Source organism: Leptinotarsa decemlineata, unplaced genomic scaffold (genome assembly GCF_025532065.1).
Source record: "Leptinotarsa decemlineata unplaced genomic scaffold, Ldec_3_MD MMD2_tig00002159_RagTag_RagTag, whole genome shotgun sequence".
In the NCBI taxonomy this organism is placed as follows: domain Eukaryota; kingdom Metazoa; phylum Arthropoda; class Insecta; order Coleoptera; family Chrysomelidae; genus Leptinotarsa; species Leptinotarsa decemlineata.
Window position 1 is genome coordinate 10,729 of NW_027412574.1, and position 143,021 is coordinate 153,749.

At 34.3% G+C, this 143,021-nt stretch overlaps 3 protein-coding genes across 3 annotated transcripts; 1 reads left to right on the plus strand and 2 right to left on the minus strand.

Annotated features, from left to right (window-relative positions):
* Nucleotides 1-14,393: 14,393 nt before the first annotated feature.
* Nucleotides 14,394-63,859, minus strand: LOC111514742 (uncharacterized). Its single transcript, XM_023170991.2, has 5 exons — nucleotides 63,722-63,859; nucleotides 41,670-42,174; nucleotides 34,786-35,014; nucleotides 32,268-32,515; nucleotides 14,394-14,958 (listed from the first exon to the last, which is right to left on the minus strand). Exons 1-5 carry the CDS (start codon nucleotides 63,734-63,736, stop codon nucleotides 14,480-14,482), a joined length of 1,476 nt encoding a protein of 491 aa, XP_023026759.2. The 5' UTR covers nucleotides 63,737-63,859; the 3' UTR covers nucleotides 14,394-14,479.
* A 52,238-nt stretch (nucleotides 63,860-116,097) lies between these two features.
* LOC141482957 (uncharacterized) lies at nucleotides 116,098-116,658 on the plus strand. The gene is made up of 2 exons (XM_074176998.1): nucleotides 116,098-116,309; nucleotides 116,368-116,658. Exons 1-2 carry the CDS (start codon nucleotides 116,121-116,123, stop codon nucleotides 116,593-116,595), a joined length of 417 nt encoding a protein of 138 aa, XP_074033099.1. The 5' UTR covers nucleotides 116,098-116,120; the 3' UTR covers nucleotides 116,596-116,658.
* Nucleotides 116,659-138,575: 21,917 nt separating this feature from the next.
* LOC141482956 (uncharacterized) lies at nucleotides 138,576-141,785 on the minus strand. The gene is made up of 2 exons (XM_074176996.1): nucleotides 141,646-141,785; nucleotides 138,576-140,206 (listed from the first exon to the last, which is right to left on the minus strand). The coding sequence occupies exons 1-2, from the start codon at nucleotides 141,658-141,660 to the stop codon at nucleotides 138,668-138,670; spliced, it is 1,554 nt and encodes a 517-aa protein (XP_074033097.1). The 5' UTR covers nucleotides 141,661-141,785; the 3' UTR covers nucleotides 138,576-138,667.
* Nucleotides 141,786-143,021: the final 1,236 nt, after the last annotated feature.

A 143,021-nucleotide genomic window follows, 5' to 3' on the forward strand; every position in this document is an offset into this window, starting at 1 on the left:
TTCATTAAATTGTATTGTCATCAAAACTGAATATGTGTACCAAATATCAGATCAAATTATCAACAAGAAATGAGTCAAACTCCAATTACTAAATTTGACCCAAATAAATAAATGTATAAATAAATAAACGAACAAACAAACAGGACAAGCTGAATGAAACTGTTTGATTGATGAATTGAAAAGTACCTTCTCCTTTTCGACATTACAAAAAAACTGAAGGTGAAATACATATACTTGGAACTTCAATAATGTCTCGAACTGAAAACTGCATGTTCGGTTGCAAAACTCACAAAAGCGAATCCAAACGAAAAATACTTCAATTGAATGCAAAATTATAGATAAAACACATTTAATTTGCAGCCTGTTCTGGATTGCTCCACTCATTTTTGCTCTCGATGACGAAGACGAGATCAGAAAGCTTTGATCATCATTTGTGTCAAGATAACTTTAAATGCACATTTGACATAAAATGAGATTAACATTTAGGTTACGAGTCATTTTGATTTTTCATAAACTACACCTCACGATCTGATCTTCACAAACTTTATTTTCAAAAAATATATATTAGTAGTCAATTAACTACGAAAAAGCTACTGTGTTAGCGAAACATATCGTGATATATTTTTTGAACATAAAGTTTGTGAAGATCAGATCGTAAAGTGTAGTTTATGAAATTACTATGGATCTTAATCAAGTAATGACCGAATCAATCAGAAAAGTTTAATTTTGTGTTTGTCTACAATACAGCGCTAGCTACACGTGATGCGGGCTTCCTATCGTACTTCGTAACGCATTAGGATTTTCCATTTAACTTTTATTTCACATAACACCTTGTAGAAGAGAGGTGAAAAATGTCATAAATGGATTTGAGATCAAACAGTTATCTTGCATAAATCTCTGTCGGATATAATTCAATATCCAACGTGGTATTCGCCGGGGAAGAAAGTTGTTTTCCGGTAGGAATTTACCAGAACCCACTGTGTAGTTCTGTTGAAAAGATGAAATTTTCGTACTTCCATTTGGAAATATTTATTTTATTGTTGATTATCAGAATGTTTCAAACATTTTCACAGATTTGTTACATTACCTACATTACATTACAGTGTCAAAGTAAAATTTCAAGGAAGGTTTGAGTAAACTATGGTTCAAATAAATCCAACGAAGGTTCTAATGGGGAAATCAAGACCAGTTATTGCTTGAAATGAATTTCATTTGTCAATAAATACACTGATTTAGAAATAATAAATTACGTATAATTAAATAATATTTTTAAAGAAATTATTGCAAATGTATTTTTTCTTCTGTGTCTATGTCTTCTGTGTCCAATAGAAATTTAAACTGATAAGAAGGAGAGGTGATTTTCGTATAATTCAATTTCCAATTCTATCGTGAAAATTGCGTGACATTCCAGAAAAAAGTTTCTAGTTGAATAAAATATTTGAACTTTTTCACCTTGCTTGCAAGATATCCTAGTGCAAGTCTTTCAAAAAATCATTATTAAGAGATGAATCAAAAAATAAAACAATAGAAGTCATCATAATCAATATCAACTGTAATAAAAACTCTTTTGTATAATATGGTTATACCCTACCGACATATATTGACAAAAATGGTTTTGGAAACCAATAAAAAATATTTGTTCATTTTATTATTTTTCATCAAATGGTCTTCGAAAATAAAATATGTGAAATGATATATTCATCATTTTACTGAATATATTTTATGAACGAGAACAGAATTATATGTTTCCTCAAACTGAGTACAAATGAATATCATTGAATTAATGTAAGTTTTGAATTATCAGAGGTACAAAAGCTCTCAACTTCCTATACTGTAAACAGGAAAAACATTTACTCAACTTGAATTTCAGCAACAAGGAAAACATACTTGATACTACAACCAAAGTATTAATTTGTTATCCTGGACATGCCAACCTTGTTGGCGAAACGCACGTCAAGTGCAAGTATTTTTAAACTGGTGAATGGATAACTGAATTCAAACAAAAAGTGTTTATTTTCATACGAATCTTTCCAATCATACCTATGAATCAAAGATATAATTTGATCTGAGATAATATGTACTTTATCTGAGGAGTACTGTCGAAACCCTTGACTAATTTGAAAATTTACCTCTTCCCATCGACCGTCAACAATAAACTTTAAATCTCCTATTTCAAATATTATATCCACTTTTGTCATACCTACGACCAAATATCTTGGCAACACCGTAGGGGCTTGGTTATATCTTCAAAATATATACTTATATACAATGGGGCTTTGTATAAGCGAATAAATATCAATGGATTCGTAATATACGTAGAATATATTCAGCGAATATATTTCTTATATACACCCCCCGACCTTCCTCTCAACCCGGGCTTCGACTGCCCTCGGCATATACCGGGCTTGGTATCATGCGTCAGATGCGTATATATATATATATATATATATATATATATATATATATATATATATATATATATATATATATCTTCTAGAGAATATTCCCTGGAAGTGCTCCTGGCGAACCTTTGATATATTTCTAGAATATTCCTTGGGAATATTCTTGGAATATCTTAATATTATTTTTAGAATATCTAAGGTATATTCTATTGAGAATATTCCAGGAATAGAACCCGAGGAATATTCATAAAATATTCAGGATATTCTTAGTTTATTGTAGGAATATACAATAGAGAAAAACCATAGAATATTCTTCAAATATATTTTATGAATATTCTAGGAAAATTTGGAATATTCCAAGAATGTGACGAGTAACCGCTATTAGGCATGTATATATTGCATTTTGATACATGATTCACACAAGTAATAAAACACATAATATTCATAAACAAATATATTTTAAAAACAATATACACTGAAATATTTGACGTTTCAACCAATATTAAAAATAAAAAAATCTAATTCAAAATATTTATTCACTGAATAAAATATTCCTGAATACTGTCAGATTACAAATATTAGAAATGTATTTAAATTAGGATGTTCCTACTCTCAAACAAATGTATACTAAAATAACAACTCTGTGAATTCATCAGCACTAATTAAAAAATAATAAATAGGTATATCATTTCAATGAAAAAGAAAAAGTGTATCACATCAATAAATAGGTTAGGTTAGGTTTCTCACTTGAAAAAATAAACTCACAAATGAAGTATTTAAAATGAGTGGTATGATGGGTTCTTCAATGAATTTCACTTACTTAAAGTTATCCAAACTTTGCTCACCAGAATAGTTTTCCTTAAATTTGTCCAACAATGCATCAGCCAGTGTTCCAATAGTAATACCTGGAACAAAATGTACATTAACGTTCATTATCACTATTTGAAAGTGGAATAAAAATCAAATAGATATTTTTCGCATAGGTTACCTACTCATGAACATTTACAACATTTTATGACTTGGAGAGCAACTTGCATTGTCTTATTGAAAAGTACTCATTACGTTTACTGTTCCTTGGGGCACCTGCCTGTACCAGGTACCACACTCTGTTTCCTTTTGGGCAAATTGATACTATCTTGAAAACGAGTGATAAAAATTATGAAAACAAATGATACAAAAGAATGTGTCATTCACTAACTTTTCTCTATTGAAGATACACAACTGAAATCACTCTAGTTCAAACATGTACTTAGTCAAACCAACAAATCCCACACACCAACTCTCCTCGAACCTAAAATGAGGTATAGTAGGTTAATCACCATGACTTTATTATCGATACTATTGCATTTTACTTACTTTTCTTGGAGACTCAATATATGCAACTCTCCTGTTTGAAGATCCAAAATCAAACTATTCGCTGTACTGCAAATTGGGCAACCCCAAATTATAAATGGTACACTGAACGTGACAGAATTATACTTTGATAATAACACCAACACACCATGCATTACACACACGAACCTGCCACGTCAACCGCCATGTTGAATCAAATGTCGAATTAAACGCAAATGTACCATGCATTTAGGGACAGCCGCTTTCACAGAGCTTATTCGACTGTCGCGCGCTATACTTCAATTGACCAATGAGAAACGTTTACTCCAATTCTTCACTTCCCCATTTCTCTGTTTCCAGGATTTTTCGCTTTGTAATTAAATAATTTCAAATACAAAAAGACAAATAGGATGAGAATTAACCAATTTATTGATGCAATTGGTTCATTTATTGGCCCATTCAAATTTTGTTGTCGTTTCCAACAGTTGCTGTTGGAGCAATTCATCCAGAATCTTCGCGTTGAGTTCAAAAACTGGTTAACACTATCAGGGTTATATATATTAGGTTATGCATTCGATTAAGATCTTCAAATATTTCTGTTTTTGATAATATTGAATTATTTGAATACGTTATTATAAGATAATTCAAAATTCCATTGTATAGAATATTCCAAAATATACCGTGGGGATATATTCTAAGAATATACCATTTGGTATATTCGATCAACAATATTCTTAGAATATTCAAGGGAGAATAATCCATTTATAGACATTCTATGCACATTCTTTCGGGAATAATCCTGCCATATTCATTCAAGCATATTCTATGAATATTCTAAAGGCATGTATATATTCCAAGAATATTCTATGAATATTTGGAATATATACGTTCGTTTTATGATATACAGGGAATATTCCATGGATATCTAGTGCTGTGTGGGGAGATGGAGGATCCTTGAAGACACCTTCATCCTCCTTTCTCAAGATCGAGAGATGAGTAGGCTTAGATGCTGAGGTGAGGACACCTGCCATCTCTGAGTTGTCTACTGGTTTTTTGAATCTCTTTGTCGAGACGATTTTTGTCTTTGCTTTCGAAGAGCCAAGTCCAGCCTTATTTCCTGTTTCATCGACGAGACGTTAGCCGTCTTCGTCTTCTGAGAATCAACGGTTTTCCCAGCCTTGGAATAGGTGTGAGCTGCTGGTTTACGGCTATGTTTGGCTGGAGGTTTGATTGAACTCCTTTACTCTGACCATAAAATTCCCACGAGTAGCTAGGGACAGAAGAGGAATCAGGACAGAGCCCCGCATTACCGTGACAAGGCGATGCTACGACGAGAGGGCACCCGCTATCTCAAAGGTTCCGTTAGAGGCAGCTGATAGGCTCAGTGTCATTCATTCTCTCGGCACGAATACACACACTTCAGGATTGAGTCATCAGTTAGGGAATAATATAAGTGATTCTGTCATTCCCGTATACGTGGAAGCAGGCATCCGATGGCCGGTTTGCACAACCCCCACATCCTAAGCCAATGCACTCGCAAAAAACAGCAGGCTCAGTGGTTCAGGCAGTGAAATATGAACAAAGACAGCCAACCAGCCCTAACTATTGCTTTACATGTTACATGACTAACAGTATTTCATTAATTAGCATATTGTTTGCACTTTCTTCATTATTTAACTCTATTCCTATTTTATTTTTTCCCTTTATTTTCATTTATTTCAAAATTTTTAAATTCAACAATTACTATGAATAGCCATAAATTCCTATCATTATATAACGGTATCTCAGTACCCACTTCACTATCGTTGTTCCCTTTTTTGATTTCAAAAATATTTTTGAAGTTATTCGGATCTTTGTTCGTTTTAGAAACATTCTACGTCAGAGGTTCCACCAGAAACGAATTCATAAATTTCGTTATTTGTATATGAAACCCACTAATTTGTATATGAAACAAAACCGTTTCCAGGTAAAAGGTTGCTTTTATGAATAACAGAAGGGATCGGTTATGGGTAACCCTTTCTCCCCGTACCTGGCAAACCTGTTCACGAGCAGATTCGAAATGGAAACCAAAGAAAAGTATTTCACTAGGATATGGCAAAGGTATAATGGATGATGTTTTCGCGATAGTCGATAACAAAAAATCGGATATTGAGGACTTTGTTTCCGTTTAAAATAATAGATTTCCATCAATAAAACTCACTTATGAGTTAGAAAATAAAGGACAACTTCTATTTCTTGACGTTTTGGTAACGAGAAGCCAATATGGATGAATGTATTTAGAAAGAAAACAAGCACGTACAGGTATATTCCTGACAATTCACATTACTCTGGATAGCACTAAACGTGCTGGGCTGAATTTTCTAGTGCATCGTTTTTTGACTTTTCCCCTCACACATGAGAGGTTCACAAAAGAAAAACGGACAATTCATAAAAAAGCAACCAGTAACGGTTTCTCGAGGGGTAATATATATATACATATATATGACAAATGACATTTGTCAAACCAAACAAATCCGTTAATGTTTAACTTTTTTTCGTCGATTTATATGTTCAATTCATTGTTTTTTACCCATTTTTACTGCCCTGTATTTTTTCATTTATCCCAGTTTTACCTTTTAAATCTAACGATGTTAAGGTTGATTCTTTCACCATTCGCAAATAGTATACACTTTCCTTCCACTTCAATTAAATAGTAATTTTCATGGTTGAGAAAAAAAAAATAAAAATTATCGTTTAATCAAAATATAATAAAAATATTTTATCTCATTTCAAGGGCGGGAAGAAATCCATTTAATTAAGGCTTCAGCTATGCAGTATAGGTATCTAGTGAACCAATTTTCGAAAAAAAAATCATACTTGCTAGTTTTATATGTTTCAAACACCCTCTCAAGAATGAAGTTTAATCACTTCCCAGCGTTTTCAGGTGCCTTTTTCTTACGATTTCAACTCAAATTTCAATATCCATAACCTAAAATATAAATACAAATTGCGGGTAAACTGATACCTAACCTTGTCTCAACAGGTCACAATTATTATCCAATAGTCATATTAAGATTTTATTTCTTGGCTAGAAGATGCATTTGAATAAATTAGTGCTATCGAAAATTTTGTTCATTTTCTAAAGTCTTAATGTACTTTCTGTCAGTTGAGAACATCTATCGATTCCTGATAACTGAAAGATTTGTATGATACTTGATGTATATATTTCATTAAAATTTCCCAAGCAGACACACCTGAACTGCAAAAGAAAATTATCCTCTTTCATTTCATACCAAACTAAAAATTTGCAGATTTAAAGGAAAATCTTCTTTCTTAGGATTTATTGTGGGATAAAATTAGCATTTCCATACTGAAGACAAAGTTTTCAAATGATTAGACATCTCAAAGGCCACAGTCCATTCGAAATTTGTTCAAATATTTTGTAAGTCTATAAATACCCACCTTCCTGTTCATAAAAATGCTTTGACATGTATTTATTTCCAGATTGTGTTTGCTTTCATTTTTGACAATTTTTGAACCTTCCTGTTCATAAAAATGCTTTGACATGTATTTATTTTCAGATTGTGTTTGCTTTCATTTTTGACCATAAAGCTTCGATTACATTATACATCTAGTTGGAGAACCATAGTACAGTTATGATTGAATGCCACTTGCTTTTTGCCTCGATGCACGCTCTATGCTGAATATTGCTTCTTTATATGATCTTTGAGGCTTCCTGATATGATAATCCTGTAGAGCCCATGTTTTCTCAAGATAGTTTCTAACCATACACATTTCTGGGAAATTCTTTTATACTGTGTGAGAGATAACTGTAATAACCATTAATACTCATCAAGATAATCCTTGACCTTACTTTTAGTTGAATTGAAGGTCTGCAACGATTATCACTGTATTGAGAATTACACCCGCACCTAAAATTAATTATTTTCAATCTAAGATGTTAGAATGTTATACTTACCTTTGAACAACAGCTGTGAATCGATAGTGTGCATACTTGAGAGACTACAATTCAACAGAACAAGCGTATTATAATAGTGATCTTATTGAGTATATACCTAAATTCAATATGTTTCAATTTATTTACGAGTATCATTAAACAAAATTTTCAAAAGTTGAGCGGTTCCAGAACTTCGTATCTTCTTATATTCATTAGAATTCATCGTCCTTCAACCACAAAACACCTAAGTTAGGGTGTTCTGTGCTTCAACCTTGCTTATTTGGCCTTGGCCATCGAAACGCTATTACCCATAACTGTTGATGAAATCTTTCTACATACCTATATTCACAAGATTACTTGGATTACAATGGGATTTGGATCATCCTCATTTTCACGATAACCGCTGTAACAGTAATGTAAACACATAGAAAAATAATTCAACGCTATAAGTTGTCATTGAAAGTGTTAGTAATACGCTAATTCTGTTATGAATAAAATGACGGTAGAACTCAAAAATAGTAGTAATAAATATTCTATCTGTTTGAATTTTCTAAATTTACAGCAGTTAATTTTTGAAAGCTTTCTTCTTGACCAAATATTTCTTGGCTTGAAATAATGATTTTGGAAAGTAAAAATAAATATCAATTTGTTCACATACGTATAATCACACTGAGCTCTTGGACGATCATTCGCGACAGGTCTAATCCATCCTTTCAAATTTAAGTTAGACCACTAATGTTGAGAAAAAGTTTGTTTTCGAAACTTTTTGTATTTTTTTGAACATGAACCGTTCCCGTCAATTTCAACTGCGGTAGCTCTTTCTCTCGAGACACAACCAGATTTGTTCCATATCATTCATAATACTCGAGACAGTTTAGACCTTCAGTTCCAACGATTCATACGTGTTCCCAATTTCCCCAAAATCACTTGTGAGCGATGAGGCGTATGTCCTCTTTTATGAACAGGAGGGAACGAAGCAGCACCTTTGATATGATTTTTTTTTCTTCCTTTTTTTTATAATTTTTTTATAATCTTAGTTCTTTGAATTGATTTGTAATCCATGTCTGTTCCAAATTTCATTATTTATTGTAATATATAAATAGGTTCCAAAATAGTGGAGGTTATATGGTTTATGATATTTATGAAAATATCAAAAATATTCTTCCTTCTCTTTCATCATGTAATGGCTTCAGCTACTAAGACTATAACGTATTGACTGCATTCAGTTATACAATTGTCATTTGTCAGCTTCCACTGCCTCTTCTTCTCCCATATTTTTTTCAATATTGATTATTTGTAGAAAATCAGCTACTTTATGTTCAAATCCGCAACGCCGCTACCGTCGAGTAAATTCCGCTACGGTAGCGGTTTTCCGCCACGGTTGGCAACTCTGAACTATAAGCTGTGCTTACGTTAGACTAAGATGTCTAGACATCTTACGTTAGACACAGTCTACAATGTGTTTCTCAACTGTCGCATAACATTTGCCATCTATATACAATCAAACAAGACACTAACCACAGAATAGTAACACTAACGACAACTTGGTGACATTTTACAGACTCCAAGCAAGAAAACTGTAAGAGGAACTAGTATGACCATAATCCGTTCGACCGCAGCGCCGAATAAAAATTATCAAAAAACTAATTCAATTCTTTCCTGAAAGAATTTTATTAATATTCATTTGAAAGAAGATGAATTATTTTGTTTGTTGAATTTCAGTGATACATGAATTGAATTGATTAATGATCATTTTTATTCGGCGCTGACGTCGGGCGTATTTTTATGGAACTACTCAACTGCATATATACATGGCGTTGGTCATAGTATGGTAATAATCCGTTGGACCGCAGCGACGAATGAACATTATCAACTATCAATTTAATTCATGTATCACCTAAATGCAACAGTCAAAACAATTCATTTTTACAAAATACCAATAGAAAGTAAAACAGCGAGCCACGCCGTGAATGTTGGAAATATTCAACACTTTCAATAAAATTGAAATATAACAATCTTTAGTAGTCATAGAAAAATATTTAGTATGGAAAGTTAATTTGCTATATTTTCAGACAAACGAAAGTCTATTTTTATTACCAACAATGTAAAACATGGTAAAACTTTGACAGTCATTCAAATATATTCATTGAAATTTCATTCCCAAACTTACTTTTAGAAAGTGAATTTAAAGTTTCATTTTAATTCAACAGTCATATAAATAACTAACATTTTATTCGAAGGTCAAAATTACATGTGGAATTGAAACGTTTGTTGAATTGACTCGAATAATACATTCCATTGATTGTTGAATAAAAATGTTTGTTCATTGCTGACTTGAACTATATGTATATAGATTATTTTTCAGCATAATATATAGTAAATTGGCGTTCCATTTTCCAATACTCTGAAACAATATTGTTCTTCGGAATCAATAAAAGCTTCAAGTTATTTCATTTGTCCATTTTATTCAAATAACAATTTTATTTATCTAACATTTTGAATCAAGTGTCATTTAAAATAGAATAAATTTTGCAAACAATCATTTTTAATGTGTCGAACAAATGCATGAATCAATTAAATTCAAAAAACTAAATTGTTAGTTGAAAAAATTGAGGAATGAATTTTTGTGACAATAAAAAGTAAAACGGCGTTCCATAGTTATTATTGAAAAACAGGAATTAAGTATGACAGTGAACAGTTACATAACGGAAAACGATTCCAGTACGATGAATCACGACCCAACCACAAAATTTGAAAGACAAATCAATAGCCTGATATAATCCAACAAACAGATCTTTAACAACAAAACATTGAACAGATACACAGTCGACATCCCAAAAGCACCAAAACTCAGCGCACAGATAAAGTAAATGAAGAAAAGAAATCTATAAGACCGGTTATCAATTTTACCAAAGCACCTTCATACAAAATTTCAAAAATCATAGCCGATGAACTGAAAAACAAAATCAACATGAACAACAAGCACAGCGTCAAAAATTCAATGGAACTCACAGACAGAATCTTATCGACAAAGGTCAGCCCGAACACTAAACTATTCTCATTCGACATACCAGTCAACGAAAGTATAAACATCATATCTGATAAACTAAAACAGCAAAACACAGACAAAACATACATTAACCAAATGGAACACAATCTAAATACAAAACTCACACAAAATTATTTCGAATATGAAGGAAAAAATTTATAAACAAACAGATGGACTAGCGATGGGATCCCCACTATCTAGCATTATATCCGAAATATACCTGCAAAGCATAGTAATGAAAATCTTAACAATAATAAAAACACATGATGGAAAAGGAGAATGGTTCAGATACGTTAACGATGGACTGTACATATCACAAATCAATGGAATAAGAATAGATCAAATAACAAAAGAAATTAACGAAATAAATCAAAAACTATTCTTCAGCATTGATGAAGAGCACAACTCAAAACTCAACTACCTGGACATAACCATCGGATATAACCACAACAAAACACAATTTCAAATGGCAATATAAAGGAAACCTACAAAAACAAGCTCCACCATACCCGCAAGTTCAAACCACCTAACATCACACAAAATGGCTGCCTATAGCATTCATATATGAAATGTTAAGGATACCACTCAGCAATGAAGCCCGAAACAAAGAACGAAAAATCATATAGGTACCAAATAGCGAACGAGAACGGATACACCCAAAAGATGATAGGTGAATTAGAAAACATAATCAAACAAAAAATACAGAACAAGGATCAAGCCACCCCAACAGAGAAAACAATACAGCGATGGACATCATTTACCTACGTAGAACACCAAACCAAAAAGCTAACAAACTTCTTCAAGACACTGAACATCAATATCACATACAAGCCAAACACGAAAATAACACAAAAAATAAATAACTATGGAAAAGAAGAAGACAAACACCAAAACGGGATATATAGTTTACAATGCTCGGACTGCAACAAATTCTATATAGGCCAAACCAAAAAAAAACTGATCCAAAGGTACGATGAGCACAAAAAGGCATACATCAATCCAATAGTTTATAAATCAAACCTCGCAACACACGCCATACAAAACAAACATAATTTCCCCCCACCAGAGAACATAAACAAGTCAATAAGGGAAACCGCATGGACATTTGGGAAAACTTTAACATCCATAAATTTAACAGTCATAAATCACTCATCGAGGAACAAGTACAAATCAAAATCAAATTTACAACAAGACTTAACATTCAATATTTTAAACAAATCAATTCACACTCCTAGAAACAGTAAACCTAGAGAAGATCCAACACAAAGAATAGTACCCGATGTAATCAAAATACAGGCAAATTTACCTAAAGTACCTGGAGTACCTGAATTGAGGCATTTGGACCGTATAAAAGGACATACAACAGGATGACACGTTCAGTTTGAGTAGAACCTAGATGATAACAGTACGACCAGCTGTCGAAAGCGCTCGCAGACAGTTAAATAGATGTTATAAAGCTTCAAATCCTTTTTGTGACTTACATTTAATATTTATATATATATATATATATATATATATATATATATATATATATATATATATATATATATATATATATATATATCATATTTTGTTCTATCAATGATGTAACGCCTAAGTTGAGGAGAATTTTCCAAATTTTGAATGTGAAAGATGAAACTTCTATGAATTTTCAATTAGAATCACTCTACCCAATTCCATGAATAAATTGTGGAAGTGGATATATCATTCAAATATCACGATCACTTAGAAGTAGGATCAGTTCTCACAAGAGTGATAGTACATTACATTCTGGGAGATGTGTTTTCAGTAATCGTGTATTCAAAGGAAGTTTCTGAAAATGTCATTTATATTACTATTAGGAAACTGCCTCATATCAAACACCTCTGTGAAATTTTTATATTTTTGCTCGACAGTGATGAAAATATTCATAAATTTCTATTGATCTAATTTAAATTTGCATACAGTTGACATTGAGATTTTTTATTGTCATTCATACATTAACAGCATACGTATCATCACTCTTGCATCAGAACTGTTCCAATTGTTCCATAGTTCCAACATAGACAAAAAAACAAACAACATATACTCAAACTGAAGTCCATGACTCATGTAATTGTCTCGTTTCTTCTCCCTTTCTCTTTTGGTACCAAGCACATGGTCTTCTACTGGTAAATTATAAATTAAAACAAAATCGAAATTTCAATTAATTCTCTGGCATCAGTGAGAATTCCAGTTTTCACATCTTTTTGACACCGTCATCCTCAGCCACAATAAATTTTAACTTTTAGCACATATAAAAAAAATCACAATCACTCACTATATTACGGAGGGTATTGATTGTCAGTCTTAGACTGATGTCATCTACACTGATTTTTCTAAAGTGTTCGACAGATTTGACTATAGTATCCTGTTCAACAAGCTTTCGAATTTTGGGTTATCCAATGACTCAATTACTTTCGTCAAATTGTATTTTTACAACCGTAAGCAGTATGTCTAACTCAATGGCCTCAAATCTGTTGAATATGTAGCCACTTCTGATGTGACACAAGGGTGAAACCTAGGACTCCTACTGTTCGATATGTTTGTCAATGATATCGGAGCTCAGATTGATGTCAATTTCCCTTTATACGCAGATTACTTGAAATTCTATCACAATATAACATGGTCTAATGATTGCGAACGTCTTGCCCTGAATTTAAATCGTGTTGCTACATGGTGTCGGAAGAATAATCCATCTCTCAACATATCTAAATGTGATGTAATATCTTACTCACTGAAAACGAATCTGACATTACACAACTACGTCATAAACAATCAAGTTATGGAACGTCCTGACACACTCACTGATCTAGGTGAGTAGTGTCAATAAACATATTGACACTATTCTGATTATCGCATGTATGGATTCTTAGTAGGAAATACAAAAGACTTCGAAAAAAGCTTCAACATTGAAATTACTTAATTTCACGTTTGTTAGATCTAGGCTGGAATATGCATCTGTTGTGTGGAGTCTCTACTATCAGGTACATATAAATCAACTAGAAGCTCTACAGAGGCGCTTTCTTAAATATATGTCTTTTAAACTTGAAGCCACGTATCCTACTGTAGGGATACCCTATCATAAATTACTTGAAACACTCAATTTTTGTAGTCTCGAGGTAAGGCGTGAATATCATTCATTTCTTTTTTTAGTCAAGGTTATAAGCAATATCATTACCTGCCCTCAATTCTTTGTTGAATTTTTGGGTTTCTAGACGGTCATCTAGGAATAGTTTCGTCTTTCATCTCAACACTCCGTCTTTAATGTTTTTAATAAAAATTCACAAATTATATTATGGAAGTACATATTTGTAAATGCCACTCTTTCTCCCTATCTGTAATTGGGTTCATCCTGTAGAATAGTGTATGAAATAAATAAAAGAAAATTACTGTTATCATATAACTTTTCCTTGAAGATGATAATAAATTTTATGGAAATATTGAAATATTCATAAGAGTAGGTACACTTCCGTTCTGATGATCAACCAAAGATACTTTTCAGGATTTGAGCTAATGAATTTTACAGTGCATGATATTCGCCAAAAGTTCAGAAAGCATGTTACATTATTTTTTCAGCAACTTTTAATGGAATACCCTTTCTGAATCAATCATTCTGATGGAACGAATATATTAAATATTTCAACGGTGCATATAATTTGTTGAATTAATATATATTATTCTTCTGATATATTGAAATCTTAGTCTATTCAACAGCTAGCGATTTTCATCATTATTCTCCTAATCAATTGATTTTCCAGTAGTTGAACTTGAAATTGAATTGTTTTCTATGAGTGGAATCTCATCTTTGTCTTCTTTCTCAGAAAATTGATCTAGATGAGGTGACTCTTCAGATCGACTCTCTCCAAGGGGTTTACTTGTTGTGGAGTAAATTGGCTTCTCTGTAGATTTCAAATCTCCGCTTCTTGCTTCCACTGATACAGACTCATTTTCGTGATCCACCACTCCAGGTGAAGTGGAGGTCTCATGATGCTCAAAATTGATTTGCGGTGGATTGGTGCTGATTTCGAAAATGGATGAGTCGAATGTACCACCGATCGGATTACCATAAATACCGTTTATACCGAAGATATTGTTTGTACCATATATACCGTTCACACCGTAGATATCGTTTATTCCGTACAGACCACTGAAGTCTTCAATCCCATATAGACTGCTCAGATCACCAAAACTTCCTCCGAAAGAAGATAACGTTTGAGCTATAAAAAAATATTTCATAAATATTGTCAAATGGACATATAATCACAGTAGTCACTTTATTCGAAGAATTAATGTAAACTTTACAAATAACAAATGACTACAGAAAATACATACAGGTCTATATATAAAATTTCAAAGTAGGGAGTTTTGGTGAGAAATCCATTCATAATTCACTGATTTCATGCCAATAATTCCTGCAGTAGAGAAACGACGAAGCAATAGTTCACAATACAATTTTTCATGTGGGATATCATTTATTTTTGTAAGTAGCTTGTAGTAGTTTTGAGCCTTCAACTTTTCCTATACAACCTTCATTTCTCAACATAAAGAGTTGAGAAATGACTTCAGAAATATGTATTTACGTTTTCATTTTGATAAATTGTATTAGAACTTCTGAGGGTTGTCTTTTATAAGAGAGCGATGGCAGGTTAACGGAAACAAACATATTACAAATCTGAATACTAGTTTTCATGTACCTCAATATGTGTGTTGAAAAATACCACCAAACGGTCAGGGAAAAGGTAGGTAGGGTTCTGCCTTCGTTAGTGGGGGCAACCTAGTGAATTTATTCAATAATGTTTCGCAATTGATACGGTTTGAAGTGAATATAGAAAATATAGTATTTTTCAAAATTTCCAATAGGATAATATACTAAAATGTACTCAGTACTTCAAATTTTGTTGTCACTCTACTTCAATCCGCCGTGAGTTAGGTAGTTGATTTATTATTTACTATTATATATTTTGTAAAGGGCTTCTGCGGCTGGCGTTAATGTTTTGGTTGATTTGTTTGGTTATAATCTCCAAACGTTTCCGCTGCAACTGCGGCAGTCATCTTCAGTGGCATGGTAGAAAAACTCTTCTTGACGTGTCACATGGAACTGAAACTCTCATTTCTGCCGTGTCATTTATAGTGTTGATTTTCCGCGCACTTTCTGTAATTGCGGGTTCGCGCGTACTTCCATCACGATTTGGGTGACGAATTTGTTTTGGAGCTTTCCAATGCTGTGCAATGCTGTGTGCCAGATTTTTTGTAGGCATGTTCTCTCTTTCTTTCTGTTGTAGTTCTCTTGGTGTTGTAGTTCTCTTGTATTTCTATGGTTTCTAAATACATTCTCGTTGAATAAATGATACGACGTTGCTAGCGTCTTGGTATTTTGGAACAGGATCTTTGGGTCCCCGTTGGGCGGTGTATGTTCAAAGACTGCAGACTTTGAGTCGGTCTGTCCCAATCGGAATCTCCGCTTGACTAGGCGGATACCATTTCTTCTTTTCGTCCGACCGATATAGACTTTATCACAATATATATGTGAATCTGCAAGAAATCTGAGAAAATCCAAACTTCCGAAATGCAACATTTTAAGAGGTGAAAAAGCTGTCATAAGAAGTCTCAATGTTGATGAAAGTATCATAATTCTGTCAACTGACGAAGGAAACGCAACTGTGGTCTTGAACATTTCGGACTACAAAAGCAAAGGCAATAACTTTGCCAGTAAAAAAACATACAGATGATTACAAAAAGACCCAACAAAGAAAATCTTGAGAAAGACCAGTCAACTGATAAAATAATCTTCATTACCATAGTCAGTCAGTTCGACGTGAGTGCTTTATTCACTGACTGAAATCGACCACCGTGTTGGTCGGTGGTTCAAGCTCCAGACTGAAAGATCGATTTTCACTTGCTATCGTCCAACCCGTGTGAGGAATCACACGTTAAAATGTGAGACATCGTTAATCCTTAGCTCGTACAAGTTTCGACTTATGAGGGTTGTCGTTCGTAAAGGTGCGACAGCTGGTTAACGGAAAAACAGATTTTGAACAGATTTAAACAGACCATTAGAGACAAATAAGAATCTTTGCACATCAGTAGCATTACCGCAGAGACTCTGTGGGTCACCGAAAATTCACAAAGAAAATTTCCTGCTGAGACCGATATCAAGTGCCATAGGATCACCAACCTATAACTTCAACAAACATTTATCGGATAGGCTGCAGAAACATGTTGGGAAGACTGGGACATACGTCTGAGACTCCACTGACTTCATCAAATATTTGGAAGGCATCACCTTGGATCCAAAGGAAATTTTAGTTAGCTTCAATATTGTATTTTCATCAAGAATTAGAGAACAACTTCACGCAACAAGCTAGTGCCGACGTGAAAATTTTCATAGGCGATATCGACATCAATATCCTGGATACCAGTGACATTTGTATTATGGCACATCAAGGATTTCTTTCTTATATTGATAAACCAACCAGAGTGACAGAAACATCTTCGACTTTGATTGATCATATTTTCATGAAAATGTCTAATGAAAGTGTCAAAGAAAAATTTTGTTTCAACTCTTCAGTATTCATCTTGTACTTTACTGATCATTATATGTTGATATCTATCGAACTTTCCACTCAAATAACTGAATACAGAAAGAAACGAGAAACACTTATATCAATCACTTAAAATTCGAAAAACTTATTTCAAAAGAAAAAAGGGAAGCAGTGTTGACAATACAGGATCCAAAGTTAACCTTCAACAAATTCATAAATGAAATATCTAAATGCAATATGTAGCAAAATTAATAAAAACGAAAATAATGAAAATCAGAAAAAAATTAAACCATGGATGACACAGGGTCTACTTTATTCCATCAGACATAGAGATCTACTGAACAAAAAGTTCAATGAATCTAAAACTCTGAATTTCAAAATAGAGTATAAAATCTACAGAAATTATATTAACTCACTTCAATGATTACTATATAAATAAAATAAAAGAGGCAAATAAAAATTTAAAAAAATCTGGAAGCAAATCAATGAGATAACAAATAAAAAAACTCAGTCTAGTAACAGGACCCAATATGTTGGTTGATTATTTCAATAAATTTTTCACTGATATTGACCTGAACATGGCAAGTAAAATCGATAAATCAACTACTCCCATCCCCTTACAGCAAATAAATATTCAAGAGTCTCTATTTACCTATTCAATGAACTGATAAATCTGATATCTATTTCAAAAAACAATAATTCTGCTGGCCCTGATATAGTCTAATCAACAAGTTCAAAAACAAGAAAAATAGAGATAAAGGTCCTAAAAATATGAGCGATAGCTCATTCGATTCAAAATCACCTCTAGAAGAATGTTTTTGGAGGACTTTGGTACAGGTAAAAAATTGCAACTGTTATTAACAAAATAAGAATTAAAAAAAATGGTATTTAGTTTTTCGTTATTAACTCAAAAAATATTAATATATTAGCAATTTTTAAAAAAGCTCATTAAAGAGGAGGACATTTCCGATAAAAAAGTCCCGAAACTCTTCCTCCATTATTTATAATTTTAATTTGACGTTGAGAATAGGGTTCCGCGCGGCTGTTACGGCATGCGCGCGCTGCCGCTATAGAGAGTTTATCAAAAGAGATAATTTTTATAACAACGTATAATGTCATTTTATGAATTTGAAAAAATTCTAGTATCTTCTTAACACTTGAATGAATCGAGTCCCGTAGAAAAAAAAGTTTTATCACCATTTTTCAAAAAGTTATTCAATTGTTAACTAACAAGTTTTTTTTCCCAATCTCCGTTGGCATAAATAATGGGATAAAAGGTATACATAATTGGCCTATAAATTTCAAACTTCGTGTAGCTCTTTTGATATATATAATTCATACGATCCTGCGATCATAAAAATTTATTAATTTGTTAATTATGATTTTTTATAACTATTGCAAAATGAAATATCTAAAAATTGTTGATAATTTTTTTTTCAATTGATATTTAGCTATGTATGTTTTCACATTAAATAATGGCAGTTATTAACATAGGATATAAATTTTTTACGTGATTTGTTCATTAAATTGTTTTAAACGAATAGAAAAATTCAATTTGAATTGAAGGGGTTACATTTTTGGGAGAGATTATTATTTTTTTGTACGGCGAAAGATCGATGTATACCAGTGAGGATGACAGTGTTCCAAGTAAGTGCAATTTGTTGCCATCCATCTAAAGTAGAACTCATGTGAATGATATCTGATTTTATTCCACAACGAATGTTTGAAATATAAACTGAGTAGAAAAAAAATACCTTCTGTATAATTCAGTGTTTATATAGAAGTGTTTGTTACTAAATAATTTTTTTTCTCTCGTGTAATTCAATGTTTATATGAAAATAACTATTTCAGGAGGACTTTCGTTCAGTTTGTGTATGAAAGTTACTTCTTTGCATGATCAACACATCCATGTATAGAGTTACTTATTTTCAAATTGATTACTTCCTTCCTTCATTTGGAAGATTCCCTCATCTTTTTTTGTATAAAGGTGGAGTAGTAGAAAGCCAAAAACTTTCTTTCCCAGAAATTAAATATTTTTGGAAAATTTTTTTTTGCTATTTTGTTGTCTAGAGATAATTATGATTTAATTTTTTTTTAAATTTTAATTTTCTATTGTTTAAAATTGATTTTTTTATATTTCGATTGTTTAAATAATTGGTTGAGAAATAATTTTGATTTCAAAAATCATAGTTAACACTTTTGAATAGTTTGGCAAGAAAATTTTTCAATTTATAATTTAATTGTTTATTAGTTTAACAATTATTTATAAACAAATATTTACCAATGTTATATTTTTTTCTGAAGCAGAAAAAAATTATAAAAACAGTGATATATAAAAAAGTGCCATAAACAATTATTTAATTGATTAAATTAAAAAATTATAATAAATGAAAAAAAAATTATGGCACTCTTTTATATATAGCGGTTTTTATAATTTTTTTCTGCTTCAGAAAAAAAAATATAACGTTGATCAATATTTGTTTATAACAAATTGTTGAACTAATGAACAATTAAATAATGAATGAAAAAATTATTTTTTGCCAAACTATTTAAAAGTGTAGATTATGATTTTAAAAAGCAAAATTGATTCTTAACTAATTATTTAAACAATCGAAATATAAAAAATCAATTTTAAATAATCAAAAATTGAAATTATGAAAACATTTTTTTGAAAAGAATCATAATCATTTCTAGACAACAAAATAGCAGGAAGATTTTTTGAAAAATGTTGAATTTCTCTATTTGTTCAAAACAATTTAATGAACAAATTACGTAAAAAATTCATATCCTATGTTAATAACTGCCATTGTTCAATGTGAAAACAGACATAGCTGAATATAAATTGTAAAAAAAATCATCAACAATTTTTAGATATTTCATTTTGCAATGGTTATAAAAAATCATAATTAACAAATTAATGGATTTTATTAACTTTATCGCAGGATCGTATGAAGTATATATATCAAAAGGGTTCCACGAAGTTTAGAATTTATAGGCCAATCATTTATTCCTTGGGATATTTATGCCAACGGAGATTGGGAAAAAATTTGTTAGTCAACAATTGAATAACTTTTTGAAAAATGGTGATAAAACCTCTTTTCTACGGGACTCGATTCATTCAAGTTGAGAAGATACTAGATTTTTTCAAATTTTTAAAATGACATTTCATGTTATAAAAAATTATTTCTTCTGATAAACTCTCTTTAGCGTCAGCGCGCACATGCCGTAACAGCCGCGCGGAACCCTATTTTCAACGTCAAATTAAAATTATAAATAATGGAGACAGAGTTTCGGGAATCGTGGCTTTTTCATTGGAAATTTTCTCTTCTTCAACGAACTTTTTTCAAAATTGCTCAAATATTAATATTTTTTGAGTTATTAACGAAAACTAAATACCGTTTTTTTAACTTATTTTGTTAATAAAAATTGCCATTTTTTACCTGCACCAAAATCCTTCAAAAACATTTTTCTTGAGGTGATTCCGAATCGAATGAGCTTTCACTCATATTTTTAGAAACTTTATCTATATTTTTCATGTTTTTGAACTTGTTGATTAGAATAATAGAGTACCTCTTCATTTAATAAAAAATACTTTCTTGATCCCCTATGTCATATATTTAATCAATGTTTTGAAAATGATATGATTCCAAATATTTCAAAGAAGCCATCACAACGCCTATTTTCAAATCCGGAAACAAAAAAACTTGTAACAAACTATAGACCTATATCGGAAATTGATAACTTTGCGAAACATTTTGAAAAATGCATAAAAATAGACTTGTAAATTTTCTGGAAAAATATAAGATTTTATCACCTTGCCAATATGGATTCAGAGAAAATATGACCACAGAAAACGCCGTTTTTCCTTAGCGAATAAAATACTGAATAAAGCTGACGAAGAGAAAAAATGTCTAGCGGTGTTCTCAGATTTGGCCAAAGCTTTCGACACTGTCAATCATGATATTTTAATACAGAGGTTAGGGAATGTGGGAGTGAGAGGTAAGTCTATAGAACTATTAGCTGATTATTTACAAGGCTGAATCCAAAAGGTCCAAATTAACGACACTTATTGCCAGACACATCCAGTCGCCATGGGTGTTCCTCAGGGCACTGTCATTAGTCCAGTTCTATTCTTAATATATATTACAACTTTAAAGACATTGATGGTGATATTGTTTCATTTGCCGATGATACGGCATTGATTTTCCACGGTAACACATGGGACTCTACTTATGCATAAGAACAAAACGGATTGAACATTATAATCTCTTGGATGAATTTTAATCTCCTGAGTGTAAACATCGACAAAACAGAATTACTAACCTTCTCATCAACAGTAAGAGACCAATCACTAGAGGGAAACATTTTCATACATACTCCCAATTGCCAAACTCCTATAATTTGTTCTTGTTCACGTATTAAAAAAATGGATACAATAAAATATCTGCGTGTGACAAAGCTGTACGCTGAAACAAACCTGTACATTTTCTCGTGAAAATACTTAGAAAACTTATTTTTAAATTCTACCAACTCAGAAATATACTAAATAAACATTCATTACTGATGACATGCGATGCATTAGCTGAATCAGTTATAAGGTACTGTATTATGGTTTGAGGTGGGTTGAATAAAAACACTTACATAATCTTCAAGTGATTCAAAACACATTGCTTAAAATAGTATTGAAGAAAGATAGAAGATATCCATCTGATAGCTTATATAAGGAGGCTAGTTTATTCAATATCAGAAAATTATACACCTATCACTGTGTACTATGGACGTTGAATTCGCCTCTTACACATCTGACACACATACACGACACCCAAGCCATACCCCAGAGAACAATTAGTGTTCCTTTTTGTAAAAATGTATATACACGAAGGTTTGTTACTTACATTGTTCCGAAACTTGTCAAACACACTTACATAATCTTCAAGTGATACAAAACACATTGCTTAAAATAGTATTGAAGAAAGATAGATGACATCCAACTGATAGCTTATATAAGGAGGCTAGTTTATTCAATATCACAAAATTATACACCTATCACTGTGTATTATGGACGTTGAACTCGCCTCTCACACATCTGACACACATACACGACACCCGAGCCAGATCCGAGAGAACAATTAGTGTGTATATACACAAAGGTTTGTTACTTACTTCGTACCAAACCCATTGAACTAAGAAATATAAAAAATAATAATGATCGCAAGAAAACAATTAGATGCTTCATTGATCACAACTTTGATCTCTTAGAAGAGATATTTGATTCAACTAACTGAATCATGCCTGAAACTTTTTTTATCTCATATAGATGGTCCGGTCTAATCCTTCTGCGGGTTGATCATTGCTTTCTGTTCTATTTTTTTTTTTATTATAACATGTATCTGAATTGGATAAATTGATTGAATGATTGATTGGTCCTAAATCATTCTAAATAGCTTTCATTCAAAAATCCAGTTGACCATGGAGAAAACCTCCAAATCCCATTCGATAATGTTTCAGTAATCAAAGATGGTAATCAACTAGACCATCAACACCCTAGTGAACAGAGCTTTGAGAATATGTGAAGAAAGGTATTTTGATGACAAAATAAAACACCGACAAGCTGTGACACAATTGAATGGTTACGACAGAAAAGACATATTCCACGCTACGCGTCCAAGGGAGAAGAAGATCAACTCTCAGGCAATGTCTATGTGCCATACATAGAAGGTGTCACCAACTAAATCGGGATATTTCTAAAGAAGGAGGCAATTAACACCTTTTTCAAACCAACGAAGAAAATTACGGAGTATCTGAGATCACCCAAATCGCGTGGAAAGTACGTGCGAACCCGCCATTATAGAAAGTGCGCAAAAAATCAGTTACTATAAATGAAACTGCAGAAATGAGGGTTTCAGTATCAGTTGACAAGTCAAAAAAAGTACTTCGAATACACCACTGAAAGTGTCTGCCGCAGGTGCAATGCAAAACGTTTGGAGATTATAACCAAAGAAGGCCACGGCAAAATCTGGAAACCAACCAAAACAAACTAGTTATTGTTCGAAATATTTGACTCGCATATAGTTTTATCAAATAACTCCTCATCAAGTTCTCAGCAATTATGTTATTCAATTGTTTTTCCATACCATTCGACTCTAGTCACAAATCGTGATTCAATATTACCATTTCTTGATATTTTAAAAATCTTCATTGACTCATGTGATGGAATTGGCCGATACTTTACATCATTTCTATTGTTAGAATCCACAATTATACTCAATTGATAACTGGCCTATTCTTGATACTCATAGGTCATTTGAGTGCTTTCTACACTCCCCGCTCTCTTCTGAGATTTACAGTTCAGTGCTCTAATGCAAGGAAGGAATAGCATCATTTGTGAGAGCTTATTTTCCTTGTGGGGCTCTTGTTGTCTCCTAGTCAAGGTCTATTTCACCCTTTTCGAAGAAAATCTTTCCTGATTTGGCAACTTCTGAGTTGTTGAGATTCCCCTTCCTGTTACATAGCCTAAGTGCATGATCAATCAGGGTCTTGACAATTGCTCTCTTAGTTGAATGCTGGTTCAATCTGTAATGTAATCATCAACATATCTCAGCTCGGGGAATCTGGTGGTTTTCTTTGAACAACGTTGCAAAACATAATGCTTCTCATCTGATATTTGTGTTCCACAAACGTGAGAGCTGTAGGTTTTTTGCGACTTTTTCCCACATTTCCATTTAGAATTCAACGTAGTGTTTCAGTTGCGATTGGTGAGTATTCGAATTTTTAGATAACTTTTCTTGAAACATCAATCGAATGTTCCCGGTCCTATAAGAATCATTGGTAGATTTGTTATATTAATCATTGACAATAAGCCCCAGACCCAATGTAGACGGGAATACAATTCAACGCGCGATTTAAGCGTTGAGATGAAAGTTGTTGAAAAATATCATCTCTTATGAGCCAACGCAGACGAGCGTAACTAACACTCGCATTTACTCATTTGCTTCGGGTCCAAGGCAACATCAACTTTGTCTTGACGCATAATTTGTAGCGCGTTGAATTGTACTCTCAATTGTCTCGGGTTATCTTTTCTTGTTAAGTTTTGGCTTCTTCATAATTTCCCAGATATTTCCAAACTCACAAAAATGAAATCTTCAAATCTAATCATCGTTTGATTTGTTCACAATGAATCATATTTTTTTGAATTCCTGATTTTTTGAATGATAGATTATCTATAAGAATAGGAAATACTGAATTCGTCGATACTTTACTTTACATCGTTTCTACTGTTAGAATCCACAATCAGACTCAAGTGATAACTGGCCTATTCTTGATACCCATAGGTCACTTGAGCGCTTTCTAGCTTCTCTCTCTTCTCTCAGATTTGAAGTTAACTGCCCTCTAGATCGTTTTCTCTCTTGTTGAAGTTGTTCAGTTCAGAAGAACTTTTCTCGCACATTTTCTGTTGCAACCACCGATTGGTTCGAAGTTGATCATTGATTTGTAATCATACACACAATTTATACCATATGATTTTTCGAATCTACAGTTCGATATCCATTGATTGTTACGAAGATATAAAAACCATACGATTTCCGATTGTTACGATTTCCCATCTAGTTTCTATGACATCTGTTTCTATCTTTTGACGCTGTTTCTATTGAGTCCTGTAGAATTGCAATGAGCACATATTGATTCCAAATGAATTATTAAGGGAAATATTCATTGAATGACAATTATGTCAACAATAATTTGTTCTGGTCTGCCAAACATCATTTCTAGATATCAAAACTCTTGGTTTCCTCGACTGATCATCATTTGGTTGAAGTCAACTCTGGCTTTCTCGCTGAGACACCGTGGTAACTTTATCATTCATTTTTTAGAGATGATTTTCAGGACTAGTACACGAATGTGGGCCAATTTTCTGGTTTTCCATCAAATGTTAGGAATGTCTTGAAATCAACAGATCATCACTTCTCCTAAAGCAACATATGAGTTGTCAATATTTGATTGAACTCGATCTTCACATCTGTAGCTTGCGATAGAAAAACATGACATTTTTCTCCTCATTGGATGTTATGACATTCACCAAATTGGTCACAAAGCAATTTCTGCTGATTTTGATTGATTTTGAAGCTACTGAATTCCATCCAGAAAAGAGCTATCCGCCTGATTGCAGACGCGAACATCACTTGCAACCTTGCAACACTTGTCTGAAACATTGAAGAAAGGTTGGAATTTGTCTCTCTTCTATAGATGCTTTCACGGGAAGAAGTGAAAGTATCTATAGAAGTGACTTGGCACATTTGATTCCACCAAGTGCGGTACATATCAGAAATACGCGACGGACTATGGCTGTTCATCGTTTTGAGGTTCAACTCAGTTCAGCTCAAACTTCACTGTTCAGGAAGTCTTCCATTTGGAGAACTACGTTTATGTGGAATAAACTTTCTGAAAACGTTTTTCCTGATGGATTCAATCTCTAGCGATTCAAATCCAATGTTAATCTCTACTCCCGCACAGGCAACGATCTTAGAGCGCCTTGAAGATTTTCCTGTAGTCCTTGAAAAAACACTGTTCTCTTATCCAATTTTGTATGATTGCGTGTGTTCGCTCTACGATCGCTGACTATGACCATGTTTCTTAATTTTCTATAATTTTGACTTCTCCTTTCTTCTCAATGTGTTTCAACTACTTCAGGTATTCACTATTCTCCTTTTTATTTTCGAATATCTCATTTTTCATTTCTAATTTTTGTTTTTGAAATATCGCCGCTGTCAATAGAATTTTCGATTTGATGGTGATGCAGTACGAACAATTTCAGCGGTCTGATGGGACATGTTATCTTCGTCAACTACTAGAACACCATTGTTTCTCAAAATTACGTTTAAATTACCAAATTCTTCTAGCTATTCAAAACCTGGATCAAATCAATGAGTACCAGCATTGTTACTTCAATACCTTCCTGGATTCTTATTGGAAAACTGTTGATCTACTATTCGAAATCTATTCGACAGTTCAACATAAAAATTCGTATCAGAAGCATATATTGTTCTCCATATGAAAAATATCCAAGATACCTACAAAATGTAAAAACTTATAATAAAAATTGAGTGTCACTAATCATGACCATTTTATCAATGAAAATTGGGTTGAAATCTACCAATCTACTAAGAGAGGAATTTTTGAGAACCTACTTAATAGTGGGGTTATGTCGACAAGGTACTGAGCCTTATTAGCATTCAATAGAATGGTTACTGCAAAAAGCTGGTGAAACAGATCTTGGATGAGAGACAAGAGCCGCAGAAAGAAGATAAGTCATCACAACCGATGCTTTTCCTCCTATTAAAGGACTTTTGAAGTGTATGAGAATCTAAGTAAAACAGAAGAACCTACTTCAGATCTGAAAAAACAGTCAAGTATTCTATTTACCATTTTTCCATTGAGAGCGGCAAGTTCTGTGTTGGTGAAACCAAGGGGTCGTTGAAATTTTGTATTAGTAATCACAAAAAATCAACAGCCAGCTAGGAGAAGTCAGCAAATCGGACAATACTAAGCAAGTTTGGAATTTTTGTTTAAAGGTGATTGACAATGTTTCGTGATGAATTTCACTAGTTCGGACTTCCATTGTCTACTATATAAAATGATTTGAAATCCCTGAAACGAGTAAAAAAGAATAATTAAAAAAGAATAGTTGAAAATAACAATTATATTAAGCAACAATAAACCTGAAATGAAATTTCACTAGTTCGGACTTCCATTGTCTACTATATAAAATGATTTGAAATCCCTGAAACAAGTAAAAAGGGAATAATTAAAAAAGAATAGCTGAAGATAATAATTATATTAAGCAAACAATAAACCTGAAATGAAATGATAGTGAAATAACCTACAAGTAAAAAATATAATAATTGAATAAATAAAAATTAAAGGAATGAAAAAAGAAAATAATAAAATAAAATAGTGTAGAGATTCCAAGTCACGCTAGTTCACGACGTTTCGATTGTTGGTATCTACAATCGTCTTCGGGTGATGACTGGACTGATTCCTCCGAGAGATGACTTATTTATAGGTCGTTGAAATACTTTCACTTTCTCTGCTTTCCATTTTCCGCTTCACTGATTCCGTGAGAGATGACCGTTTTGGCGCTTGTATGGTCTACCCAAAATCCACAAGAAGGACGTCCCGCTTAGACCGATCATCAGCTCCAGAGATTCGGCTACTCAAAACTTGTCTAGATTTTTACGTCCCTTAATACAACCATTACAAGGAAAAACATCGTCTTTTGTGAAGAATTCAAGGCATTTTGTCGAACAACTAGGGTCAATTGAGGTTACACAGGAAGATCAACTAATTAGTTTCGACGTGGAAAGCCTTTACACCAACGTTCCCGTCGAAGAAGCACTCCAAATCATACAGAGAAAGCTATCCGAAGACGGGAACCTGAAAGAGAGAACGAATCTACCTATAGAAGTAATTATGGAATTACTAGGATGCTGTGTACGAAACTGTTATTTCCAACTAAAGGAAGAATTCTTTACACAAGATGAGGGACTGCCAATGGGATCGCCACTTTCACCAGTCATAGCCAACATATATATGGAGTGGTTTGAAACTCTGGCCATTGAAGAAGCCCACAAGAAACCTCGAGTCTGGTTGAGATATGTTGACGACACCTTCATAATATGGAACCATGGGAATACTGAACTAGATGCCTTCCTGAAACACATCAACAGCGTGAGACCTACCATCACTTTCACAATGGAGAAGGAAATCCACAACGAATTACCGTTCTTAGACGTTTTGGTGAAGAGGACCGACACTAAGTGGGAAACATCTGTATACCGAAAACCCACTCATACGGGACAGTATCTGAACCACGAATCCAACCACCATCAATCGACAAAAAGAGGAATCATCAAAACTCTATTAGACCGTGCTTTTGGGCTTTGTAATACAAAGGAAGGTCTCGAGAAGGAACTAGATATCATCAAAAATGATCTTCAGCGAAATGGATACTCCAAAGCGATGGTAGAGAAGACTTTGGCTAAAAGACAGCAGAAGCCTCGCAAGGAAGAGAAGCCGTCACAACCAGTGCTTGCACTTCCGTACATCAGAGGATTATCGGAGAGGATAAGAAGAATTGGTTCCAAGTACAACATCAGAACCTGTTTCAGATCCGGTAACACTATCCGTAGCAGCCTCACGAAAACAAGGCCCCCAAACGCGGACTGCGATTCCAAGAATTGCATTTACCGGATAACCTGTGAGTGCGGAAAATCCTATATTGGTGAAACTAAGAGGCCATTGAATGTTCGCATTGCCGAGCACAAGAAGCACACACAGCGAGGAGAAACCAGCAAATCAGGAATAGCAGACCATGTTTGGACCCATCAACACAACATCGAGTGGTCCCAAGCTGAGATCTTGCACAGAGAGGAACATTGGTTCAGGAGAAAATTTAAGGAAGCCGCATACATGTTGTCCAACAACGTATTCAGCCAGGCCAGCGTAGAAATACGAAACATATGGAAACCCATCATTAAACGAAAAATGGCCAACTCCCGCCAAAACGGTCATCTCTCACGGAATCAGTGAAGCGGAAAATGGAAAGCAGAGAAAGTGAAAGTATTTCAACGACCTATAAATAAGTCATCTCTCGGAGGAATCAGTCCAGTCATCACCCGAAGACGATTGTAGATACCAACAATCGAAACGTCGTGAACTAGCGTGACTTGGAATCTCTACACTATTTTATTTTATTATTTTCTTTTTTCATTCCTTTAATTTTTATTTATTCAATTATTATATTTTTTACTTGTAGGTTATTTCACTATCATTTCATTTCAGGTTTATTGTTTGCTTAATATAATTATTATCTTCAGCTATTCTTTTTTAATTATTCCCTTTTTACTTGTTTCAGGGATTTCAAATCATTTTATATAGTAGACAATGGAAGTCCGAACTAGTGAAATTCATCACGAAACATTGTCAATCACCTTCAAACAAACGCTGAAATGAAATGATAGTGAAGTAACCTACAAGTAAAAATATAATAATTGAATAAATGAAAATTAAAGGAATGCAAAAAGAAAATAATAAAAAATAAAAAAGTGTAGAGATTCCAAGTCACGTTAGTTCACGACGTTTCGATTGTTGGTATCTACAATCGTCTTCGGGTGATGACTGGACTGATTCCTCCGAGAGATGACTATTTTATAGGTCGTTGAAATACTTTCACTTTCTCTACTTTCTATTTTCCGCTTCACTGATTCCGTGAGAGATGACCGATTTGGCGGGAGTTGGTCATTTTCCGTTTGATGATGGGTTTCCATATGTTTCGTATATCTACGCTGGCCTGGCTGAATACGTTGTTGGACAACATGTATGCGGCTTCCTTAAATTTTCTCCTGAACCAATGTTCCTGTCTGTGCAAGATCTCAGCTTGGGACCACTCGATGTTGTGTTGATGGGTCCAAACATGGTCTGCTATTCCTGATTTGCTGGTTTCTCCTCGCTGTGTGTGCTTCTTGTGCTCGGCAATGCGAACATTCAATGGCCTCTTAGTTTCACCAATATAGGATTTTCCGCACTCACAGGGTATCCGGTAAATGCAATTCTTGGAATCGCAGTCCGCGTTTGGGGGCCTGGTTTTTGTGAGGCTGCTACGGATAGTGTTACCGGATCTGAAACAGGTTCTAATGTTGTACTTGGAACCAATTCTTCTTATCCTCTCCGATAATCCTCTGATGTAGGGAAGTGCAAGCACTGGTTGTGACGGCTTCTCTTCCTTGCGAGGCTCCTGCTGTCTTTTAGCCAAAGTCTTTTCTACCATCGCTTTGGAGTATCCATTCCCCTGAAGATCGTTTTTGATGATGTCTAGTTCCTTCTCGAGACCTTCCTTTGTATTACAGAGCCCAAAAGCACGGTCTAATAGAGTCTTGATGATTCCTCTTTTTGTCGATTGATGGTGGTTGGATTCGTGGTTCAGATACTGTCCCGTATGAGTGGGTTTTCGGTATACAGATGTTTCCCACTTAGTGTCGGTCCTCCTCACCAAAACGTCTAAGAATGGCAATTCATTGTGGATTTCCTTCTCCATTGTGAAAGTGATGGAAGGTCTCACGCTGTTGATGTGTTTCAGAAAGGCGTCTAGTTCAGTATTCCCATGGTTCCATATTATGAAGGTGTCGTCAACATATCTCAACCAGACTCGAGGTTTCTTGTGGGCATCTTCAATGGCCAGAGTTTCAAACCATTCCATATATATGTTGGCTATGACTGGTGAAAGTGGCGATCCCATTGGTAGTCCCTCATCTTGTGTAAAGAATTCGTCCTTCAGTTGGAAATTACAACATTAGAACCTGTTTCAGATCCGGTAACACTATCCGTAGCAGCCTCACGAAAACCAGGCCCCCAAACGCGGACTGCGATTCCAAGAATTGCATTTACCGGATACCCTGTGAGTGCGGAAAATCCTATATTGGTGAAACTAAGAGGCCATTGAATGTTCGCATTGCCGAGCACAAGAAGCACACACAGCGAGGAGAAACCAGCAAATCAGGAATAGCAGACCATGTTTGGACCCATCAACACAACATCGAGTGGTCCCAAGCTGAGATCTTGCACAGACAGGAACATTGGTTCAGGAGAAAATTTAAGGAAGCCGCATACATGTTGTCCAACAACGTATTCAGCCAGGCCAGCGTAGATATACGAAACATATGGAAACCCATCATCAAACGGAAAATGACCAACTCCCGCCAAATCGGTCATCTCTCACGGAATCAGTGAAGCGGAAAATAGAAAGTAGAGAAAGTGAAAGTATTTCAACGACCTATGAAATAGTCATCTCTCGGAGGAATCAGTCCAGTCATCACCCGAAGACGATTGTAGATACCAACAATCGAAACGTCGTGAACTAACGTGACTTGGAATCTCTACACTTTTTTATTTTTTATTATTTTCTTTTTGCATTCCTTTAATTTTTATTTATTCAATTATTATATTTTTACTTGTAGGTTACTTCACTATCATTTCATTTCAGGTTTATTGTTGCTTAATATAATTGTTATTTTCAACTATTCTTTTTTAATTATTCTTTTTTACTTGTTTCAGGGATTTCAAATCATTTTATATAGTAGACAATGGAAGTCCGAACTAGTGAAATTCAAGTTTGGAATTATCAGTATAACATCAAGTGGTTTGAAACTGAAATCATCCACATGGAGGAACACTGATTTGAAAGAAAATTTTAAAAATCTGTGCACATATATGCACAACGACACACCTCTAATCGAGCGAAAACACGATCTAAAGAGCACTGAACTCAAAAATATAAAGAAAAATTGGAGAGGAGAAAGGCATTTGAATCACCTATAAATAATCTCAGAATGACAGAATTGAGCCAGTTCTCACATGAAGACGATTTCAAACACTAACAATTGAAAAGTTGTGAAAGTAGCTTGGTTTGAACTTTTTTAATTTTTTTTGCATTTGCATCATATATTTTGATGTAAAGTGAAACTGGAACCTCTGGCGTAGAATAAGTCCAAAACAAGCATTTTTTCCAATTACCAGGAATGCAATACTCTTCTCGACACGCGCATTGCTAATCAAGTTGTGTCGTCTTCGGGTAATGAAGAAATCATTGAGGAAACTCAAGAGTGTTTTCAACTCCTGAAGACGGTTGGTGAAACGTGCGTCGAGTATATTTCTATTGATTGAGGAAAGTGCTTGTTTTGGATCTTTCATTATCTCATTTTTATTTTCATTGTTCCCATATTACTGAGATTCCACTTATTGTTCAATCCATTTGTCAAGTCATATAATTTAAGAATTATTTTCTTTTCAAATTAGCATTCTTATATTTTTGAATGTATACTCACTTATTTTTGATCTTTTCTTATTTTTGAAGATTTTTGTGTAGTGTAGAATAAAACCTCATTCAAACAAATATTTATGAAATACCTTATAATTACGAGAACTGTATGTACCTGGAAACGTGTTTCCAATATTCTCAAACGATCCTATTCCACTCCACTGTTCTCCAAATTGCGGTACTTTAACGACTACTGGATAGGGCACCTTCACTTGAACGCCAGTGGGTATTTCAACTGGGTAGGGTTTTGGTATTGGTACCTTGATTTCAACAGGTTCTTTAACGAAAACGGGTTTCTCGACTTCAATTTTTACTTTTTTGGTTTTGTAGACTGGATAAGGCTTGGGGATCTCTATAGGTACCCTGAAAGTTGAATATTGTTAAAGAGTATGTTTATGGAAAAATTCTGAATATTTATATTTCTCAAAAGAAAAAAAGTGTATCTCTGTATGATCCCCTACCCTTTCTCCAAGTGATCCCCAATGACAGACATGTTGAGCGGAGTATGATCTATTTAGCGGAGATCTTAATGTCGATATGTTAAAACCCGATCGCTGTGTCCATCACAAACTTTGCTATAAACTCATGAAAAAACTGCAATTTCAGAGTGAATTGCAATATTTTTTTGGTTTTCAGTATATCTTATCATCCAATCAATTTTTGAATAGTGAAATCTCGTAACTGCTAAAATTACTTCGTATATCTGACTAAATAACAATAAAACATTAGTGACCAACATACTCGTACAAACACACTGCAGTCCCTACACTTTTCGTCATCTCGTCTTTATGACTCCTAACATTAGTTGACTGGACGAGAACAATTAACAGCTAATTGCACGTTCTGTTTTTTGAACATTCGATCCAATTCATTATTTATGATTAACTACCATTCTAAGATATCTTGATGTCTATATAGAGGAAATACTGTTATTGGTAGATATTGCTATCTACAACCTTTGTCTACAAAAAAGTGTCGGGAGTAGACTTTCTTGTTCGTTACGTTTCTTCGACGTCACGGATATAGCTGAACGCAATAGGTATCCTTCAAATTCACTCGATAAGTTAGATAAAAAATGTGAATTCAAAAAAGTAATCCAGTACCTTTTGGAAAAGAAGTTTTGGCCTTCTACTTCTCCATCTTGTTACAAAAAATATGGGAATATTCCGAAGAAAGAAAGGAAGCAATTAATTTCAAAAATTTACTCTATACAAAGATGTGTAGATCATGCAATGAAGTAACTTTCATATACAAACTGGAAGAAAAAGCCCATTTGGAACAGCTATTCTCATATAAACATTGAATTGAACAAAAAAAATTATTTCAAAACGAATAGTTCTATATGAACGCTGAATTATATGAAAAACACTGTTTTCTATTGCGTTTGTATTCCAAACATTCGAACTGGAATCGAATCAGATTTTATTCATCTATCATAATTCTCGAGTAAAATTCATAATCATGAAAGATATTTTCCGGTTACAGTGATCACGACGTTGTCATCTGAGAAAAGATCAAAACAAATTATACAGTACAATTACAAATTGTAAGAGATGACATTTCATAAAAAATGGATATCAGCAATGACCGATTCTTTTATATTAATTGTTGAAGATCAAGTTGTTTAAAAGGAAATATCAGCAATTATCAATTTTCTCATTTCATCAGTTCGGACTTCCATTGTCTGATATGATATAAATTGATTTGCAATCACTGTAAGATTCTGTAAAAAATATAAAAAGATTAGCTGAAAAAACAATTCTATTAAGCAAAAAACTGAAATCACAATGAAATAACATACAAGCAAGAACCAAAAAAATTGAACTGTCAACACGAGCTGAAAAAAATTAAAAAATCATTAACAAGAAATAAAAATTAAAAGATTCCAAACCAAGTTACTTCGTGACGATTTGATTGTTAGTATCCACAATCGTCTTCGGGTGATAACCCGATAATAACTTGGTTTGGTATGTTTTGATTTTATATTTATAATTTTCATTTCTTGTTGATAATTTTTTAATTTTTTCAGCCCGTGTTGATAGTTCAATTTTTTTGTTTTTTTTTTTTGGTTCTTGCTTGTATGTTATTTCATTATAATTTCAGTTTTTTGCTTGATAAAATTGTTTTTTCAGCTAATCTTTTTAATTTTTTACAGATTCTGTCAGGGATTTTAAATCAATTTATATCGTATTAGACAAAGGAAGTCCGAACTGATTAAATGAAAATATCGGTAATTGCTGATATTTATTTTCAACCAACTGGATCTTCAACAATTAATATACAACAATCGGGCTTTGCTGACATCTATTTTTTTATGAAATGTCATCTCTTACAATGTGTAATGGTACTGTATAATCTGTTTTGATATTTTTTCAGAATCATCACACTTCTGAAGGTGATGCATAGTTATTCTTTAGCAGGCACAAATTTTGACTTTTGCAGATTTGTCGATTTTAAGAGGCCAACAACTGGTCAACAGAACCAAATTAAATTTATTTTATGAATTTCAAAACATATCAGGTATGTATAATAATTAAAGATATACTGAATGAACGAAAGAGGCACAGCAACCTAACCTAACTCACTATCTCACTCGCATCCGATTGATTTCTTTCGAATTATGAGCCACTCACTTGACGGTAACCGGAACAGGAACCTTACGATCTACTTTGACTTCGTAGGGCTTTGGTATCGATACCGGTACTTTCACTTGCACAGGTACTGCATATGGCTTTGGTACAGTTACTTTGAGGGGAGTTGGTACTGGTATAGTTTTGGTAACAGTTACTGGAACTGGTTGTGGTACTGGTACTGCTACATGTTGGTTGATGGTACGGATACGTGGGATCGAAGCGATGAAACCTGTAACCCCATGTTGATGAAATCTATCAATCTTTAATAGAAACGTTATTTCGAGCCGAAAATTATAGGTATCAAACTATTTTTTTATCAGTAAGTTCTGAAATAGGTGATCTCTCATCATGAAAATAGAAAAGTGATAGCAGATCATTAATTTTTACTAAAATTCGGATGTTTCGCTATTTTTGTAGAAGGCATGTTCATTTTCTTTTTGTGATTTTTTTTATCTAGAATTATAATTTTTTCGGAAATATAAAAATAAACTTTTTGGCTTTCTACTTATTTATCATTGAACAAAAAATGTGGTAGACTTCCAAACATGGAAGAAAAGAATAACTACAATAAAAACTCGTTATAAAGAAACTGAAAGACTTTCGAAAGAACTAATACTTTCACATAAACATTGAATTACACGAAGATAATTTTTTACATACCAAATTCCACCGAATGATATCTGTTTCACTACAAACATTCGGTATGGAATTGCAACATATATCATTGATGAGAATGCTAAACAATAATATATGGAAGAATATTCAAATCGACATTGGTCTATCTGAAAACTATTTCTACACCGTTTGATCGAATTGAAACTTCATTTGCAAATATTTTTTATGTTCTGAGTGGTACAGTGCATTTAAGAGCGGTCAAGATGGGGTGGAAATTTGCCTCGGTATGGTCGGTTATTAACATCCACAACAGAGCTTAACATAGCTGAATTGAGAGAAATAGTAATTGGGAATCGTTGTTCAAGTCTGATCCGGATGGCCGGTGAAACTTCTACGGCTAACGAATCAGTTCGTACCATTTCAAATTATTTTTTTGGCATGAAACGTGTTGCCACTCGACTAATGCCAAAATACTTGAGTTTTTTGCGGAATTTAATGGCGTAAAGACCGCTGAAGAAGATATGTAAGAACGAGTCAATTCATGGAAACCAGTCAACAATATTCGGAATAGTGCCTTCCAACTGAACCGAAACCAAAAAAAAAGCTTGTCAAAGTTGATCAAAGAAAAAGTTTATGTTGGTGGGTGAATAAAGAATATTATCTGAGCGTTATGCGGCATTGGAGAGACCGAATTTATCGAAAATAAAACTCTTGGATTCTGCGCAAAGTTGAAGTACCATCTCACATCTCTAAAGTACCATCTGTCATTGTGAACGAATTTTTAGTTTACTTAGCGAACTTAGAATGGAACACAGCAAGCATATATATATATATATATATATATATATATATATATATACAATGAAATGGATTAACAGGGATTATATATATATATATATATATCTATCAAGTCGAGAAAGGTTGCCACAGTCAAGCTGCTGGAAAATAATTCCATGAAAATCGAAAAATAAATAAATAAGTACCATTCTGATCATTCCCATATCGATTTCAATTTGAGAGCCACCGGTAGACAGCTGTTTCAGCCTATTGGGCATCGTCAGTACCGAGCAGACTGTCCTCGATCGAAGACAAAATGTAAAAAACCAAGAAAAGTACTTGATAGAAATAGCAGCGTAAACGCAAGTGAAACATAAGTGAAACGAACCACCTATTAGTGTGACACCCAAGTCAACTTGCCAAGTATTTATGTCAGTGTTGGTGGTTTGACCAATCAACCGACAACTGCGGTAGCAGAAATTTGGAAAGCTAACCTGAAATGCCATCGGAAAACGAATTATTTCCCAGCAGCTTGCCTGCATTAACCTTTGTCGATTTCATATCATTTCGTAGAGAGAAATTAAAAATTTGCTGTAAAAATTTTAACATGACTGGTGCAAAGTTTCAATCACTTGGCTATCTTCTTAAACAAACCTTTGATTTCGAAAAAGCAGAGGCAACTAAAAAAAATTCGAATAATTTCGATAAAACTATTATTATTATTATAGATTTTAAACAACAATAATATTATAGAAAATACAAATGGGTACAAAAAATGACTTATTGATCTAAATGAGATTGTAAAACACTTATAGCCTGCATTTCAGTATGTCATCCTCCACGTTCAATACAAATTATGGTCCTTCTACTGACATCTGTAACTGCATTTTCAATAAATCGGGGATTTATATTTGCACAGCACTCGCGAATGGTATTTTCCAGATTTTGTATGTTGGTAAATAGTCTACTTCGGTACACTTTTTGTTTCAGGTAACCCCACAAGAAGAAGTCTAAAGGCGTCAAGTCGGGTAATCTACGTGGTCAATAATGTTCCCAGTTACGTCCAATAACTTTGCCTCTGAGCATTTGTTGGAGGGACTGTTTACAGCAACCGTGTGATGTATTGGTACGCCATCAAGCTGATACCATAGGTTGTATTTAATATTTGAAGGCATATTATCTAAAACTTCACTAACCTCATTATTTAAAAGGTTGAGATAACCGACGGATGATAAATTTTCCCTAAAGAAAAATGGCCCAATTCTTTGGTCGTTAAGTATCCCACACCATACTTTAGTTTTAAAGGAATACTGATCACCACATTCAACTGTGAAATTGGGATTTTCTTGGGCCCACCATCGGCAATTTTGAGAACTTACCGTTCCATTTGAAAAGAACGTTGCCTCATCTGTCCATAAAATTTTATACGGAAACTTTACATTTTCTTCTCTCTCTCCTTGAAACCAGAATGAAAACCCCTAACGGATATCAAAATCTCGTTCATTCAATGTATTAATAAATTTTGGCTTGTAAGGCCAAAATTTATTCTTCAATAAATATTTTCCAACACTTTCTCTCTTGTAATCGGTATTTTTTATTATATCGTTTGCCCGTGTTCAATAACTTTTAAATGAATGTTAAGTTGGGTCTCCTCATCATATTTACTTGGAGTGTGCTTTTTCTTAAATTGATTTGCTACGGATCCTGTTTCTTGATACAGTAGTATGTTGAACTTTTTTTCCTGGATGCCGTTCATTCGAAATGTTAGCTACTTGCCGGTATGGTGTATTCTCACCACATATCAAAACTATTTCTATTCTTTCCTGAAGAGACAACATTATTGCAACAATAACTGTTAAAAATTTGACAAGTAAATCAACAACTTGATACTACCATAGCATGCATTTTGTTTGTCAAGACCTACTTAAAAATTTTATTCAACGTCATTAAGCATCCTTACCGCCCAAGTTAATGTTTATAAATAATCTGTAAATACTGAATATTGAAATTTTAATGTAATTTCAACTTACTGATATTGATACTGACTTATTAATACTTATTGCAGTTTTCGAGTTGTGTTTGCTTTTTCAAAATTGAAGGTACTGACGTTTGTTTAAGAAAATAGCCAAGTGATTGAAACTTTGCACCAGTCATGTTGAAATTTTCATAGCACATTTTAATTTCTTTCTAAAAATGTCCGTATAAGTTAAAATGTATCACAAAAGTTAAACTCCATGATGACTTTGTTATGTATACATGAATTGATGACAACTAACCGAACTTGTTTTTTAAAATAAAGGGGATATCTGTCAAAAATAAGCAAAACGTTAACTTTATCCTAGTTGCATAAAATTTGGCATATGGATATAAAATTGCCGTAGACACAACTTTTTCAAGTAACTTTTTGTTAAATTCAATCTAGAATACACTTTTTCAATAAAAAAAAATGAATTTGGCAAACACTGAACGTCAGTGGGTCGCAGTTGGCCGCATCATTTTAAGTTAAATTCGAAGCACAAACAAGTGCTTAACTAAGACCTAATATTTCAATTTTAATCTTAGTTGCCATGGAAATGATATTACAGTTTGACACTTGTGAAAGATTCAATATCCACCTTACAGTTCTTCGAATTATTTTGTGTCATGGCTGCAAGATTGAGCGTAAGAGAGAAAAATTTAAATTGTACGCCTTTCGGAAGATGACGTTAGAAGTGCTAGAGAGGTTTGTAGAGTATTAAAGAGAGACATCCAGATCGTTCTCGTATTAGCTGCGGTACGGTAAATAAAATGAATAAAATATTCAATGAAACTGGTGCAGTATCAAAAATGATGTAAAAAAGTAATCCTGTACAAAGACGAAACAGGAATGACATGAATGATTAAATCATTTCAGATTATTTCGGAAATAATCCTAATGACAGTATAAGGAATGCCTCTTCAGACTTGAATATTCCACGAGAAACTATTCGGAGATGTCTCAAGGCGAAGCCAAAATTTTCACACACAGTTCAAGAAGGCGACGAAGCATGTCGCCTGGAATATTGTTTATGGGCCCAAGGGGAATATTTAAACAAAAGAAATTTCCTAAAAAGTATTTTATATACCGACGAAACCACTTTCACAACAAATGGAGTAGTGTCATCACACAATTGTCGCTATTGGGCAGCGGATAATCCTAACTGGGTAATAAACTGTAAAAGCCAGTATTCCCAAAAAATCAACGTCTGGTGTGGGATATTGAACGAACGAATTATTGGTCCTTTCTTTTTTGAGGGAAACATTAATGCGCAGAGGTTTCTAGAATTTTTAAACACAGAGTTTTGGGATGCTATTCACGAGCTGCCAGTCAATGAACGATCAAATTTAATTTTCCAGTTAGATGGGTGTTCAGTTCATTATGCCAGAGCTGTGAGGGAATGGCTTAACTAACATTTTCCAAACCGATGGATAGGCCGTGGAGTGGCCACCCAGATCTCCAGACCTCACTGTTTTGGAATTTTTTCTCTGGGGACTTCTCACACAAAAGGTTTACAAAAACCGCTCAAGAGATAGAAATGAACTTTGTGCAAGAATTCGACAGGTATGTGCAGATATTAGCCCTCAAGAACTAAGGAACGTAATCAGAAACATTCGTAAGCGCTACGACACATGTATCGAAATACGTGGTGGATTAGTAGAGGCTACTAGAATATCAGTTAGAATTGATTGTTGCACTGAATCGAAACATTTCAATAATTAGTTATTAGTTACGTTTATTAAAATGTTTTGCTTCATTGTTAGTTGAATTGTTTTAATGTAATTCCGTTATTTTCATTAAAAATATTTACGCTAGTTGTAATTGAATAGAACTGGCCGATACTTGATAAAAATCCATATTTAAAAAACTAATAAATAGAGTTTATTCTATGATTTTCACTATAAGGGTTTTACAAAAACCGCGACACGTGTTTCGCTATACAATAGCTTCTTCAAGCATAACTAAAGTTACTTCTAAATTACACCTTATATACTATAACCTAGTAACTATTCGTTTACCTAAGTAATAAATCCACCTGAAAAAATATACCTGAAAAAGTCAGGTATCAATACATTTTTCGAAAGTTTACCTGTAAATATACCTTATTACTATTATTACCTGCGTGTGAACAAATTCAATAAAGGTGAATAATTCAATTCAGTTTGATCGTTCATAAGATGGTGAGAGTTTTTGAATTCGTTTATTTCCATACTCTCCAACAGGTTAAGTTTCAAACCTCTCTTCTGGAAATGGAGGGGTTTGTATTCATGATCGAACTTTTTTTTTACGCTATTTGTTTTTTTTTCATCTGGCGGCACTTTATTGTTAAAATCATGAATAAAATGATATATTGTGACTGTGTGAGTTTTCGAATTTTTAAGTTGTCATTACTTTGTTAATAATGAATATTTTTTCATGAAATTTTGGTCACACCTATTTAGAGGCACTCCGAAACCAGTAGCAGAGTGATATTTTCAATGAAAAAATCGCTAATAAAAAATCCCGATTTGCATCTAAGAAAAAATATCGTAGTATGCCCTGAAACTTTAATAAACATTAAAAATTTTGTCCCAAGGTAGACCTTTTAGTACTTGACATTTAAAAAAAATTATTAAAATCGGTTTACAACTTCAAATTTTAGGGGGATGTTTCCATTGAAAATGGATCACACTGTATATATATATATATATATATATATATATATATATATATATATATATATATATATATATATATATATATATATATATATATATATATATATAATTTATTGAGTTGTGGGTTTTTTGCCAATGAATAACATTAAAAATCATATTTACACTAAAAATGAGTGAAAAAACAATAAATTGAACATATACATCGACGAAAGAGAACAATAATGAATTTATTTGGTTTGACAAATGTCATTTCTTCACATAAATGTCATTTTTCAATGGGCATGATTATTTGATAATCTTCGACTCATTATTATCGTTGTGTTTTTTGGTGTAGTTCCAATAAGTTATTGCATATACTGCTGAGATTATCAATATCAGTTCTCTTATTCATACAATCAGAAGACTTATTGATTTCAACCATTTCAAGGAAAAGGCGTTTGAAAATATTTTTTTCTGCATGTATAACTTTGATATATTAGAGTAATTTGGTTTGTGTCCTGTTTCTATATAATGTTGCGTTAATGCACATGATTTCTTTTTAAGCTTTATATCACTTTTATGTGAAGTTATTCTATCTTTGTTTTTTCGACTGTTGTATTTTGTACTGAAAAATTCCCCCACCTATTAGTCTTTGAGATTTTATGCTGACCATCTCACCACTTAAAACTACCAGTTCACATTAAATGTTGAATATACGTCGTCCTTAGAACATCAATTCATGGATATCAGATTTTGATTTGTATGACATTCAAGATTACATTTTCTAAATTTCTCCATACCGTTCAAAACACATCAGATTCTCTAAATTCATTACATACCTGAACCGTAATTCCACCCATTGCCCAATTGTCCATAGCCGTAGTTTCCATAATGACGTGCAAATGGAACACCATAAGAATGGTAAGGCAAATTATAAGAATTTGTTGGAATTCCAAAACTATAAGAAGGGACAGCTGGAGAGGGCAATAATGAACTGCCACTTATACCTAAACTATTGAAGCCAAAACTGCCTCCACTGGAGCTGAGGGATCCAATATTAGAGGGAAAAGAAGCAACGTTCGATGGAAAAGACCCAATGCTGGAAGGAAAAGAGCCTATGTTGGATCGTAAGGATCCTAAATTGAGATCAGCTGAATCAAAACCGGTCTCGAAGTCATGTGAGATGGAACCACTGGCCGACTCGAAAGGAAATGCTGGTTGAGGAAATTCTGAACCTGTGATAAAATGATTTCCAGAATCGAATATTAATAAATTTCTTTTTTCTTTTTTCAATTGTGTTTTCTCGGCTCCTGAGGTGAAAGCCAAAAATGTAATTGTGAACACCTGGAAAAAAAGAGAATTATTACACAATCAGAAAGTGAATGGTGTGGAAGAAGGAAACGTCAATTTTTTTTTTGACGATGAAAAGGGAAATGAAACTTTCTATGTTTTTCACTACTTTTATTTGTAACTAACGTTACTGCAGTTTCGTCCTATAACAAAATTTTAAAACTTATACAATAAACTAAAAATGATTCATTACATTCGCCATTATATACCACCCCTGTAGGTACTAATAGAAATAGAGGTACTTGACTTGATGGAGTACCTGAATTTACAGTTCATTATTTCAAATAACCAGATAGAGAATGATGACAAATTCCTTGAAATGAATTCAACCTGGCATTTCAAATTCGAAATCAAAATTTACCACGATGCATTTTCATTGATAGAGAAATCACAGTCATTTGAAAAGAAATTTCCTCATGATAATTTGTTATTTCATTTTTAGTTATTTTCATTTTGATGACATTTTTTAAATTATATTATTTATTATATTGAAAGTTCCCTCCAAGATTTTATATTAGATTTATGGAAATAATGTATTAAATTACAAAAGTATTATCATTGAAAAGTGAATTAAATGATTGGAACGAGAAAATAACTTTTTAAAAAGAATTTATTTCACAAACTAGAGACGACTGTCTCTTACGAGAGCTACAAACAGAATGATAATTAATATAATGTTAACTGGATGCTAACTGCATGTCGATTTAAGGGATTCCTGGAATATCTCTTACTCAGCTGAATCTTCGTGTAAATGGCCGTGTCGTGGGAACTATGACCACGTAACTCCTCCCTCCTAAGGCCGAAAAAATAATGGAATTATTTTGACGGCTTGGAACCATATCTTCGTCATTGGTATTTTCTTCTTTTTGGGGTGTTTTGAAGCAACTACATCCCAGTATACGGGTTTTAATCCAATTTTTCTTAAAAGCTGCCAATATCAGGACAATTATTGTGATAGTAACTCCTGCAAGAACGCCAAGAATGGTAGTGTTATTTTCGGAGTTGTTATATTTGTGGATTGGTTTCAATCGGTCCACTACATTGTTGATTTCGTAGAGTTCTTCAAAATTTAGTCTCGAGAAATTTTGTGTTTCATATATTGTTGACTTCTTGATATTTTTCATTTCAATTTTAGGTAAGATCAGTGGCTTGCCTGTTCCTACTTTCAGTTGTTGGTGAAAATTTTGTTTCTCACTTCAATTTGGCAATTTTTCGGGATCTTGACTAGGGTGGGCGCTTTTATTTCCAAATATTGATCGGTTTTACACTTGGAAAAAAAATATTCTTTCGCTCTGTATCGGGATTACCAGGATTTCTTCTTGAGTGATTTGTTCGATAATCGACTCTGCCACATTGATTGGAAGAGGCTGACAATTATCGGCGACTTTGCCTTCGATCAGGTGGGATGTGCATTGGTCTTCGGAAAAGTAATCTTCTGGACAATAATACGTTTTCTCTGATACTGGGCATGGACTGTCTTCGAACTGGATATTGTGGTTTGCTCGTGCCAAATATGGGTATTTTGGGATAAAAATACTGTGGTTTTGGATGATAGGATAAAGGTGGAAAAATGTAAGAACTTCGTTTCCGACAATAGGAACGTGTATTGCGAAAATTATTCTGTCATTCGAAAAAGGTACTTGTGCACCGAAAAATTGATAATATGTCAACATACTTTCAAATTTCGGGATTTTTGAATCAGAGTAGATGTTGCTTAAATAATTTATTATTTCTTTCAGTTCAGAACTAGGTATTATTGAATTATGTAAGGTATTTAACTTTGCAAATGTGATAGCATCTTCTAGATTATCGATAAAAGTAATCATATTTTGGCAGTCAAGGGTTATTTGTGAAACAATTCCTTGAAAACTAATGTAATTCGTCAGGTCGCCAATGGTTTTTTGAACTGCAACTTGAAATGTTTTTAGACTGTTTTCTAATTTTTCTTGATTTGAATTCAAAATTTGGATAGTTTTATTATAGTGATTGATTAATTTTTTGGACAGAGAGATTTGCATGTTTACCTCATTAATCATATTTTCTTGGTTACGTTCTATTATAGCGATACTTTCGTCGTATCGTTTACCATCATCAGCATCAAGAGTACCGAATAACCAATTTTCGATTTTTCCAATAACATTTATCATACCTCTTTTAATACGGATATGGGGTTGGAGGTTTTCTAATTTCTTTTTTGTCATTTCAATAAGATACTCGGTTCTGACTAGCAGGCTGTATGCTAATCCATGATAGGAAATTGGGTTATTAATTGTTCCCTTATCAAAATTATTTTTGATTATTTGGAAGTAGTCGTCTAGTTTGTTGAATTGTTTTATTATAGAGCTAAGTTCTATGTAATATAAAAATGTATATTTGCTGTATATAATTCTTGCATTTCCCAGCTGTATGGGAAGGATGGGGTTGGTTATAGGGGTTATTTGAATATCGTCACTTTGGACTCGGAGCACGTGAAGTAGAAGGTATAGTGGTATCAACACGTGTATCTTCATGTTCTTTTACTCCCTGTAACAAATGTTTTTTTGAAATTTTTGGTTTTCTGGCTATTGTTTTGTGGTAGGTGCCTTTATTTGTTTTGAGTTTTATATCGGTCTCTTCAATAATTTCAGTTTTCTTAAATTTCGGTCGATCTTTATTTCGCGCCTTTGTTCTGATATACGCAACTTGTTGATTTGCGAACTCTGGGGGTTCATTTCGTTGGGTATTTCTATTTTCAATGACTTTTTCTTTAGTAATTTGGTTGGATACAGTTTTTTGACATTTTCTTTGTGTTTTTGAACGTAATCGGAAACAATTTTACGATCATTCAAATCAAATGGGTCTGTGTTATTAATATGACCTTTAATTACTCCGAAAGGTGTAAATTTGGTAACACTATGTATTGAATTATTATAGCCAAGGACAGCTTTTTTCATCATCTGTTCAGTTGTGAACAATTTTCCTTCTTACTTTAGGCATCGATAATGTTCAATCAGTGTTGAATGAAATCTTTCAACTGGTGAATTAGAATTACTGTTTTTTGAAGTTGTGTAATGCAACTCAATGTTATAAATTTTACAAAAGTTTTCTAGATCTTTATTTTTGAATTCGGTGCCTGAATCAGCGGTTATTTTGAGTGGTAAACCGTGATGGGTTATAAAATTGAGTAGGTTTTCGACTACTAAAACTCCGGTTAAAGATTTTAATGGATATGCCTAACCGTATCGTGAGAATGTGTCGATAATTGTTGAAAAAGTTTCGTTTGAAATTTTGAATGTGTCTATGTGAACATGCTCAAATGGCTTAGAAGTTGTAGGTGTTAGGTTGAATTTAATTATAGGAGGATTCCGATCGTATTTGTTTTTCTGACATGTTTCCCAATTATTAATATAATTTTGTATGTCTTTTGCCATTTTTGGCCAATAAAATCGTGAACTGAGGGATGTCCTCATTTCATTTATACCTCTGTGGCATGTTTTCTTAACGTGATAGCATTTAAGTTTCTCTTTCTGTTCTTTCGATGTTTCTACATCCTCTAAGAATGTTGGACAATGAACAATTTTGAATGAAGAATTCTTGAGTAAATTTTGGATTGTTGTATTGAACATTTGTGAGACTGCTGGGTTTTTAAAATGGAAGGCAAATATTTGTTTTGGATCGATATATTCTTTAATGAGTTCAACAATATTGTCGCTCAGATTTTTAGAGGGTATGGTAATTTAAGATCGCAAATTCTCGAATACCTTTTCTATTCTACATTTAAGTTTTTCTAAGTCACCAATAGCTACAATTATTTGATTTTTATATGTATTAACTGGTCTTTCTGGAATGGGAATTTGAAAGACAGGATCTTCGAGAGAAGTGTGAACGGTTTGTGAATCCGATGTTTTTTCGATTTCATTTAATTTTGGGGAAACAATTTGAATATCAGATAATATGTTAATTTGTTTTTTCGGTTCTTGCGTTTCCAGGACTTCATTGAGAACGTCGTTGTCTAAGACTGGAATATTATCGTTATTCAAATAGATGTCGATAAGTTCGTTTATGTCTCCAGGAATATTTTGAACTAAAAGTGTTTCGATAGCATTGAAGTCATTTGTATGAGGATTTCTGGAAAGAGCATCCGCTGCTTGGTTGCATTTTCCTTTCTTATATTTTACAACATAGTCGAATTCCTCTAATTTCAAACGCCATCGCACAAGTCTTGAATTAGGTTCCTCTAGTGAGAAAAGCCACTGAAGGGTTTGTGGTCTGAATAAATTGTGAACTTTCTGCCGAAAAGGTATGGTCTGAAATATTTGCAGCTCCATACAATCGAAAGAAGTTCTTTTTCGATAGTTGAGTAATTAATTTCAGGTGGGTCAAGTGTTCGAGAAGCGTAACAAATTGGGTGTCCATTTTGTGACAAAATGGCGCCAAGGGCGTAATTCGAAGCATCAGTTGTGACTTCGAAGGGTTTTTCAAAATCGGGGTATGCGAGAACCGGTTCAGAAGTCAATACCGATTTACAAGTATTGAAACATTCGATACATTCTTTAGTGTGTTCAACTTTTGCGTTCTTTTTAAGAAAACTTGTGTGAAGTTTTGTTAGTTTTACGAAGTTGTTTATAAATTTTCGATAGTATCCCAATAGTCCTAGGAATGACTTTATTTCTCGTTGTGTTTTTGGGATTGGAAAATTTTGAACAGCTCTGATTTTCTTTGGGTTTGGTTTTATGCCTTCGGGCGTAATAACATGAACCAAAAATTCTACCTCTTTTCTGAGAAACTCCGATTTATCCAGTTGGATCTTAAATTGTGCCTCTCGTAATTTAGAGAAGACCAATTTCAAGTTTTGGATGTGTTCTTGGAGTCCAGTGCTGAAAATAAATATGTCGTCCATGTAAATCATGCATACCTTATTCTGTAGGTCTTTCAGAACCTCGTTTAATACGCGCTGAAGACTTGATGGACCGTTCTTAAGGCCATACGGAAGTCTCAAATACTCGTAGTGTCCGTGTTCTACATTAAAAGCCGTTTTTTGGATTGAATTTTCGGCCATCTCGATTTGATGAAAACTGCTTGCCAAATCGAGGGTGCTAAAGTACTGAGCTCGTCCCAGTTTATCTAAAATGTCGTTTATGTTTGGGAGTGGGTAACGATCACTCTAATGGTTTTATCATTATGTTTTCGATAATCGACTACCACTCGCCATTTTGGCTTCCCGGAAGCATCCATCTTTTTTGGAACTATCCAGACCGGGGAAGACCAGGGACTACAGCTTGGTCGTATTATATTTTTTTCAAGCATGTGTTTTATTTGACGCTGAACTTCGCTCTTATGAACGTATGGATACCTGTATGGTCTGGTATGTATGGGTATTTCGTCTGTGGTCTTGATTTCGTGTTTGACCTTGGAGGTGAATGGTAATTTATCTCCAGGTTTCAAAAATATGTCTGAAAATTCTTTACAGAGTTTCAGTATAGCATTTGTTTCTTCCTTGTTCATGTGGTCTGTACGTATAAAATCAGCGATATTAATTTCGGTTGCCAATTTAGGTGAGTCCGTCCCTGTATTTTCGAAAGTTTCGTAAGAATACATTTCGAAAGTAGAGGATTGAAAGCTGTCTACAGGAAGTGGTTGTATCAATTTCACTGATATTGTTCTATCGGTGGGGTTTTGTACTTCCATAAGGGCGTAACCATTTTTTGAAGTTGTCAATATTTGCGGAATGAAAAGATCATTGAGTGTTCCCTCAAGGGTAAGAATTTCACCTTCAGTAACTGTGACAGGCAGATATTCAAGTACTCTTTCTTGTGGGTTGACAGAGAAAGAAAAACTCGTATCTGTAGACTGTCTGAACTTGAAAGGAATTTCAACATGATTTCCCATCAGTCTCTTATTCACAAGGTCTATATTCAGATGCATATTCATCAAGTCTGATAATCCTAAAACTCCGTCAAAGTAATCGTGGAAATCAAATAAAATAAAAGTAATTTCATAGTTTGTGTTGAACTCTGGAAAAGCAGGTATCGAGGCTTGGTACCTTACTTTCTGACTTCCTAAAGCCGTTTTGATAATAGTATTTGAATGATAAATTTTGTTTGGGAATAATTTTTCAATAATAGATGGTTTAATAATCGATCTTGAACTTCCAGTATCGATTAGTAGTTTAATAATTTCATTTTTGTGACCAACTTCGACATAAGGTAATGCATTGTTACAAAATGCATTAATTTCGGCTAAGTATGATTTTCGAATTGGGTTGTTAAATGAAAATTTCCAGTTTCATCACAATCTATGTCGCTTAAGTATTCATTTTGAAAATTTGGTTCGTTTTCTGAATAAACAGCATTTTCTGAAGTGTATGCTTCTTCACTGAGGTTGGGATTATCATAAAATTGTTGATCAGTGTCATTATATTGGGGAAATTCATCGTATTCGTTAGAAAATAATTCCTCAGATATAAAATTGGGTTTTTGACTTGCGGTAAACATTTTTTGCGGGTTTCGGTAATTATTAGGGTTCCTAAAAGTGTTGTTTTGTTGAGAAAAAGGTCTTTGAGACATTTTTGTTGGGTTTCTTGATGTAGTGGACATGGGTTCAGGTTTCGGTAATTGATTAGGTGCAATATTTTTTGGTTTAAAAACATTCTGAGGAGGTCCGAAAACTTCTCGGTTTGTAGGGTATCTTTGCGGTGGTATTTGTCTGGGTTGGATATTAATAGGTTGGCTTGGCCAATTAGGTCTAGTTGAGAATTGTGGATCGAAAAAATATTGATCATTTTTTGAAAAATAATTTGGGTTAGAGAAATTTTCGTTTTGAAAATTTTGTCTTTGAGGTTGTATGAATCTAGGGCCACTTTGGTTGACGTTTGGCATGATGGATTGTCTACCGAAAGTATTGAACTTTGTTTTATAATCGTTTAACGAACCATACATTTTTTCAAAATTTTCGAACTCGTTTACGTATGCCATGGCATCTTCCAGTGAGGCTGGCTTTTTAAGATGCATATTATTTCTTAAAATACCAGGACAACCAGCAATGAAAGTATTGAGGGCTACTTTATCGTAGTGAGTTGTTTGGTAAAGTTTTTCTTCTGGAGTTAAATCTGGGTTGTTACTGACTCTTTGAACTACATTACTTTTGATTAATTGAATTCTACTACCGAAAGTCATTAGGTCTTCTCCTTTATGGGATCGACTTCTAGTTAATTCTAGAACTAAACAGTCCAAATCTCTCCTATCCGGAAAACATTGTTTCAGAGCAGATTTTAAGGCATCCCAAGTATCAAGTTCGGTTCTGTTACCAACCATATACTCGGCTTTACCTGTCATTTTTTCTTGAATACATTCAAGAACGTGTTCATTAAGTGAAGCATCATTAAACACATTGTACGCGTTAACTATAGCATCGCATCTACTGATAAATTTGTTCAATGTATTGCTATCACCATCAAAAGTTTTTAAATTGTTTATTCTAGATTTGGAAAGGTTCCAATTTATTTGAGTTGGTTGGGGCGGAACTGGTGGAACCATTGTGGGTTGAAAAGTATTATCAAAATTTTCAGTATTATTTGCTGAACTTTCTTGAAATGATGAACTATTCAATCGTGATAAAATATCTTTAATTTCACTCATAAATAAATAATTGTTTTTCTCAATAAATAGTTTCTCAAAATTACTCGTCTCGAATAGACAACAGTTTGTTCGCAATGAACGATACTATATATCTTCGCCGAAGTCCTTATACAGAGGGTTCGTGAAGGCAAGGAGGAAATATTTGGCACTTACTTGTAAGTTCCAGTTCCTTCTCCGTTGATTCCTTGCAGCTTCCCTGGGGCTCTGTCGTCTCCTTGTCCGCTCGTTCTGGGTGGTCCTCGAAGGATTCTTGTTGAATTTGTGCTGAAGGGGTTGAAACTCCACGACGCAAAAAGTTCGTTTTCACGCTGCACAAATCCTACCGACTGCGCCAATTAAATGATTGGAACGAGAAAATAATTTTTTAAAAATAATTTATTTTACAAACTAGAGACGACTGTCTCTTACGAGAGCTACAAACAGAATGATAATTAATATAATGTTAACTGGATGCTAACTGCATGTCGAGATAAGGGATTCCTGGAATATCTCTTACTCAGCTGAATCTCCGTGTGAATGGCTGTGTCGTGGGAACTATGACCACGTAACTAGTGTGAATATTATAACAAAATAAGCAAGAAATGAAGCTGATGTACTCATCATAGAAACAGCTATCGAAAAATCCAAACATGAGAGGACTCCCGTCATCAATACAGAATAAATAGATTTGCTAGTTATTTTAATTTAACATCACTCACATATTTCAAACATAATTTTTCTGAAAAGGTAGAAAAGGCAATTTCAAATCACAAGTCTATTCATCAAAAAGTTTTGACAAAAATCCCCCTTCTAAGAAATTATTTGAATGAATATCACTTCTGCGCTGTGTAGAAAGGGGAAAAAACTTTCATCATCAAGTCTCCAGAGAAACTTAAAAAAAAATGTTTAATTCAACCTACTAGCTCAAAATTTTCTGCAAGAAGACTGCCCTTTACAGCAATTATAGGGAAATGGATTACGCATCTTACTAGCGATATAAAAGGCTTCTAAATATGAGGACAGTATCGATCATCTCCAAAATATTCAGTTCGTGAAATCAAGTAAAGTTTTCCAATCTTCCACCAACAAGTGCAGCAGCTTTTCAGCCTATGAATCATTTTTATTATCTGTTTAAAAAATGGTTGCGGCATGATAGAACCCCTGAAATTGGACAGGGTGCTGCAAAATCAAATCCTGTGGCCAATAACAAACAATATTAGAACCAGCTTCTGAGGAATTACTCAATGCACTATTTTGTAATTGTAAAAACAGATGTGATTCATCCTGTGGGTGCAGAAAATCGGGGTTGTAATGCACTCTAGTTTGTGGCCAGTGTAATGGATAAGTTCGCTCACAAACCGACTCTGAGGAAGAGACTGTATTCAACCCGGTAATTCTGGAAGACGTGATACAGGACAGCATAGATGATGACAACGAAGAAAACATTTTCACATGCCTGGAAGATGATACGCTGAAGAAAAAGAAGAGAATTTATACTTTTGTTTTTCTAAAGAAGAAAGATGTATATATATTTTCACTTCATTTCAATTCAAATTTCAAGAATTATATAGCTGATCGAAATTACCGCGTTAGGAATCACACGTTAAGAGGTAAGATCTCGTTAGTCCTTAGCTCGCACAAGTTTCTCAACTTCTGAGAGTTGGGGGCGGCAGCTGAATAACGGAAAAACAGATTTTTTTTTAAACATATTTACTCTTTTCATTTCTCCTTAATACAGATATAAGATAGATATACAATAAGTATTCCATCCAATGAGTTTATAATTACGAATGAAGGTGAGCATTATCAAATAAAAATATTATATATATGCAATTGGTCCACTATCAGTGGACCAATACCTAATAACATAGCTTGTTGAAGTAATATTTCATTATCAGATTTACCTGACTGTCAGATGAGGTAATATTGTAAAATCAATTGAAGACTAGTAAAAAGGAAACATGTAAAATCAGTTTGAAACCATGAAACGCAGGTACCTAGCAAAGATATCTAGTTTAGTTCAATCTTCCCCTTGAAGATGATCACTTGGTGATTTAAACACGTGTCGAGGTGTTTAAAATAACGGTTTGGTGTTGGTATTGAACTCCAATAATATTCATTACTATAAGGAATCCTGTCCGCCTATAAGGCGGACAGGATTCCTTATAGTATTCCTTATAGTATAGGATTCCTTATAGGATTCCTGTCCAATGAGGATGGTTCAAACGCATGGCACAACCAACACATGGTGGTTCCCTGAATTGGAACACCTCAGGAGGACAGCGAGAACGACCTTTAACAAGGCAAAACGTACAAGACTCGAAGAGGACTGGGTTATATATCAAGCCAACCTCAGAGAGTTCAAAAAAGTCTGCAGGCGAAAACAAAGAGAAGCCTGGAGAGCCTATTGTGAGGCAGTCGAAGATTTTCCACAAGCTTCTAGGCTACAGAAGGCACTCTCAAATGACCACCATAAGACTATCGGCATCCTGACGAAGGAAAATGGCGACAAAGCCGCCAACCTCCAGGAGAGTGCTGAGATTCTTATGGAAACTCACTTCCCAGGTTCTGTCTTTCCTGGAACGGCGAACTGGACGGATGTACCAATAACACCCTCACAATATGACTGGCAATGTGCTAGTACAGTAATTGATGAGGACAAAATAAGATGGGCTATATCGAGCTTTTCCCCCTTCAAGTCACCAGGGCCTGACGGTATAAGACCAGCCCTACTTCAGTGGGGACTGGACACTCTTATGCCACACCTGGTTGGAATATTCAGAGCCTCTCTAGCTCCCAGTAAGTGGAGAGAAGTAAGAGTAGTATTTATACCCAAACCAGGTAGGATGGACTACACCCTACCAAAAGCATTCCGACCAATTAGTCTCACATCGTTTTTCTTGAAAACCATGGAGAGGCTATGTGAGCGGTACATAAGAGATGAAGTACTTGTTAACAACCCACTTCATCCAAATCAGCATGCATATAGCCCGGGAAGGTCTACTGATTCGGCCCTTCACCATGTGGTTGGCAGAATCGAGAGATCATTGGACAACAAAGAATCCACCCTAGGTATATTCATAGATATTGAGGGAGCGTTTGATAAAACAACCTTCCCAACAATTACCCAGCAACTACACTCCAGGAATGTACCCCTGGTAGTAGGAGAATGGATACTCCAGATGCTCTCTAGCAGAGCAATAAGTATTAATGTAGAAGACATCACAGTTAAAGGACTGGTCATGAGGGGATGTCCACAGGGAGGGGTCTTATCACCCCTTCTCTGGAACATAGTTCTGGATACCCTAATTAATCACCTTAACAAAAATGGATTCTACACAATTGCATACGCAGATGACATAGTTATCTTGCAGACCGGCAAATTTGTAAACACACTGTGCGATAGAACGCAGGATGGGCTCAAATTGATAGAAACATGGTGTAAGGAACACTCACTGTCGATCAATCCCAAGAAGACTGAGATGGTCCTTTTCACCAGGAAAAGAAGTTTAACAGGCTTAAAACCTCCCGAAATCTTCAAAAGCCAACTAAACTTCTCTGAAGAGGTGAAATACCTTGGTATTATCCTCGACAAGAAGCTAACATGGAACTCTCATCTACAGATTAGAGCAAAAAGAGCATACGTGGCTTATGAGCAATGTCGGAGGACAGTGGGACGCGCATGGGGTCTTTCACCCCGTGTAGTCGCCTGGATCTACACTGCAATAATAAGACCTATGTTAACGTATGGAGCCATTGCATGGGGACCGAAAGTTCTACAAGCAACGGCCATCCAAAAATTATATCAAATACAGCGACTGGCTTGTTTAAACATCACAGGAGCCATGAGAACAACACCAACCGCGGCAATGGAAGTAATCACGGGTCTGACCCCTCTGGATCTGTTCGTTGAGGAGGTTGCGTTAATGGCCATGGTACGATTGCACACGGCTGGTGTAAACCTAGAAGTAGGAATAGGTCGATTGAGGATGGGCCTATGGCGGGAAGCGCTTACTGCGCAACCTCTGCTGCAGGCAACAAGTGATGCAATTGAACCCAGGTTTGTGTTTAATAAACCCTACAAAATACAAATTAAGCAGAACACAGAGTCAGATGCTACAAATGCAATACGGATTTATACAGATGGCTCAAAAACCAAAGAAGGTTCAGGATGTGGAGTGTACTCCAGATCACTAAGCCTAAGGATCAAATGGGGAATGGGAAGAAATACCAGCGTGGTCCAAACAGAACTGGCTGGTATCTCAATCGCCACAAAAGAAATAACCAAGAAAAGAATTTCGGGCAAAAACATAACAATCTGCACTGATAGCAGACAAGCACTATTAGCCTTGAACAGACACCGTGTTACTTCAGGGCTAGCACTAGAGTGCCACCAAGATTTAGCCAAAGCCTCGGTAGATAATAACATTATCCTGAGGTGGATTAAAGGACACGAAAGGAGTAAAGGTAATCGCATTGCCGACTCTTTAGCCAAGGAAGCGGCTGGACTAAGAATTTTAGGACCAAGCGGCACCCACGGCCTGATGACTTCGACAATTGCGGAACTAGTCAATTGTTACACCCATGCTCAATCTTTAAAGAGATGGGATGAAATCAAAGGATGTAATCTTGCCAGGATCACCTTGGGCGACCCTGGGAAGCTGGCGCCGAAGAAATATCTGGCGATGACCAGGAAAAATCTACGCCTTACAGTAGGATTTCTGACTGGCCACTGTCAGCTAAGGAAACACCTACATAATATGGGGCTAGTGGACACACCTCTATGCAGGATGTGTGAACAGGAATATGAGACTGTCAGGCATGTCCTATGCGAGTGCCCGGAGTTATCGTCAATAAGAGAGTGTGTGTTCGGCGAGTCTTGGCCTACACCTGCCGATATAAAGGAGATGTCTCCCAGCGACCTGTCCACCTTCCTGGAAAGGACAGGACGGACGACGACCTAGGAGGACAACTCCTTGGGAGGATGTACAATGGGTCACATGTGGCCTAAGTGCGTGGGCTTACACTCACCCTCCCTACTCTAGATACAGATATTCATTACTACACCAAAATTAGTGAAAGATAGTGAAAAGAAGCATTGGAGTATGACATAATATAAGACCATGAAATACTATCATTCAGAAGAGTGTCGTCCTTTTTTTTAAATATTGTAGAAATGGCGCTTCAGTAGCTTCTTGGAACATGAGATCAAAAAACTTTGGCCCAAGATATGTTTAGCAACGCTGCCCTAGAGTTTTTTTTTTCTAACGGAAATTTGAGTTTATTGGCTCTCGTAGAATATTTGCGGGAAACGTGTTGAAGCCGACTCATGCGTTCATATTTTTGTTTAGTATTATTTTCAAAAAATATTTTTGAAATACTTGCAATTTGCACCCCATTCTGAAATGCTATAAAAATCGATCAATGCTCAGTACAACATTTTCAACCTAAGTAAATCTTGTAATTTCGTCAAATATTTGATTCAACCTAATAAGCTTCCGAGAGTGTTTGTAACATTGTCAGCCAATCGACCAATTCTATCTAATATATTGTGTATCCATTTATTAGTACCTATATATCAACGATAATAATACCACAAGATCCCAACAATGGGCTTGTTTCGTGATTTACAGTTTATAGTGCACTTGATAGAAATTTCTAATCGAAAAACACTGCACTTTGTTTCAGCTCTCTAAGTACCGTAGTTTTCCCGTAATTGATTATTAAAAATCGAATGTGGTAGGCCGGTGATGTCACAGGCTAATTCCCGCTCCTTATTCGATTGACCAATAGAAACAATAGAATTATTTATGGTAGTGTATATGAACCCGTTAACGTTTCAATTAATGAAAAATTCTTCACATGGAATAAAATGTACAGGAAAAATCATGTTTGGAAATAAGTTCTATATCTAAAATCAGTACACAAAGTTGAAAGATCACAATATATTCACCACAACCATGATTTTAAGCATCATTTGATAATATACAGTTATGAAAATCAAAAATTATAGCAAACTGGATTAAAAATAATTTCAAATATTCAATTTATTCTACAATCCTCAATCTCTACCACTGCAATTTATTATATGAAAAAACGATTCCTACATACATATCTCTTACTAATATTGCTACTGAAGAGTAAAAGGATTGTAGTTCTTTCTTTTTTATACTTTGACCCATTTTTTTTTTCATAATTTTATCCTTTGGGAACCTAAACTGATTATATGAAATAACTCACATATAAACCAATGCGCTTTCTGTTTTCTTCTGCCTTTCCACACCATATTAATATTCAAATATATCTCTAAAACACTTTCAAAACACACACAAACTAAACTCGATGAAAAAACGAATTGTTCCTACGCGAGCTGTTAGCTAAGAGAAAGTTGAAACTCAATGTTGCAAAAACAAGCAGAATGGATCCGATATGACATACATTTTCAATGCCGAATAAATCAATAAATTGTGATATGGGTACTCTATTTACCTGAGAAAATGAACGATCAATTGAAATTTTCTGTAATTATTCATTAATTTTTTTCAAGAATAAAGCCAGCAAACAAATAAGTATAATAAGATCGCTCGAATCCACGAATTAAGCATAAAAATGGAGAATAATATTTGCCCTGATAACTGATATAGTTATATCTGAATATGATTTTGAATGGAACTTAACGAGCTGTATTTTCAAATGGTTTTCGAATGCTCATGAACGCTAATAAAATGAATCAATTATGCATTCATGCCTCCCACCAAAAATAAGAAATTCAATGGTACTGGTATATTAGCCATATTGTCATCCAGTCAGCCGACGCCCTCTGTAGTGTATGCGACAACGTGCTCTTTCTAATGTCAATGGTTTCCACACATAACTTCGTATTTTTGTTAAAATAATTTCAAAATGAATGTTGAGCCTAGTTTTATTAAAGCTGACTTCGACAACTTACCAAGAGTCAATTTTGAATTGATCGATGAATTTTACCTGAAAAATTTGCAATACTTCACTCTAATTTCCTCATCTTCAATTATTCTTACTACAAACAAATTTTTGGCACCCCTATGGGATCCACAATTTCTCCTATTCTAGTTAATCATGTTTTGGATGAACTCATTCAGTTACTTTTCAAAAACCATTTGTAAAAAGGTATGCAGATGACTTGATTCTAGCTCTACCAGCAGACAAAATAAATCATGTGCTGAATATTTTTAATAGTTTCAACGAACATTTGTAATTCACAGTCGAAAAAGAATGTGGACAAGGCATCCCTTTCTTAGACATGAGAATATGCAGAGATAACTAAGGCGTTCTACGTACTAAATGGTACCGTAAACCATTGTGTAGTGACAGGTACATCAACTATTATCCATACCACCCACATAAAATGAAAATTAACATGATCACATCAAGTTATCACATCCAATCTATATACAAGAAAGTTTAAATCTACTCAAACATATTCTTTATGAACATTCCTATTCCCTTAATAAATTAACAATATTCTTTTTACTCCCAAGGCATTGATAATTCGAGTGGTAGAAATTCATAGACACCCATAAATCAGAGTGATACAACAAATAACTTGCAAAATAATACAATTCCAATTTATAGATTTATTCACTACATTGAAGAACTCATTGAAGAACTACATTGAATAAACTCATTAACATTTTTAAATTATCGAACATAAAAATTTCAAAAAAGAACATACTAACTGTGTCTAAACTTTTTTCAAAAACAAAAACCCCATTGAAACATTTAGAGAAATCGAGCGTAGTATACAAAATAAATTGCGAACACTGTGAACAAACATACAGTGGACAAACTGGTCGTAGTCTAATGAGAAGAATTACGTCTCATAAGAGTGACATCAGATATAACAAACTTTCTTGTGCGTTGACCGAACATGCCATAAAACAAAATCATCCAGTAAATTTTGATGATACTATCATCATTGAGGTCGAGAAGAACGCATTCAAACGTTCATATCTGGAAATGATCCATATACAGAGTGAAAATAATGCAACAACTAAATGTAGATTGAATCTACATTTATACTGTTTGTTCTGCATAAGATGATCAACAAGTATTGATTTTTATGAAGGAACTAGCTTCTCTCAAACTCACGATAGTAAGTAGTCTCATCCAATCTATGGAATTGTAACTGTGTTGTTAATGTGTTTACAATTTTTTTGTAAGTCCTGAAGAAGGAAATAAACATTTCCGAAAGCTTGACGGAATACCAAAGAGTTTTTTTACTCCCTGGCATCCTCTAAATTGACTGCAACCTCACAAACTCCAACTCAACTCTAGTGAATCGTCCATCACGTACATAGCTAAAATTGGGCTTATTTTTGCACCCATTGGAGTACCAAAGATTTGTTTGTAAAATTGACTATTAAATGTGAATCCATAAGTTTTTTATTCGACAATAAATTTTTCATAAGTTTTTTATTCAACAATACATTTCTCACATTTAATAATCAATTTTACTAACCAACCTTTGGTACTCCAATGGGTGCAAAAATGAGCCCAATTTCAGCTATGTACGTGATGGACGATTTACTAGACATTGTTTTGAGACTTTTACCTTTCATGTTACATTTTATAAAACAAATATGTCGATAACTTAATTATTGCTTTACCACAATCTCGAACCACAGAAATACTGGAAATTTTCAACAGTTATGATCCTTATATCAAATTTACCATTGAATGTGAGGATGGTGAACAAAGTGTTCCTTTCTTGGATACCAAATTTCATCGAACAACTGATAATACCATCCCAATTGATTGGTACAGAAAACCAGTTAATTCGGGTAGATTTATGAATTATCATTCATACCACAAACAATCCATGAAAGTTAATTTGATAAAACAGATGAAAACGTATACTCTGTATTTCCGATTGTTCTTTCCATCAAAAAAATTTACATATTCTTCTCAAGTTGTTTAAAAATAATTCATATCCAGAACCTTTATTAAATGAAATACTGTTTAGTACTCCGTCTTCATTCAATGATATAATAATAATTAATGATAATAATAATATTTTGAATAGCAATACTTCTGACATAGTCCCTGTTTCCCCACGTTTTGTATCACTTCCATATATAAAAGAGGTAACACCTAAACTTTTAAGAATTTTTAACAAATTTAATAATAATAATAACTTCAAAATTGCCTTTAAAACCGCTCTATCAATTACTTCTATCTTCACCAAAATAAAAGACAAAACACCTCTTACTCATCAATCGAATGTTATATATTCTATCCCTTGTCAAAATTGTGACAGCATATACATTGTTGAAACTTCCAGAAATTTGAGAGACCGTATTACCTCACATAAAAGCGATAGTAGATTAGCCCCACATAGATGTGCCTTAGGCGAACATGTTGATCAAACAGGGCATAATATGAACTATAATAATGTAAAAATTTTATCAAAAGAATCTAACTTTACAAAGAGACTTTTTCTTGAAATGTCCTTCATATCACAATCCAGTCATTGCTTAAATAAAAAAAACTGATCTAAATCATCTAAGTGAAATTTACTCTTTATTACTACAAATTGAAAAAAAATTCATAATTTCAAAAATTCATCTTTATCAGAATATAGTACATAAAATAATCATAATCAAATTGGCATTCTATTATAGGATGAAAGTTTGGCAATACTGAATCCAAAAATGTAATTGTTTTCTGAACTGTCATGTCATTTATTTCTTCTTCTCCATACAAATTCAGAATTTTAGATTAAAAAAAAAGGAATTTATTCATTAGATACACAATAATTTTACCGAAATTGACGTTTATATGTTTAATTGTTTGATGTGTATCTATATTCATCTTGAATCACTATTCAAAATAATTTCAATGTTTTCCCATTTCTCAAATCTAAGTTCAACATCAAAATCAAATAATAACAAAAATCATTTTAAACATCACTGAGTCCAACCTCAATGACAATGTAAGTAGATAATTTTCAACTGTACAATATCAATTAGTCTTATGTTCTATTATTGTAGTTTTCCCTGAGGATGACAGTATACATTGTCGAAATGATTGGAATATATTGTTAAAAGAGTACACTTTCTCAATTGTACAAATATATATATATGTATTGAAAAAGTCACAACAACTCAAAGTGTATGTGAAGTTAAGCGGCAGGATGATTAGGATGTGGACCAACATATACAGCGTGGCTCACGGTCGATGGTAGGTTAGACGTCTCTTGGAAACGCAAAGCATGATTTTTCTGAAAATTTCACCTCTCACATTTCCTTACCTGTTCTATCGATCTAAAATATTTTCAGCATTGCGGCGTTGCCACTTCCATCAAAAAGTCCCAGCAACTTTATTTTTTTTGGAATCGCTCTGGTATTTCAATAATTTTTTGTTAATAATGTCCTATACCTATCTCTATCTGTTTTCGAGATAAAAAATAAATTGTGCTAAATATGGTCCAAAACATAGTCTTAATTGAAATTAAGTACATTAATACTTTCAATTCATGAAAAGTTGATATTTTGATGATAGTTTAGACAAACTCGAAATATTCAAATAACACAAAGAAATCGCCTCCATATCATAGAGGGCGTGCTAAAATTACTATTATTTCCATTGTGCATAGAAGTAGTCAAATCATTGTCAGAACGTGTAGAAAATTCAACCAAATGTATCCTGATTTAACACCAATGAACGAGAGGAAGTTTGTAAGGTTACAAAATAATTTCCTTCACTATGGCTCAAAGTTTCCAGGGAACAACTGTACCAAAAATCAGTCATTTATGTTTTTTTGTACGCGACTTGTGGTTGCTTTTTCATTTTCCTGAGGATCCAGATCTTCAATACTCCTCACTATTCGCCGTCGCAATTCTTCTTTGGTAGGCACTGAAGTACTGTATACTCTTTCTTTCAAAACACCCCATGAAAAAAGTCAAGTGGCGTGAGATCGGGTGATCTCGGTGCCCAATCCCACGGCCCTAAACGCCTAAACCAACGATCGTCGAAGAGTTCGTCAAGTTTCCTGGAAACTTCCTAGGTGGAATGAGCTGGCGCTCCGTCCAGTTGAAACCAACGAATTCCTATATTCCTCTAAAGGTAAATTTTCAAGAAAATCGGTTACAGTCGTCCTTAATATTTGGAGATATCTCTCTGAATTCAGTGTGTCTTCATAAATGAAAGAGCTAATTTTATTGTTCTTCAGAATACAGAAAACTTTCAGGTCAAATTTTTCTTAAAAACCCATCTCTTTTGTAACATGAGGATTATGATCAGCTCAAAAATGTTTATTTCTTCTACTGAAAATACCATATCTCGTAGATTTTTTTCGTCGCTCCAAATTATTTTTGACAAAAATTCCCGACCTCCCTTTGTATGAATCAAAAGAGATTCACAAAAATGCATTCTACGTTCGAAGTCTTCCGCTTTTAGAGCTTGAACTTTGGTAATATTATACGTATGCATTCCGTGATTTTTCAAAATTCGTTGTACTGAAGCATGTGATACACCTAAATCTTTTTCTGAACTGTGAATGGAAGCTTCTGGATATTCATAAAAATATGCCAAAACGTTAACAGTATTGTCCTCATTTGAAGTAACAGGTTTTGGTAATGTTGAAGGCGCTTTTAACATGGAGCCATAGTTAAGGAAATTATTTTGTAATCTTACAAACTTCCTCTCGTTCATTGGTATTAATTCAGGATACATTTGGTTGAATTTTCTACAAGTTCTGGCAATGATTTGATCACACTGTCCGTATATAATAAATAATTTCATAAGAACTTCGTTTGAATAATCAATATTTGCATTTATCAATTACTTATAAAAGTCACCAAACTGTCATAAGCTAGATATTTCCACGGCTACCTAGAAATCAAATTCTTTAAAAATTATTTTTTGTACAACTGTTATTGAAAATCTCTTTGATAGAAACACTCCAATCAGAACACCTACCAAAAAATCATTTAGAAAAGTTCACACAGGTAGTTCGTGCTATTGGTAATATTAAATCCCTGTGAAGTTACTGACGATGACGAAGTAGTATTCAGTTCAACTGTAGAAAGTCCTTCATGACTAACCAATAATCCTCCTTAAAATAACGTGAGTTGGCGTATGTAGTTGTTACATATGCCTTGTAATCCAAAGATCGTGTGTTCAAATCCCATGGACCCTATAATTTTTTTTATTATCACGTTATACATAACGTTATACAAAAAAAATTGTATGATATGTGTGTATTTGTTAAAAGTGATTTTATTTTGCTCGTGAGTTTGCTCCACTTGCTGACGCTCGTTTTGCAATAATCCCCAATCACAAAATAAAATGCCACTTTCAACACTTGTAGGTAAAACGTGAATAAAAATTTTTTCCACAAAAACGGCTTTATTAAGAAAACTTGACGATTTAGGTATAGGGACATGTATATCATCTTGAAGCATTTTCCACCATCTTTCAATTTATCGAGTAATATACCTGGGGTTTTAATTTGAAAAAATGAACTTTTGACTACTTTTATGCACAATGGAAATAATAGTGATTTTAGCACGCCCTCTATGATATGGATTCGATTTTTTGGTGTTATTTGAATATTTCGAGTTTGTCCAAACTATCATCAAAATATCAACTTTTCATGAATTGAGAGTACTTAATTTCAATTAAGGCTATGTTTTGGACCATATTTAGCACAGTTTATTTTTTATCTCGAGAACAAATAGTGATAGGTATAGGACATTATCAACAAAAAAGTATTAAAATACCAGAGCGATTCCAGAAATGTATTAATATACGGGGTGTTCTATTTAAAAAAATAAAGTTGCCAAGACTTTTTGATGGAAGTGGCAACGCCGCAATGCTGAAAATATTTTAGATCGATAGAACAGGTAAGGAAATGTCAGACAAATCATGCTTTGCGTTTCCAAGTAACGTCTAACCTACCATCGACCGTGAGTCACGCTGTATAGGTGTAGTAGGTGTAGAAACTAAAAATAACATCAGGAAGTTGAAGACAAACAACAAATAATATACATCATAAATGATCATTTTTTAGAAAAGGAAACCACTTGTTGATCTTCGAAGAGGTCCATATTAAACAACAGGTGGTTTCCTTTTTTAAAAAATTATATATTTATCATATATATGATGTGAATTATTAGTTGTTTGTCTTCAGCGTCCTGATGTTATTTTTGGTCTATAAACCTATATATGTTGTGTCAACATCTTAATAATCCTTCTCACAAACACCGTAAGTAGTTTGGACTGATCTCTCTTTATAGATCTGATCTGTTTCATTCTCCATATTGTAGCATCCCTGATGATGATAATAAAGATTGGGAAAGGTTGGAATCTCTGCTATAAGAATATACTGTTTTGGCATGCTGGACACCCAAATATTGTTTCACCCATTTACTAACTAGTCAGCAAAAAAGACTACCTTTTTACCAGCTAGAAGTCAGAAAAACCTTGTAGGCGTGTCACTATCTGAAGAGTACACACAATGAGACGTCAAGTAATGATATCTATTTGAAAATGTATCCAGATTTGAAGCTGAAGCATCGTACTACCAAAAATACAAGACGTGGTTTAACCCGGACTTTTTACTGCGGGAACATTATGTCTATAAATGTACGAATTTCTCGAATACAAATAAAAGATGAGTTATTATTTAGCTATAATTCATCAACTAGGTACATAAATACAATGAAAAGTTACTTCCTAACGGTGTAAATATGTGTGTTCATGGTTAAACGTCTCAAACATTTTGAGAAATGTTAGTCCACATGAAATCAGTTTCCTATGAATATTCAAATATCAAAGAAAAGTGATTCACTTCGAATCTTCAACTTTAATTCGTTTTGTATCACGTTTCATGGTGAAGAAGATCGGATATGCAGATAACGTATCGATTGGAAGAAATAAGTCCAAGAATGAATCGTTCAACTTACCAGCAGAGTTTTCATTGTCAACTTTCTTCACACAAGTGGACAATTATGATATCAAAAAGTTGCTTTTATATAATAAATCGAAGGTTGAGTCCGAGATTCAAATGAGTTTTTTGTAATCGTTCGATTCTTCCATCGGTGATGATCCACACGATTCTGAATATTATTTTATAAAGCATATTTTGGCAGGGATATATTTTTGTGAAGACTTTTAATTCATGTATAATACTGGTCCAGTAGGTGGTCAGGCGAACTCGCAGTTATGTAATAGACTGAGGAAATTCCAAATATTCCACTTGACTTTGTTACATCTGTTTGTTCGTGCCATCCGGCATAATTTATATTTTTCCTTTTTGAATGATTTAAATTTTAAATTGGACTCAAGGAGACCACTGAAGAGCAGAATATTTTATGAAGATTCTAGGTTGTGACAGGCGATTAATTTGAATATATTGGAGTTGGTGAATTATAGAAATATCGCTTTTTCCCAATATGTACGTACGTATGAAAGAACACCGTGGGTTTTTCTCGAATGAAATATTTGCTAAATGCGTCATATGAATTCTAACTGAATTTCAGGTACAATTAAAATAATTTGTGAGTCATGTGAGATAAGATTCATTACTTTAAAACATATGGGAATTCACCAACGTAAAACTCACTATGTGTTCATGATTAATTTTATATAATCAATTGAATAGAATTTGCTGTCCTCTGTAATTCATCACATTTTTCTGATTTTGTCTTTGTAATGAACTGCCGCTGAGATAAACCTTCTTCGCTGCTATCAATAGTTTTAGTTTTTTTTTCGATTCCACAGATTATATCTTTGTGATACAAATGATCATTGTCATTGAAGTTCTTCTACTAAGGATAGGCTTGGGTCTCCACACAACACACTGACTTGGATAAAATCCTACATGGGTGGTCGGCATTTCACAGTCAAATATAACAATATCGTGTCCAAGGAACATGATCTGACATCAGGAGTTCCTCAGGGATCAGTACTGGGACCTTTACTTTTTGTAGTATTTGTTAATGATTTCTCAGACAATTGACACGATGACACGATGCAATCACTGGGTCTACACTGAAAGATGTATTACCAAGAGTCAAAGAGGTTATTGCTGGATATACATCATGATGTGAACGCAATCATTTGATTGCGATGAAATCTGTTATTATGAAATTTTATAACAGAAAAAGAAACACCCCAGATGGAGTTAATTTTACTGATGGAATAGCGATGTCACATGATGTTGAATTTCTAGGTACCAAGTTATATGAATCTTTAAATTGGGGTCTACATATTGATGGGATTTGCAAGAAACTTAATGCAGCATTTCTCGCGATTAAGCAAATGAAATTACTTGTAGGTAAAAAAATCTCTTTCGTATATATTTTGCAATGGCATATCCGCATATATTCTTGAATATAATGTCATGGGGATGTGATAGAGATTCAAATAGAATATTTGTTGCCCAAAGATTTTTTATATGGATTATAATGATAGCTGAATGAATAAACAAACTGATATTGATAATCTTAGCAAAATTTACACGTACCTACTGAAATATGATAAAGAAAATAAAAGATCTAGTAATTCGAGTCATTCAGAATTTTCTCACTTGACATTGTCAGCCAAAAAAAAATGTTATCAACTGTCATTATTTAATGTTTTTCTATGTGTTTTTGAACCTTTTTATATTTTATTCTCATGTTAGTAAGTTCTCCATATTCATATGTTTTTTACAAAATATATAATCTTATTATTGTAGTTGTCCTGACGAAGGTGTGGAATATACCGAAACCTTGACATATAATAAAGATTTTTCTTTGTAACAGCCCAGCTGTTATTTATATATATATATATATATATATATATATATATATATATATATATATATATATATATATATATGTTAACTCGAAGATTCTCACGGATAAAGTATGATGAGCTGTTTTCTCGGGTTTCGCTCCGTGTTCTGTGCGGAGCGAAACCCGAGAAAACAGCTCATCATATATATATATATATATATATATATATATATATATATATAATATGAATAGATAAGTACTTTCTGATTATTTCCAATTATTTCCATATTGATTTCAATTTAAGAGCCACCGGTAGACAGCTGTTTCAGCCTATTGGGCATCGTCAGTACCGAGCAGGCGGTCCTCGATTGAAGACAAAATGTGAAAAACCAGAAAAGTACTTGATAAAAATAGCTGCGTAAACGCAAAATAAACATAAGCGGTACCACCTATTGGTGTGACACCCCAGTCAACTTGATAAGTTTTTTATGTCAATGTTGGTGGTTTGACCAATCAACCGACAACTGCGGTAGCAGAAATTTGAGAAGCTAACCTGAAATGCCATCGGAAAACGAATCCACATGTTTCTAGAAATGATATTGAATATCTTAAATTAAAATCAATATGGGAGTGATCAAAAAGTACTTATGTATTTATTTTTTTGTATATATGAAATCCAGAAAGGTTAACGCGGTCAAGCTGAAACAGCTGTCTATCGGTGGCTCTTAAATAGAAATCAATATGGGAATGATCAAAAAGTACTCATCTATTTATATTTCATATATATATATATATATATATATATATATATATATATATATATATATATATATATATATATATATATATATATATACAGGGTCCTGCAACAGTGGCGCGGTGTTCCATATCTCTATATAGGAAGCAGATAGGAATCTAATTTTCTATAATATCACCTTATTGCTCGAGCTCGACAAAATAAAAATATTGGCGGTCACACAGGGTGTTCGATTTTTTCTGGGCGGATCCCAACTGTGTCTTTTTAAATGGCAACCTATATTTTTTATCGCTTTTTCGGTTTCTTCATAGAAAATAAAATAAACTTTATGAATATCTGCACTTCAAAAATATTGACGGTTTTCGAGATATCTAGCATGACAGGTTTTTTTTTCCAATATTCGTCACTCAGAATATTTGAAATTATAAAGTGGTGCCAAGTCCAGTTGAAATTTTTTTTTGGTCGAATATTCTACATTGGTAACTCTCTCAAACGATATATCTGAAATCGACCTGTGATATACAGGGTATGAAAAACCGCTTGCCAAATATTGTAAATGAAAATTTGCAAAATCTTCCTTAGATTAAATGAAACACCCTGTATATAATTGATCCATAAGAAGCGCCAACGAAACCTCTACAAATTTCATTAAGTATTCCCTATGGCTAAGTTCAATAGTTTTTCTTAATGAGCATTTCTTTCGAAAAATGGTCATTTTTCAAAGCGAAATCCATTTGACGACTGATAAAAATATACGAAAGATATCTTGTTTCAATTTTGTACATTAGAAGGTGTCCAAAATTAAATGATTGGAACGAGAAAATAACTTTTTAAAAAGAATTTATTTTACAAACTAGAGACGACTGTCTCTTACGAGAGCTACAAACAGAATGATAATTAATATAATGTTAACTGGATGCTAACTGCATGTCGAGATAAGGGATTCCTGGAATATCTCTTACTCAGCTGAATCTCCGTGTGAATGCCCGTGTCGTGGGAACTATGACCACGTAACTCCTCCCTCCTTAGGCCGAAAAAATAATGGAATTATTTTGGCGGCTTGGAACCATATCTTCGTCATTGGTATTTTCTTCTTTTTGGGGTGTTTTGAAGCAACAACATTCCAGTATACGGGTTTTAATCCAATTTTTCTTAAAAGCTGCCAATATCAGGACAATTATTGTGATAGTAACTCCTGCAAAAACGCCAAAAATGGTAGTGTTATTTTCGGAGTTGTTAAATTTGTGGATTGGTTTCAATCGGTCCACTATATTGTTGATTTCGTAGAGTTCTTCAAAATTGATTCTCGAGAAATTTTGTGTTTCATATATTGTTGACTTTTCGATATTTTTCATTTCAATTTTAGGTAAGATCAGTGGCTTGCCTGTTCCTATTTTCACGTTGTTGGTGAAAATCTTGTTTCTCACTTCAATTTGGCAATTTTTCGGGATCTTGACTAGGGTGGGCGCTTTTATTTCCAAATATTGATCGGTTTTACACTTGGAAAATATTCTTTCGCTCTGTATGGGAATTACCAGGATTTCTTCTTGAGTGATTTGTTCGATAATCGACTCTGCCACATTGATTGGAAGAGGCTGACAATTATCGGCAACTTTGCCTTCGATCAGGTGGGATGTGCATTGGTCTTCGGAAAAGTAATCTTCTGGACAATAATACGTTTTCTCTAATACTGGGCATGGACTGTCTTCGAACTGGATATTGTGGTTTGCTCGTGCCAAATATGGGTATTTTGGGATAAAAATACTGTGATTTTGGATGATAGGATAAAGGTGGAAAAATGTAAGAACTTCGTTTCCGACGATAGGAACGTGTATTGCGAAAATTATTCTGTCATTCGAAAAAGTTACTTGTGCACCGAAAAATTGATAATATGTCAACATACTTTCAAATTTCGGGATTTTTGAATCAGAATAGATGTTGCTTAAATAATTTATTATTTCTTTCAGTTCAGAACTAGGTATTATTGAATTGTGTAAGGTATTTAACTTTGCAAATGTGATAGCATCTTCTAGATTATCGATAAAAGTAATCATATTTTGGCAGTCAAGGGTTATTTGTGAAACAATTCCTTGAAAACTAATGTAATTCGTCAGGTCGCCAATGGTTTTTTGAACTGCAACTTGAAATGTTTTTAGACTGTTTTCTAATTTTTCTTGATTTGAATTCAAAATTTGGATAGTTTTATTATAGTGATTGATTAATTTTTTGGACAGAGAGATTTGCATGTTTACCTCATTAATCATATTTTCTTGGTTACGTTCTAATATAGCGATACTTTCGTCGTATCGTTTACCATCATCAGCATCAAGAGTACCGAATAACCAATTTTCGATTTTTCCAATAGCATTTATCATACCTCTTTTAATACGGATATGGGGTTGGAGGTTTTCTAATTTCTTTTTTGTCATTTCAATAAGATACTCGGTTCTGACTAGCAGGCTGTATGCTAATCCATGATAGGAAATTGGGTTATTAATTGTTCCCTTATCAAAATTATTTTTGATTATTTGGAAGTAGTCGTCTAGTTTGTTTAATTGTTTTATTATAGAGCTAAGTTCTATGTAATATAAAAATGTATGTTTGCTGTATATGATTCTTGCATTTCCCAGCTGTATGGGAAGGATGGGGTTGGTTATAGGGTTATTTGAATATCGTCACTTTGGACTCGGAGCACGTGAAGTAGAAGGTATAGCGGTATCAACACGTGTATCTTCATGTTCTTTTACTCCCTGTAACGAAAGTTTTTTTGAAATTTTTGGTTTTCTGGCTATTGTTTTATGGTAGGTGCCTTTATTTGTTTTAAGTTTTATATCGGTCTCTTCAATAATTTCAGTTTTCTTAAATTTCGGTCGATCTTTATTTCGCGCCTTTGTTCTAATATACGCAACTTGTTGATTTGCAAACTCTGGGGGTTCATTTCGTTGGGTATTTCTGTTTTCAATGACTTTTTCTTTAGTAATTTGGTTGGAATTTTGAATAGATTGATACAGTTTTTTGACATTTTCTTTGTGTTTTTGAACGTAATCGGAAACAATTATACGATCATTTAAATCAAATGGATCTGTGTTATTAATATGACCTTTAATAACTTCGAAAGGTGTAAATTTGGTAACACTATGTATTGAATTATTATAGCCAAGGACAGCTCTTTTCATAAGCTGTTCAGGTGTGAACGATTTTCCTTCTTCCTTTAAGCATCGATAATGCTCAATCAGTGTTGAATGAAATCTTTCAACTGGTGAATTAGAATTACTGTTTTTTGAAGTTGTGTAATGCAACTCAATGTTATAAATTTCACAAAAATTTTCTAGATCTTTATTTTTGAATTCGGTGCCTGAATCAGCGGTTATTTTGAGTGGTAAACCGTGATGGGTAATAAAATTGAGTAGATTTTCGACTACTAAAACTCCGGTTAGGGATTTTAATGGATATGCCTGACCACATCGTGAAAATGTGTCGATAATTGTTGAAAAAGTTTCGTTTGAAATTTTGAATGTATCTATGTGAACATGCTCAAATGGCTTAGAAGTTGTAGGTGTTAGGTTGAATTTAATTACAGAAGGATTCCGATCGTATTTGTTTCTCTGACATGTTTCACAATTATTAATATAATTTTGTATGTCTTCTGCCATTTTTGGCCAATAAAATCGTGAACTGAGGGATGTCCTCATTTCATTTATACCTCTGTGGCATGTTTTCTTAACGTGATAGCATTTAAGTTTCTCTTTCTGTTCTTTCGATGTTTCTACATCCTCTAAGAATGTTGGACAATGAACAATTTTGAATGAAGAATTCTTGAGTAAATTTTGGATTGTTGTATTGAACATTTGTGAGACTGCTGGGTTTTTAAAATGGAAGGCAAATGTTTGTTTTGGATCGATATATTCTTTAATGAGTTTAACAATATTCTCGCTCAGATTTTTAGAGGGTATGGTAATATAAGATCGCAAATTCTCGAATACCTTTTCTATTCTACATTTAAGTTTTTCTATGTCACCAATAGCTACAATTATTTGATTTTTATATGTATTAACTGGTCTTTCTGAAATGGGAATTTGAAAGACAGGGTCTTCGAGAGAAGTGTGAACGGTTTGTGAATCCGATGTTTTTTCGATTTCATTTAATTTTGGGGGAACAATTTGAATATCAGATAATATGTTAATTTGTTTTTTCGGTTCTTGCGGTTCCAGGACTTCATTGAGAACGTCATTGTCTAAGACTGGAATATTGTCGTTATTCAAATAGATGTCGATAAGTTCGTTTATGTCTCCAGGATTATTTTGAACTGAAAGTGTTTCGATAGCATTGAAGTCATTTGTATGAGGATTTCTGGAAAGAGCATCCGCTGCTTGGTTGCATTTTCCTTTCTTATATTTTACAACATAGTCGAATTCCTCTAATTTCAAACGCCATCGCACAAGTCTTGAATTAGGTTCCTTTAGTGAGAAAAGCCACTGAAGGGGTTTGTGGTCTGAATAAATTGTAAACTTTCTGCCGAAAAGGTATGGTCTGAAATATTTGCAGCTCCATACAATCGAAAGAAGTTCTTTTTCGATAGTTGAGTAATTAATTTCAGGTGGGTCAAGTGTTCGAGAAGCGTAACAAATTGGGTGTCCATTTTGTGACAAAATGGCGCCAAGGGCGTAATTTGAAGCATCAGTTGTGACTTCAAAGGGTTTTTCAAAATCGGGGTATGCGAGAAACGGTTCTGAAGTCAATACCGATTTACAAGTATTGAAACATTCGATAAATTCTTTAGTGTGTTCAACTTTTGCGTTCTTTTTAAGACAACTTGTGAGAGGTTTTGTTAGTTTTGCGAAGTTGTTAGTAAATTTTCGATAGTATCCCAATAATCCTAGGAATGCCTTTTTTTCTCGTTGTGTTTTTGGGATTGGAAAATTTTGAACAGCACTGATTTTCTTTGGGTTTGGTTTTATGCCTTCGGGCGTAATAACATGACCCAAAAATTCTACCTCTTTTCTGAGAAACTCCGATTTATCCAGTTGGATCTTAAATTGTGCCTCTCGTAATTTAGAGAAGACCAATTTTAAGTTTTGGATATGTTCTTGGAGTCCAGTGCTAAAAATAATTATGTCGTCCATGTAAATCATGCATACCTTATTCTGTAGGTCTTTCAGAACCTCGTCTAATACGCGCTGAAGACTTGATGGACCGTTCTTAAGGCCATACGGAAGTCTCAGGTACTCGTAGTGTCCGTGCTCTACATTAAAAGCCGTTTTTTGGATTGAATTTTCGGCAATCTCGATTTGATGAAAACTGCTTGCCAAATCGAGGGTGCTAAAGTACTGAGCTCGTCCCAGTTTATCTAAAATGTCGTTTATGTTTGGGAGTGGGTAACGATCACTAATGGTTTTATCATTAAGTTTTCGATAATCGACTACCACTCGCCATTTTGGCTTCCCGGAAGCATCCATCTTTTTTGGAACTATCCAGACCGGGGAAGACCAGGGACTACAGCTTGGTCGTATTATATTTTTTTCAAGCATGTCTTTTATTTGACGCTGAACTTCGCTCTTATGAACGTATGGATACCTGTATGGTCTGGTATGTATGGGTATTTCGTCTGTGGTCTTGATTTCGTGTTTGACCTTGGAGGTGAATGTTAATTTATCTCCAGGTTTCAAAAATATGTCTGAAAATTCTTTACAGAGTTTCAGTATAGCATTTGTTTCTTCCTTGTTCATGTGGTCTGTACGTATCAAATCAGCGATATTAATTTCGGTTGCCAGTTTAGGTGAGTCCGACCCTGTATTTTCGAAAGTTTCATAAGAATACATTTCGAAAGTAGAGGATTGAAAGCTCTCTACAGGAAGTGGTTGTATCAATTTCACTGATATTGTTCTATCGGTGGGGTTTTGTACTTCCATAAGGGCGTAACCATTTTTTGAAGTTGTCAATATTTGCGGGATGAAAAGATCATTAAGTGTTCCCTCAAGGGTAAGAATTTCACCTTCAAAAACTGTGACAGGCAGATATTTAGGTACTCTTTCTTGTGGGTTGACAGAGAAAGAAAAACTCGTATCTGTAGACTGTCTGAACTTGAAAGGAATTTCAACATGATTTCCTATCAGTCTCTTATTTACAAGGTCTATATTCAGGTGCATATTTATCAAGTCTGTTAATCCTAAAACTCCGTCAAAGTAATCGTGGAAATCAAATAAAATAAAAGTAATTTCATAGTTTGTGTTGAACTCTGGAAAAGCAGGTATCGAGGCTTGGTACCTTACTTTCTGACTTCCTAAAGCCGTTTTGATAATAGTATTTGAGTGATAAATTTTGTTTGGAAATAATTTTTCAATAATAGATGGTTTAATAATCGATCTTGAACTTCCAGTATCGATTAGTAGTTTAATAATTTTATTTTTGTGACTAACTTCGACATAAGGTAATGCATTGTTACAAAATGCATTGATTTCGGCTAAGTATGATCTTCGAGTTGGGTTGTTAAATGAAAATTTCCAGTTTCATCACAATCTACGTTGCTTAAGTATTCATTCTGAAAATTTGATTCGTTTTCTAAATAAACAGCATTTTCTGAAGTGTATGCTTCTTCACTGAGGTTGGGATTATCATAAAATTGTTGATCAGTGTCATTATATTGGGGAAATTCATCGTATTCGTTAGAAAATAATTCCTCAGATATAAAATTGGGTTTTTGACTTGCGGTAAACATTTTTTGAGGGTTTCGGTAATTATTAGGGTTCCTAAAAGTGTTGTTTTGTTGAGAAAAAGGTCTTTGAGACATTTTTGTTGGGTTTCTTGATGTAGTGGACATGGGTTCCGGTTTCGGTAATTGATTAGGTGGAATATTTTTTGGTTTAAAAACATTCTGAGGAGGTCCGAAAACTTCTCGGTTTGTAGGGTATCTTTGCGGTGGTAATTGTCTAGGTTGGATATTAATTGGTTGGCTAGGCCAATTAGGTCTAGTTGAGAATTGTGGATTGAAAAAATGTTCATTTTTTGAAAAATAATTTGGGTTAGAGAAATTTTCGTTTTGAAAATTTTGTCTTTGAGGTTGTATAAATCTAGGGCCATTTTGGTTGACGTTTGGCATGATGGATTGTCTACCGAAAGTATTGAACTTTGGTTTATAATCGTTTAACGAACCATACATTTTTTAAAAATTTTCGAACTCGTTTACGTATGCTATGGCATCTTCCAGTGAGGCTGGCTTTTTGAGATGCATATTATTTCTCAAAATACCAGGACAACCAGCAATGAAAGTACTGAGGGCTACTTTATCATAGTGAGTTGTTTGGTAAAGTTTTTCTTCTGGAGTTAAGTCTGGGTTGTTACTGACTCTTTGAACTACATTACTTTTGGTTAATTGAATTCTACTACCGAAAGTGATTAGGTCTTCTCCTCTATGGGGTCGACTTCTAGTTAATTCTTGAACTAAACAGTCCAAATCTCTCCTATCCGAAAAACATTGTTTCAGAGCAGATTTTAAGGCGTCCCAAGTATTAAGTTCGGTTCTGTTACCAACCATATACTCGGCTTTACCTGTCAATTTTTCTTGAATACATTCAAGAACGTGTTCATTAAGTGAAGCATCATTAAACACATTGTACGCGTTAACTATAGCATCGCATCTACTGATAAATTTGTTCAATGTATTGCTATCACCATCAAAAGTTTTTAAATTGTTTATTCTAGATTTGAAAAGGTTCCAATTTATTTGAGTTGGTTGGGGCGGAACTGGTGGAACCATTGTGGGTTGAAAAGTATTATCAAAATTTTCAGTATTATTTGCTGAACTTTCTTGAAATGATAAACTATTCAATCGTGATAAAATATCTTCAATTTCACTCATAAATAAATAATTGTTTTTCTCAATAAATACTTTCTTAAAATTACTCGTCTCGAATAGACAACAATTTGTTCGCAATGAACGATACTATATATCTTCGCCAAAGTCCTTATACAGAGGGTTCATGAAGGCAAGAAGGAAATATTTGGCACTTACTTGTAAGTTCCAGTTCCTTCTCCGTTGATTCCTTGCAGCTTCCCTGGGGCTCTGTCGTCTCCTTGTCCGCTCGTTCTGGGTGGTCCTCGAAGGATTCTTGTTGAATTTGTGCTGAAGGGGTTGAAACTCCACGACGCAAAAAGTTCGTTTTCACGCTGCACAAATCCTACCGACTGCGCCAATTAAATGATTGGAACGAGAAAATAACTTTTTAAAAAGAATTTATTTTACAAACTAGAGACGACTGTCTCTTACGAGAGCTACAAACAGAATGATAATTAATATAATGTTAACTGGATGCTAACTGCATGTCGAGATAAGGGATTCCTGGAATATCTCTTACTCAGCTGAATCTCCGTGTGAATGCCCGTGTCGTGGGAACTATGACCACGTAACTCCAAACAAATATTTTTTAACGAAATAAATGTATGTACCTATCACTTTAGTATATAGGCAGCAGGGCTTCCAAATCAAAACCCCATGTATTTTCTTATGGAGGTTCATTCTGGCAATTTTGGATCCTGCGACCAATCAGAGCGCTCCAAATTGTCACGTGACCCAGACGCATCGTCGCGAGTACACCAATCAGAGCGCTCCAAATTGTCACGTGACCCAGATGCATCGTCGCGAGTACACCACACTGGCGCCACCTATGAGTCACTAGCTGAACTATCTATTGGTTGAAGAAGGACACTGTAAATACTAATCCTAGCGCCACCTATGAGTCACTAGCTGAACTATCTATTGGTTGAAGAAGGACACTGTAAACACTAATCCTAGCGCCACCTATGAGTCACTAGCTGAACTATTCATTGGAAGATGACCAAGGCGGGTTCTGGCGCAAAATCCCATGTATTTTCTTATGGAGCTGAACTTTTTGCAATTTTTGGTTCGAACAGGAGTGGGGGGAACGTGTGACGTCATCGACGCAGGATGGAATGAGTATCGTAGCGATTCAAGCGTGGAACTCCGCCCCTCAGCCCCCTTGGTACTCCGCCTCACCTATCAGCCCCCTTAGTACTTTGCCCTCGGCCTCCTTGGGACTCCGCATCACCGCTCAGACCCGTTTATCATGTGATTTTAATTGAAAAAAGTTTATTGTTATGAGATTCGAACCAGGATCGTCCGCGTGGTAGACATTTACAGCATAAGTTTTGTCGGGACTGAAATTGTCTCATTCATTATACTTGACAGCATTTTTATTTTTGATTTCCCTAGAATGTAATCGTCATTATCATATTGAAGATAGGAAAATATACTTAGATTTGGGAAATAATTAATATTTCATGTAAAGATGTGTATGTGTGAGTAAGAGCGAGAGACGCGTGTGACGTAATCGATGGAGATGGTATCGAGATTTACCGGTACACAGAGTCATCTAGTTTTGTCGGGACCGAAATTGACTCATTCATTATACTTGACAGCATTTTTATTTTCGATTTCCGTAGAATGTAATCGTCATTATCATATTGAAGATAGGAAAATATACTTAGATTTGGGAAATAATCAATATTTCATGTAAAGATGTGTATGTGTGTGTAAGAGCGAGAGGCGCGTGTGACGTAATCGATGCAAAGAGAGATGGAGATTGAGGTTTTACCGGTTGCTAGTGCAAGCAGGTGTTGCCAGTTGTACAATAAATCAATGTTTATGGAGTAATGTAGCGTTGCCGGTTTGAAAATTAAGTTATAGAACACACAGAGTCATCTATGAGTCACTAGCTGAACTATCTATTGGTTGAAGAAGGACACTGTAGACACTAGACTCATAAGACTACATCTGTCAAATGTCAATACATGCCAGCATGGCAGGTTCGGCGTTGCCAGTTGTACAATAAATCAATGTTTATGGAGTAATGTAGCGTTGCCGGTTTGAAAATTAAGTTATAGAACACACAGATTCATCTATGACTCACTAGCTGAACTATCTATTGGTTGAAGAAGGACACTGTAAACACTAGACTCATAAGACTGCATCTGTCAAATGTCAATACATGCCAGCATGGCAGGTTCGGCGTTGCCAGTTGTACAATAAATCATTGTTTATGGGGCAATGTAGCGTTGCCGGTTTTGGAATTAATCGTGAACTACTCGACGAAAATTGGAAGCGCGAAAATGATATATTTTATAATAATGAATCAGATTTAAGAAAAAATATGACAATCTGCGATCCGTCATTGTATACGGGGTGTCTCAAAATACATCATTGAAAACAAACATAACGTCGAAGTGTACAGGGTACGTCAAAATATATTTAAGAAAAAACATGTCGGTTCAACAGAAGTCTAGCATTCCAACATGTCGGAAGTCTCGTATCTTTGTTAACCAAGTTAGCATCATCAGGAGAAAGAGGAGATCCAAAAGTGTCGAGAGGTTAAGCTTTGTGGACTCAACGTGAGGGCAATGGGTTAGCGAAGTATTCGACAATGACATTTCAAAATACGTGGTTTTCCGTGCGTTTTCGATCGTTTTTCGTGCGTTCACGATCGTTTTTCGTGCGTTTACGATCGTTTTTCGTGCGTTTTTGATCGTTTTTCGTGCGTTTTCGACCGTTTTCCGTGCGTTCATTCGTTACCGTTTCATCGTTATTGTCGTAACGGTTTTTCGTGTTTCAATATGACAGTCATTTATCATTTAACGCGTTTCGCTAACCAAGTTAGCATCATTAGGAAATGATTATTTTGCGAATTTTCAGACTCTTGAACGGAACCTTGTTTAACACCCAACCTAACTTCTGTTACAGAGTAGTGTCGGTCAGCCAATCAGAATGGAGAAATCAAATATCGCTCGATTGATTGTGCTAGATGAAATTGAACTGGAGAATGAGGGTCGAATAATAATAATAATAGTGATAAAACATTAAAAGCTTGAAAGTGACGTAGTCAGCGTGATAGGTGGTGGCGTGTGTGATAATGAATGGGTTATTACAAAGAATAATAGCGCAACTGTCAGAAGGGCACTGAGTTGTATATTTACTAATAATGATCAGATCGTCGCATACGGCATGTCAAATGAAAGGATAAGAAATGGAGGAAGAATTGCAAATTCAACAAACTTGTAATTAAAAAATGTTGAGTTATGAACAACTATAAGTTTATTCCAATTGCAGAAGCTTGATTCAAAACGCAGAATTTATTGACAAATAAAATGAAAAAAATTATTGGATACTGAAACATATGATATATTTGGATTCCTTAGGGTGAGAAGGATTCGAATCCATCAAAAAACGACCACTTCCGGTTTTCACTTCCGGTCCTCCGATTTCGATGATTTCAACATCAATGGATTCGTTTAGATGTCATGAAACATAATTAATCATTTGTCGAAGCCAAAAGGACCTTATAACCTATTTTCATTATACTAGCAGCAACAGACCGATGTGGGTACTCATTTCAAATGATGTCATTTGTAGATTATGAAAAGTATAATATCGAGCATCTAATGTGGAATAGCATAGAAAGAATGGCACATTTGAAGAAAATCATTGAACATATTTGAAATTAAAAGTTGTTGGGTTATGAACAACTACGAGTGTAATGTAATTGCAAAAGTTTGATTCAAAACACATAATTTGTTGACAAAAAAAATGAAATAATCATCGTATACTGAAACATATGGTATTTTTGGATTCCTTAGGGTGAGAAGGTTTCGAATCCGTCAAAAACAGGTCACTTCCGGTTTTTACTTCCGGTCGTCCGATTCCGATAATTTTGACATCAATGGATTCGTTTAGATGTCAAGAAACATAGTTAATCATTTTACGAAGCCAAAAGGACCTCATAACCTATTTCTGCTAAACTAGTCGCAACAGGTCGGTGTGGGTACTCATTTCAAATGATTTAATGTGTAGACTATGAAAAATATAATATCGAGCGCCTAACGTGAAACAGCATAGGAAGAATTGCAAAGAGAATCATTGAAAAAACTTCGGATCATTACGTACAATCATGTCAAATGAAAGAAGAAAAATTGCAGAATTCATCGACAACGAAAAAACAAATATGGTGCAACATGTCAGAAGGGTACTAACCCACATCTTTATTAATGATAACTGAATCTCAACGTGCAGCACATCAAATGAAAGGGAAACGAATGCAGAATTCATCCTCAGAGAAAAAGCAAATCTGACGCAACATGTCAGAAGGGCACAAAGCCACATTTTCGTTAATAATTGTCGAATCGTCACGTACACCACGTCAAATGAAAGGAAAAGAAATGCAAAATTCATCGACAGAGAAAAAACAAAGATGGCGCAGTATGTCAGAGTGACACTAAGCAACATCTTTGTTAATGATAGTTGGATCTCAACGTGCAGCACATCAAATGAAAGGGAAACGAATGCAGAATTCATCACCAGAAAAAAAAAAACGGAGACGATGCCAAGAGGGCCCAAAGTTGTATCTTCACTAATAATAGTCGCATCATCACATGTAGCATTTCAAATAAAATGGGGGAAAAAAGCAGAATTCATGTGTTTGTTGCGCTATTCAAATCCAAGGTGACATGGATCAATGTCAACGCTGAATATGCATCTAACAAAGACTCTTTGATTTTCTTTTGTTTCATTTCAGAATATGTCATCACTAATTTTTATATTTAAACCCAAAGTGACATTGATCACTGTCAATGTCGAATCTACATCCGGAGATACGCAGTTCTCGAAGCGACGAAACAAAGGCTCTTTGTTTCATTTTGAAATATGTCATCACTTATTTTACTATAAATACGTCATGCACGGCGAAATGAGTTAGTTGCATCCGTTGAAAGTGATACCAGTGACAAGTGCACCGATTCTATTTGAAAGTAAGTGTTTTAGGTTTGACTTTTTCCTCAGATGAATTTATTCAAATGTAATTTATTTGAAAATTGGTGAGAATTGTTGAATCATTTGATTTCCAAAATTTTTGTCGATATATATATGTTGGATGATTTCAGTCAAATGTTTTACATGTCGTGGTTTGTTTGAGATAGTATTCGCATATATTGTCAATCAAAACATGAAGCTTTCATTTTTTATTTTTCACAGATGGATTTACGAAAGTTGAATGCAAGTTCGATCGTGAAGAGAAAGCCAAGTATCAAAGTAGTAGATTTGCCTGTGGAGATGCCGCAGAGGATATTCACTGCCAAAATCGTGAAAGGAAAATTTGGTGAGGCGGTCTTGTTAGATTTGGGAGATAAAGTATCATTTCTGCCCCACCGAGTGACGGAGGCGTATCGTCCTCACTTAGAAGAATTTTCATCAGGAAAATACGCTATTGTGTTCAAAGGGTTGATGGACATTGGGAAACCGAATATTGTCGTTTCATTTGAGATTGTACAAAATTAAGGTTAGTACTGTTTCCAATTTTTTCTTTGTTTTATAGGCAAAGAGTTTTTGGGTGTATACAATATTTTTCATTCGAGTCAAAAATTCTCACTCACAGATATGATCCGCATAAAGTAGTGTTTCCATACAATATATTTCCTTCACTTAGTACGTGCAGAATATGTGTTTTAAATTCATTATTTTGAATGACACTTGATTTTTTTATTTTCATTATATGTGTAGCAATTACTTCATGGAAGACATTACCCTCTCTGTTGTCAAAAAATTTTGTTTAGTGTATGTTTTTATTAAAAAATCGAATTTATTTCAGTGTATGTTTTTATTGAAAAATCGAATTTATTTCAGAATAATACATCAACGTGTGCAGTATCAGTCAGAGTCATCTCAACAACAACATTCAAAACCGTCATAGCAACCTTTCCAGAACGAGTTTCAAATCTAAGCAGTTTCCATTTTTTTCAATCTATAGAGGCTTGAATTTGTCGATATTCAGTGATTTGTTGGACAAACTGCGTCTATTCAATATATACACAACCGTAATGAATTTGGAAGACTTTGAAGATTCATCGTGGTGTGTTCCAAAATTCAAGAAAAACACGCCGTTCTGTATGGGTCATTTCAAAGGAAATTTGTTCAGCTGCAGTCTCTATAACGTTGATATTTTATATAAATGGCTTTATAATATACTACCAAAATAAATACAATACATATCACACATATCTTTTTTTGAAAATGAAAAACTTATCTTATACAGGGAAAGTTGTCAAAGATGTGCAATAACAAAAAATTATATACCAGATTTCATAGAGATGAAGAAACATCATATTGAAAGATACTAAGTTGACAAAAACAGGACATTTTAGAAATAAAGGAAATAAGTTTGTCTGTCATTTTAAATTCTGATTCGTTGGGTCGATATAACAAAAAGTGGCATTTTATATCTTGAATTTTATTCAGGACACTATTATAGATTATTGACATTTGTCATTAAATTTCAAGTGTGATATTTGGAAATTCATTTCGTATTGTAGTTTTTTCGAAATTCCCTTTCAAAATAGCATCCTTTGATATAGATACCGGACGAGTTCATTATGTGTAGATAACCTGAGTTTCATTTTTATGACAATGTCGTTTGGTGTGATCACGAGTCCATTATAACAGGGAGTGAAACGATTTCTCAGACATATGAATATAACAAAGTAACGATACAGACAAATATGAAAAATCGTTATGAAATAATTCAAAGCCATGAATCGAAATACATGAATTGCTTCGATATTCTGAAACAAAAACACTCAGTATTCACAATTCCATTCATTATTCCAACTATCTTCAAAATGCACATCAAGCATTTTGTCGTAGTACGGTGACCGGAGCAAAGTTACAACTTCAGCATATGAATGTTTATAAATAGTGAGGTTGGTCAAGATCTTCAACAGGTATTACGAAATTCATTCGGTGTTCATTGATCACGAAACGGTTCGTAAGCTTTCGGAATACAATGCAAATAATTTTCTTTATGACTATTCGTTAGATATTAAATATTATTACCTCAAAATATATCGAAATCATAACACGTTTGCGATTCATTTTTTCAGTTACACTTGAAAAGTGAGTTTCAGTTTGCAGAAATAATAGCCCACACATGTTGGAAATTTTGCCATAGTGTGGTGAAGATCGTATTGAAAATTCTACGAAATATAAGCGCATACATACAGAGTGAATCAATATTTGAAATACGTCGTTTGGAACCCCCCATAACCCTTCTCTATCGAATTTTGGCAGAAATAATGCTGAGTCGTATCGTAGAGTTAACGTTCGAAATTGGGGAAAGTGAAGTATTCAACAGTTTTGCGTGCGACGGTTATGCGTGCGTTTTCGAACAGTTTACGTGCCTTTATTCGTTATCGTTTCGTCGTTATTGTCGTTTTTTTTCCTATTTCAATATGACAGTCATTTAACACTTAATGCGTTTCGCTTACCAAGTAAGCATCATCAGGAGATGACTAAAGTCCACGCTTTGTCGTATGAAGGTTCGTTTTGCGAATTTTCAGACTCCTGAACCGAACCTTGAGGACCAATCAGCCTAACTTCTGGTACAGAGTGGTGTCGTAAGCCAATCAGACTGGAGAAATCAAATATCAGTAGAATGATGGTTTCAGATGAAATTGAACTGAGGAATGTGGGTCGAATAATAATAATAATAGTGATAAAACATTAAAACTCAACTTGTGTTACAGAGCGGTGTCGGTCAGCCAATCAGAATGGAGGAATCAATCAATGGCGTGGTAGAAAATGTGTGAGGATTTGTGGAAATGAATGAGTTATTAGAAAAAAAAATGGAGCAACTGTCAGAAGGGCACTAAGTTGTATATTCGCTGATAATAATCGAATCTTCGCTTACAGCACGTCAAATGAAAGGACAAAAAATTCAGAATCCATTGACGAGAGAATGCAAAGATGGCGCAACATGTCAGAAAGACATCAAGTCACAATTTCACTCATGATATTTGGATCTTAACGTGCAGCACATCAAATGAAAGAGAAACGAATGCAAAATGTTAACGACAAAGAAAAAAAACAAAGACAACGTAACATGTCAGAAGGGCAATGAGCCGTATTTTCGTTAATAATGATTTGTTCTCAACGTACAGCACATCAAATGAAATGGAAACGAATGCAGAATTCATCGACAGAGAAAAAACAAAGATGGCGCAACATGTCAGAAGTGCACTAACCTGCTTCTTCGTTAATAAAAGTCGCCTCGTCACGTGCAGCATATCAAAGAGAAAACAAAAGAGGCAACCAAAAGGACACTGAACCATATTTTCGTCAATCATAGTCGGATCGTCCGACTATGATAGCGATTTAAGCGTGGAACTCCGCCGAGGGGCGGAGTTCCACGCTTAAATCGCTACGATACTCGTTCCATCCAGCGTGCCCCCTTGGTACTCCACCTAACCTATCGTCCACCTTGGTACTCCACCTAACCTATCAGCTCCCTTCAATCCCGATAATATCGAATGTTTGGTGGTCATACAATCGGGATAATAATGAAAATATGGATAACGGGTGTTGCTCATAGAGCATCAAACACGTCTACAAAGCGTTAAAACGTTGTTTTTTCTATTTCCAAACCCCTTGTATTCAACGGATTCGAAATGATAAACAATAAATATTGTCACCTATGGTGTATCGCAACAAACATCCTCCAGAGGGCGCAACCAGTGAATTCAATGGAAACCTTTGTTACACACTACCGACACATACTTAACTTTAGTAGATAGAAGCGTTCCGCAGCTGAGTTTTGTCTTTCTGTTACAGATATTTGAAAAATTTGAAGAAATTCAAAAATTTTTCGGCAGGAAAATGCCGCTCTTCACTGACTTGCTGTACTATATCTCCTATTTTTTTGGGGTTCCACCTTCTGCTTCGATAAGTTTTTTGAGGTTCAAATGGACACCAATATGTCTTGGAATAATCATGTCGCTGGAATTAACGAAATTGCACGCATCATTCGATACCTAACAAAGCATACCAGAACTTATAGTCACCGTGAGATCTCCTTTGGTATCTTCTAAATATTTCAGTTTTGAGTGAATGAATCATGTCAAATGCGACGATCCGACTATGATTGACGAAAATATGGTTCAGTGCCCTTTTGGTTGCCTCTTTTGTTTTCTCTTTGATATGCTGCACGTGACGAGGCGACTTTTATTAACGAAGAAGCAGGTTAGTGCACTTCTGACATGTTGCGCGATCTTTGTTTTTTCTCTGTCGATGAATTCTGCATTCGTTTCCATTTCATTTGATGTGCTGTACGTTGAGAACAAATCATTATTAACGGAAATACGGCTCATTGCCCTTCTGACATGTTACGTTGTCTTTGTTTTTTTTCTTTGTCGATAACATTTTGCATTCGCTTCTCTTTCATTTGATGTGCTGCACGTTAAGATCCAAATATCATGAGTGAAATTGTGACTTAATGTCTTTCTGACATAATGCGCCATCTTTGCATTCTCTCGTCAATGGATTCTGGATTTTTTGTCCTTTCATTTGACGTGCTGTAAGCGAAGATTCGATTATTATCAGCGAATATACAACTTAGTGCCCTTCTGACAGTTGCTCCATTTTTTTTTCTAATAACTCATTCATTTCCACAAATCCTCACACATTTTCTACCACGCCATTGATTGATTCCTCCATTCTGATTGGCTGACCGACACCGCTCTGTAACACAAGTTGAGTTTTAATGTTTTATCACTATTATTATTATTATTCGACCCACATTCCTCAGTTCAATTTCATCTAAAACCATCATTCTACTGATATTTGATTTCTCCAGTCTGATTGGCTTACGACACCACTCTGTACCAGAAGTTAGGCTGATTGTTCCTCAAGGTTCGGTTCAGGAGTCTGAAAATTCGCAAAACGAACCTTCATACGACAAAGCGTGGACTTTAGTCATCTCCTGATGATGCTTACTTGGTAAGCGAAACGCATTAAGTGTTAAATGACTGTCATATTGAAATAGGAAAAAAAACGACAATAACGACGAAACGATAACGAATAAAGGCACGTAAACTGTTCGAAAACGCACGCATAACCGTCGCACGCAAAACTGTTGAATACTTCACTTTCCCCAATTTCGAACGTTAACTCTACGATACGACTCAGCATTATTTCTGCCAAAATTCGATAGAGAAGGGTTATGGGGGGTTCCAAACGACGTATTTCAAATATTGATTCACTCTGTATGTATGCGCTTATATTTCGTAGAATTTTCAATACGATTTTCACCACACTATGGCAAAATTTCCAACATGTGTGGGCTATTATTTCTGCAAACTGAAACTCACTTTTCAAGTGTAACTGAAAAAATGAATGGCAAACGTGTTATGATTTCGATATATTTTGAGGTAATAATATTTAATATCTAACGAATAGTCATAAAGAAAATTATTTGCATTGTATTCCGAAAGCTTACGAACCGTTTCGTGATCAATGAACACCGAATGAATTTCGTAATACCTGTTGAAGATCTTGACCAACCTCACTATTTATAAACATTCATATGCTGAAGTTGTAACTTTGCTCCGGTCACCGTACTACGACAAAATGCTTGATGTGCATTTTGAAGGTAGTTGGAATAATGAATGGAATTGTGAATACTGAGTGTTTTTGTTTCAGAATATCGAAGCAATTCATGTATTTCGATTCATGGCTTTGAATTATTTCATAACGATTTTTCATATTTGTCTGTATCGTTACTTTGTTATATTCATATGTCTGAGAATTCTTTTCACTCCCTGTTATAATGGACTCGTGATCACACCAAACGACATTGTCATAAAAATGAAACTCAGGTTATCTACACATAATGAACTCGTCCGGTATCTATATCAAAGGATGCTATTTTGAAAGGGAATTTCGAAAAAACTACAATACGAAATGAATTTCCAAATATCACACTTGAAATTTAATGACAAATGTCAATAATCTATAATAGTGTCCTGAATAAAATTCAAGATATAAAATGCCACTTTTTGTTATATCCACCCAACGAATCAGAATTTAAAATGACAGACAAACTTATTTCCTTTATTTCTAAAATGTACTGTTTTTGTCAACTTAGTATCTTTCAATATGATGTTTCTTCATCTCTATGAAATCTGGTATATAATTTTTGTTATTGCACATCTTTGACAACTTTCCCTGTATAAGATAAGTTTTTCATTTTCAAAAAAAGATATGAGTGATATGTATTGTATTTATTTTGGTAGTATATTATAAAGCCATTTATATAAAATATCAACGTTATAGAGACTGCAGCTGAACAAATTTCCTTTGAAATGACCCATACAGAACGGCGTGTTTTTCTTAAATTTTGGAACACACCACGATGAATCTTCAAAGTCTTCCAAATTCATTACGGTTGTGTATATATTGAATAGACGCAGTTTGTCCAACAAATCACTGAATATCGACAAATTCAAGCCTCTATAGATTGAAAAAAATGGAAACTGCTTAGATTTGAAACTCGTTCTGGAAAGGTTGCTATGACGGTTTTGAATGTTGTTGTTGAGATGACTCTGACTGATACTGCACACGTTGATGTATTATTCTGAAATAAATTCGATTTTTCAATAAAAACATACACTGAAATAAATTCGATTTTTTAATAAAAACATACACTAAACAAAATTTTTTGACAACAGAAAGGGTAATGTCTTCCATGAAGTAATTGCTACACATATAATGAAAATAAAAAAATCAAGTGTCATTCAAAATAATGAATTTAAAACACATATTCTGCACGTACTAAGTGAAGGAAATATATTGTATGGAAACACTACTTTATGCGGATCATATCTGTGAGTGAGAATTTTTGACTCGAATGAAAAATATTGTATACACCCAAAAACTCTTTGCCTATAAAACAAAGAAAAAATTGGAAACAGTACTAACCTTAATTTTGTACAATCTCAAATGAAACGACAATATTCGGTTTCCCAATGTCCATCAACCCTTTGAACACAATAGCGTATTTTCCTGATGAAAATTCTTCTAAGTGAGGACGATACGCCTCCGTCACTCGGTGGGGCAGAAATGATACTTTATCTCCCAAATCTAACAAGACCGCCTCACCAAATTTTCCTTTCACGATTTTGGCAGTGAATATCCTCTGCGGCATCTCCACAGGCAAATCTACTACTTTGATACTTGGCTTTCTCTTCACGATCGAACTGGCATTCAACTTTTGTAAATCCATCTGTGAAAAATAAAAAATGAAAGCTTCATGTTTTGATTGACAATATATGCGAATACTATCTCAAACAAACCACGACATGTAAAACATTTGACTGAAATCATCCAACATATATATATCGACAAAAATTTTGGAAATCAAATGATTCAACAATTCTCACCAATTTTCAAATAAATTACATTTGAATAAATTCATCTGAGGAAAAAGTCAAACCTAAAACACTTACTTTCAAATAGAATCGGTGCACTTGTCACTGGTATCACTTTCAACGGATGCAACTAACTCATTTCGCCGTGCATGACGTATTCATAGTAAAATAAGTGATGACATATTTCAAAATGAAACAAAGAGCCTTTGTTTCGTCGCTTCGAGAACTGCGTATCTCCGGATGTAGATTCGACATTGACAGTGATCAATGTCACTTTGGGTTTAAATATAAAAATTAGTGATGACATATTCTGAAATGAAACAAAAGAAAATCAAAGAGTCTTTGTTAGATGCATATTCAGCGTTGACATTGATCCATGTCACCTTGGATTTGAATAGCGCAACAAACACATGAATTCTGCTTTTTTTCCCCCATTTTATTTGAAATGCTACATGTGATGATGCGACTATTATTAGTGAAGATACAACTTTGGGCCCTCTTGGCATCGTCTCCGTTTTTTTTTTTCTCTGTTGATGAATTCTGCATTCGTTTCCCTTTCATTTGATGTGCTGCACGTTGAGATCCAACTATCATCAACAAAGATGTTGCTTAGTGTCACTCTGACATACTGCGCCATCTTTGTTTTTTCTCTGTCGATGAATTTTGCATTTCTTTTCCTTTCATTTGACGTGGTGTACGTGACGATTCGACAATTATTAACGAAAATGTGGCTTTGTGCCCTTCTGACATGTTGCGTCAGATTTGCTTTTTCTCTGAGGATGAATTCTGCATTCGTTTCCCTTTCATTTGATGTGCTGCACGTTGAGATTCAGTTATCATTAATAAAGATGTGGGTTAGTACCCTTCTGACATGTTGCACCATATTTGTTTTTTCGTTGTCGATGAATTCTGCAATTTTTCTTCTTTCATTTGACATGATGTACGTAATGATCCGAAGTTTTTTCAATGATTCTCTTTGCAATTCTTCCTATGCTGTTTCACGTTAGGCGCTCGATATTATATTTTTCATAGTCTACACATTAAATCATTTGAAATGAGTACCCACACCGACCTGTTGCGACTAGTATAGCAGAAATAGGTTATGAGGTCCTTTTGGCTTCGTAAAATGATTAACTATGTTTCTTGACATCTAAACGAATCCATTGATGTCAAAATTATCGGAATCGGACGACCGGAAGTAAAAACCGGAAGTGACCTGTTTTTGACGGATTCGAAACCTTCTCACCCTAAGGAATCCAAAAATACCATATGTTTCAGTATACGATGATTATTTCATTTTTTTTGTCAACAAATTATGTGTTTTGAATCAAACTTTTGCAATTACATTACAATCGTAGTTGTTCATAACCCAACAACTTTTAATTTCAAATATGTTCAATGATTTTCTTCAAATGTGCCATTCTTTCTATGCTATTCCACATTAGATGCTCGATATTATACTTTTCATAATCTACAAATGACATCATTTGAAATGAGTACCCACATCGGTCTGTTGCTGCTAGTATAATGAAAATAGGTTATAAGGTCCTTTTGGCTTCGACAAATGATTAATTATGTTTCATGACATCTAAACGAATCCATTGATGTTGAAATCATCGAAATCGGAGGACCGGAAGTGAAAACCGGAAGTGGTCGTTTTTTGATGGATTCGAATCCTTCTCACCCTAAGGAATCCAAATATATCATATGTTTCAGTATCCAATAATTTTTTTCATTTTATTTGTCAATAAATTCTGCGTTTTGAATCAAGCTTCTGCAATTGGAATAAACTTATAGTTGTTCATAACTCAACATTTTTTAATTACAAGTTTGTTGAATTTGCAATTCTTCCTCCATTTCTTATCCTTTCATTTGACATGCCGTATGCGACGATCTGATCATTATTAGTAAATATACAACTCAGTGCCCTTCTGACAGTTGCGCTATTATTCTTTGTAATAACCCATTCATTATCACACACGCCACCACCTATCACGCTGACTACGTCACTTTCAAGCTTTTAATGTTTTATCACTATTATTATTATTATTCGACCCTCATTCTCCAGTTCAATTTCATCTAGCACAATCAATCGAGCGATATTTGATTTCTCCATTCTGATTGGCTGACCGACACTACTCTGTAACAGAAGTTAGGTTGGGTGTTAAACAAGGTTCCGTTCAAGAGTCTGAAAATTCGCAAAATAATCATTTCCTAATGATGCTAACTTGGTTAGCGAAACGCGTTAAATGATAAATGACTGTCATATTGAAACACGAAAAACCGTTACGACAATAACGATGAAACGGTAACGAATGAACGCACGGAAAACGGTCGAAAACGCACGAAAAACGATCAAAAACGCACGAAAAACGATCGTAAACGCACGAAAAACGATCGTGAACGCACGAAAAACGATCGAAAACGCACGGAAAACCACGTATTTTGAAATGTCATTGTCGAATACTTCGCTAACCCATTGCCCTCACGTTGAATCCACAAAGCTTAACCTCTCGACACTTTTGGATCTCCTCTTTCTCCTGATGATGCTAACTTGGTTAACAAAGATACGAGACTTCCGACATGTTGGAATGCTAGACTTCTGTTGAACCGACATGTTTTTTTTAAAATATATTTTGACGTACCCTGTACACTTCGACGTTATGTTTGTTTTCAATGATGTATTTTGAGACACCCCGTATACAATGACGGATCGCAGATTGTCATATTTTTTCTTAAATCTGATTCATTATTATAAAATATATCATTTTCGCGCTTCCAATTTTCGTCGAGTAGTTCACGATTAATTCCAAAACCGGCAACGCTACATTGCCCCATAAACAATGATTTATTGTACAACTGGCAACGCCGAACCTGCCATGCTGGCATGTATTGACATTTGACAGAGGCAGTCTTATGAGTCTAGTGTTTACAGTGTCCTTCTTCAACCAATAGATAGTTCAGCTAGTGAGTCATAGATGAATCTGTGTGTTCTATAACTTAATTTTCAAACCGGCAACGCTACATTACTCCATAAACATTGATTTATTGTACAACTGGCAACGCCGAACCTGCCATGCTGGCATGTATTGACATTTGACAGATGTAGTCTTATGAGTCTAGTGTCTACAGTGTCCTTCTTCAACCAATAGATAGTTCAGCTAGTGACTCATAGATGACTCTGTGTGTTCTATAACTTAATTTTCAAACCGGCAACGCTACATTACTCCATAAACATTGATTTATTGTACAACTGGCAACGCCGAACCTGCCATGCTGGCATGTATTGACATTTGACAGATGCAGTCTTATGAGTCTAGTGTCTACAGTGTCCTTCTTCAACCAATAGATAGTTCAGCTAGTGACTCATAGATGACTCTGTGTGTTCTATAACTTAATTTTCAAACCGGCAACGCTACATTACTCCATAAACATTGATTTATTGTACAACTGGCAACACCTGCTTGCACTAGCAACCGGTAAAACCTCAATCTCCATCTCTCTTTGCATCGATTACGTCACACGCGCCTCTCGCTCTTACTCACACATACACATCTATACATGAAATATTAATTATTTCCCAAATCTAAGTATATTTTCCTATCTTCAATATGATAATGACGATTACATTCTAGGGAAATCAAAAATAAAAATGCTGTCAAGTATAATGAATGAGACAATTTCAGTCCCGACAAAACTTACGCTGTAAATGTCTACCACGCGGACGATCCTGGTTCGAATCTCATAACAATAAACTTTTTTTAATTAAAATCACATGACAAACGGGTCTGAGCGGTGATGCGGAGTCCCAAGGAGGCCGAGGGCAAAGTACTAAGGGGGCTGATAGGTGAGGCGGAGTACCAAGGGGGCTGAGGGGCGGAGTTCCACGCTTGAATCGCTACGATACTCATTCCATCCTGCGTCGATGACGTCACACGTTCCCCCCACTCCTGTTCGAACCAAAAATTGCAAAAAGTTCAGCTCCATAAGAAAATACATGGGATTTTGCGCCAGAACCCGCCTTGGTCATCTTCCAATGAATAGTTCAGCTAGTGACTCATAGGTGGCGCTAGGATTAGTGTTTACAGTGTCCTTCTTCAACCAATAGATAGTTCAGCTAGTGACTCATAGGTGGCGCTAGGATTAGTATTTACAGTGTCCTTCTTCAACCAATAGATAGTTCAGCTAGTGACTCATAGGTGGCGCCAGTGTGGTGTACTCGCGACGATGCATCTGGGTCACGTGACAATTTGGAGCGCTCTGATTGGTGTACTCGCGACGATGCGTCTGGGTCACGTGACAATTTGGAGCGCTCTGATTGGTCGCAGGATCCAAAATTGCCAGAATGAACCTCCATAAGAAAATACATGGGGTTTTGATTTGGAAGCCCTGCTGCCTATATACTCACTTTTTGCTAAATGGAAAATTATTTTTTCATTGGATGCAGAATTTCACTCATAAATCGTGCAATATCAAACCAAACAAGTTAAAAGAAAGAAATATTATAAATAACTATTTTTTTCTTGTTATTATATTCATTCAGAGCTTGAGTTCTAGATATTCAAATTTGTCAACTGGCAAATTACAAAACTACAAAAGGGAGAGTTTAATTAAGGTTGATAATGAAACTTTTATAAAATATGTTCAACATGTCTTCCATTTTCTTGAATTCAGAGCTGAAGTCTATGTTTGAAAGACTGTTCTACCCTGCGCAAGACAGCTGGTGTAATGCTGCGAAAAGCATTCGTTATTCTAAGTCGCATATTTTCGGGAGAAGTTGGTGGCTCAACGTAAACCATATTTTTTATGTATCCCCATAAGAAAAAATCTAGTTTCGTCAAATCTGGTGATCTAGCGGGCCACCGTACAGGCCCATTCCGTCCTATCCATTTATTGGGAAATACTTCATTTAGATGATCTCTCACTTCTGCCGAATAGTGAGCAGGTGCACCATCATGTTGTAACCACATTCTATTGCGGAGGTCAAGAGGAATATCATCTAACAAACCTGGTAAATCATTTCGTAAGAAATTGAGATACATTGCACCATTCATATGTCCCTCAAAAAAGTATGGACCAATTACATATTCTCCAATGATGCCTCCCCAGACATTTATCGACCACCTATGTTGATAATCCACCTGTCTCAATAAGTGAGGATTTTCTGTCGCATAATAATGGTAATTATGTCGATTTACAAATCCATTTTTATGGAATGTCGATTCATCCGACCATAAAATATTTTTGAAAAAATATTCATTTCGACGAATTTTGTTCATGGCCCAATTGCAAAATCTCACTCTTTTCTCGAAATCAGCATACAGTAGTTCTTGATGTAACTGAACGTGGTATGGATGCAAGCGATGTTTCTTCAATACTCGTTGCACTGATCTCTCACTTATATCCACTATTTCCCCAATTTGTCGTTGACTCCTACTAGGATCTTCTTCAACAGCAAGAAGAACTTGCAATTCATTATCTTCATTAGTAGCTGGCTTGATGCGCTCATGTTTGGAATAATTAATAGATCCAGTTTCAACGAATCGTCCCAAGACCTTTCGGAAAGATCTTTCATCTGGATGCCTTCTATCTGGATACCGTTGAGAATAAATTCTACTTGTCAATAAACAATTCCTGTCTGATTCACCTAATATGAAAATCATATCAATCAAATCACTTTTTGATAACAACATTCTGATGAAATTATACCGACAGTTCAACTTCACGATTGACTAAAAATTTCAATATTCATTTACAGCCAAATATTTTGTTCTGTCATTTGCCAGACTACTTGATTTACAATAAATATTTCATTCGCTGAAAGGTTGTTTTAGACCGAAAGAATATGGCACAAATTCCGAGATTTTTGAAATTATTGTAACTATTCAAGAACGTCCATTTTGTGGTGTAATTCGCAACTTGTTTATCTAGCAACAGGTAATTTTATGAATGGGCGATATTTTAAGGAAAGGGTATTTTTTGTATATTCTTATCAGTCGTCAAATGGATTTCGCTTTGAAAAAATGACCATTTTTCGAAAGAAATGCTCATTTAAGAAAAACTATTGAACTTAGCCATAGGAAATACTTAATGAAATTTGTAGAGGTTTCGTTGGCGCTTCTTATGGATCAATAATATACAGGGTGTTCCTAATATACAGGGTGTTCCATTTAATCTAAGGAAGATTTTGCAAATTTTCATTTACAATATTTGGCAAGCGGTTTTTCATACCCTGTATATCACAGGTCGATTTCAGATATATCGTTTGAGAGAGTTACCAATGTAGAATAGTCGACCAAAAAAAAATTTCAACTGGACTTGGCACCACTTTATAATTTCAAATATTCTGAGTGACGAATATTGGAAAAAAAAACCTGTCATGCTAGATATCTCGAAAACCGTCAATATTTTCGAAGTGCAGATATACATAAAGTTTATTTTATTTTCTATGAAGAAACCGAAAAAGCGATAAAAATATAGGTTGCCATTTAAAAAGACACAGTTGGGATCCGCCCAGAAAAAATCGAACACCCTTCGTGACCGCCAATATTTTTATTTTGTCGAGCTCGAGCAATAAGGTAATATTATAGAAAATTAGATACCTATCTGCTTCCTATATAGAGATATGGAACACCGCGCCACTGTTGCAGGACCCTGTATATATGTGTATATATATATATATATATATATATATATATATATATATATATATATATATATATATATATATAAATATATATATATATATATATATATATATATATATATATATATATATATATATATATATATATATATATATATATATATATATATATATATATATACAGGCTGATTCACGGTGGATGGCACATTAGACGTTTCTGGTGAACCAGACAACGGATCACTTTGAAAATTTAATGGAGGGCATATTCGGACATTCTCTAGCCTACTAAAATATTTTCGACAATGCGGTGTTGCCGCTTCTATTAGAAAGCAGTAGCAACTTTGATTTTTCAAATAGAACACTCTGTATATAATATTATTTTTGGAATCTCCAACAATTGCCCGACAACTTTTCTTGATATTTCCCTATACCTATCTGTTACCGTTTTCGAAATAAAGATTTATTTCAATTTTTTTCTTCGAAAATCATGACTTCTAAAAATGCCGATATCTTTTAGTTAAGAAGTACTATGATATCGAAATTTGGTTTGGAGTTAGGTGATACTTGGACACTTCCCACACGTCAGCCTAATCTCCGTTACTTCAATAGAGGGTGGTAAAAAAATACAGTTTTTTCGTTTGCTTGAAAAAGTTGCTGAAATTTGATTATTTTAAATGGAACACCCTGTATATTATTGAAAATTCGGAAAGCTGCCGAAATTTGCTTCCTTTCTATGTATATCATACCTATACCTAACTAGTCGAGTTTCGGACTTATGAACATTTATTTGTGAAAATGTCCCTTCAGAATATGGTATTTCCATTCGGTATTTGGTAAGCATGCCATGATTACTATTTGACAGTAGCGTTGTGACATTCTCCTAATAATATCGACATTTTCGTCACTTCAGAAGTTGCAAATACCTTCAAAACGATGGAACAAAACTATTCAAACGATGTTCTTATGAATTTGTTTATTATTTTTGGACAGTGTAACAAAATTATCAGCAGAACATGTAGAAAGTACAATGAAATGTATCCGAATCTACCGCCAATGAACCTCAAGAAATTTATACGAATTCAGAACAATTTCAATATGTTTGGATAAACTTTAAAAAAGCACCAAGAAACTTGAAATTGGAAATATTGATATGAATAATTATAAAATAGTAAAACAATCATGTAAAGAAATAAGCTCTCAAAAAAGGAATAACTGCATATTTATTCGAATTTTTATCCATTTCTGAAGACGGAGGCAGATTTTGGCCTCCGAAACGTAAAAGATAAGTATAATTTCTTAATATTTTTTTGATAGGCAAAATTGTGAAATACGACAAGTTACTGATAAATAGAAGATTTTTCTTTGTGAAAAATACTTTGATTTTTACGCAGTAACTCATCGGGGTAAACTAAAAAGTTTGCCCTTCTACACTTGTATAAAGTTCTCCATTATAATTTTTATATTTTTTCAGATTGTGGAAGGTAACCATTACCCAAAAAAAGGTCGATAAAAAACTGATTTTTTCCTCCACAAAAAATGACTTTCGTTAAATCATGTGGAATATTTCAAAATATGTTCGAATCGCTGGCCGTTCACTTCCAAGCACTTTAAAATGCGGGTGTTGACTGCTTTCGTGGTGGCAGATCTGATTTCATTGGGATCCAAATCTTCAAATGTTTGGGCAATCCTTTCTAACAATTCATCTCTTGAACGCACGGGTATTTTGTAAACTTTTTCTTTAAACATTCCCCACAAATAAAAATCTAATGGATTAAGATCGGGTGATCTTGCTGGCCAATTCCATGGTCCCAAGCGCCTCATCCACCGATCGTCAAATAGTCTATCCAGTTCTGCGCTCACTTCTCTTGTGCAATGTGCAGGAGCTCCGTCTAGTTGGTACCAACAGTTTCGATAATCTTCGAGTGGCAGATTATCCACGAAACTGTCTACAGTATTCTCCAAAATATTCAGGTAGCTTCTGGATGTTAATGACTCCTCGTATATCACGTACCTCAATTTGTTGTCCATCAACATGCAGAAGACATTAAAACTAAATTTTTCTTGAAATCCGGCTTCTTTTGTGACGTGAGGATTTTCACTGGACCAATAATGACGATTTTTTCTATTGAAAATCCCTTCTCTCGAAAATTTCGATTCATCAGTCCAAATAATTTTATTTAAAAAAAGTGGATCTTCTTGAATGCGTGTCAACAACATTTCACAAAATTCTACTCTCTGTTGAGGATCTTGAGGCTTCATTGCTTGAATTTTGGTGAATTTATAATCATGCATTTTATGTCTTCGCAAGATTCTTTGAACCGATGAATATTTTATACCCAAATCTTCTTCAGCACTTCTTATCGATGACTCGGGAAATGCGTGAAAATATGCTAAGACATTAATCTGGTTGTCTTCGAAAGTTACGGGTCGAGGCAAGTTTCTTGGTGCTTTTAAAGTTGATCCAAATGCATTGAAATTTTTCTGAATTCGTATAAATTTCTATATATGTATATATATATATATATATATATATATATATATATATATATATATATATATATATATATATATATATATATATATACATATATATATATATATATTATATATATATACATATAAAAACTATTGGATAGTGGGGTATTGCAGCAAGTAAATGAGTACTCTTTTAAGTTAGTCCAAGCTTTCGGAAAATTTTATTTCCATCATCAGGGAAACTACAATAATATAAGTTTTAAGGTAAAATCAAAAATATTAATTGTTCATGACTTACATCTTATGTGAGGATGGTTACATTGATGTTAAAGAAAAAATGTTGATACATTGGAGAAGATGAAACTTGATACACAATTCTAAATGCTTGAGATTATTTTTTATAAAATATTGTTATTCGTCAGACCGTTATTCATACCATGCGTGCAGGATTCAAATGAACGAGTCTGAGAATAGAACGTTAAAATGCCAGAGTGACATCTGTCAATTGATAAAACTTATATGCTCTCACTAGGAGTACCAAGTGTACTCTAGTGTATAATGTAAAATTTATGTTTGGTAACATTATTATGAAAGATTAAATTTAAGATATATTATACAATGGAATTGTTTAAATTGATATTGTTTTTGTAAAAGCTTTTATCTAGAGTCAATAAGTAGGAATACATTTCACTCAAGTGATTAATGTCTGTTTTTTTATTCATACAATTGTTATTTTCAAAAATGTAAGACATTTCTAGAAAGGACCTCTTAACTGAGGTTGATTCAGTGGCTAATACTTTCATTGCGTTATAATTCATAAGGTGGTCCAAATTATTCACATGGTCTGCTAAAGAGCATCTTTCTGGATGTAATCTACAGTCACTTTTGTGCGAAGTAATTCTAGCACCTAATGATCGTGAAGTTTGGCCAATATATATCCTGTCACATGATTGACACGGAATACTATACACAACATTCACTTGGTTTATTAGAGGGACCTTGTCCTTGACTTTGCTATGGATTGATTTAATGGTAAGTACCGTTTTATTGGCTATTTTAATGTTAGGTAAATTTTGAAAAATCCTAGATAGTTTGGGAGTGATCTCCTTGATAAAAGGTAAGGATGTAAAAATGAATTGGGTTGGAGCATCACTAGTTATATTGTCATTGACAGGGAGGGTTAAATTGGAAGTTAAATTATAGTTTTCTAGAGATATTGGTGTACTGAACAAAATATTATTTATCAAACGGATTGGATAAGAATTTTCTATGAAAAGATTAGCAAGAATTTTAAGATTTTTACTATGGAAGCTTATGTCAGAGATTTTTAGCACTCTATTTTTCAGTTGCTTGACCAAGTTCACTTTCATCGAATGTTTATGATACGATAGGTAGTTCATGTATCTACCTGAGCTACAAGGTTTTCTGTACCAGTCAATTAAGACTTTGTTATCTGTTGTTCTGATGAACTTTGTATCCAGGAATGGTACTGACTGCAAGTTATCTTCTGTTTCTATCGTAAACTGAATGTATGGGTCGTAACTGTTGAGAGTGTCAAGAATCTCATTGATGCCATCATGAGGCAATGAAACTATGATATCATCTACATATTTTTTTCAAAAAATGAGGTTTAAAGGATAATACTGGTAATACTGTGTCCAATACATCATCCATCACATATGTTGCTAATATTGGAGAAATAGATGCTCCCATGGGAGTTCCAAAGGTTTGCTTATAAAATTTGTTATTGAAGGAAAAGTATGTGCTGTTAAATCAATCCATAGCAAAGTCAAGGACAAGGTCCCTCTAATAAACCAAGTGAATGTTGTGTATAGTATTCCGTGTCAATCATGTGACAGGATATATATTGGCCAAACTTCACGATCATTAGGTGCTAGAATTACTTCGCACAAAAGTGACTGTAGATTACATCCAGAAAGATGCTCTTTAGCAGACCATGTGAATAATTTGGACCACCTTATGAATTATAACGCAATGAAAGTATTAGCCACTGAATCAACCTCAGTTAAGAGGTCCTTTCTAGAAATGTCTTACATTTTTGAAAATAACAATTGTATGAATAAAAAAACAGACATTAATCACTTGAGTGAAATTTATTCCTACTTATTGACTCTAGATAAAAGCTTTTACAAAAACAATATCAATTTAAACAATTCCATTGTATAATATATCTTAAATTTAATCTTTCATAATAATGTTACCAAACATAAATTTTACATTATACACTAGAGTACACTTGGTACTCCTAGTGAGAGCATATAAGTTTTATCAATTGACAGATGTCACTCTGGCATTTTAACGTTCTATTCTCAGACTCGTTCATTTGAATCCTGCACGCATGGTATGAATAACGGTCTGACGAATAACAATATTTTATAAAAAATAATCTCAAGCATTTAGAATTGTGTATCAAGTTTCATCTTCTCCAATGTATCAACATTTTTTCTTTAACATCAATGTAACCATCCTCACATAAGATGTAAGTCATGAACAATTAATATTTTTGATTTTACCTTAAAACTTATATTATTGTAGTTTCCCTGATGATGGAAATAAAATTTTCCGAAAGCTTGGACTAACTTAAAAGAGTACTCATTTACTTGCTGCAATACCCCACTATCCAATAGTTTTTATTCTTAACTAGTCAGCAACGACTACCCTTCCTCTCTTATATACATATATATATACATATATATATATATATATATATATATATATATATATATATATATATATATATATATATATATATAAATACTTTGACAAACTTCAGGAGGTGATTCCTCACATTATTCTAATATGAATTGTCCACAAGATATGAAAAAACGAATAACACTTTTTCATTGGCACTTTTAAGGTACTACACGATGGTATTTTTAGATTTTATATCCGACGTTTCGTTTTCAAGAAACCATCATCAACTTTATTTTTTTATATGACCCGAAACAAAAGTACACCCTGTATCTGATTCCATTTTTTATTACGAATTCAACGATGTATCACATGCCATTGTTTTCTTTTTAGTTTAAAGGAAAATTACATTTTTTCTATTTTAAAAAAAATTTTTTAAGTAGGCGTTGCAAACAAATGCTTTGACATAAATACTTGTCACCGAGCCTGTCAAATATTATTCAATTACACGATAAAATAGTAATTGTCGTTGTTGTTAGCCTGTTTGTCGAGTTGTTGTTTTTAGAGTTATTGTTACTGTTGTCGTTATTATTGTTTATTGTTGAATAGATAATATTATGCTATTATCGTCGAATATGTCGGGTGAGCATTATAGCCATGAAGAAAAGTTTGACATGCTAACGTGCTACATTTTGTGCCACAAAAATACTGTAAATACAGCAGCAATGTTCTTAATACATATCCAGAAAGAAAGCAGCCATGTAAGTCCATTTTCTTAGAGTTGGCTCGAAAATTAAAAGAATATGGTTCATTCAAAAAGCCTGTTTTATCTCGAAAAAAGGAATCTTCAGAAGAAGCCCAGAATAATGGTTTACAAGCAGTTGTTGAGAACCCTGAAATATCAACTGGGCAAATCGAAAATAATGTAGGAGTAGCCAAATCCACAGTTCAATTTATTTTGCGTAAAAATAGATATCACCCCTATAAATTTAGGATTTGCCAAGGACTTAAACCAGGGGATTTCGAACGGCGCCGAAATTTTTGCGAATGGTATACACGCGCGTGTGAAGAAGATTATAATTTCCCTTCAAAAATAATATGGTCCGACGAAAGTATGGTCACTAATAATGGTATCTTCAACCGCCGCAATACGCATTACTGGGCTCAGCAAAATCCGCGTGTTATGAAAATATCAAGACATCAAGGACGTTTTGGGTTTAATATGTGGTGTGCAATTTTAGGAACTAAAATACTACGTTTTTTTTACTATAATTCTTTGACCGCCGAACGATACCATCATTTATTGCAAAACTATGTAGGAGACTGTTTAGATAATTTACCTCTGGCACAGGTCAATAACTGTTGGTTTCAACAACACGGTGCTCCTGCACATAATTCTAGACAAGTTCGAGAGTATCTTTCGCAGCGATTTCCTGGAAGGTGGATTGGAACCTTTAGTGAAGTGTCTTGGCCAGCGCGATCCCCTGACTTAACTCCTCTGGACTTCTTCATATGGGGTTTTGTTAAAAACCGGGTTTACCAACATTCTTTTGAAACTGAACAGCAGTTACGAGAAGGTGTAACTGTCTCATTCAACAGTATTACACCAGAGATGTTACGTGATGTTTTAAGTTCTACAGTTAGAAGATCATACTTATGTTTGGAAAATAACGGAAACCTGTTTGAACACCTCCTTTGAATTAAATAAAAAATGCGTTAATTTTTTTGTTGTTTTCGTTACTTTAAAAAAATCATTATTAACCTACTTAAAAATACATTTTAAAAATAGAAAAAATGCAATTTTCCCTTAAACTAAAAAGAAAACAATGGCATGTGTTACATCGTTGAATTCGTAATAAAAAATGGAATCAGATACAGGGTGTATTTTTTTTCGGGCTATTTAAAAAAATTAAGTTGATGATGGTTTTTTGAAAACGAAACGTCGGATATAAAAACTAAAAATACCATCGTGTAGTACCTTGAAAGTGTCAATGAAAAAGTGTTATTCGTTTTTTGATATCTTCTCAAATAAAGTCAGAAAAAAATAAAATTGATATTGTCAAATTCTCGTTTTTCCCAAATATCTCAGCAGGCCATGAAAATTCTTCAAGTTTCTAAACGGCATGTAAATAAGCTTTGAAGAACACAACTTTTTCCTAATTTAACCTAAGCTGTATCTCCAACAGGTACTGAGATTCCCATGCTTAGGATCCTTATCTTGGACACACTGTATATATATTTATATATATATATATATATATATATATATATATATATATATATATATATATATATATATATATATATATATATATATATAAATATAAATTTATATTTACTTTATTAACTTAATAATGAAAATATAAATGAAAAATAATTTGAGAATATCAAAGAGAAATCGAAATTATAATTTTAAGAAAGTGTTGATCAACAAATGCGTTCTCAAGCAATGAATTTTTTTCAAGAAACAAACTGGTAAAAATCCCTCAAAAAAAAATCAAATATCTTATAAACAATACATTTGTTTATTTTCACTTTTTAACATCTTTGATTATTATTAACAAAGTGGAAAATCAACATTTTTTAATTTTTGCAACGGAAATTTTTTCGAGGGCTTTCAAAAAAAGCTACAGGAAGTAAAATAATTTGAGGTTTTTAGTTTATAAATTATCAGGTTTTTTATGTAATTTAATATTTAACTAAAGTATATCTAATAAACTAATCACGGAATTTTTTTTCCATGAATTTCCGTTCATTCAAGTGTCTAGAAGGTATGTGCATTTTTTTATTAATAATATTTAATGAGTCAAAATGATTTTCATTGTTCAAAGGTTAGTATAGGTCAACGCGTGCGGACGCGCATCGCCCTCTTTAAACCCTTTGAATCTAAATTATAAATATTGGTAATAGAGTTCCGGGAGGTAGAATTTTTTTTTTAGGAAATTTCCTCCTCTTTAGAGGTCGATTCAAACACATCAGTCCCGTCACAGTTCCGGCACCGAACGGGTACCATCCCGTCACAGAACTATTCGTTTCATCTGTCCGTACACACCCGCAATGCATCATTCTTCAGCGACCAATCTGTTGAAAAGATATGTTTGGACGAAGAAGAAGCAGAAGCAAACCAAGTAAAAAGACGGAAATGGATTCATGACGCATGGAAAAAAAGAGATATGGAAGAAGAATACGCGACACTGTATAGAGAACTGCTTCATGATGAAGTAAAATTTCATCAATATTTTAGGATGTCGATAAAGTGCTTTAACATATTGTTTTCAAAAATAAAAAAAAAAGAAAAAAAAAAGACAAACACTGGAGAAGATCTATTTCACCAAGGCAGCGTATGGCAGTTTCTTTAAGGTTTCTTTCCAAATATTATTTTTGACAATAATGTCCATACATTTTGCATGAGACAAATCATATAAAATATTATATTTTCTAACACTCACTTGTACCGCCCATGTTTCCGGCAAAACCGAAAAATATCGGTCGGACGGTAGACGGGTCTGCTTGGAAACTATTCGGAAACGGATGAATGTGAACGCCGGTGGCATATTTCTATTAAAGAATAAATTTTATGACGGATTGTTCCGTTCGGCGCCGGAACTGTGACATGACGGGACTGATGTGTTTGAATCGACCTTAAGATTTTTTTTTTATTTCGGATATTTTTAATATTTTCCGAAATATTTGCAAAAAACGAAACCCCCCTTTTTTAATAAATTGTTTATAACTTTTGCAATTTTGTCAAGCCCCTCTTGAAATATTTCAAAAAGTTGCTAGAGGTCATTCCGAATCGAATGAACCCCGGATCATAATTTTCGAACGCCCTTAGACAAAAGTTCCAAAAAAGGATTTTAGGACCTAGACTACCATTCTTCCAGTGAAGCCCTGTCATTTGATACCCATATTGAGGTAGTAGTGAAAAAATATGTGATCTGCTATTTTAGGAGCTTCGGCCATTTTGGAATCACAATAATACAAAACTAAATATTTGCATCAAATATCAAATTAATCTGTCAAAAGCAACTTCAAATACTAAATTTGACCAGACAAACAGGGCATGCCAAATAAAACCGTTAAAATATGAATGATTTTTTGGTTGAACAATAAACTTTCTTCAGTTGTCTACCTTCCGCCTGGATTTCCTTCGTTATCCTCTGTAAAATCTAAAGCGTATAGTGATATATTGAAAAAATTCGAGAATACTTCTTTTATTTCCCAGCCATTTCATTAACTAAAAATTCTCCTAATTTCAATAAGTTCTCCTGACACGTATTTCTCTTCCTAAATTCTTTCAATACTCTATTATTTTTTTGCAAACAGTCCCTCCTCAATTGAAACATCAAACCATAATGGTCACTGAAATCCATTTTCTCGACTCTTTCACTGTCTATTGACTTATCAATATTTGTAGGGAAATAGTCAATTTGTGACGTTGAACTCTCACCATTTTTATTCGTAAAAACTTTGGTACGTTTATCACGTTTAAAATACAATGGGCTCATTCAGGCTGATTTATTTTTTATTGAAAATTATATATTATAAAAGTAAATCACCTTTCAAGTATCCCACAATATTTTCCGGTTTATATGTCAATTAACTACTGAACAAGAGCAATTGAAAATGTGAGATCGCCCGCGGTACATCTTGACGTCACACCAGGCAAACGAGCTTCGATCGGTGGCAACCGGGCCTGCAGTTAAAGATTATGAATCGCTGCTATCGTCAATTCAATTTAATTTTCTTCAAAGTAATGTAGGTATATATCAATTCTGGGTAACTGGCATTTTTGAGAAAAAAGTTCTATAATAAATAATTTCGGATTTTCCTCTATGATGTGAATAGATCTTCGCTCAATATTGTTTTTCGATTTCCAGTTTTCAACTAATATTCCAGACAAAGTAGAATCTGATGATGTATCAACAGAAGTCATGTCTGGTGTACTCAAACTATCACTGCCCTCGGGGATCTTAGTAGTAATTTTTTCCAATATTTTCTGTACTTTCTATTTCTTTAGAACGATTTGTTTCTCGGTAGTATATAATATTTACGGTCTGTTCAGCTTTTGATCTTCGAATAACCTGTATATTAACTTGAATTCCAACATCGAAGGACTTTTCCTGTGTACCTGCTTCATCACAGATGATTTGATTCTCAGCGATATCTTCGTTACAATTATTCAACAAAATTTGTTTTTTCTTTTTTGAACAAATGGAGCTTTATATGTATGGGACGTCGGTCTATCAATTTGGCAATCAAATATATGCGGAATTACGCCTGGTTTCAATATAATTTTTCCCACTTTCATAGTTTTGATATACATGTAAGTAGAGGTATACAGCCGGTTCTGGGCCTCCCCCCACCACTATGACGTATTGATTGCTTTTTTTATTGTTTAGTAACATCAAGGCGATGTGACCTTGAAGTGTCTGGTACATGGATCGTTCAGAATTTTTGTTTTTTCATGAGATTTTGTGTGTGTGTGTGTGTGTGTGTGTGTGTGTGTGTGACATAGTGACGTAATTACATTAGATTGGTGTGTGGTAATGCACAGTTTGGACGGTATCCATCGTGACAGAGAGTGTACACGTCTGCACTCCGTGAAGTTTCATCGACCACTGTTTGCTTGTATCGCCTTATGTCAACACATCGAGTTGGAATTGGTTGTGGTGGTGGGGGTGCCCGTGTTCGACGCATCAAGTTGGCTTCAACCTTGATCTACGTCACACCCTTAACGTACGTCACAAGGTAATAAGAATAAGGCGACTTTGATGTAGTGTTTTGGATTTGACTTTGAATGAGTTTCATTCACACTTCATATTTTCACAGCTATTTCGAACAATGTTCAAAGTCGCATAACCTTGGGAGTTGATCTTGACACTTTAGTCTGTCTCGGGTCACATTAACATTGAAATGACCTCTACATACGTCACATGATCATGTGCTTGTCTATGTACAAACATACGTCTGCATACTTCGAAGATCCTCCAAGTAATGAATGTTATATCGGTGTGAGCCCACCAAGTTAGTAGTGGTGTGACGTCACAGCAGCAGCAACCGTTCAACGGTAAGAGAGCAAGATGTTCACTCTACGACGTGTGGCTGAGTAATGCGTATTCATCGGTGTGCCCTCACCTCTGTCGATGTGGAGAAGGATGTGACGTAACACATCGCTCTAGCCTCGCTATCGATGGTGACACGCAGGCGGCCGAGGACTGTGTAACTCCCCCCACCTCTATGACGTATAAATTGCTTTTTTTTGTTGTTCAGTAACATCAAGGCGATGTGACCTTGAAGTGTCTGGTGCATGGATCATTCAGAATTTTTTCATATGAGATTTTGTGTGTGTGTGAGACATAATGACGTAATTATATTTGGTTGGTTTGTGTGTGTGTGTGAATGCATGATACAGGGATTCATCAAGTGCTGTCCAAGTACAAACATACGTCTGCATACTTCAAAGATCCACCAAGTAATGAATGTTCCATCGGTGTGAGCCCAACAAGTTAGTATGTCTACATACTACACTTTCAACATTGAAATGATCTCTACATACGTCACACGATGTCGACAAGGTGACTTTGAAAAAGTATTTACATGCGGACAAGGCGACATTGAAGTAGTGTTTTGGATTTTACATATACGGTAAAGTTAGGATTGGACATTATCGTTCATGTGTACTCTGTACCAGTTTATACATATTAAACACACGTCTGCATAACAGAATAAACACACGTCTGCATACCACGAAGATCCACTGACTAGTGCTCCTTCCTAATCAGTTTGGATGGTACCTATCGTGACAGAGAGTGCACACGTCTACACTCTCTGAAGTTCCAACGACTACTGCTTGGCTCGTATCACCATCTGTCAACACATCGAGTTGTGATGGTGGGGAGATCGCAAGACACTTTCAATTCTGAAATTACAAATGACATCAACATACGTCACACGATGTCGACAAAGTGACTTTTGAAGAAGTCTTTACATGCGGACAAGGCGACTTTGAAGTAGTTTTTGGGTTTGACATACACGGTAAAGTTAGGATTTGACATTATCGTTCATATGTACTCTGTACCAGTTTATACATATTAAACACACGTCTGCATAACGAGTTGTGATCGTGAACGCCATCATTCAGTATGTGAGGAGAGCGCATTGAGATGAATTCGTCTTGAGTATATTTCTTCCAAAATTTTGTTTGCATTGTCATAAAACGAATATGAAACTGCTGATTACACAGAAATGGCTAATTCGAAATTCCAATAGTGATACAGTGTTGAATAGACAATTGAATCAATTCGAAATTCGTTGAATAGACAATTGAATCAATTTTTAAAAACCCCCTTTCCGTTTGGAAAAAGTTGGTAACGCCCTCTCTTTCAAAGATCCACAATGTAATGAATGTTCCATCGATGTGAGCCCACCAAGTTAGCGGTGTGACGTCACAGCAGCAACTGTTTAACGATAGGAGAACGTGACGTTTACTCCATGACGTGTGGCTGAGTAATGCGTATTCACCGGTGTGTGTAAGCTCCGCCTACATGTGACGTCAGAAATTAGGAAGTCTGTTAGAAAAGTGAAACCTTCTCACATTTGACACTTTGTGGCCTCAGGAGGTCAAGGCTTCCTGCCAGTATTGTAGGGGGAGTCTTTATAATAACAGTTGATACAATTTATAAACTGACAGATGAATCAAGGGATTTGTTAACAAGTTTGGAACCGACTGAGAAAGGTGTGGATGTTAGGGAAAGGAATTATAGATATTTTACCTGGATCTGAATTTGATTCAATCGGTTACCAGTTGGAATAAATTTCCCATTTCTGTTTAGTATGCTATATAAGCTCCTGGGTTGATAAAGCGGGTGGCGCTCTACTCTCCATCTTACCCACGCCTTTCTTCACTGTTTAAAAGCTGGCGGCCTATCCTGGGAACTATGCTCTCTCTAATCCATAGTTGTCACCCTCATGACAAATTGTGGAACAACGAGAAATCGTTTACAAATTGACTTAATTAGTCAATGAGAAATAAAAGGCGTGACAAAAATTGGCGCCACCTATCAGTCCTTTGAAAAATGATTTCCAATATTTTTTAGCATTTCTTATAATTTTTGCTATATAACAGATCAAAGCAATTTAATTTTTATATTCTTCAACACAGATCATATCAAGTTTGTTCTGGTTTTACAAAATTCAGGTACCAGGACGCCAGGATTATGCGCAGATATAACGTTCTGGTTTACTGAGGATAATTTCGGACGCTAGTATATGCATGTATATTCAATGATGACAAATTTTCCAACTTCAACTTTCAGTTAAAGAAGTACTCATCATATGCACAGATATTCAATGACTAACAAATTCCCAACTTCGACTTTTCAGTGAAAATAGTAATTTGTCATATAATGCATAGATATATTCAATGACTAACAAATTCCCAACCACGACTTTTTTTAGTCGAAGCAGTCCTTTCTCACATAATCTACTACTGTTTGTATGAATAATGCAGCCCTGAAAAGGGCTGTTGTTTTTTTTTTGACCAGTAGGTCCACGGTTATGTGTCACAGATTTGACATTATTGCATATTATACATGTCGACACTCGGGTGAAATTTGTTAGGGGTCTCTCGCAACCATCGCACCAATTATGTCCCATTTCCATCATGGAAACGGTGTTGTGGGTGTTAAATAACTATTGTTTCGTGACACTTCCTGAAGAAGATATATATATGTTATGGTGATGATCCATTAATACTCATAACAGTGGAAAGAGATAACCAGACAGCCGACGGTAATTTACAATTTAGCTACATTTGTCAGACATGATATTGACAGTTGACAGTATCGTTGTTTTATGTTATTGGGTATTGTTTTCGTCAATTTTACAGTATTTTACAGTCAAATATATTACAAAAATAGTTTTTTTCAAAGCTTAATGCATCATCATTACTTTCAAAGTAAGTACAATACAATGTGTTTTATTCATAAAGGTTCTTTAATTTTAATATTTCCAACCTCACAATTGATATCTGTGGCTATAATTCCGCATTACCGGATAATTATACAAGAGTAATTGGGAGTGTGGAAACAATAATGAGAGAAATAACATTAATTGAATCTATGAAGTCATGCCAAACATGTACAATATATTTATACTCCTTTTTAGATTAGGCCTGGAAGTATTCTTAATTCACAAACACAACAATTTGTGTTGAACTTGTGCGAATATTTTGAAAGGGAGAGGGCGCTTGGAGGACCTTTGTTACCATTTTCATCTGTTCAAGAGGTAACCATTAAAATGATAAAAGAAATGTCATAACTTTTCTTAACTGTATTTTAGAGAGTTGAAGATGCATTTAAAATATCTGAAAAAACGGTGTTCAACATCAAACAAAGAAATAAACACAAACCCATTCCATCAACTCCAGGAAAAAGTAGACATCATATCAAAAAGAAAACATCTGATTTACCTGAAGGGCAGGAAATGGAAGTACGATATACTCTGTACGATATGTATGAAGACAGTGAGTACACCTTCTTAATACATGGTGAAGGAAAGACGGTACAAATTGACTGTTCAGATGTTTATATGATAAAAATGTTATTTCACGTGTTTTCTGTTTGAGTGTGTTGCGTCGGGACTTCTAATTCTAGCTATACCATAGGTTAAATTTTGACAAATGTCATTTTTAACCAATGAAATTAAGTGTATCGGTGCAGAAGATTCTTAAAAAGAAAGCAGATATTATTCGATGCAAATGACTTAGACACGACACTGACTAGTGAGAAAAAATTCTAAACAAATATAACCCCCCCCATTTTTATCAGTCACAACTGTATCAGGAAAGGCCTTGGATGTATGATAATTAGTTAACTAGTCAAACTTTATTGTCAAATATATTTTTCTTTTACATTTGAAGGTTCACTTGTATCTCGTATTTGAAGTGTAGTTATAATATCAATTCTCCTATTCAATGAATTTTGAAATGTACCTATATTAATTTGAATATTTTCTTCCAGAAAAAAATCTTACCCTTCGATCTTTGAACGATGAGCTGCAAAATAAGGAAATTGTTTCTATGTGCAAATCATCTTCAAATGTTTTACTGAAAGAGCTGGGATTTAAATTTGAAAAAGATGATAATCGAAGAGCTCTGATTGAAAGACCTAATATCGTTTCATGAGCATTTTTTTACGCAAATACCGGGAAAACCGAAGAAGAGGAAATAAAAGAAAGTCTTGGCAGGATAATAATGTAAAAAGTGTACGCAAACCCGAAGGATATGATGGTAAACGATTTATTGTTGTGCCTGCTAGTTCTATGAAAGGATTTATTCCAGGAGCCAGTTTATTGTTTTGTTCAAAATCTTTGACCTCAGATTACCATGTAGAAATGAATAGTATAATGTTCACCAAGTGGATTACTTTACAGTTACTTCCCAGTTTGGAAGAACCATCTTTGATTATAATGGACAATGCACTATACCACAGTGAAATTTTGAATAAAAAGCCTACCAGTTCTTCAAGAAAATCGGAAATTGTTAGTTGGTTACACAAAAACAACATTGATTTTGATGAAAAAGTTAATAAAACTGGAATTATTGCAATTGGCTAAGATGAACCGAAAGGAAAATATATATCCTGGTCCCTGTTTAACAAAAGATGATAGTAATCGGATACAAAAAGTGCAGAATAGTTATTGCAGACTAATTTATGGAATACGAAAAATATGACTCCATCTCCCATAAACTCAAAGAGTGCAACTGACTGAACATGGAAAATAGACGGTAACTCCACTTGGTTTCATTCACACATGGACTCCTAAACAAGTTCAACCCACCAGCTCCATTGCATAAATTCATTCCACTTTCTAGAAAACATTCAAAAAATGTCAGAAACAGATCTGCCCTGACCATGCCCCAGTACAAAACTGCGATATTTCAACGAACTTTTATTTTCAACTCCATTCGAATGTACAATCTTCTTCCTGACCAATTCAAGTTATTTAACATAAATAAATTCAAATATAAATTTAAGAACTATTTATTACCCACACAATGATGTAATATAGCAAATTCTGATAATTCACATTTTACCTTTAATTGACTGCAATTATTCAGGCTAGTAAGTTTTCAATAATGTATATGTGATGGTGATTAACCTGTATAACTTATTTATGTTTACTATGCCACTCAATTATTTTTCTTATCTACTAAGTACAGCCATTTAGTAAAATTATCTTTTACCTAACTTGTGAACTTTCTTTTTCAAATCGGGATTCAAACCCCTGTTGGTTGAGTAGATTAGCTCTGAGCTAGACTTCGTCAACACTTTCATTTCATTTGTATATCATATGTCATTTAATACAATAGAGACGTTTATTATTATTATATATTATAGATGAACTGGTACGAGAACATGGACATGAAGTATTAAGATTATCACCTTAACTCCCAAATTAAATTTTGGCTGATTGCAAAACCTACTATAACAAATATATTGGTAGAGTTGGATACAGTGATGAAAAAGTATTAAGTATGTGGAATGAAGCGTTAGAGAAGTGCAACGCTGAAACCTGGGCAAAATGTGTGAAACACACTGAATCACTAACATAAAAATGGTATGAACGAGAAAAGCTTCTTTGTGATATGGATATTACACTACACCTATTATTATGCACATTGGTGAAAGTTTTGAATCTGAAAGTGATTAATATATTATTTTGTTGTAAAAAATGGTAGGTGCATAATTGTACGTGCTCGCACGTACATATATGTATAAATAAATTTTCAGTTGATGATGTGTTGAGTATTTCCTGACCAAATATATTTCAACTGGTGTTTTTTTTTTATTTCTTAGACATTCATTTGTGTCTCTGCATCCATGCACGGATAATTCAATGAAAGCTCGTTTGTTAAGCTAATTTTCAAGTGATATTTGATACCATTTGTGATGTGATGTGTTGCATACTTCCTGGGATTCTCAAAAATCATTTATTTGATATTGGGTTTTCTACTGACGGAAAGATGGCGCCACCTATCACTCTTGAAAAATGAAACGATTCGATAATTTTTTTCATAAATTCTGTACCTCAGAGGTAAACTATCGTAACATTTTGCAAATTTTACAAGAGAGCAGTTGCAACTCAAGTTACTTGAGTTTACCTCTATCATATCATGACAGATACATTAAAGTCACATTGGCTATGACGCCATTCATTAGCTGTGCAGATATCGGCAACTATCCACTCAACACTATACACCTCGATAATGTAGTTACATCAATAACCCCAAAATCGAGAATTTTGTAGTTACGACAGTTTACCTCTCAGGTACAGAATTTCATACAATTTTTGCGTAGATATTAAAATTCAGGAATCGCAAAGTTGCGAAATACTAGAAAAATGGAGCAATTGAATTGAATACTTCAAGTAACACTTTTTATGTGATTTTCACTGAATATTTTGCAAAACCGAAGCACTTGTATAACTGTGTACTGTATACTATAGTTTTCTCTGGCGTATTCATACTAGATATATTTTTAAAGTGGTCATAATCATGATTGGTTTCTAATTATCAATTAAAAAACTACTTGCAGTCTCTACTTTTCAAACTGACACTCAATCCATTGTACTTTTATTTCCACATTTCAAGCTCTTCAACTTCTAAATACAGTGACTAGTTTTTATTCAGTTATTTTGTTCAAATAAAGAAGCATTTTACTTCCAAATTACTTCAAGACCTTCACAACCGTACGAAAGTGAACAACATGCTTTTACACACTTTGATAATCACGGTCTTCAACCTCAGTTCATAGATGGCGCAACTATATTTCCAGCTAATGCTTGTCCTCTTATATGTTGAGAATGTGTTGAAATACTCTTGGAGGACCATTTATATGTAATAAAGCATAAACATACCTACTTGGCGTGCCTGACGTCACAGCTAAGCCTAGCTCTCAGCTGTGGACGCGTTAATAGAAGTCGTTACGCTATCGTTCATAGAGGACAGATGCGCTAACATAGTTCTCGCCGCCTGTGCGTCGCCATTGACAGCGAGGGATGAGCGATGCTTTACGTCAGTCATCTCCGTATCGAGAGAGTTGAGGACCCACCGATGAATATGCATTACTCAGCCACGCGCCGTGGAGTAAACATCACGTTCTCCTATCGTTAAACAGTTGCAGCTGTGACGTCACACAACTAACTCGGTGGGCTCACACCAATGGAACATACATTACTTTGTGGATCTTTGAAACAGAGAGGGCGTTACAAACTTTTTCCAATCGGAAAGGGGGTTTTTGAAATTTGATTCAGTTGTCTATTCAACACTGTATTAGTTTTGGAATTTCGAAGTAGCAATTTCTGTGTAATCATCAGTTTCACATAAGTTTTATGACAATGTAAACAAAATTTTGTAAGAAATATACTAAAGACGAATTCATCTCGATGCGCTCTCACATACTAAATGATTTACGATCACAACTCGTTATGCAGACGTGTGTTTATTATGTACAATATGGTACAGAGTACATATGAACGATAATGTCAAATCATAACTTCACCGTGAAAGTCAAACCCAAAACACTACTTCAAAGTCGCCTTGTCCGCATATAAAGACTTCTTCAAAAGTCACTTTGTCGACATCGTGTGACGTATGTTAATGTCATTTCACAATTGAAAGTGTCTTCCGACCTCCTCACCATCACAACTCGATGTGTTGACAGATGGTAGGTTCTAACATCCCAAAACGTTTGGAAACTGCGCAAGACATGGTACGTACAAACAAAAAATCTCAAACAGTCCGAAATAGTCTCGGACACTTGTTTAAATCAGAACGCTTTTGAGGAGACCACTGTGCCACCTATCGTATATATGAAGAGATGAAGACGAGAAAATACGATTTAATAATCATGTCCATTTTGTTATGTAGCGTATCCCTATAGTCAGCTCAAATGTTATCTACCCTCAATCATCGATTTTTCAAATCAAATATATAAAAAAACATCTTAACAAATAGCCCAAACAAATTTCCATATGAATGCGCATGACCAACGGGAACAGTTCAGCCTCGAGAGCAAGAACGATTCGGGACGGTTCAAAACAGTTTAGGATCATTTCGCAGTCAAAGCCAGAACATCAGCCTGAAATTATCGTCAATAAACCAGAACGCTCTATATCAACTGCGCATGATCCTGACGTCCTAGAATCTGAATTTCGCAGAACCAGAACAAACCTGGTGATACGAGCCAAGCAGTGGTCGTTGGAACTTCAGAGAGTGTAGACGTGTGCACTCTCTGTCATGATAGGTACCATCCAAACTGATTAGGAAGGAGCACTAGTCAGTCGATAATGTCAAATTCTAACTCTACCGTGTATGTCAAATCCAAAACATTACCTCAATGTCGCCTTGTCCGCATGTAAATACTTCTTCAAAGTCACCTTGTCGACATCGTGTGACGTTTGTAGAGATCATTTCAATGTTGAAAGAGTAGTATGTAGACGTACTAACTTGGTGGGCTCACACCGATGGAACATTCATTACTTGGTGGATCTTTGAAGTATGCAGACGTATGTTTGTACATAGACAAGCACTGGATGAAACCCTATACTGTGCGTTCACACACATACAAACCAACCAAATGTAATTACGTCATTATGTCACAAACACACACACACAATCTTATATGAAAAATTTTTGAATGATTCATGCACCAGACACTTCAAGGTCAAATCGCCTTGATGTTACTAAACAACAAAAAAAAAGCAATTGATACATCATAGTGGTGGGGGGAGTAACACAGTTCTCGGCTGCCTGCGTGTCGATAGCATCGATAGCAGGGCTATCCTCACACCACTATTAACTTGGTGGGCTCACACCGATGGAACATTCATTACTTGGAGGATCTTTGAAGTATGCAGACGTATGTTTGTACATAGACAAGCACATGATCATGTGACGTATGAAGAGGTTATTTCGATGTTAATGTGACCCGAGACACATTGAAATCATAAGGTCAACCCCCAAGGTTATGCGACTTTGAACATTGTTCGAAATAGCTGTGAAAATATGAAGTGTGAATGAAAGTCATTCAAAGTGAAACCCAAAACACTACCTCAAAGTCGCCTTATCCTTATTACCTTGTGACGTACGTTAAGGGTGTAACGTAGATCGAGGTCGAAGCCAACTCGATGCGTCGAACACAGGCGCTCCCCCCACCACCACCACCACCAATTCCAACTCGATGTGTTGACAGAAGGCGATACAAGCAAATAGTGGTCGTTGAAACTTCACGGAGTGCAGACGTGTACGCTCTCTGTCACGATGGGTACCGTCCAAACTAGTGAAGAAGGACTGCTCATCAGTCGATGGATCTTCGTGGTATTCAGACGTGTGTTTATTCTGTACAAACAGGTACAGAGTAAACATGATGGACAATATCAAACCCTGACTTTACCATGTATGCAATCTAGTTCCCTAATCTCAAAGTTGAATTACATGTTCAAGGTCATGAACATAAATGAAAAATGTAAACCCTGTACCGTGCATTCCCACACACCAACCAAATGTAATTACGTCACTACACACACACACAAAATCTCATATGAAAAAAAAAACATTCTGAACGATCCATGCACCAGACACTTCAAGGTCACATCGCCTTGATGTTACTAAACAACAAAAAAAAAACAAATAATACGTCATAGTGGCGGGGGGAGGCCCAGAACCGGAAAAAAAATTCTGAACGATCCATACACCACACCCTTCAAGGTCACATCACCTTGACTTCACCAAACCAATAAAAAATCAATTAATACGTCATAGTGGTGGGGGAGGCTTAGAACCGGCTCAAATCTCCTACTTACACTAACAGAAGGTCATCCAATTTTTCCAAGCAGCAAGTGGAGGAGCTATTACGGCTGGTGAAAATCCATAAGGACATTCTGGAGTCCAAGAAAAGTGACGCCGTGACATGGAGGGAAAAGGAGAAATGTTGGCAGAAATTGTGCCTGGAATTTAACACAAGCAAGAACACGAAAGAACCCCGTACCTCCAAGTCCTCAGGCAAAGTGGGAAAATGTAAAAAAGAACACGAAGAAAAAATTTGCAGCAGAGAAAGAGAAAATTTACAGAACAGGGGGAGGAAATGGGAATTTTCCCCACATTACAACACAGGATGATGATATAAAGGAGATCATGGGCATTGCTGTTACGGGTTTGCAGGGCTACTTTGACAGTTATTATATTCATGTGTCGATTCGCGGTAGAAAAAGTCGGGGTCTTCTTGGGTTTTCCACAATATTCATAACATCTATCTCATCTTTCTCTTCAAATAATATATCTTCAAATATTTCAAATATGTCCATTATGAAAACATGAAAATATCTGGACGCGTCAAATATTTATAGATTATAATACATAAAGTAACCACAAATAGTTGACACCTCAGTATTCAATCCGAACATGTGTTCAACCGACGCTTGTAGTTTAACTGCCCCTCCATCTATCAGTTGACAGTTAAACTCCGAATGGCAGTCACAAACACCTATACAACGAACTTAATTCGTTAAACCAAAGTTTAACTAAAACTTGTGGTTTAAACTGAACCTATACAAGTGGGCCTAAAAAGTCGAAGTTGGGAATTTGTTAGTCATTGAATATCTGTGCATTATATGACAAATTGGGAATTTGTTGGGAATTTGTTAGTCATTGAATATCTGTGCATATGATGAGTACTACTTTAACTGAAAGTTGAAGTTGACAATTTGTCATCATTGAATATATATGCATATACTGGCGTCCGAAATTATCCTCAATATATTATAACGCTATATATCAACTGGGAATGATCCTGACGTCCTGGGACCTGACTTTTGTAGAACCAGAACAAACCTGATATGATATGTGTTGAAGGATATAAAAATTAAATTTCTTTGATCTGTTATATAGCAAAAATTATAAAAACAGCTAAAAAATATTTGAACTAATGTTTTAAAAGACTGATAGGTTGCGCCATCTTTTGTCACGCTTTTTATTTCTCATTAACTGATTAAGTCGATTTGTAAACGAGTTCTCGTTGTTCCACAATTTGGGGTGAGAGTGGCAACTAGGTATTAGAGAGAGCATAGCTCCCAGGGTAGGCCGCCAGCTTTTTAACAGTGAAGAAGGGCGTGGGTAAGATGGAGGGTAGAGCGCCACCTGCTTTATCAACCCTGGAGCTTATATAGCATACTAAAGAAAAACGGGAAATTTATTCTTAACGGTAACCAATTGAATCAAACTCAGATCCAGTTAAAATATCTATATTTCCTTTCTCTAACTTCCACACCTTTCTCAGTTAGTTCCAAACTTGTTAACAAATCCCTTGATTTAGCTGTCAGTTTATAAATTGTATCAACTGTTATTATAAGGACTCCCCCTACAATACTAGCAGGAAGCCTTGAGCTCTTGAGGCCACAAAGTGTCAAATGTGGAAAGATCTTACTTTTCTAATAGACTTCCTGAGTCCTGACGTCACAACTAGGCGGAGCTTAGCGAACTTTTCCAAACAAATCGATTTTACATATCAAAACGCCATGAGAAATTATTTATATATTTATTGTAATCTGCTTGCATTGCTAATAGGGACATTCGCGTACATTTTTGATTTGATTCCAGTTAGTTGTTACATATTTTGAAAAAAATCTCCATTGATAGGTAACGTTTTTAATGAAAATTCAAGAGTTGTTATGTTTGTTGAAGTTATTTTATTTTTTCAATTGAAATATAGTTACTTAACATCTATTGTTTCAGGTATAGAATGGCCTCAAAACATGTTTTGAAGCTATCCTCTATAAATGATTTACTCGACAATGATAATAAAATGATGAAAAATGCTGAAAATGCCTTGGAATCGAATCATGTGGAAAGTATGCAGTTTGATGCTGACTTGATGATAATAAGAGGAGAAGTTCATGCATGCATGAAAGATAAACTCTATCATGTTGAAGTGAGTCGTATGTCATGTATAAGTTTTCCATTTTTACCGAACAGTATCTTTGTTGCAGATCACATTGAATAAATCTGAAGATATCATATCTGCAAATTGTGCTTGTCCTAGAGGAATAAAATGTCATCATATCGCCACATTAGCTCTTTTTGGACACTACGATATATCTGTGACGGACAAGGAATATGATCCACTGTGGGCAGAAAACTTATCGCTGCTAGAAGATTTTTATATAAAACAGTATCTAACAAAACTTACACACAATCTTATATCAGCTGAAACTTGACTCAGTATATAAAATTATACGCAGATAATCATGTTAAGATAAAGTGTATTGGATATATGTAATAAATATTTAGAATGTTCAATATTTCTGTGATAGTATTGAATATAGTAACTGTTGGGGACAAGCTCAAAATAATGGAAACCAAATCGATCAGTTATAATAGATAGTATTTATTTTTTTATGGCCACTACCGTAAATAGTGAATAAAATTCAAAGAATTCAATCAGTGGAATCATATATTTATTCACCAAAGGAATCAAAAGTATCTATGTGGAAATGATACCATTCACAAATTTAAAATGGCAAGAGTCTCTGTTTCAGATATTTGTGAAGTCCCTGCTGCTTCTGAACTTATATTGGTTATTTCCAGCTCAACCTCTCTTGCCTTGACAGTTCGTTTCCTGAAAACAAAGTTATTGAATTCAAATAAAGTTGTTCTATTTTTTTATCCATATTAACAAAGTGACAACTGCAAACTAATGAATGCTTTGATGGCTCTCGATCTTGTCTCCTGCAAATTGATTCAACAATAAATTGCTTCATCTATGTATTAAGTATGCTGATCAGGTACCTTATGAGATTGATCAACTTTTTTCTCTCAGCTGGGTCTGCAGGAAATCCAAACAAATTACAATTCCTTTGTTCACTGTAGTATTTACAACCAGGAACGAAACACGTAACCATGTTTACTGCAGTTCAGAAATCTGAAACAAAAGGAAAATAACATACAAAATGCTGTTTCAACACAAATTACTTGAAGATCTTTTTTTATGAATTCTTAAACGTAAAATGAAAACTTAATAATGATAGAAACATTCAATGCATAACCTAACAAATACTTCAGAAGGTAATATAACTGAGAAATAATTACTTACGGGTCGCTGTTTGATATAAGTAGGTAGAAAATGCTCCTGCCAATGTGAAATTATAACTGACAAGGCTTATTTGTACCCCACAATTGTTAAACATTCATTTGAAAGAAGCTCTTATGAAAATTTCAATGCATTTTTTAATTGTTTGGAAAAGTTCGCTAAGCTCCACCCACTCTGGACGTCACACTTATGTTGTCCATTGTAAATAATACCAAAATGTTCATATGGAGTTTATACTTTATACCTTGTAAAATATAACTTCAAAACAGCAGCGTCTCAAGTATTGGAGAGACATCCTCCTTTTTTCCTTGGGAGCCTGGGTTCATAACAGTCCCATTAGAATTGAAACATTTGTGCTATAGGTGTAATATAATTCATATCATTGGCCTTCACAAATATCTGAAACAGAGACTCTTGCCATTTTGAATCTGTAAATGGTATCATTTCCACATAGATACTTTTGATTCCCTTGGTGAATAAATATATGATTTCACTGATCGAATTCTTTGAATTTTATTCACTATTCACAGTAGTGGCCATAAAAAAATAAATACTATCTATTACAACTGATCGATTTGGTTTCCATTATTTTGAGCTTGTCCCCATCAGTTACTATATTCAATACTATTACAGAAATATTGAACATCCTGAATATTTATTACATATATCTAATACACTTCATCTCAACATGATTATCTGGGTATAATTTTATATACTGAGTCAAGTTTCAGCTGATATAAGATTGTGTGTAAATTTTGGCAGGTACTGTTTTATATAAAAATCTTCTAGCAGCGATAAGTTTTCTGCCCACAGTGGATCTTATTCCTTGTCCGTCACAGATATATCCTAGTGTCCAAAAGGAGCTAATGTGGCGATATGATGATATTTTATCCCTCTAGGACAAGCACAATTTGCAGATATAATATCTTCAGATTTATTCAGTGTGATCTGCAACAAAGATACTGTTCGGTAAAAATAAAAAACGTATACATGACATACGACTCACTTCAACATGATAGAGTTTATCTTTCATGTTTGCATGAATTTCTCCTCTCATCATCATCAAGTCAGCATCAAACTGCATACTCTCCACATGATTCGATTCCAAGGCATTTTCAGCATTTTTCTTCATCATTTCATTATCATTGTCGAGTAAATCATTTATAGAGGATAGCTTTAAAACATGTTTTGTTCAATATCTAAAACAATAGATGTTAAGTAACTATATTTCAACTAAAAAAATAAAATAACCTCAACAAACATAACAACTCTTGAATTTTCTTTAAAACGTTACCTACCAATGGAGATTTTTTTTCAAAATATGTAACAACTAACCGACACCAAATCAAAAATGTTCGCGAATGTCCTTATTACAATGCAAGCACATTACAATGAATATATACATAATTTCTTATGGCGTTTTAACATGTAAAATCGATTTGTTAGGGAAAGTTCGCTAAGCTTTGCCTAGTTGTGACGTCAGGAAGTCTATTAGAAAAGTAAAATCTTCTCACATTTGACACTTTGTGTCAAATGTGTAGGGGGAGTCCTTATAATAACGGTTGTAACAATTTTTAGACTGACAGATAAATCGAGGGATTTGTTAACAAGTTTTGAACCAACTGAGAAAGGTGTGGATGTTAGGGAAAGGAATTATAGATATTTTAACTGGATCTGAGTTTGATTCAATTGGTTACCGTTAGGAATAAATTTCCCGTTTTTCTTTAGTATGCTATATAAGCTCCAGGGTTGATAAAGCGGGTGGCGCTCTACCCTCCATCTTACCCACGCTCTTCTTCACTGTTTAGAAGCTGGCGGCCTACCCTGGGAGCTATGCTCTCTCTAATCCCTAGTTGCCACTCTCACGCCAAATTGTGGAACAACGAGAAATCGTTTACAAATCGAATCAATCAGTTAATGAGGAGGCGTGACAGAAGATGGCGCCACCTATCAGTCTTTTAAAAAATTAGTACAAATATTTTTTAGCTTTTTTTATAATTTTTGCTATATAACAGATCAAAGCAATTTAATTTTCATATCCTTCAACACATATCATATCAGGTTTGTTCTGGTTCTACAAAATTCAGGTCCCAGGACGTCAGGATTATGCGCAGTTGATATATAGCGTTCTGATTTTTCGAGGATAATTTCGGACAGCAGTATATGCATATATATTCAATGATGACAAATAGTCAACTTCAACTTTCAGTTGAAGTAGTACTCATCATATGCACAGATATTCAATGATTAACAAATTCCCAACTTCGACTTTTCAGTGAAAGTAGTAATTTGTCATATAATGCACAGATATTCAATGACTAATAAATTCCCAACTTCGACTCTTTAGTCAAAGTAGTCATTTGTCACATAATCTACTACTATTACTGTTTGTATGAATAATGTAGCCCTGAAAATGACTGTTTTTTTCATCAGTAGGTCCACGGTTATTGTGTCACAGATTTGACATTATTGCATATTATACATGTCGACACTCGGGTGAAGTTTATTAGGGGTCTCTCGCAAGCATCGCACCAATTATGGAAACGGTGTTGTGGGTGTTAAATAACTATTGTTTCGTGACACTTCCTGAAGAAGATATATATGTTACAGTGATGATCAATTGATACTCATAACAGTGGAAAGAGATAACCATTTGCCAGACATGATATTGACAGTTGACAGTATCACTGTTTTATGTTATTGGTTATTGTTTTCGTCAGTTTTACAGTATTTTGCAGTCAAATATATTACAAAAATAGTTTTTTTCAAAGCTAAACATCATTACTTTCAAAGCAAGTATAATACAATGTGTTTCATTCATAAATGTTCTTTAATATTTCCAACCTCACAATTGACATTTGTGACTATGATTTCGCATTACCGGGATATTATACAAGAGTAATTGGGAGTGTGGAAACAATAATGAGAGAAATAACATTAATTAAATCTATGAAGTCATGCCAAAACATGTACAATATATTTATACTCCTTTTTAGATTATGCCTGGAAGTATTCTTAATTCACAAACACAACAATTTGTGTTGAACTTGTGCGAATATTTTGAAAGGGAGAGAGCGCTTGGAGGCCCTTTGTTACCATTTTCATCTGTTCAAGAGGTAACCTTTAAAATGATAAAAGAAATGTCATAACTTTTCTCAACTGTATTTTAGAGAGTTGCAGATGCACTGAACAAATATAACCCCCCATTTTTATCAGTCACAACTGTATCAGGAAAGGCCTTGGATGTATGATAGTTGGTTAACTAGTCAAACTTCATTGTCAAATATATTTTTCTTTAACATTTGAAGTTTCACTTGTATCTCGTATTCGAAGTGCAGTTATAATATCAATTCTCCTATTCTATGAATTTTGAAATGTACCTATATCAATTTGAATATTTTCTTCCAGAAAAATATCTTACCCTTCGATCTTTGAAGGATGAGCTGAAAAATAAGGAAATTGTTTCTATGTGCAAATCGTCTTTAAATGTTTTACTGAAACAGCTGGGATTTAAATTTGAAAAAGATGATAATCGAAGATCTTTGATTGGAAGAACTAATACCGTTTCACAACGAGCATTTTTTTTTACGCAAATACCAGGAAAACCGAAGAAGTTTGAAACCGCGAGAAGTGGTTTTCTTTAAAGAAACATGGATTCATTCTAGAGGAAATAAAAGAAAGTCTTCTCAGGATAATAATGTAAAAAGTGTACGCACACCCGAAGGATATGATGGTAAACGATTTCTTGTTATGCATGCTGGTTCTATGAAAGGGTTTTTTCCAGAAGCCAGTTCATTGTTCTGTTCAAAATCTTTGACCTTAGATTACCATGGAGAAATGAATAGTACGATGTTCACCAAGTGGATTACTTTACAGTCACTTCCCAATTAGGAAGAACCATCTTTAACTATAATGGACAATGCACCATACCACAATGAAATTTTGAATAAACAGCCTACCAGTTCTTCAAGTAAATCGGAGATTGTTGGTTGGTTACACGAAAACAACATTGATTTTGATGAAAAATTAACAGAATCAGAATTATTGCCATTGGCTAAGATGAACCGAAAGAAAAATATATATATTATAGATGAACTGGTACGAGAACATGGACATGAAGTATTAAGATTACAACCTTACCACCCAGATTTTAATGCTATTGAATTAATTTGGGCTGATTGCAAAACCTACTATAACAAATATATTGGTAGAGATGGATACAGTATTAAGTATGTAGAATGAAGCGTTAGAGAAGTGCAATGCTGAAACCTGAGCAAAAGTTGTGAAACACACCGAATCACTCATAGAAAAATGGTATGAACGAGAAAAGCTTCTTTGTGCTATGGATATTACACCTATTATTATAAACATTGATGAACGTTCTGAATCTGAAAGTGATAAATATTTTTTTTTTCATAAATGGTAGGTGCATGATTGTACGTGCTCGCAATGCATACGTATATTTATGAATAAATTTTTAGTTGATGATGTGTTGAGAATTTCCTGACCAAATATATTTCAACTAGTGTTTTTTTCACTTTTCAGACATTCATTTGTGTCTCTGCATCCATGCACGAATGATTCAATGGAAGCTCGTTTGTTGAGCTTATTTTCAAGTGATATTTGATATAATTTGTGAGTAGTCAATCCGCAGCATCAATAATGAATTTTTTGTTGCCTACTTTGGTTAAAAATCATTTATTTGATATTAGGTTTTCTACCGAAAAGATGGCGCCACCTATCACTCTCTTGAAAATGAAGCGATTCGATATTTTTTTTATAAATTCTGTACCTCAGAGGTAAACTATCGTAACTGACATTTTGAAAATTTTACAGGAGAGCAGTTGTAACTCAAGTTACTTGAGTTTACACATATCATATCATAACAGATACATTAAAGTCACATTGGCTATGACGCCATTCATTAGCTGTCCACTCAAGAATATACACCTCGATAATGTAGTTACATAAATAACCTCAAAATCGAGAAATTTTTAGTTACGACAGTTTACCTCTCAGGTACAGAATTAAATACAATTTTCGCGTAGATATTATAGTTCAGGAATCGCAAAGTTGCGAAATTCTATAAAAATCGAGCAATTGAATTGAATATTTCAAGTAACATTTTTTATGGGAATTTCACTGAATATTTTGCAATACTGAAGCACTTGTATAACTCTGCACTGTATACTATACTTTACTCTGACGTGTTCATACTAGATATATTTTTAAAGTGGTCATAATCATTATTGGTTTCTAACTATGAAAAAAAAACTACATGCAGTTTCTACTATTCAAACTGACACTTAATCCATTGTAATGTTATTTCAATATTTCAAGCTCTTCAACTTCTAAATACTGTGACTAGTTTTTATTCAGTTATTTTGTTCAAATAAAGAAGCATATTATTTCCAAATCACTTCAAGACCTTCATAACCGTACGAAAGTGAACACCAATGCTTTTACACACTTTGGCGATCACGGTCTTCAACCTCAGTTCATAGATGGCACAACTATATTTCCAGCTAATGCTTGTCCTCTTATATTTTGAGAATGTATTGAAATACTCTTGGGAGACCATATACACATAATAAAGCATAAACATATATACCTGGCGTGCCTGACGTCACATCCAAGCCTAGCTCTTAGCTGGACGCGCTCACAGAAGTACACACCGATGAATACGCATTACTCAGCCACACGCCGTGGAGTAAACATCACGTTCTCCTATCGTTAAACAGTTGCTGCTGTGACGTCACACTACTGACTTGGTGGGCTCACACCGATGGACCATTCATTACTCTGTGGATCTTTGAAAGAGAGGGCGTTACCAACTTTTTCCAAACGGAAAGGGGGTTTTTAAAAATTGATTCAATTGTCTATTCAACGCTGCATTACTTTTGGAATTTCGAATTGATTCAATTGTCTATTCAACACTGTATTACTTTTGGAATTTCGAATTAGCCATTTCTGTGTAATCAGCAGTTTCACATTCGTTTTATGACAATGCAAATAAAATTTTGGAAGAAATATACTCAAGACGAATTCATCTCAATGCGCTCTCCTCACATACTGAATGATGGCATTCACGATCACAACTCGTTATACAGACGTGTGTTTAATATGTATAAACTAGTACAGAGTACATATGAACGATAATGTCAAATCCCAACTTTACCGTGTATGTCAAACCCAAAACACTACTTCAAAGTCGCCTTGTCCGCATGTAAATACTTATTCAAAGTCGCCTTGTCGACATCGTGTGACGTTTGTGGAGATCATTTCAATGTTGGAAGTGTAGTGTGTAGACGTACTAATTTGGTGGGCTGACACCGATGGAACATTCATCACTTGGTGGATCTTCGAAGTAGGCAGACGTATGTTTGTACATGGACAGCACTCGATGAAACCCTGTACCGTGCATTCACACACACACACACACAAACCAACCAGACATTTCAATGTCACATCGCCTTGATGTTACTAAACAACAAAAAAAAGCAATTAATACGTCATAGAGGTGGGGGGAGTAACACAGTCCTTGGCCGCCTGCGTGTCACCATCGATAGCGAGGCTAGAGCGATGCGTTACGTCACATCGAGAGAGGTGAGGGCACACCGATTAATACGCATTACTCAGCCACACGTCGTGGAGTGAACATCTTGCTCTCTTACCGTTGAACGGTTGCTGCTGCTGTGACGTCACACCACTACTAACTTGGTGGGCTCACACCGATGGAACATTCATTACTTGGAGGATCTTCGAAGTGTGCAGACGAATGTTTGTACATAGACAAGCACATGATCATGTGACGTATGTAGAGGTCATTTCAATATTAATGTGACCCGAGACTGACTAAAGTCTCAAGGTCAACCCCCAAGGTTATGCGACTTTGAACATTGTTCGAAATAGCTGTGAAAATATAAAGTGTGAATGGATCTTCGTGGTATTCAGACGTGTGTTTATTCTGTACAAACAGGTACAGAGTACACATGAAGGACAATATCAAACCCTGACTTTATAATGTATGCAATCTAGATCCCTAATCCCAAAGTTGAATTCCATGTTCAAGGTCATGAACATAAATGAAGGATGTAAACCCTGTGCCGTGCATTCCCACACACCAACCAAATGTAATTACGTCACTATGTCACACTCACACACACACACACACACACAAAATCTCATATGAAAAAAAAAATTTGAACGATCCATGCACCAGACACTTCAAGGTCACATCGCCTTGATGTTACTAAACAATAAAAAGCAATTAATACGTCCCAGTGGTGGGGGCAGGCCCAGAACCGGCTGTATACCTATACTCATGTAATTTTCTGAGTCTGTTTTAACCTAAAATTCAAAGTAGTGCTCAGAGTAAAGTATAATTTTTTTTATTAATCATTATCATTCATATTTATATTAAAATGATGTTCGCAACAAAAATGCGTCTTCTTGACAGATACAAAGTCGGCACTCTACATAGCGCGCTGTCATAACTTTCGTAACAGTAAAATAAAAAATTTTTCTGGTGCAGTTACCGAAGAATTCTTGCATTTAGGAACGATGCAATACTTTTTTATCATTATTCATATTCACGCAATTGACACACTGCGGTGAACAACAGACAACTTGCTTTCTACAGCTTTAGCACACGTATTTTAATAGGGGAGCCCAAGCGGAGATTTCGGGATTTAATAAAGCGGGGCAGATTATTATACAGGGGAATACCTTCTACCCGGTTAATTACCTCAACCAAATATGAGCATATATAAGGCCGCATGTGAGGGAAAAAGGATCAGATTAGTAAAAAATAATTGATCATCAGAAATTCTCGAGCGCGTCAGATTAAGGTAGGGTGAGTTAATTACCTGCTAAAAAGTGTATATTCCAGTAATCTGACAATTTGAGAGTGGCGTAGAGAAAAGGGGGGGCGTAAAGAAAGGGGAGGGCAGCAAAGTTGTAAAAAAATAACGTCATTTCGACATTCTCGAGCGTTGCTAATTTTTTTATTTTGAAGGAAATAATTCAAGGTTAACGAAAAATATATAATCTAACGATTTCCGCAATCCGAAATAATGAAAATTCGTCAATAAAGTTTAATGCGTGCAGCTGTGTGATACCTATATTTCCCTCTTCGAGTTTCTATTCCTCTATTCTCTATTCACCTTTTCTCTATCTATTACTCTCTCACTCCATCCCCACTCTGAATTCTGTTCGTGAAGATGCAGATGATGATTAGTTATTCAATTAATTGATGGATGTAGCCGGTACTACGTGGTAGGAAATCATAATGAGGAAAAGAGAAATGAAACTTTCTATGTTTCTTTACCACTTTTATTTGTAACTTAACTGCAGTTTCATCCTATAAGAACATTTTCAAACTCATACAATACATAAGGACATTTTCAAACTTATACAATATATAAGTTTGAAAATGTCCTTATAGGACGAAACTGCAGTAACGTTAGTCACAAATAAAAGTGGTAAAAAACATAGAAAGTTTCATTTCTCTTTTCTTCATTATTTAATCAGTTGATTATAAAAAAATATTTTTTTTTTTTTAATTTTTTTTAGAAATATTTTCTTATAAATACAAGTATTCTACTTAAAAAACATACACTTATTTATTTGCATGCTATTTCCTGAGCTTTTCAATTGATTAAGTTCAATGAATTAAGAAAAAATTGAAAAAATATTGTTTTTGTCAGATTAATAAAGATGAACCATATATATCTTAATCTGACGCACTTGAGTATTTCAAAATGGCGATTTTTTTTACACATTATAATAATGGCCGCGAGTTTGCGTCAGATCGAAATCGTCAGATTAATGAATGAGAGCTTTTTTTTTGTTCCACTTAACACCCACTTAGAAAATCTGACGCGCTCGATCAATTTTTTTTCTTTTCACTTATAACCCTTACATCATGCAAACGATCAGATTAACATACCAACATTATTAAAAATACGTAGTATATTGATTCTATCAATATCTGACGCGCTCGAGTATGTCCATGCAACAGTATTTTTTACATATTCAAAAATCTATAGTCGCTTTCCCCAACGATGAATAGGTATATATTATATAACATTTTTTTTCTTATAATCTAAGCTTTGCAACCTAATATGTCTCAATGACGCTCGAGTAAATCACCATGTTGCATCGTGGGCTCCCCTGCTATTTCTATTATCCGCCAGCGCTCCCTTGTCGCCGAGTCGACTGATGTGACGTCAAGCTTGACCACGCCCCGTTTCGGTGAACGCCACATTCAACAATTAATTTGAGGGGAAGATAAAGAGTGAAAATCCAGATTTTTTGCAGATGTACTATTTGAAACATAAACTTTTAAATTATGAATTGAAAAAAATTGTTAGATTACCCCATTGATAGCTTTCAAGTACATCAATAAATCGATCTCTGCCTTTTTCTTTTTTCGCACAGTTTGATAAATTCAAATTATAGATATTCATATCGCCACATATTATAATGATACTGTAACGTCTAGTATGCTGGTTCAGAATTTGTGAAAATCTGTTTATGAATGTGTCAAGTGACCCCCCAGGGAGTCTATATAAATTGAGTAGATAGTATTCATACTTTCCAATTAAAAAACTAGCAGTACATTGTTCTGTGGGCATTTCATTCTCTTTAGATCTAACACTCTGCAAATCGCTGAAAATTATATTATCTTCAACATATACCATAACGCCGCCGTGAAGATGTTTTAGCCTGTTGGAAGAAACTGTCAATTTCATAGTTTCCCAATACCGTTGAGTCGATGCTGTTGTCAGAGCACCACGTCCCTGACAAACACAAAATGTCTATTTTTTTTGTTACTGCAATAAATTCCAGTTCGTCAATTTTATTAGCTAGTGACTTTACATTAACATGCAAAATATTAAAATAATTTGATTTTTTGTGATGCAAAGATAATAAATAGTTAGAATTCGTCGTCATTATATGGTCTTTTTGATGTCCGAAATGTCGATCTAGGAAAATGAAACCCTTTGATTCAAACTTTTTCTGGCCAATAAGTAGGTAGGTACGCTGAATAATGTCCAATAGTACCCAATTTTGGTACAGTTTGTCTGTTTGTTTATAAATGATTTATTTATCAACAAGTGACGTAAAAATACACTTAGCATCAACAACCGCTGTTATTCAGTTCCAAAAATGCGTATTATATAACATTTGTGAACGAAATCCAATATCATTATTTGATCATTCAAATGATTTTCAAATAGTCAGAAAAATTTCGAGAGTTCGTTATTTCAACCGATTTAATGATGAAAAAAAAACAAAGCATAGCTAGTCTGCCACAACAGAGTTTCACAGCGATAAAACATTTCTTTCAAACAGCGATAAATTTGATAGCCATGAAAGAGAGATTATTTTTTGAAAAGGTCAGTTCGATTTTGTGACTTTCCACTTCTGCATTATCTAACTGAAATATTTGATTTTTTCATCTATGAATTCAGCTGAGAATATTTCAGAAATAGTATTAACGAATACCACTCGACTTGAAAGGTTTCTCAGATGAATGTGAATTTCTTAAAGCTTCGTTATTTTTGAGTACCTAATACTAATTGACAAAACAGTCTTTCTACGGATTCGTGCTTTTATTGTCATGATTGCTCTCTTGTTATTGCTACATAACAAAATTTTCGTCGAAAAATTATGATTTATGGAAAACATTTCGAGGTCCAGTGTATTCCAGTCCAGGTCCAGTTCATTCGACACTATACCTGAGAAACAGAAGCCAATGATAAGCACAGTCAACGTCAACAGATTCGACAGTTAATTATGATTTTCAGAACTTGATAAATTACCTTTCAAAATCATCCAAACCGCATAAACTTGGTGCACTTGAGATAAAATCGTTTGAAGGTGAAAACCATTTCGACCTGAACCGCTGATTTTGAGATTCTCGGAGTCTAGAGAAAGTGACCAAAGATGAGTGTGATTCAAGAACAATTTTTATAATCAAATGATTTTTCAGTAGATCATGAGTGACAGAATTCGAAAGAGGGAATAGAAAAGGACATCATAATCTAAAAACTCAATATTTTGAAATATCTGGAGTTTTTGTCAAAATTGATTCTCGATGGTTTCAATGAACTAATTTATTGGTAAGAGTTAAAATCTAGATGGGAAAAAACTATTAAAAAATGAAAAATTGGTAGAAATTCAAAATCTACAATCATGTGTTTATGTGGATGTTTCAGTTATCGAAATATCTGGTAACTGAATTGTTGGAGATGATGACAATATTTATAGATTTATCTAGATGAGCGTCTGCTGTTAAAATCGTTGTCATGCTGAGTTATGATTATTTGATTCTTTAAAAAATTCAGTTTTTTTACCTACTTTTCATTTTCTATATACCTTTCGATTGTAATATTTGCTAGGATTGAGGCAATTTATGATAATACAATTGTTTTGATTTTATGAATCATTTCCTCTGAGAAGTATTGACTTGTACTCATAAAATACCATAAAATAGTGTGATTTCAAAAATTCAGAAAAATATAGCTGGAATTGAATTTCAGTTCAATAATTGAGAAAGTACTCTTATATGGGAAATATTTTGTGCAGAAACAGACATCCAAATTTTCATTCGATGGGTTTTGGTTAACCATTTGTAATGATTATGACAATTTCAGTTACTTCTCATTTGGTTCTGTTTTTTATAGACCTGGCAACTATTAATATTCCTCACAATGATCAGCAATACGTTCCTTTGTTAGTTAACTCCACAAACTCCCGCATGACCATGAGTATAACTTGGTCCTTATGATACTTAGTTGAATATGTATCTCAATACTCTAACGAACACATTTTTATTTTTCGAAATAGAATCAGCTTCTACTGAGTGATTGACAGTTTTATTGAGTGATTGGCAGTTTTATATTCCTTTCAAAAATCTGCAAACAAACGATAACTATCATTATGTTAAAGAAATGTATTCAAAACTTACTTAAACTTACTTCAGTTGATTCCAATCAAATATTTATCATAAATTTCCTGAAAACTCAACATCACTTGAAAACTCATTTCAGTTTGTCGATTATCGTCCAAACCCGTACACACCTCTAGATGTGGCTCCCACTAGAATACCAATGATGCCTATAGTTGTTTTCGATGACACATGACATCTGAAGTATTCAGTACCCTTGGATAGTAAAAGAGGCGTTTTGTAGATTCTAATATGAAACTGTTAATTTCTCTGAAACGGCTGATTCAATTTCAAAAAATAAGAAAATGGTGAATAGAGAATTGAAATACATATTGAGCGTATCACGAGACCCCCCTTGTTTTCAAAAAAATCAATAGCGTCATCTTGGCGACGAGTGATGCAACACTCAAATAGTCAAATAGTGCTGAAAATGAAACTTTCAAAAGTTAAAAGGGGGGGAAACTACTTACGTCCACACTGAATATAATCGGGCATGCGCCTTTGAAAACTTGATTATTCTTATCTTCTGCTCTGGTATTAAAGATCATTTTGAGTTCATCAACTCATTTGAAATGAATACTAAAGAAAGTTTTGCAAAACAATAAAAAATAATATACCAAGAAAAGAAGAAGTAGTTGATTGGTCTGTTAGAATTTGAGGCATTTTTTCATTTGAAAAGTTGTTCTGAAATTTGGGAACAAGTGACACTCGATTTTTCCTCTTCCTCACAAGTTCATCCACGGTTTGTTGCATTTCAGAATTGATGACGAAGCGAAAAAGAAATGAAAGAAACGAAGTAGTCAATATATCGGTAGTAGGTGTCCTGAATATACAATCTGTTACACCAGTTAGCCGGATACAATCTGTTACACCAATTACTGAAATACTTGTCGAGTTTCTATAGTTTTTCACAGACTTCTTTTGCCTCACTGGGTTTCAGCATAATGCATATTTGACAAATCACCTGAAAAAGCTAATGTCTTATCGAAACATGTTGTGATATATTTTCAAATAAAGTTTGTGGAGATCAAATCGTAAGGTATAATTTTTGAAATTACTATGGATCTTCATCAAGTAACGGCCGAATCAATCAGAAAAAAAACGGAAAGGAATTATTGAAAATTGGCATTCATACAAAAAACATTATTTATTTTTGTTTCATAATATCTGATGTTGTTCTCGGAGAAGCGAAAAAGTTAAAGAGTTTTCTCAAGGTTTATGGATGAACCGGATTCACATGTATTATGTAACGATACCATTCTCGTTCACCAATGAGGAACGGGACAACCATGAATTGAAATTAATATTGAACAACTTCACGTGAATCTGCCTTCAAATTCAGATAATGTTATATTCAACTTTTTGATGATACTCATAATTTATAGTTTGAATTAATTGTATGATATGAGAAGAACATCTTATATCACAGCTATTGAAAGATCGAATATGGTGATCTGATGATGTGATTCATTCAAATGATCATTGGATATAACAAATTATGTTTTTTTTATTTAAGTCCAGAATATCATGAGAATTGGAATAATGCATCTCACCCTTTCGAATTATATTTGAAAACATAACAATGAAATCTATAAATTCGTGATAAATCCTTTTCAGGTTTTTCATATTCTACATGTTCTTGTATGTTCAGTAATAAGAATGTGCCAGCAATGGTAGGTATTATGGAACTCCCCATAGAGTTTTCATTTCTGTCGACAAATCGTTTTCATTCTTCAACGAATGTTGGAAACTTACAAAATAGAAAAAAAATAATTCACTTCAGAATGAAGTCCTTACAGAAAAAAGTGTTGATCATGCACAAAAGTTGTTTTTCATATACGAAGAAAAACCTTTTTGAAACAACTAATCCCACAATATTCAATTACACGAAAGAGAATGTCCTTTCGGGATAACTACTTTCATAAGAATATTGAATTACAGAAAAATATTTTTTTCTATGCAGTTTGTACTCAAAACATTCGTTATAGAATTGGATGATATACACATTTATGAAAGTTTGTTAATTCCGTCCTTATTTTATATTTTTTTCTAAAAACCCAAAATTGATTTGCCAAACAATAATTCAATTATTAGACCTTTAGCCAGACCGATCAAAAAATGATTTGGTAGGGCATGTTGAAGAGTACAGACATTTCAAATTTTGATAATCTCACCATACATATTGGCTCATTTCATTCATTAATGACATTATTTAAAGCGATTGAAATATTTATCAATGAGTATGGAGTATTCCCGTGTTAGGAATCACACGTTAAGACCTCGTTAGGCCTTAGCTCGTACAAGTTTCTCAACTTCTGAGAGTTGTCGGTCGTATGGGGGCGACAGCTGATTAACGAAAAAACAAATTTTTAAACAGATTTATTTTTTTATCACATATGATGATTGAAAGCAAGGCTAGGTGAACGGAATCATTATAATATGTAAATGTCTGCATTCGTTCATGGCTGAGATTTGCAAATATTATACTTTGATCCAAAACTGGAGAACAAAACATGTCGAACACAATTTTTCAAAGGAGCAAATTTTCGGTGATCTCTTACAATATGAAAATCTTGAGGTTTCCCATTCAACTATGACAGCTGAATTATTATCGAATCAGGTTTTTTCCCGACTGCTGTCTTCGTATAAAAAATCGTGGATAAAACAAGATAAGGTGATCATGCTTGAACTGCTCAGTTCTACATGACCTGCATCCAACTAGTTGATGATCACATAATTTCAAGAGGCATATGCATGGGTAATTTTGAAATGTTCAAGCATGTAATTCCATAAGTTACAAATTTTATTTTTTATCGTCAATCAGCCTAACTACGCTTGATAGCGTACGAGAATTTGAAAAATATTGACGAAACACATTCAGGAATTGAAGAAGACTTCAAATCTGGATATTTTGGAATTAAAAGAACTGATAAACCTTTTTCAAGAATACCAATAGATCTTACGCTGGAATAGCCTATAAATGCTTATGTAGCTAAACGTCTCAGCGGTATTGCACATTTCACAAATTCAAAAGCTGCACATTAATGCTCGACAAAAATCCACAGTATCAGAGCTGCTTTGATCTCCCATGTTCTCGATGTTTGTGGATTAAAATACTTGCAAGGTGTTACCGCTGACTTATAACCCAATCGTATTATAATTTTTAAAAACAACTTGCTGCTTTTTCGATATTGAAAAAAAAACTGTAAACTGTTCAATCCAGATTCAAGCAAGCATAGCTACTGGAAACATATAGCTGAGTTCCTACTGAACATCGAAGAAAATAGTGATCTTTTAAGGAAGCAGTTCATTACTGAATGTGCTTCATAATACTCAACTTCGCTGAGGCTCATACCGGGATGAAAGTAAGATAGTTATTAAAACTGTTGAATATTCATTCAATGATACTTCTTGATAACATGGATCATTTGAATGCATCACTCTAAAACTCTAGATGAATTTGAATGTGGGGAATAATGAGCGATTTATAAACGTCAATCAAGTATATGAAATTCTAGGGAATTTTTCATCGAAAGCTCTACCGTGCTTTCGCGCACTTACAGGATGCTACTTCACACCAGCTTTTTTCTGGAAAGGTGAACTTCGACTTTTTAAACTGTTAGAGTAATCAGAACAGTGTCAGTCAGCCTGTGGAAATATTATAAAAGATGATGAAGAATTGCTGAATGAGACATTGAATATCTTCACTGAGCTCGTGATTCTTGGAACGTCAATGACGTTTGTTTTCATTTGCTTTCAAGCCTTACCGATCTAAAAAATCGGACGGTAATTTTGAGAAAGAAATCCGTAATTTTAACCCATTAAGCCTATCTTCATGTAAAGCTGAATTGTATTTACATTTACTACGAGTTCGTTACGTCACAAACATCTCTATCACCTTAAGCTTCCGGCTGAACCATAAACGACGATAAATATTATTTTATCTGGTTTGTTGGAGAGCAATTACCATCATTAGTTGACGACATTATTATTCAAGGTAGGAATTAAAAATAAAATGCTAATAAATTTCTTTGCCGAAAGATTATAATATGTTTCATTCTATCACAAATAACTTATTACAAAACGATGACACTTCAAAAGACGGTGATGACAATGAAAATGACAGCAGTGATGAGTATGATGATGATTATTATCAAGATGCCTTCGTTTCTTGTGACTAAGTTATGGGATAAAAAATCTAACCTTAATTTTCATGTAATCATCCGATTTTTCGTTTATTTTCATACTTGAGGTTGACTAGGTATTATCTTAATTTTGTTCAACAATAAATTATTTCGATACTGTATCAATTCTCAAATTAATTCAATAGTTTTTAATCTTTTTTCTGAATTTGACAACTATTTCTAGACCAAACAAAATGATATCACATAACTTTCCGCATTTAGATCGGTGTGACTGAAGATTCATGTGTCAAAAAAATCTATGATATATAAATAATTTGAGAAATTGATATTTCACCTGTTCAGGTTCGATGCGCCCTGATAAACACAACCACTAACGCCAGCCAGATAGCTCGTATGACGTTCGGGAGAGTAATAGAGATAGTACCTATATCTGAAAACTGGCCTACCTGAAATTCCTGTTTTTTCGAAATTGTTAGCTCTCGCAACAAACGTTTGTAGTACTTAGACCCTGTGATCAGCCCTTAAGAATTTCAAAACGATGGAAAGCACATTGCATGGTCGCAATGCATCTCAGCACTAGAAGGTGCTATTCTATTTACTTTGATCAGGATATTCATCCAGTTTAAACAAAGTTAAGCTCATTTGTAACTGACCAATCAAAGAAAAAACGATGTGAAAGTATTGTCAATTCATTATTATTACCTGCTGTTTAAGGTCCATTTATGCAATCACATGCATCAGAAAAAAGGCGATTATGGAACGATCTTCAACACAATCAAATCGTTTTTGATAGCAACACATGAAAAGTGCCTTGCAAGTATCGAAATATTTAGTAATTCAACAATCGTTTCTGATTGCTATTAGAATAGAACTTTAGTTCGGGGTTCAATTGTGTTCATGAAAATTTTATTAATTATAATATACCTATATTCCAGCAAGACCTCCGTTAATTTGGCTATAAAGTTCAGCAATATTTCGTATTTTCTATTTTCTTTCCCGAAACAGTGAAAAATGTATTTTGAAGGCATGATGAATATTTGAAATGACAGAAATTATAGAAAATAGTGAATACTAAATGAAAAATCCGAGCAGGAGGCGGTATACTTCTGTCAACATTTTAATCATACACCCTGCCACCTTCATATTTTGTTATAGTGTTAACAAAAGGAAACGAAGAAATGAACCAGTGACGAAATCAAAAAACTGGCCGTCGGAGGCGGTATAAATCCACCAATATTTTTATAAGAGTCTCTGCCACCTTCATATTTTGTTATAGTGGTCACTACTGGAAATAATGAAATATGGCAGAGGTGAAACAAAAAAACCGGCCGTCGAGGGCGGTACAGATGAAGCGATATTTTTATTAGAGTCTCTGCCACCTTTATATTTTGTTATAGTGGTCACAACTGGAAATAAAGAAATATGGCAGAGGTGAAATCAAAAACCCGGCCGTCGGGAGCGGTTCAGATTCAGCAATGTATTTATTATTGAATCTGCAACCTTCATATTTTGTTATAGTGGTCACAATTGGAAATAAAGAAATATGGCAGAAGTAAAATCAAAAAACTGGCCGTCGGGGGCGGTACAGATCCAGCAATATTTTTATTAGAGACTCTGCCACCTTCATATTTTGTTAGGGTGATCACAACTGGAAATAAAGAAATATGGCAGTGGTGAAATAAAAAAACCGGCCGTCGGGGGCGGTACAGATCAAATATTTTTATTAGAGAATCTGCCACCTTCATATTTTGGTATACTGTTGGAAAATGGAAACGGAGAAATATGTCTGAGGTGAAATGAAAAAACCCGGCCGTCGGGGGCGGTACAGATCCAGCAATATTTTCATTAGAGACTCTGTCACCTTCATATTTTGGTGTAGTGGTCACAACTGGAAATAAAGAAATATGGCTGAGGTGAAATCAAAAAACCGGCCACACTGCGGTGGCCACGCTGCGGCCACGCTGAGTACTGTATTCTACAGTGCTTTTCCTTAAAGTTTTCCCCCCCTTTTATTTTTGGAATGGGTCATTTGGAAAGTTTGAAACTTGAGATAGTGAAATTGATGCTTGAATAGTAAATTTTGGAGTGAAATTGACGAAAAAAATCTTCAAGATGGCGACTGGGCGCCATTTGGAAAATAAAAATTGAATAAAAAGGGGGGTTTTGTGATACATGATATTTCACATCGATTTTTTCCTAAAACTGTAACGTTGATATTTCTACAAATATTTATTATTCTCTGCCGTATATCTACTATTGGAGCAGGTTTAGTTTCGTACAATTTTGCGCTTGAAATAGCCCCAAAAAAAAAACTCGAAAAGAATCAAATCTGGTGAGAGGGACCTTCCGTTCCGTAGGACCTCGACGACCAACCCAACAACCGAGAAAATTTATATCTAAATATTTTCTTGCTTGTCTGAAGTTTTGGTGCGCCATCTTGTTGGAATACAATATCCATATCCATGATTTTTTTATGGGGCTGAGCACAAATGTTGTACGAAACTGAATTTGCTCCAATATTGGATATACGGCAGAGAATAATAAATATTTGAAGAAATATCGACGTTACAGTTTTCGAAAATAATCGACGTGAAATATCTGTTGCGCAGCTCTGATTTCAAAAGTTCAAGGCAACCATTTCGAACATTTTCTGAACTGAAATCAACTTATTCCTTCAAATTATGGAAGGTAAACATCGATGTATTTAGGTAATTATTGAATGTGCCGCCATTTTTTAGTGAGTAAAGATATTGACTTTATATTCTAGGATTGTGAAGTATTCGTCAGGAGCTTCAAAATGATGTGTCACAAGATCCCCCTTTCTATTCAATTTTTTTTTCAGATCACCATCTTGAAATTTTCATTTGTAAATTTTACTTCAAAATATAGTATTCATACATCAATTTCATTATTCCAAGTAATAATTTTTTCTGTTGAACCGTTCAAAAATGAAAGGGGGGACATTAAAGGAAAGCACTGTGTAATAAAATATTGCTGTATGTGTACCGTCCCCGACGGCCGGTTTTTTGATTTCACCTTTGCCATATTTCTTTATTTCCAGTTGTGACCACTATAACAAAATATGAAGGTGGCAGAAACTCTAATTGAAATATTGTTGGATCTGTACCGCCCCCTACGGCCGGTTTTTTGATTTCACCTCTGTCATAATTCTTCATTTCCATTTCTTAATACTATACCAAAATATGAACGTGGCAGTGTCTCTAATAAAAATATTCCATTTCTCAACTCTATAGCAAAATATGAACGTGACAGAGTCTCTAATAAAAATATTGCTGGATCTGTACCGCCCCCGACCACCGGTTTTTTGATTTCACCTCTGACGTATTTCTTTGTTTCCATTTCTTAATACTATACCAAAATATGAAGGTGGCACAGTCTCTATTAAAATTATTGCTTGATCTGTACCGCCCCCGACGACCGGTTGTTTGATTTCACCTCTGTGACCACTATAACAATATATGAAGGTGGCAGAGACTCTAATAAAAACATTGGTGAATTTGTACCGCCTCCGACGACCGTTTTTTTTTATTTCACGTCTGCCATATTCCTTCATTTCCAGTTGTGACCACTATAACAAAATATGACGGTGGCAGAGTCTCTAATAAAAATATTGATTGATCTGTACCGCCCCCGACGGACGGTTTTTTTTATTTCACTTCTGCCATATTTCTTTATTTCCAGCTGTGAACACAGAGGTGGCAGAGACTCTGCCACCTTCATATTTTGTTGTAGATATGTGTATGTGTATGTAATATTAGATATGTGTAGATGTATTATAATACTTAAATGTTTCAACATCTCTGAAACAGTCAACAGTCATGCTACTAAGAAACTATTTTGTTGTCTTTTGATGATTTCATCAGCAGATAGTTACCCAATTGAAATTTCAAACTTCAGTGATAATAACAGCAGGTAGGTACTTGATAAAGAAAATATAGTAAATTATGTTGTACCATCGGTAAAAAAGGCGCTGCGCTGGTACGTATTCGATATATATTATTGCAATTTGTATATAGAATTTTGTATATATATGATGGAAATGTTACTCCTACGAGACGCCACTGTTGCAGGACCCTGTATATATTTATATATGTGTAGCTTGCGTTTACGCAGCTATTTTTATCAAGTACTTTCTTGGTTTTTTCTCATTTTGTCTTCAATTGAAATCAATATGGGAGTGATCAAAGAGTACTTATCCATTCATTTTTTGAATTTCATGGAATTATTTTCCAGCAGCTTGACTGCATTAACCTTTCTATATATATATATATATATATATATATATATATATATATATATATATATATATATATATATATATATATATATATATATATATATATATATATATATATATATATATATATATATATATATATATATATATATATATATATATATATATATATATATATATATACAGGGTCCTGCAACAGTGGCGCGGTGTTTCATATTTCTGTTCCATATATATATATATATATATATATATATATATATATATATATATATATATATATATATATATATATATATATATATATATATATATATATATATGATGACGTTTCGTTCACGGTCGAGGACTTTTCCAATTCAATTTGTTATATTCGAGCTACAATGGAAATTTTTATTCAGTGGTACAGTGGTACCACTGAATAATTGATTTATTTTTATTCACGAATGACAGTAATTATTCACAGTTGTAATTTTTTCACGTCATCTGTTAACAAATTCTTCACAAACAAATACTGACCACACACCTTGAAAAAGCATTTACATACATCCTATAGAGGAAGTATAATAATAATTCTCAGAGCTTTTTCCATTATTGCAGTTATGAAAAATGAATTATATTATTTAATGTTGGCATCTTTCTGAAAGATCACTTCCGAAAGTAATTTCTAATTTTTCACTCAACCCTCTCAGTTTTAATTCTCTTATTGAATTTGAAATAATAATATATTCTTCTCGAAAATAAAATACATATTCACATTGTAAGCACTTTATTACAAGAGAAAAGAATGTTGTACATTTTGCTAAAGAAAATCAAATCGAAAATATTTCATCATACATCACAGTTACTGCTTCTTGTCTGTTGCTTTCTTTGCGGTACCTCGTGCAATGATGTTGTGACTGCTTGACCAGGAGCTTGGTAGACTGCTGCTGATTCCACTAGAGTATCCAGTTATACCTGACCCGGATAGACCAGAGTTCCATGAAGATGAACCCAAACCACTTGAGCTCCAAGAAGCAGAGTCGGATAAACCGCTGCTCAACACACCTGAGCTCAAACCACTTGCACTCACGATTCCAGAGCTCAATCCACTTCCTTCTGCAATACCTGAGCTGAAGCCGCTTACCCCTGAGCTGAAGCCGCTTACCCCTGAGCTGATACTTCCTGCACTCAAATCGGCAGAAGCCAGACTGCCTGCTCCCAAAACACCTGAGCTCAAACCGCTTGCACCATAGATACCAGAGCTGAAACCGCTAGCTTCAGAAACACCTGCTCCCAAATATCCAGCACTGACACCAGCACCTTCAACTTTGGAAATGACTGGGGTACTGACATGATGAACTTGATGGGCTACAACTGGGGTAACAACTGCGGCCCTGTGGATGGCGTGTTGAATGTTAACAATTTCGGGAACTTTGACTACCACTGGGTGTGGAACGGATACAGGAACGGGTTTGCGTACATGTACGGGGTAGGGTTGGGCAACTGGTACTTGGACTGGTTCTGGAACCTTTACATATACGGGCTTCTCTACACGAACAGGCACGGTTCTGGTAACGGTAACGGGGTATGGCTTTTCAACTGGGTATGGTACGCTGACTTTAACTTGGTATGGCACTGCATGTGGTACGTGAACTGGATAAGGTTTTTCTACTGGAACTGGTACGTTCACACGTACTTGAACTGGTACTGGTTTGTCTACTTTTACAGGGTATGGCTGAGGAACTGGTACGGTTTTGGTGACAGGGACTGGGTAGGGTTGTGGGTAAGCAACAGGAATTCTGTTAACAATGTTATGTACTGTATGTTTGGCTACTTCTTGGCTGACTGCAGCACCAACAATTGGGATTCCAGCGCCAGAAGCGTATCCTAATCCACTACCATAACCAAATCCACTTCCGTAAGCCAATCCACTACCGGAACCGTATCCCAATCCACTACCGTAGGAGGATGAGATGGATGAACCTAATCCACTGCCATAACTGTAACCGAGTCCATTACCGGAACTGAGCCCCAAACCGCTTCCAGATGATAAACCTAATCCACTGCCATAACTATAACCTAGTCCACTTCCAGAGCTGAGACCCAACCCGCTACCAGAATTGAGACCCAATACGCTTCCAGAGCTGAGACCCAATCCACTATCGGAACTGATGTCTACTCCGCTTCTCAAACCCAATGCACTTCCGGAACTGATGCCCAATCCGCCAGCGGAACTGCTATACCCCAGACCTCCAAACGAGCTTCCGTGGTGAGACCAAGAAGAGCCTGATCCCAAAGAGCTTCCATATGACGTTAATCCAGGAATCAAGCTGCGCTTGTTTTTCTCTTCTTTTTTGGTTGAAGAAGAGGCGGCAGCAGTAACGGCCAAAAGTACTACACACTGAAATGAAAAGTTTGCATCAGTCATGAAAAATTTGAAAAAAAATGTTTATATCCTTATTCGTATTTTTGAGGATATGGCAGAGTCGCAGAAATCCGATATAGAGTCTGTAATAATTCATTAGAATCTGTAATTGTTTTGCTTTCGAATAGAAAAAACATATCTTCGGACAAATATCGTTTTTGCAGTTTATGTTTCGCCAAGAACAATTAACCAAGTCCTATTAATCCATTATCGGCTGGAAATATTGCTTCTGTGCACCTCTGTGTTCAGTAATGTAGCAATTGTCTAGATGTCATTTTCTATTGAAAATACTGAAAAATTATTTTGCTGTCTTTGAGTACAATGATCGATATTTGTGTAGAGTGATAGGCACAGCAAATACTGACACAACTGAATAATGTTGTTCCAATGTTTCGACATAATCAGAATCAACGAACTTAGGCGTGCGCAGCGTTATAGAACAGTGCTTTCAGCTGTATACCGGTGGCTTTTAAATTGAAATCAATATGGGAATGATCAAGGAGTACTTATCTATTTATTTTTTGATTTTCATGGAATTAATTTTCCAGCAGCTTGACTGTATTAACCTTTCTAGATTATATATATATATATATATATATATATATATATATATATATATATATATATATAATATATATATATATATATATATATATATATATATATATATATATATATATATATATACATTACAATTGAAGCCTCAACATCCAAAAAAATACCTTCATGGAAATTCTAATATAATTATTAGATCAAGTCAACATGGAAAAACTAGAAAACTTAAAGAATCCGCATATATTCTTTTGGCAGGTAATAACTGTATTTCGGATAGTTCACTTGAGGAAGCTAAGAATCGATATTGAATTTTTTCAATTGAATTATTTTTCTTCAATTCTTAGGCATAATTTATGAATGTGACAAGTTACTGACAATTGGACTTTCCAGTAGTTTATATTACGCAGTAACTTTTCGGGGTGAACTTTTTTGTTTGCCCTTCACTACACTTCAGCAGATTCTCTATTGATTTAGCTTTCATTTTTTTCAGATTGTGGACAGTTGTAATCCAAAAAAAACCAGTATGAAATATTAAGTCTTAAATAGCCATTTTTGATTGGTATGAATATCGACAAAGAACAATTTTTTCAAAGAGAATTTTTTTCAAAAGTCGCTATATTTCAATAAATCAAATACCCTTATGAATAAATGGATGAAGTTATTCTTCTTCACTCTCATATATTCAATAAATTTGTCAAAAAAATATTTTTCCAAAGAGAATTATCTTGCAAAAGTCGTTATTTTTCAATACATCAAATATCCTGATGAATAAATGGGTATAGTTGTCATTTATCACTCTCATGTATCCAATGAATTGGGATAATTGGAAAAAGTGTAATTGAAAAAGAATATGTACTCACCAGGAATACCTTCATCGTGTGTGTATGTGTTATTCTACTGAAGCACCTAACACAAGTGATACCCCAAAAAGCTGATTCGGTCTTTTATATTCATATTATTTAAGCAACGAAGGACAGATTCAACCTGTTTTAGAAGATACCAATATAGTTCTCTGATTAATATTCTGCTAATGCATAATGTAATAAAATTTCAAACTATTTTTACATAAGGATGGAATGACTCGGACGTTTCAATAAATTTATTTTTCCATAATCATCAAGAGGAGATAATTGATTTATTAATTTAGTGAAGCCATTGAGGATTATGGAAATATTTTTTCAAGATTTGATTCAGATACTGTGAATCTTATAGAACTAGTTTTTTCAAATATATTCAAAGAAATACATGAAAAGTTAATCTGGAACCTCTGGCGTAGAATTAATCCAAAACAAGCACCAGAAACCAATTCGGCACTTCAGGACAAGTAGAGGCAACTTGGTTCGTGAAACAAACGTCTGGAAGAGTACTGCATTATGATGATTGGGAAAAATGCATGTTTCAGATTGAAAAAATACAGTTCACTTGCCATTTTAGTTTTTTCAATAAAATTCAAATAATAATAGGGAAGGCATTTTTTCACGATTGAGTTTTAAATATTTTCAAAGTCATTTGTGAGAAAAATTGAGTAAAGGAAAAAAAGTTATTTTTTTCCACTTTGAGAATTCGATTAACAATATAAATTTATAAGTACCTGGTAGTTTTCAATATTCTTTGAGTGTAAACAATATTTTATTTATTGTTGAACGCTATATTTTTCCTACGGTTTGAAATATGTCTGAATATTTCAATATTGATTCCTTTGAATGAGTATAATTGAATATAAGCACATTTTCATATATTGACTATCTATATCCCATCATTGATTTTCTAGGAATTCAATTAAAACAATTGGTGGTGTTTACAAAAAAATAAACTTTATATATATGGAATTATTACAGACTATTTACGTTTTTCTGTCACTTTTCATAATGATGATATTTCAACAAACAAAATAATTGACATCAATTATAATATCACCCATGATGATAATTAAACAATTAGAAAAATGTTTGTGATAATTGTGTATAGTGTGGATAGTATTCATAGTTTCCATCAAGTAACGAGTCAGACCATTCATAATTATATCATTTTTCAGTTGGATAATTTTATACAACATGTTAGGAATCACACGTTGAAAGGTAAGACCTCGTTAATCCTTAGTCGCACAAGTTTCGACTTCTGAGGGTTGTCATTCATAGGGGTGCGACAGATGGTTAACAGAAAACCTGATTTTAAACAGATTGTTTAAAAAGATTCAGTACTGAGATTGTACATTTTGATATCATCATTTCACACA

Coding starts and splice junctions, on each gene's coding strand:
- LOC111514742 (XM_023170991.2), bottom strand. Junction 35,015..41,669: donor TGGGTGGAATTACGGTTCAG/GTATGTAATGAA, acceptor ATGGGGTTACAG/GTTTCATCGCTTCGATCCCA. Junction 32,516..34,785: donor CCTGTTCCGGTTACCGTCAA/GTGAGTGGCTCA, acceptor TTCAACTTTCAG/GGTACCTATAGAGATCCCCA.
- LOC141482957 (XM_074176998.1), top strand. CDS start 116,121: ATGGCCTCAAAACATGTTTTGAAGCTATCCTCTATAAATGATTTACTC. Junction 116,310..116,367: donor ATAAACTCTATCATGTTGAA/GTGAGTCGTATG, acceptor TCTTTGTTGCAG/ATCACATTGAATAAATCTGA.